This window comes from Carcharodon carcharias, chromosome 4 (assembly GCF_017639515.1).
Source record: "Carcharodon carcharias isolate sCarCar2 chromosome 4, sCarCar2.pri, whole genome shotgun sequence".
Lineage (NCBI taxonomy): Eukaryota > Metazoa > Chordata > Chondrichthyes > Lamniformes > Lamnidae > Carcharodon > Carcharodon carcharias.
The window spans coordinates 34,562,039-34,706,217 of NC_054470.1; the positions used below are offsets into that span (position 1 = coordinate 34,562,039).

The 144,179-nt window shown below is 42.2% G+C and overlaps 1 protein-coding gene across 8 annotated transcripts; it reads right to left on the reverse strand.

Annotated features, from left to right (window-relative positions):
• Window positions 1–5,323: 5,323 nt before the first annotated feature.
• Window positions 5,324–102,247, reverse strand: LOC121276881 (terminal uridylyltransferase 7-like). Of its 8 annotated transcripts, none has more exons than XM_041185486.1 (29): window positions 102,059–102,246; window positions 86,266–86,805; window positions 77,208–77,362; window positions 66,786–66,902; window positions 62,780–62,957; window positions 62,406–62,494; window positions 60,828–60,879; window positions 59,962–60,031; window positions 56,985–57,111; window positions 52,163–52,282; window positions 51,342–51,461; window positions 51,073–51,253; window positions 45,895–47,189; window positions 45,509–45,659; window positions 38,660–38,746; window positions 37,410–37,513; window positions 35,501–35,558; window positions 33,420–33,523; window positions 33,020–33,109; window positions 32,601–32,714; window positions 32,159–32,236; window positions 31,812–31,989; window positions 30,421–30,468; window positions 30,242–30,333; window positions 19,076–19,191; window positions 9,722–10,080; window positions 9,389–9,459; window positions 9,138–9,180; window positions 5,324–6,533 (listed from the first exon to the last, which is right to left on the reverse strand). In XM_041185486.1, exons 2-29 carry the CDS (start codon window positions 86,780–86,782, stop codon window positions 6,478–6,480), a joined length of 4,770 nt encoding a protein of 1,589 aa, XP_041041420.1. In that variant the 5' UTR covers window positions 86,783–86,805; window positions 102,059–102,246; the 3' UTR covers window positions 5,324–6,477. The 8 variants fall into 8 exon arrangements, with proteins under 8 accessions (XP_041041420.1, XP_041041419.1, XP_041041424.1 ...); XM_041185485.1 differs by having other exon boundaries at window positions 9,722–10,083; XM_041185487.1 differs by lacking the exon at window positions 5,324–6,533 and adding an exon at window positions 6,540–7,804 and having other exon boundaries at window positions 9,722–10,083.
• Between the last annotated feature and the right edge of the window lie 41,932 nt (window positions 102,248–144,179).

Below are 144,179 nucleotides of genomic sequence, written 5' to 3' on the forward strand. Positions count from 1 at the left end.
TCACCTCTTACTCTTCTGAACTCCAGTGAATACAAGTCTAACCTGTCCAAGCTTTCCTCATATGACAACTCGCCCATTCCTGGTATTAGCCTAGTAAATCTTCTCTGAACTGCTTCTAACGCATTTACTTCTTTCCTTAAATAAGGAGACCAATACTATACACAGCACTCCAGATGTGGTCTCATCAGAGCCCCGCACAACTGAAGCATAACCTCCCTACTTTTGTATTCAATTCCACATGCAATAAACGCTAACATTTTATTAGCTTTCCTAATTACTTGCTGTGCTTGTATACTAGCCTTCTGTGATTCATGCACAAGGATGCCCATGTCCCTCTGAATCTTAGAGCTCTGCAATCTCTCACTGTTTAGATAATATGCTTCTTTTTTATTCTTCCTGCAAAAATGGACAATTTCGCTTTTGCTCACATTATACTCCATTTGCCAGATTTTTACCCACTCACTTATCTATGTCACTTTGTAGCCTCCTTACGTCCTGCTCGCAACTTACTTTCCTACCTATCTTTGTGTGAGGATTTTTAAAAAAATTCATTCACGGGATGTGAGCTTCGCTGGCTGGGCCAGCATTTATTGCCAATCCTAGTTGCCCTTGAGAAGGTGGTGGTGAGCTGCCTTCTTAAACCGCTACAGTCTATGTGGTGTAGGTGCACCCACAGTGCTGTTTGGAAGGGAGTTCCAGGAATTTGTCAGGGTAGTGAGTGCCTTGGACGGGAACTTGCAGGTGGTAGTGTTCCCATCTACCTGCAGCCCTTGTCCTTCTAGATGGTAGTGGTTGTGGGTTTGGAAGGTGCTGTTGAAGAAGCCTTGGTGAATTCCTGCAGTGCATCTTGTAGATGGTAAGCACTGCTTTTACTGTGCGTCGGTGGTGGAGGGAGTGAATGTTTGTGGATGTGGTGCCAAGCATGCAGACTGCTTTGTCCTGGATAGTGTCAAGCTCTTAAGTGTTTTGGGAGCTGCACTGATCCAGGCAAGTGGGGAGTATTCCATCACACTCCTGGCTTGTACCTTGTAGATGGTGGACAGGCTTTGGGGAGTCAGGAGGTGAGTTACTCTTCGCACTATTTCTGACCTGCTCTTGTAGCCACAGTATTTATATGGCTAATCCAGTTCAGTCTCTGGGTTTCTGGTCAATGGTAACCCCAAGGATGTTGATAGTGGGGGTTTCAGCGATGGTAATGCCATTGAATGTCAAAGGGTGATGGTTAGATTCTCCCTTGTTGGAAATGGTCAGTTATATGGCGCAAATGTTACTTGCCACTTGTCAGCCCAAGCCTGGATATTGTCCAGGTCTTGCTGCATTTGGACATGGGCTGCTTCAGTGCCTGAGTCATCGCGAATGGTGCTGAACATTGTGCAATCATCAGAGAACATCCCCACTTCTGACCTTATGATGGAAAGAAGATCATTGATGAAGCAGCTGGAGATGGTTAGGCCTAGGACATGACCCTGAGGAACTCCTGCAGTAATAGCCTGGAACTGAGATGATTGACCTCCAGCAACCACAACCATCTTCCTTTGTGCTAGGTATGACTCCAACCAGCAGAGATTTTTCCCCCGATTCCCATTGACTCCAGTTTTGCTAGGGCTCCTTGATGCCACATTTGTTCAAATGTGGCTTTGATGTCAGGGGCAGTCACTCTCACCGTACCTCTGGAGTTCAGCTCTTTTGTCTATGTTTGAACCAAGGCTGTAATGAGGTCAGGAACTGTGTGGCCCTGGCAGAACCCAAACTAGGTGTCAGTGAGCAGGTTATTGCTAAGCAAATGCCGATTGAAAGGACTGTTGATGACCCCTTTTATTACTTTGCAGATTATCGAGAGTAGACTGATGGGGTGGTAATTGGCCGGATTGGGTTTGTCCTGCTTTTTGTGGACAGGACATACCAGGACAATTTTTCACAAAGCCAAGTAGATGCCAGTGTTGTAGCTGTACTGGAACAGCTTGGCTAGGGGCGTGGCAAGTTCTGGAGCACAAGTCTTCAGTACCATTGCTGGAATATTGTCAGGGCCCATACCCTTTGCAGTCCAGTGCCTTCAGCCATTTCTTGATATCACGTGGAGTGAATCAAATTGGTTGAAGACTGGCATCTGTGCTGCTGGGGACCTCCGGAGGAGGTTGAGATGGATCATCCACTCAGCATTTCTGGCTTAATATTGTAGCAAATTCTTCAGCCTTACCTTTTGCACTGATGTGCTGGGCTCTTCGATCATTGAGGGTGTGGATATTTGCGGAGCCTTCTCCTCCAGTGAGTTGTTTAATTGTCCACCATCATTCACGACTGGATATTGCAGGACTGCAGAGTTTAGATCTGATCCGTTGGTTGGGGGATCGCTTAGCTGTGTCTATCATTTGCTGCTTATGCTGTTTGGCATGCAAATAGTCCTGTGTTATAGCTTCATAAGACCATAAGAAATAGGAGCAGAAATTAGGCCATTCGGCCCATTGAGTCTGCTCCACCATTCAATCATAGCTGATAAGTTTCTCAACCCCATTCTCCCGCTTTCTCCCCGTAACCTTCGATCCCCTTACCAATCAAGAACCTATCTACGTCGGTCTTAAAAACACTAGGTTGACATCTCATTTTTAGGTAAGCCTGGTGCCGCTCTTGGCATGGCCCTCCTGCACTTTTCACTGAACCAGGGTTGATCCCCTGGCTTGATGGTAATAGTAGAGTGGGAGTATGCCGGCCCATGACAATACAGATTGTGTTCGCGTACAGTTCTGCTGCTGCTGATGGCCCACAGCACCTCATGGATGACCAGTCTTGAGTTGCTAGATATGTTCGAAATCTATCCCATTTAGTGCAGTGGTAGTACCACACGATTAAGGGTATTCTCAATGTGAAGGCGGGACTTTGTCTCCACAATGACTGTGCGGTGGTCACTCCTACCAACACTGTCATGGACAGATGCATCTGCAGCAGGCAGGTTGGTGAGGATGAGGTGAAGTATGTGTTTCCCTCTTGGCTCCCTCACCACCTGCTGCAGAGCTAATCTAGCAGCTATGTCCTTTAGGACTCGGCCAACTCAGTCAGTAGTGATTCTACCGAGCCACTCTTTGTGATGGACATTGAAGCCCCCCACCCAGAGTACATTCTGTGCCCTTGCCACCCTCAGTGCTTCCAAGTGGTGTTCAACATGGAGGAGCACTGATTCATCAGCTAAGGGAGGGCGGTATGTGGTAATCAGCAGGTTTCCTCGCCCATGTTTGATCTGATACCATGCAAATGCATAGGGTCTGGAGTCGATGTTGAGGACTCCAAGGGCAACTCCGTCCTGACTGTATATCACTGTGCCATTATCTCTGCTGGTGGGACAGGACATACCCAGGACATTGTAAGATATGATTCAGAGAGGATGACTATTTAATGCTGTTGTTTGACTGGTCTATTAGGCAGCTCTCCCAATTTTGGCAGTAGACCCCAAATGTTAATAAGGACTTTGCAGGGTCAACCAGGCTGAGATTGCCATTGTTGTTTCCGATGCCTGGGTAATAAGTGCCTGCTAAAGTAATATTTCCAAGTTTGCTGACAGCACGAAACTTGGTGGGAATGATAGTGGTGAGGAGGGGTTAAGAGTCTTCAAGGCGATTTAGACAGGTTGAGTGACTGGGCAAATACATGGTAGATGCAGTGTAGCTTGGATAAGTGTGAGGTTATCCCCTTCAGTAGGAAAAACAGAATGGCAGAGTATTATTTAAATGGTGATAGATTGGGAAATGTTGATGTACAAAGGGTGTTCTTGTACACCAATCACAGAGCAAGCATGCAGGCGCAGCAAGCATTTAAGACGGCAAACTGTATGTTGGCCTTCGTTGTGACAGGACTTCAGTACAGGAGCAAGGATGTCTTACTGCAGCTGTACAGGGCCCTGAGTGAAAACACACGGAGTATCGTGCACAGTTTTGGTTTCCTTACTTAAGAAAGAATTATAGGGGAAGCACAGCAAAGGTTCACCAGACTGATTCGTGGGATGGCAGGATGGTTGCATGAGATATTGGGCCACGTATGCCTGTATTCACTGGAGTTTAGAAAAATGAGATGGGATCTCATTGAAACATATACATTTCTGTCAGGGCTGGACAGACTGGATACAGGTATGATGCTTCCTCTGGCTGGGGACTTAGAACAAGCGGGTCAGTCTCAGGATATGGGGTAGGCCATTTAGGACTGAGATGAGGGGAAACTTCTTCACTGTGTAGTGAACCTGTGGAATTCTCCACCACAAAAAGCTGTGGAAGCCAAGTCACTGACTACATTTAAGAAGGAAATAGATCAGATTTCTGGACTCTAAAGCAGTCAGATGGTATGGAGAAGAGAACAGGATTATAGCGTTGAGATAGAGAATCAGCCATGATCATATTGAATGGTGGAGCAGGCTTGAAGGGCTGAATGACTACTACTGCTCCTATTTTCAATGTGTTGTCAGCAAATTTAATAACCATGTAGTCTGACCCTTCATCCAAGTCATTTATATAAATGGTAAAAAGTTGAGGCCCCAGCAATGATCCTATGGCACACCACTCATTACATCCCGCCAACTAGAAAAATACCCATTTATTGCTACCCTGTTTCCTGTTGGCTAGCCAATCTTCTATCCATGCTAATATGTTACCCCCTTACATCCTGAGCTAGTCCAATTAATAAATATCAATATTGAGGACTGAAAACCTGCCATTACATTCAATAGGAAAATGTTTCGAATCATTTAAAAGTGCAGCGCCTGAAGGACTGGGCGATTAGACTACTGGCCATTCCTAATATCTGATATAACCTTTCATCTTATGATGCATGTTGAATTGTTGTGGACCTATCCTCAATTGTTCTGCTAATAATGAGCAAGGTGACTATCATCGATAGCATCTGTAGTCCACATAAATAAAAGCATGAATAATAAGCTTTTTAAACTCAATATCAAACAACTTTGATTTTTGCTGCAGTTCATAAAAAAAAACCATTAGAGCTGAACTACACCAAAGAGAGGCAGAATGACTATGGTGTAATTAATAACCTGTAGACTTAATTGGTCTGCAATAGTCAGGATATTATGTTTTAAGGAAATTTCTGTCTCGAGCTGTTTGTATGTTCATAAATTTGAAAAATTTAAAATTGAAATTCATTGTGTACAGAAACATTAGACTGAAATACTTCTTCCCAAAGCCTTAGAAAATTTAGCTGGAATATTTTATTACTAGACATTGCTCATTTCTGTACAAATTGTTTATAAGAATAGTTTAGGTACTTAAGTGTTTGTGACAAATAAAAATTGCCAGACCTCACCCTTTTCACATAATTAGAAACTCAGTTAAGTTTTTCTATGAATTTTATTTGCGTTGCCACATGACTTTACATACAGTAGTTGAGAGATTTTGAATGTATATTTACCACATATGTACAAACACAAGGTATCGGTCAACGTTTTTTATACAAGCATCATTGTTTTAAACAGTGGGCAACTTGAGTCGTAAATCCTCAAAAACATACATTTATTCAAAAGCAACATAACACAATCATACAGTATCAAGCATATTCAAGATTCCCTTCTCCTGATGTGTGACTTCACTGAATTACATAAAACATGTCATTGTATAATTTTCTTAGTTGTATTTTTTTTCAAAAACATTTTAAAAATATCACTAGTACAATAATTCAATTAATTAACTTTTTGGATGTAATTTGTGGTTCAAAGTAAATTAATGGAAAATTCAAGCTATGAATGTAAATAAATAGAATCCATCCATTTAGCTTTGCCAAATCACCAATGTCCAAGATTGATTTTATTGTTTAGAAACAATGATACATTTCTTCTATTGTTCACATCTATAGTAATTAAATAACTTTTGAATCACTGTTGTTATATTTCCTTGTGTTTTAATAAATTTATCAAATATGACAAGTTTTTGTACAAACTTTTCCCCCCGATAAATACACAAGAATGGCACTGTAAAATGAGACAAAATAAAATTCTGGAGATTGAACAGAAATGTAACTTTCTATGTGCCTTTTTTATTACATTAATTGCTTTAAAATAATTTAACAGTTAAGGTGCCACCTTCTTATCTATTTCACTTGCATAATAATGGTAATAACAAAAGTTGCTAAGTTATAATTTGATTTACAGGAAAGAAAAAAAACCACCAGATTGGTCAAATGATTAAAATAAGGCTTGAAATTTACGCTTGATATCACAACACAAAAAACATTTTAAACAAAAAATGTGATCTAATTAAAAACATTACTCATTTAAACTCAATAAGAACAGGGATCCCACTGTGGCAATATTTTGATGGAACATAAAATCACTTTATTCCTTCAAGAACAAGCATAAAACATTTACTGGATTGCCTTAACCATGTCAGAATTGTACAAGATTTGCACAAAGGTGATGGTTTACAACCATGAATCAAACTGAAATCAAATATTTTCAGCCTCCTTTGAAATTCATTCCAGTTGGGTCCTTCAATGTGGAGAGCTTCCCCGAGCTGAAGAACTTATTGAGAATTTACTGCTAAGGCCTGTAAACAGATTTATTTCAACAGAAGTGTGAAATTTCAAATAAACCATGAAAATGAGTATTACATCAGAATGATTACTCAAATATGTGGAAAATCTGGGCACTGCTCTATCTTTATATACAGCCCCTAGCATTTATGAAGTGGGGTGGGGAACAGGTTAAAAAAAATAAACTTCCTACTCTCAAAGACTTGGGTGACACTGTTGACTAGAAGGGATGTCTGAGAGTGATTCCATTTGAATGGGGTTCCAGCTTCTGTCTAACATAGGCACCAAACCGGAGCCATCCAATGGCAACCAAACACACCAGCTACACATGATGAATACTTTATATAACTCATTAGAAAACACAATGCAATGGGCTCTTTCTGCCTTCTAAAGCAGTGTTTCTTAAAGTCTACGAGCTGATCCAAAATGCAAGTCATTGACGCGCAATGCCATGGCTGAGGACTTAAGAATCCTCATCCCCACTTGTGTGACGTTGCATAACTAGACTGGCTCCCATGCGCACAGCATAAGTCATCATAAACCTGATCAATAACAATGTAGATTTATAAGGAACACATTAATACTATTACACCATACAACTGCAGGATCGGATTTTCAACATTTGTGGGGCTGAACACAGAGGAGGAACTGGCTGAACATGAGACTGAAACTCTCCAGCTTGGAACCAGACATCACCTCATTGGTACCTCATCAAAAACAGTGCCATTCTTCCTATCAATTCTTATCAGTTTTCTTGTAGTGGTATGTAAAAGCGGGTGCAGTATGACAGAACAGAGGTCTGCAGGGTTTTTTGCCCCACCTAGTGGTCCGTGGAGGAAAAAGATTCAGAAGCACTGTTCTAAAATCTTAAATTATACTGGCCAATTAATACTGTCGCAGGTTTTGCTACAAATACTAAATAAAATATTGTATGCAAGCATATCAATAACTTACATTAACATAGCACTTTACGCATTAAAAAAAGCACAAGGAGAATCAAAGTGAGTAGAAGAAACTCTGAAGAGTCATAAGGACTCAAAACATTAACTCTTTTTTTCTCCACAGATGCTGTCAGACCTACTGAGTTTTTCCAGCATTTTTGTTTTTGTTTCATATTGCCAGCATCTGCAGTATTTTGCGCTTATCAAAGTGAGTAGTCCTGCTTAACTGGAGGTGGTGGCACAGAACTCGACCATGTCAAAAGCTGCAGGGAAGTTGAGGAGGAGGATGAGGAAGAACAGTCACACAGGATGGCATTTCTGACTTTGGTGAGGGCCATTTGATCCTGTGGCAGGAATAGAAACCTTATTAGAAAGGTTCAAACAAAGCTACGGAAAAGATGGGTACCGAACACATTGAAGGACTTTGGACAAGAAACGGATGTTAAAGTGGGGCGGTACTTTTCCAGAGCAGAGGAGTTGATCCTTACTTTAACGAGGAGGGAAATGATGACAATGGTTCTGATATGGGCTTGGGTCATTGCCTGAGAAGCGGGAGACACTTAAAATGTCATTTAACTTGGGTGACTAGTAGAAAAAATTAGGTTATCAGTTTAATGGGTATGGGGTCAAGGGAGAAGGGTTTCTTGGAGAGGGAATGTAGTTAGATGGGAGAGAATCTACAGGTGCAGATGTGGGTTCATGTCAATGGCAGGGGATAATTTGAACATAAGAAATAGGAATATGAGTAGGCCATTCAGCCCATCAAGCCTGCTCCCCCATTCAATAAGATCATGGCTGATCTGACTGTGGCTATAATTTCACTTTCCTTCCTTCCCCGCTATAACCCTTGACTCCTTTGTCATTCAGAACTGTCTAACTCTGTGTTGAATATATTCATGACCCAGCCTCCACTTCTCGCTAGGGAAGTCCAAACACTAACGACCCTCAGAGCGGAGAAATTCCTCATCTCTGTCTTAAATGGGAGACCCCTTAATTTGAAACTGTCTCCCCATTTCAAGATTTCCCCCATGAGGGGAAACATCGTCTCAACATGTACCTTGTCAAGCCCGCCCCAGAATCTTATGTTTCAATAAGATCACTTCTCATTCTTCTAAACTCCAAAAGGCCAACCTGCTCAACCCTTCCTCCAATTTCTACCTCTTAATTATTTTTTAAGTCATCCTTTGCTGGTTTCCAAAACTTTCCCACTCTTCTAGCCTACCACTAATCTTTGCACCATTGTATGCATTTTCTTTCAATTTGATACTACCCATAACAGGACTTGTTGTCCAGAGGCTCAAGTTAATGCTTTGGGGACATGGGTTCAAATCCCACAACGGCAGTTGGTGAATTTAAGTAAACAATAATTTCAATTAATTAATCTGGAGTTGAAAGTTAGTCTTAGTAATGATGACCAAGACACTATCATTGACTTTCATAAAAATGCATCTTGTTCACTAATGTTCTTTAGGGAAGGAAATTTGCCATCCTTAGCCAGTCTAGACTACATGCGACTCCAGACCCACAGCAATGTGATTGACTCTTAACTGAAACGGCCAAACAAGCCAATTCTTCTCAAGAGCCATTAGGGATGGGCAATAAATGCTGGCCTTGACAGCGAAGCCCAGATCCCATTAAAGAATAAAAGAAATAATAAAAGACTTGAAGTTTCCAAACCTTGTTGAGAATTTAAGAATACTTTTTGTTTCCTCTTCTCCTTCTGTGATGAAAGTAAAAATATATAAATTAGTAACCAGCTAAATTAAGCTCAAGCACAGCTCCTCCTTCCCTCTCCCCCCATAATCCCTTTATATTCCTCTTGAGAAGCTGACAATTTTGAACGCCCAACTATTTGATATCAGACAGCTGACACTAAGTTATCAATGCAAATTTCTAGTCTGTTACCCAGCACTTATTCTCTCCCTTACCACATTTACTTTGGTGTACTCATTTCCAACATTGGATGCTGAAGATGCGGCAAATTCAGCACTCATTACACCTGCAGCAAAGCAGAACAAACAAAACTTATAAGATATACATTAAGCAAAAAAAAAATTCTGGAAAATAGCATTATAATTAAAGGTAGGTCTTGAATACAAATTTTCCTCACAGATTACTAATCAAAACCAAAAAAGAAAATATTCCACTGAATGCTATTGCATCTTTGGGCTGTATGACAGAACAACAACGTAAGGCAACAAATTTGAATTAGGCCCCTAATAACCAACAGCTAAAATTCAACCACAGTAACTAATCAGTACCTTTGTGACGAGGACATTCTTTTTTGATATGACCTTCCTTTCCACAGATAAAGCAACATTTATCTCTGTCCTCCTGCTTCCTCCTTTGTTCTGGATATTGCCTGGAAGTTCTGTCCCTGAGAATTTCATTTGTTGCTTGGTCTTCCTTAGATTTCCTTAATGGACGACTCTCTGAGTATACCTCACCCTCTTTTACTGGAATATCCTTTAAACCTTGTCCGTGCAGCTTTGGCACTTCCTTGTTTGGGCATTCTTTGTCTTCAAGCTTTCTTTTTGCTTTGGTTTCAAAGGGTCTTTGAAATTTATCATTGAACACCGATTTGGATCTAATATCATCGAGATTTTGTCGTCTGGTTTTGCTGCTAACAAATTTTTAAACAAAGAGTTGTTAGGAAATGATAGCTTGCGACTGTTGAATTGAATGCACTCAGAGCAGAAAGCTAGTAGTGCTGGGTCAGAATATCGGTGGTTTTGCTCAACACAAAGACACAATAGTCCTTTGAGGGCAAATAACCACCAGCAACATTAATGCAATTTTATTTTTTTCCTTTTATATCTCAATAACTTATAGTGGTTGGGTAGGGTGATGGGATGCGACAAAAGTATATGAAGTTTCTGACAGGAGCTAAATACAATGCCATTGGGCTTCCCTTTGCTTGTGTCAAATTCTGGTCACCACAATTTAAGCCAATGCCAAGCCATTGAAGAGGGTATAGAGGTGCTTTACTAGAATCATATCAGGGATGAGAAACTTTAATTTTATGAAGAGACTAGATAAGCTGGTATTGTTCTCCTTAGAGCAGAGACTGTTATGGGGAGAGTTAAGAGCTGTATTCAAAATTGAGGGGTTTTGATAAGATTAAATAAGGAGAAACTTTCTACTCGCAGAGGGTCAGTGATCAGAGGACCTAGACTTAAGACAATTGGCAAAAGGTTGAGAGGGGAGGTGAGAATTCTTATTTGTACAGAAAGTTATAATGTCTAAAAGGGTAAATAAAGCAAATTCAAAAATAACTTTCAAAATGGGGTTATTCAGGGCTTTGGAGAAAGAGCAGGGCAATGGGATTAACTGGGTAATTCTTTCAAAGATCCACACTGGCACAAGGCCGCCTTCTGCATTGAATGATTGTGATTTATAACATTTAGCTTTCAATGAAAATTAAGACCAATGAACATTCAAAAATGGAATGGGTAGGTAGAGATAGGACATTCCCTCTTTAGCATCTTTTCCCCCGTCTTTTTAATCTTCACTGTCTTTTACTATGAGTCTTGATCCTTCATCCAGATTTTTCCAATAAAAAAAGTTAGGGAAAAGTGGTATAACTGTAACTGCAATTAATTGATGGACTCTTGTTAACATTTGTATCTTTTCCTCTAATTATTCTTCTCTTCTTTCCTAAAGGCAGTCACTCATGATAAGTAGGATCCCACATTCTCTGGTAGCTCACTGAAGTGATCACTTTTCATGTCTGATAGCACTTCCATCAACATCATTTGTAAACCAAAAGATGATAATCTTCTGCAGGAGAGATGATGCGAGCAGGAAGGGGAGCAGTTTTAGCTCTATGAGCTAAATTAGAAACAGCTACATAACAGGAACTATGTTTGAAGTTTAGGCACCTGGACTGCAAAAAACAAAGGACAAGAGTTTATGGTGTAAACTCTGTTCTTCAGTGCTAGCAGCAAAGAGCTTTTCATGACAGCGGCAGATGTCAGGAATTGGGAGGGGGTGTGGATTTGGGTTGTGGGAGGTACCCCACAATTCCCATTCATCAAAACTAATGGGCAGAAAATTGTGGGAAGCATTTGCTCAAATTCTTGATGTGCATTCCCAGTAGCCAAATGTCTGTGCTAAGAATGAAGTGGTTAAAAATATATTTTGTTTTGTATATTCCTTTCTGGCTTCAACTTTGACACATTGCACTGGAGTTCTGATAAGATAAACTTCATTAACTTTAAGGGAAAGTTTTATGACCACAACTAAGCCCTTATGACCTGATCCTTCCAGAATACTAAAGGTATTCTCATTAAATATCAACTGGAGGCAATTTTAACTCTTGGCAATAAAGTAAACAGGGCGATCGCCCATTATACAACTTTCCTAATTTTCATATCTATTGATTGCATCCCACCAATCAGGAAGCTGACCTGTATCCATCCATTCAATCTATTGCCAGAAGATAGAATTATCCTCAGTATTTCTTAAATGAGTCTAAATTATCCTGCTGGTACCTCTCTTCCTGGGAAACTACTCCAGTCATGAAACTTCTAAATGTGAGAATTAAATTTGCTGCTCACAACCTTAAACTTTCACCGCCTTGTCTGGTATCTGGAGGAATTGTTTCAGGTATAAATTTCTATCACTTTTTGTTTCTTGCATGCATCAAAAAAAAACTTCCTTTGACACGTTGGTCTTTGGAGCTGAAGCTTTCTAGCTTACTATGACAAAGCTCTTCCCTCTGACACTAAGGATCAGCCTTATTACACCTCTCCTTACTGCATCTAGGGCCTTTGTAGTAACCAAGATTTCGCAGAGTACTTCAGGTTTCAACCTAACTAGGATACTGATAAAAGATCAACAACCTGAAACATTAACTCTGTATCTCTTTCCACAGATGTAGCAGTGTGTACCATCTACAAGATGCACTGCAGGAATTCACCAAGGCTCCTTAGGCAGCACCTTCTGAACCCACGACCACTACCATCTAGAAGGGCAAGGGCAGCAGATAGATAGGAGCACCACCACCTGGAAGTTCCCCTCCATGTCACTCACCATCCTGACTTGGAAATATATTGCCGTTCCTTCACTGTCGCTGGGTCAAAATCCTGGAACTCCCTTCCTAACAGGACTGTGGGTGTACCTGCTTCATATGACTGCAGCGGTTCAAGAAAGTAGCTCACCACAACCTTCTCAAGGGCTACTAGGGATGGGCAATAAATGCTGGCCCAGACAGCAAAGCCCACAATAAAAAAAAAACCTCCAGAGTATTTGCAGCATCTTCTGTTTATTTCAGTTTTCCAGCATCTGCAGTATTTTGCTTTTGTAGCCAGGCTGGCAGTCATATGGTGCAGGTACACCCACAGTGCTGTACAGCTTCAATGAACTTATTACTATACATTTAACATGCTCAACTGATTTAATAATATACCCCAGCATCTCATGATTAACAAATCAACAGACACCATTAGGGCTCTCTCAATTTTTTTTTTAAAAAGCTGCATTCCACTTATTGAGCTCATACTTCTATTTTTACTTTCAACATGCAGTAACTTGTACCTGACCATATTGAACTGCGTTTGCTCCACGTTGGACCAGCAGGTAACATTGATAAACTCTCTTTTTAAGATTAGCTCTCCTCTACAAGTCCCTCTACAACATCCCTTTTACCAGTTTGCTAATTTAACCACTTTGCATTGAGACATTGTTGCATACAAGAAACAGGAGAATGGACCACTGGGACACCCCGTTTAGTACCTCTTCCACTTGTGCGCCACACACCATCCCTCCATGGAGAGCTATCTACCATTTAGCTGGTTAATAAACCATCTCCTATCCTTGATACCCACAGACAGTAATTTATATACTCATACAGCACTTCATCAAAACATTTTTTTTACATTGTTGATGTGAAAGCACCTTTGCACATGCACCCATTTGCGCACGTGCATCACCTTACGTCTGCCCACGCATGCACAGCTGTCCCTGTTGATGAAGTATATGATTTAGTATGTGTATCTCGAGCTGTACTCAGAAGCTAGATTTGATCAGTTTTTAGGGATTAATCAAAAGAACAGAGATAGATTTCAAGAGGTCAGACAATTGGTGGAATGGACTCTCTCTCTCACACACACACTAGCTCTCTATCTCTCTCACACACACTAGCTCGCTCTCTCTCACACACACACACACACTAGCTCTCTCTCTCTCACACACACACACTAGCTCTCTCTCTCTCACACACACACACTAGCTCTCTCTCTCTCACACACACACACTAGCTCTCTCTCTCTCTCACACACTAGCTCTCTCTCTCTCTCACACACTAGCTCTCTCTCTCTCTCACACACTAGCTCTCTCTCTCTCTTACACACTAGCTCTCTCTCTCTCACACACACTAGCTCTCTCTCTCTCACACACACTAGCTCTCTCTCTCTCACACACACTAGCTCTCTCTCTCTCACACACACTAGCTCTCTCTCTCTCTCACACACTAGCTCTCTCTCTCTCACACACACTAGCTCTCTCTCTCTCTCACACACACTAGCTCTCTCTCTCTCTCACACACTAGCTCTCTCTCTCTCTCACACACTAGCTCTCTCTCTCTCTCACACACTAGCTCTCTCTCTCTCACACACTAGCTCTCTCTCTCTCTCACACACACTAGCTCTCTCTCTCTCTCACACACACTAGCTCTCTCTCTCTCTCACACACACTAGCTCTCTCTCTCTCTCACACACACTAGCTCTCTCTCTCTCACACACACTAGCTCTCTCTCTCTCACACACACTAGCTCTCTCTCTCTCTCACACACACTAGCTCTCTCTCTCTCACACACACTAGCTCTCTCTCTCTCACACACACACAGCTCTCTCTCTCTCACACACACACAGCTCTCTCTCTCTCACACACACACTAGCTCTCTCTCTCTCACACACACTAGCTCTCTCTCTCTCACACACACTAGCTCTCTCTCTCACACACACACTAGCTCTCTCTCTCTCACACACACTAGCTCTCTCTCTCTCACACACACTAGCTCTCTCTCTCTCACACACACTAGCTCTCTCTCTCTCACACACACTAGCTCTCTCTCTCTCACACACACTAGCTCTCTCTCTCTCACACACACTAGCTCTCTCTCTCTCACACACACTAGCTCTCTCTCTCTCACACACACTAGCTCTCTCTCTCTCACACACACTAGCTCTCTCTCTCTCACACACACTAGCTCTCTCTCTCTCACACACACTAGCTCTCTCTCTCTCACACACACTAGCTCTCTCTCTCTCACACACACTAGCTCTCTCTCTCTCACACACACTAGCTCTCTCTCTCTCACACACACTAGCTCTCTCTCTCTCACACACACTAGCTCTCTCTCTCTCACACACACTAGCTCTCTCTCTCTCACACACACTAGCTCTCTCTCTCTCACACACACTAGCTCTCTCTCTCTCACACACACTAGCTCTCTCTCTCTCACACACACTAGCTCTCTCTCTCTCACACACACTAGCTCTCTCTCTCTCACACACACTAGCTCTCTCTCTCTCACACACACTAGCTCTCTCTCTCTCACACACACTAGCTCTCTCTCTCTCACACACACTAGCTCTCTCTCTCTCACACACACTAGCTCTCTCTCTCTCACACACACTAGCTCTCTCTCTCTCACACACACTAGCTCTCTCTCTCTCACACACACTAGCTCTCTCTCTCTCACACACACTAGCTCTCTCTCTCTCACACACACTAGCTCTCTCTCTCTCACACACACTAGCTCTCTCTCTCTCACACACACTAGCTCTCTCTCTCTCACACACACTAGCTCTCTCTCTCTCACACACACTAGCTCTCTCTCTCTCACACACACTAGCTCTCTCTCTCTCACACACACTAGCTCTCTCTCTCTCACACACACACTAGCTCTCTCTCTCTCACACACACTAGCTCTCTCTCTCTCACACACACTAGCTCTCTCTCTCTCACACACACTAGCTCTCTCTCTCTCACACACACTAGCTCTCTCTCTCTCACACACACTAGCTCTCTCTCTCTCACACTCACTAGCTCTCTCTCTCTCACACGCACTAGCTCTCTCTCTCTCACACACACTAGCTCTCTCTCTCTCACACACACTAGCTCTCTCTCTCTCTCACACACACTAGCTCTCTCTCTCACACACACTAGCTCTCTCTCTCTCACACGCACTAGCTCTCTCTCTCTCACACACACTAGCTCTCTCTCTCACACGCACTAGCTCTCTCTCTCTCACACACACTAGCTCTCTCTCTCTCACACACACTAGCTCTCTCTCTCTCACACACACTAGCTCTCTCTCTCTCACACACACTAGCTCTCTCTCTCTCACACACACTAGCTCTCTCTCTCTCACACACACTAGCTCTCTCTCTCTCACACACACTAGCTCTCTCTCTCTCACACACACTAGCTCTCTCTCTCTCACACACACTAGCTCTCTCTCTCTCACACACACTAGCTCTCTCTCTCTCACACACACTAGCTCTCTCTCTCTCACACACACTAGCTCTCTCTCTCTCACACACACTAGCTCTCTCTCTCTCACACACACTAGCTCTCTCTCTCTCACACACACTAGCTCTCTCTCTCTCACACACACTAGGTCTCTCTCTCTCTCACACACTAGCTCTCTCTCTCTCTCACACACTAGCTCTCTCTCTCTCTCACACACTAGCTCTCTCTCTCTCACACACTAGCTCTCTCTCTCACACACACACTAGCTCTCTCTCTCACACACACACTAGCTCTCTCTCTCACACACACACTAGCTCTCTCTCTCACACACACACTAGCTCTCTCTCTCACACACACACTAGCTCTCTCTCTCACACACACACTAGCTCTCTCTCTCACACACACACTAGCTCTCTCTCTCACACACACACTAGCTCTCTCTCTCACACACACACTAGCTCTCTCTCTCACACACACACTAGCTCTCTCTCTCACACATACTAGCTCTCTCTCTCACACATACTAGCTCTCTCTCTCACACATACTAGCTCTCTCTCTCACACATACTAGCTCTCTCTCTCACACATACTAGCTCTCTCTCTCACACATACTAGCTCTCTCTCTCACACATACTAGCTCTCTCTCTCACACATACTAGCTCTCTCTCTCACACATACTAGCTCTCTCTCTCACACATACTAGCTCTCTCTCTCACACACTCACTTTTGCACAAACTCACTCGCTCTCTCACACACACTCACTCGCGTGCTTTCTCTCTCTCTCTCACACAATATTCCAAGTATTTCATGGGCTGAAATGCCCATTTGCAAAATGAAAATCCATTAAGGTATGTACATGTTTTTGTTCCACTTCTGAATATTTTGGGCAAAGTGAAATTACACAGGTGACATCACTGACAAGATATGGAGAATTTCCACATGTTAAATTGTACACATAGACACAGAAACAGAGAGTGATGTGGCTGAGATCACAGCTGCCTGGATCTCCAATACTGGTGCACACTTGGTATAAGATGTCTGTGTGGCCACTCCTGGTTTTGCTGTATCCTTCCCTTCCAGCACTGTCAGTCTGCTTTTCTGCACACTGACATGGGCTTCTTAAAGAAAGACTTCAGCATTAGAGCAGCTGGCCAGTGATCTGCGCTGCTGCCTGACTTTTTACAACCAGTGGTACTGAAACATGATCAATATGGAGAATAGGGACAAGATCAATGGCGAGGAAGAGGTAGTGATGGAGGTGGCGGAGCTGAATGGAGCAGCCCCTCACCAGTGAGCTTATTAGCAACAAATGCAGGGAAGGAATGGCCTGTGATTGGAGGAGTAGCTCCTTGTTGAAATCTTCAACTTCACTTGCCTGTTTCATCAGCATTTTGAACAGTGGCTCTGGGGCCACATAGAATGGCTTCAGGGGCCACGGGTTGGACAAGCATGCTCTATTCCTTTTTCCCTCACATGCTTACTTAGTTTCCCCTTAAATGCATCTATACTATTCGTCTCAGCTCCTCCTTGTGGTTGACAATTCCATATTCACAATATTCTATGGGTAAAGAAGTTTCTTCTGAATCCCCTACTTGATTTTTTAAATGACTGCCTTATATTGATGGCATCCATGTTTTTCTCTTCCCCACAAGTGTGAACACATATCACTGTATCAAAACCTTTCATCAATTTAAAGATCTCTATTAGGTCACCCCTCATCCTTCTCTTTTTAAGAGAAAAGAGATTCTGGCTGTTCATCCTTGCCCGAGAGATGTAATCTCAGTTCTAGTTTCATCCTGTAAATTTTATTGCACCCTCTCTGTGCCTCAATAATCTTTATATAAATGAGACCTGAGCTGTATACAGTACTCAAGTGTAGTCCATGCATGGTTCAATACATGTTTAGCATAACTTCTCTACTTTTTAATTCAATCCTGCTGGAAATAAACTTTTGTTATGGCCTCACGGGTTTGTGGTGCAACTTAATAGTATTTTGTGTATAGTAATACTCCTAGCTTACTTTGTTTCACCAACCCACTTAGATTCTTATTTTCCAAAATCGTTCACTAACAATTCAGTCCAGAATTCAAATAATAAATTCCTGGTGGGGCTCTAGTTAGAATACTGTATCCACTTTTGTATCCTCCTTTAAAAGGGTGTCACGGTCATGGAGTATACAAGGAAGAGATTCACTAGCACACAAGAAATGAAAGGTTTTAGCTACGGGCGGGACTGGCGATATTTGTGCTCTTATTATCAGAATAGGTAGATTAATGGAGATCTGAGTGAGATATTCAAAATTATGGAGCGTATAGCAATGTAGTGGTTATGTTTCCATACTAGTAATTTGGATGCCTGGTCTAATAATCCAGAGTATACAAATTCAACTGCCACCACAGCAGTTTGAAAATTTCAATTCAGTTTTTAAAAAAAAAACAAATCTCTAAATGAAAAGTGAGTATCAGTAAAACTGACCTTGGAGCAACTGGATTCTTGAAAAGCACAACTGCTTCGCTAACTTACATTAGGAAAGGAACCAAATCATCCGTACAATCTGGCCTACATGTGACTCCAATCCTTCAGTTGGCTCTTAATTGCCCTCAGAAGAGACCGAGCAAACTACCCACTTGTAGTAAACTGCTATCTGTTCAACAAACTGACCCAGAACAAGCAACGGGCCATAAATGCTATCCATGCTATTGACACCCACACCCCGAGAATGCATTACAAAAATAAGCGAAATAGGGAAAACAACTTACCAAAGCTGAAGTAAAGAGTTTAAAATCATTGCCGAAAAATGAAGAAAACAGCCTTTTTTGAAACACAAGACGGTTGTTCAGAGATAGAATGCCCTACTAAAATTATTGGTGGTGGAAGAATTAAAATGGAAAATTAATATTTAAGAAAAGGATATGATATGGTGAAAAACCATGGAATATGACTAAGTCCCAGCAGAAGCATGCTAGGACAAATGACCCCCTCTTTTTACTGTGAAATTCTTTCATTTATATGACGAACCATAAGTTATAAAATTGAGCTAATGATAGAAGAATTAGGGTTCTGAAAAAAAGTACTTTTATAACCTATGTGCACTTAAGCTGTTTCCACTGTCGAGGAAGCAAGATGTTTCCCTCTTACCTTCTCCGTATGGGGCAGTCTTTCATAAAATGACCAATTTTCCCACAAATTCTACAGCATCTGTCATTTGGAGCTAACTTCCCCTCAGTCAGAATTTCTGGATCAAAGAAATACTCCTTCAATTAAAAAAACAATAAGTTATACACAATAACAATCATTGCATCTGCACAACTGACAGTAATTTTGGTAACATTTTCTTGTTCAAACCAAGATGAAATTCCTTATAATTTTACATAATGAACCGAAAATTTCAAAGTTATCCTTCTGTCTGCCATTACTTATGCATCAGATAGGTTCTTTAGTGCCAAAAATATTTCCCATCAAAAATTTTCTTTAAAGCTTAAGCCTGTGTAAGACTTGAATACTACACCCACATCTGGGAAGACACTTAACTATTCTCTTGCAATCCTGAAGAGGATACAATATAAAAAATATTTAATAAAGGTGACTGATCAAAGACATGAGTGCAGGAGAGTTGAGCTTCTTCCTCGACCCTACTAATTCCCTGCTTTGGATTAATTAAACAAAATGTATCATTCAATCAACTTTTTTTTAAATCACAGAGTCAGTGGCCTGACTGTATCAGAGCTGAGCAGGTATTGGTGATGGCCTTCTGAGTGTGGCGTTTGTAGAAACCTCTCAAGATTTGGTTCTGTAATGAAGACTTTCTCTCTTAAAAGGAACCCTTGCAGCTTTTGAAGCCTTAACCCATTTGGGAGATTGCTTTACCTGGCATTTTTATAATTTTAGTAAATTGAAAGAATCTTGAAGATTGCTAAGTGGCTGATCCCACTACTTAAAGGCAAAAGAATGAGAGGTGACGTGAGTAAACAATGTTTTTATGTGACTGAGAAGGATGTGTAATGCACTGCCTGAGGGGGTGGTGAAGTCAGATTCAATTGTAGCTTTCTAAAGGGATAAGCACTTGGAGATAAAAGATTGTAAGGGTTACAGGGTGTGGAGTGGGACTAGCTGAATTGCTCTTGCAAAGATTTGGCGCGGACTCGATAGGCTGAATGAATTCTTTAGTGCTGTAACCATTCTTTGGTTCTAAGGTATCGACAGTCATACTTGGAAATTAGAGATCAGTGAGTTTAACAGCATTTTACACGAAGTCTTTAAGAATGATTTGGGAGATCCAGTAAGTAATTAATGGAAAAGCATAACTTGTTAAAAGATAGTAGGGTGGACTCAGGAAAGGTCATGCTCAGCTAACCTGTGGAGTTTCTTCTGAAATTTATTGCATTTCCTCTGTCCACATGTCAATTAAAGTCATATACTTAATTTTCCAAAGGTTTTGGATAAAGTTCCACATCAGCAATTAATAGATAAGGTTAAAAACCATGGGATTAGAGCATAGTACTAGTTTCAGAACAGTATTAAAAACAGGGAACAGAGAGAAGGCACAAACGGGGCCTTTCCAGCTATAAAGAAGTTATGAGTAGGGTACACTTTAAGGGTTGGTTTTACGATTATTATTATCAATGGCCCAAATTTTGCTGTGGTAACAATGGCAAAATGCTCAGCATTCGCCATCATTGCGCCACTGAAACTGACAATAAATTTGGGGGTTCAAACATGCACAGAAGAATGCTGAAATCCCGAAGTTGTTGTTGGTGAAGGTACTAGAAGAGGCAGTTTAAATCTGTCACCAAGTAAAGGCAGACTTGGCGGCAGCAGGAAAGTGTAGGTAGAGGCAAAATTAAGGCAGATATGAATTTGTTCTTCACACAAAAAACAAGCAACACTAGGAATGGACTTTTGCATAGAGTGGTGTACAGTTGGGAGGTTGTTGCCCCGGGAGTCATCAACATTGACTGTGGACCCTATAAAGTCTCTTGGCATCAGGTCAAACATGGACAAGAAAACTCCTGTTAATTACCATGTACTGCACCCCGCAGCTGATGAAGCTGTACTGTCGAAGGGTCATGAGGACTCGAAACGTCAACTCTTTTCTTCTCCGCCGATGCTGCCAGACCTGCTGAGTTTTTCCAGGTAATTCTGTTTTTGTTTTGTACTCCTCCATGTTGAACACCACTTGGAGGAAGCACTGACGGTGACCAGGGCACAGAATGTACTCTGGGTGAGGAACTTCAATGTCCATCACCAATAGTGACTAGGTAACACCATTACTGACCGAGTTGGTCGAGTCCTAAAGGACGTAACTACTAAGCTGGATTTGTGGCAGGTGGTGAGGGAACCAACAAGAGGGAAAAACATACTTGATCTCATCCTCACCAACCTGCCTGATGCAGATGCATCTGTCCATGGCAGTATTGGTAGGATTGACCACTGTACAGTCCTTGTCTTCACATTGGGGATACCCTCCATCGTGTTGTGTAGCACTACCAGGAGCTAAATGGGATAGATTTCAATCAGATCTAGCAACTCAAGACTGGGCAAACATGAGGTGCTGTGGGCCATCAGCAGCAGCAGCAGAATTGTAGTCAACCACAATCTGTAACCTCATGGCCTGGCATATTGCCCACTCTACCTTGACCATCAAGCCAGGGAATCAACCCTGGTTCAATGAAGAGTGCAGGACGGCAAGCCAGGAGCAGCACCAGATATACCAAAAAAATGAGGTGTCAACACGGTGAAGTTACAACACAGGACTACTTATGTGCCAACCAGCATAAGCAGCAAGCAATAGACAGAGCTAAGTGATTCCAGAACCAATGGATCAGATCAAAGCTCTGTAGTCCTGCCACATCCAGTTGTGAATGGTGGTGGACAATTAAACAACTCACTGGAGGAGGAGACTTCACAAATATCCCCATCCTCATTGATGAGCCCAGCACGTCAGTGAAAAGATAAGGCTGAAGCACTTGCAACAATCTTCAGCCAGAAATGCCGACTGGATGGTCCATTTCGGCCTCCTCCAAAGGTCCCCAGCATCACGGATGTCAGTTTCAGCCAATTCAATTCATTCCACATGATATCAAGAAATGGCTGAAGGCACTGGATAGTGCAAAGACTATGGGCCCTGACGATATTCTGGCAATAGTACTGAAGACTTGTGCTCCAGAACTTGCTGCGCTCCTAGCCAAGCTGCTCCAGTACAGCTACAACACTGGCATCTACCCAGCAATGTGGAAAATTGCCCAGGTATGTCCTGTCCACAATAAGCAGGACAAATCCAACCTGACCAATTACTGCCCCATCAGTCTACTCTCCATCATCAGTAAAGTGATGGAAGGGGTCATCAACGGTGCTATCAGGCAACACTTGCTTAGCAATAATATGCTCACTGACACTCAATTTGGGTTCCACCAGGGCCACTCAGCTCCTGACCTCATTACAGCCTTGGTTCAAACATGGACAAAAGAGCTGAACTCCCAAGGTGAGGTGAGAATGACTGCCCTTAACATCAAAACAGCATTTGACCGAGTGTGGCATCAAGGAGCTCTAGCAAAACTGCAGTCAATGGGAATCAAGGGGAAAACCCTGTGCTGATTGGAGTCACGCCTAGCACAAAGGAAGATGGTTGTGGTTGTTGGAGGTTAGTCATCTCAGCTCCAGGACATTACTGCAGGAGTTCCTCAGGGTAGTGTCCTAGGATCAAAAATCTTCAGCTGCTTCATCAATGACCTTCCCTCCATCATAACGACAGAAGTGGGGATGTTTGCTGATGATTGCATCATTTGCGACTTCTCAGATACTGAAGCAGTCCATGTCCAAATGCAGTAAGACCTAGACAATATCCAGGCTTGAGCTGACAAATGACAAGTAACATTCGCACTACACAAGTGCCAGGTAATGACCATCTCCAATAAGGGAGAATCTAACCATTGCCCCTTGACATTCAATGGCATTACCATCGCTGAATCTTCACTATCAACATCCTGGGGGGAGTTACCATTGTCTGGAAACTGAACTGGACTCGCCATATAAATACTGTGGCTACAAGAGCAGGTCGGAGGCTAGGAATCCTGCAGTGAGTAACTCACCCCCAAGCCTATCCACCATCTACAAGGCACAAGTCAGGAGTGTGATGGAATACTCTCCACTTGCCTGGATGAGTGCAGCTTCAACACTCAAGAAGCTTGACACCATCCAGGACAAAGCAAGCCGCCTGATTGGCACCCCATCCACAAACATTCACTCCCTCCACCATCGACACACAGTAGCAGCAGTGCGTACCATATACAGGATACACTACAGAAACTCACCAAGGCTCCTTAGATAGCACCTTCCAAACCCACGACCCACACCACCACCTGGAAGTTCCCCTCCAAGCCATTCACCATCCTGACTTGGAAATACATCGCCGTTCCTTCACTGTCACTAGGTCAAAATCCTGGAACTCCCTTCCTAACAGCACTGTGGATGTACCTACACCACATGGTCTGCAGCACTTCAAAGCGGCAGCTCATCACCACCTTTTCAAGGGCAATTAGGGATGGGCAATAAATGCTGGCTTAGTCAGTGAAGTCCACATCCCTTGAATGAATAAAAAAATAATGGAGGTGAAAGCCCTGGAATAGTTTAAACATCAGTTAAATGACCTGACGTGGAGTGGAGAGGCAAAGCCAATTTTTTTTCTGATTATATGATTACAGTAGGTCAAATGACTCTCGCCTGGCAATTATGATGGAGACATTTGATTCAGTATGTTTTGATAGCATTCCATTGAGCCAGAGGTCAATGGAATCAAAGAAAAAGCTTTCCACTGCAGTCATAGCTGACATACAGGAAGATGGGTATGGTTATCAGAAGTCAATCATCACAGCCCTAGGGCATTACTGGGAAGCTCTTCACAACAGCATCGCTGACCCAACAAAACTCAGGTGCTTCATTAATAGCTTTCCCTCCTATCATGCGTTCAGGAGTGGGACCGTTTGCTGATGATTTCAAAGTGTTTCATTCCATTCACAACTCTTATGATAATAAAACAGTCTGTACCAGCCTACAGCAGAACCTGGCTAACATTTTTGGATTTCTAGCCTCTGCAGTTTTTTGCTTTTTTCTTACTGGTTAACATTAAGATTGGATGGGTATTGGCCATCTTGAACAAGAGATAGCTCAGTTATCTCCCATTGATCTTCAATGGCACCACCATTGTACAGTTTCTCATCACTGACATTTTGAAGGTCACCCAGGGTTGTGATGTGTGGATTCTGATAATCACAACCAGTTCGTTTGTGTTAGCTATAAGTCTAGTCATTGGAGGGTTGTTTATTTGCCATGCGAGCCCCATCATCACATAGCTATTTATGCTGCTACCTAAGGAGATGGTCCATCTTTTATTCGTTACAATTCTATTAGGGTTAGTTAACATTTAGAAAGAAATCTGAACACCTTGTTTAATCAACAGCACTCCATCACAAGATGTCACTTTTTTAAAAAAGCAAAAACAAACTAAGGTTCATTCACTTTTCCTGGGACCAACCAGGATATTGCCGGTCTCCGGAATTCACCAATTTCTCTTCAGTGTTCCAGCTATTTTTTTTTTATTCATTCATGGGATGGGGGGGGTTGGTGGCTAAGCCAGCAATTATTACTCAACCCTGATTGCCCTTGTTTAGAGGGCATTTTTAAGAGTCAACCACATTGCTATGGGTTTGGAGTCACATGTAGGCCAGACCACGTAAGGACAGCAGATTTTCTTCCCTAAAGGACATTAGTGGACGAGATGGGTTTTTACAACAATCAGCAATGGTTTTGTGGTCATCATCAGACTTCTAACTCCAGATTTTTGTTGGATTCAAATTTCACCACGGTGGAATTCGAACCTGGGTCCCCAGAGGATTACCTTGGGTCTCTGCAAAACTAGTCCAGTGACAATACCACCGCTTTGACAAGGTACAAGATTTCATGGGGGTCCTAGCATTAGCTTTTAGCTAAATGGCCCTCCATTTTCTTCACTGACCTCAAGACTCTGGATTCCACAGTTGCAGCACGCAACTCCCTGCAACTCCTGCAGAGTGGCTTAAAACATCAGAAAACACCCTTGAGTTCCAATAACCCACTGCTATTGTTTCAAACCACAACCAAGCTGATTATTTCCAGAATTTCAACTGCAACAAGGTTATCTGCCTTTTATTGAGAGGATTATTGTAGATTTTTTTCCTTTCAGCTAAACAAATCTTCTGGTCGTTTTCCCATTTCCAACTTTGTCTTATACTGAGCACCAGCTCCCATTCACAGGCTACGTCATGGATGATAGATGTAGCATTTACTCTACTTCAGCTGTAGGTCTGGCTTTATCTCTTGACTTCCAAGGAGTTACAAGCTACATAAGGCCCAAAGCTGACATAGTCTCTTAGCTGCTCTTCCAAATATTATTCAGTCTTGCCTGCTGGCTATATACTAACTGAATCCGCAAAAACAAACTCAAAAAACAAAGAATCTTTCTAAGTTCCACCCATCTCAATGGCAATGTGATGCACATGGCCTGTTCCCAGGTAGAAATGCAAATTAACTACCTTTTAATTCTAAAGCTTTCCTTAATTCTGGGAAAGCACGTTAATAACTTATCCTTTACCGGAAAAACTGCAGATGCGGTATCTCCACGTTCTCTAGCTATGTAAGCCCGCCTGCTGTTTATGATCTCACCTTTCTAGCTGTTAACTTCTTAAGTCAGCATGGCCCTAATTTTTGAAGTGTAATAACTCATATCTTCTTTGAATTGCATTTAAAGTAGGGCTGCTTTTATCAGTTTCTCAACCAGATACCCCTATTTTCTACAGTTAAAATATCAATTCCTAAGCATAAAAGTTATGTTTTGGAACATATGAACTGTGAAATTATGCCTATGTAACATATCTTGTTGGGAAATCAAGTGTGGGAAATTAAATATGGCCTTAAATGTAACACTTATCGTCTGACGACAAATTTCAACCTCCTGAGAACATTTGTGTATTCAAGTATTGTGAAAGAATCTTAATGCTGCTGCATCACATTCTTTTCTCTCTCATATGTCTCCTTGAAATGCTTGAACCACAAATATTAAATTCTCACACAGGTCCAAACCAAGGGCGGAATTGTCCCAGATTCGCACCAAGTGTGGTAGCAGTAAAACATTGTTTTTTCCACCAGTCACAATGGCGGCTTTTCACATGGTATTGCCTCCAATCCAGCCACGTTCATGATGCATTCCTGGGAAAAATGCCATTTCGATAGCGGATGGGCTTCAATTCACCTGTCACGCCTTCACCTCGCTGTTTCATCACACCAGGCACCACATTTAAAGTACAGCCTCACTCAGTGCTTCCAGCCCAGGACTGCTGCAAAGGAGATTTGGCACTGAAAGGCAAGAACACTGCAGCCCTCAAGTGCCTTTTGGGTGCCGTGGAGGCCCACTGTGATGTCCTCTATCCCCGTTCTGGCCGCAGGAGGGGCAGCAACATTACCACTCTGGCTTGGTAGGCAGTGATCAGTGCCAATGCTGCACAGAAGAGGTTGGTCATCCAATGTAGATAATGGATGAATGATCTCATCAAGGCAGCCAGGGTATGGCAACCATCTCATCACTCTAAATTCACACAGTCAAGCCCATTGCACATTCACTGGCATCGCACTCACTACCAGCTCAAGGGACATCACCCCCATTCTCTCTCACATAGCCTCACATGTCCATCTGGCCTCATCTCCTCTATAGATTGCCTCCTCAACTCTTACAATCTTGAGGCCACTTGCATAGATCAATATGAGCCCTCACAAATACCCTGGGATACCCTTCTTCCCCAGTTCAGCCCTCGTCCTACACCCTTGTTCCTTATTTGAGGCTGCTTTTCCTCCTAGCCTTGCAGCCATTGAAAAGCCACCCGCATATTTTTTTTAAATTCATTCATGGGATCTGGGTGTTGCTGGCTAGGCCTGCATTCATTGCCCATCCCTAACTGCCCTTGTTCAGAGGACATTTAAGAGTCAACCACATTGCTGTGGGTCTGGAGTCACACGTAAGCCAGCATGTAAGGACAGACCAGGTAAGGACAGCAGACTTCCTTCCCTATAGGACATTAGTGAACCAGATGGGTTTTTACAACAATTAACAAGGGTTTCGTGGTCATCATTAGACTTTTAATTCCAGCTTTTTACTGAATTCAAATTCCACCATCTGCCATGGCGGGATTCTAACCCGAGTCCCCAGAGCATTACCCTGGTTTCTGGATTACTAGTTCAGCGACAATACCACTGCGCCATTGCCTCCCCTAATGGCTGATGTGGTAGGTAGAGACCTGCCGTGAGCCCCCCTAAAAGTGATGTGGTGCTGTCTGTGAAGTCTGATGCTGATGATTTCAAGTGCTTCCTGAAGTAAGACAGGCAAACTAACCTTGAAGTCCCGAGCGAAGTGCAGCCCAAGTGCACACCTTATATATGCTGTTGTGAAATGGACGATCCAGGTGGTGGGATTCCTGCGGGCTGGCCTAATAATGATAGGCAGATGTATTACAATGAATCTCCCGATATCCGATGGTGGGAAACGTGACTGCTGAGTGGACAATCGCAAACTGGTTTCATGCCACCGCAAAACCGATAGCGCCTTATTGTCCACTCACGCCACCGAACACACCTGATGCCAGTGGGCATGGAAAATCCCAGCCCAAGTCTCTGTTATAATTGCTAAGCATTCTTCTCTGTTGTTACTAATGATTCTGATTCTCCAATTTTGTTTTAAATTTGCATTTAAATATGAACCACTCAATCTTGATTTCAATTTTTTGATTACCTTACTTTTTAAGCTCTATCTCTCTCTCAACTATTTTTGATAACTATCATATACCATTTGCTCCTTTTGCTTTTATTGTTGTGTCCTCATTTTACTTTTCCCCACCTCCTACCATTTTAGTTTAACCACCTCCCATGGTATCACCAGTAAGGAAATTGGTCATAGCTCTGCTCTGATGAAGTCCACCTATCCTGTACAGGCCATGCATGCTCAACCAATGGTTTCAATGTCCCAGGAATCTGAACTTCTACTATGCTGGGCCCAGGTTCTGCTGTAGTAATGACAGTGGAACTGTCAGTGTTTGGCATCATTACTCCTCTGAAACTAACAGAAACCTCTGGAGTCCACAAATGCACAATTAAATGCAGAAATTCAGAAACTGCTCTCAGTAATTCTATGCTTTTCCATAGGGCGTTGTGTTGAAGTCCCAGTGGACTGCAATGAATTAGAAATCACTGCATTGATGAAAACTTCCATTTTCATGCTATTGGTCTTGTAAAGCCTTCTCAAAACAGTTAACCAATATTATATGAGATGTAACTGGATTTTTAAATGGGGTACAAACTTCATCATTTTACTGCTGAAAACTTCTAGCCCTGACAAATGAATTTTATATTTGTGAAATGTCAAATCTGTCATAGAAAAAGACAAGTATTTTTTTAACAATTCTTTTTGTATTTTTTTTAGAAGTTTATGATATTTCAGTTTCTGTCTTAAATGAGTATATCACAATCTTTATTTCTCTCTTTGTAAAATGATTAAAAAATATCAGATAATAAGTGTTTTTAAAATCCTGGCTCGATGTCTAAGAATACTTCAATCTGACTGCTTACCCTGCTTAATTACATCACTGTTACTGGACACCTGGAGACACTCTTGACTTGGCAAAAATTCAAATTAATGTTGGTGAAAATGAGATCCACATCACAGAGACAGCTATATGTTTGTGGGTAGCTTTGTTCAAGATCTATGTGAGCTCCATCATTTCTGAAAAACTCTGGGTTTATGTCTGCAGTCACAACTTTACCTTTGTTATCTTATAATTCCTGTACTGACCATCTTGTAGCACTGGGAATAATCCAGAGATTATTACCCTTGAAGCCCTACTCTTTAATCAATCTCATTTTACAGGATCCGAATTCTATTCCCTTTCATGTTTCTACATGAACCACATCCTTTGGTTACTCTCTTTCCCTCGCCAAGATTTCTGCAGCTTCTCCAAAATATCACAACCTGTAATCTGGAGAAAACACATTATTTGGAACTCTGAGCTAAGACTAGGAAAATGCCAGTCCAAAACTATGGCATCCCCATTTTTCTTGTGTTTCCACAGTTCATTCCGTATCTCTTTGACAACCACTTGCTATATTGTGCTATGTTGCTATATTGCATTGTGGTTTGCTCACGGTTGCCTTCCTCAAAGTGATCAAGATCACAGGTATTTCATACCATACATCCATTTGTCTGTTCAACATGCTCAGAGGTACCCCTGCATTGCCTCTCGCATCCTCTTTCTATCTGATCACCATTTGCATGATGACAATCTTCAGGAACCTTTCAGCCTCCGGTAAGTGATGGCGCAATGGCAGCTGTTTTTCAAGCTCAGAAATCTTAAGCTTCAGTGAAGACAGTAAGGGGCAGTTCTGGCATGTGTAGTCATCATGGATACACAAAGCTTCCTACATCATGCAGATACTGCTTCAGTTGTTCCCCCATATTAAACTGTTTTCTCTGAAAAGTTCACTAGAACTAATGCAACAATTTAAGTGTCTTTAAACCCTCTTATCATTTTGGGCCACTGTACCTCAAGGCTGAATTCCCTCAAAAGCTGAACTCTTACTAAGGCTAAACTACACACACTCTTGGCCTTTTATACTTCACTAGTCTCTTGCTGCTCAATGATGAAAGGGTGGTGGCATATCAGAGGACACCAATTGAAAATTAAGATGTGAGAAATAAGTAGTGAAGCAGAATGTTTTCTTTGAATGTCTAAACGATTTGTGCTGTAGGTTACCAAGGAAGGCCAATGAACCAGATAGTATATTAAGAGACAAAAAGTTGTGTTCATGCAGAAATAAGGGACACAATCACAAGTTTTATAGCCAGGTTGATCATTAAAAAGGGATAGGTATAGTGGACTTTACTGACCTAAAATTCTTAATTTCCTACAATATGAGCTAGAAATGCTTTGTTAGAATTATAACAGCATGTTTCATTTCAAAAAAGTATCTCCTAGAAATGAGAGATTAGGGTACAAATAGCCTTATTTGAAGGAAAACATAACTCCTACAATTAAGGAAGAATTTTCTCCCCTTTTTCAAAGTAAAAGGACAACCAATTGTCCCATTTGCATACACAAAGGTTAGATATTTTTCTTGCTTATGCCAGATGGAGATGTCGCAGTCAAGTAAATTACTTTAATGTAACAAATAGAATTGATGTTGCGAATGTCAAGTATATATGCAAATTTCCAGACAAAATACACAACATACCATAATTGTGGGATATTGCTTTGGGATGAATTTAATTGGAGATCCAAAAACTTTTCTCCCATTGATGAAAGCTTTCATGATAAAATTTGTCACTGGAAAAACAAAGAGCAATCATCTATATATTAGACCAACATGCCTAATGCTGAAAACTATTTAATAGGAGACAAAATGCAACTTACTCTTTCGAGACAATCCAGCTCCAAGGTTATGATTGAGGTCAAATGGATCTATTTCAAATAAAATCTTTTGATTACATCTTGAGAAAACTACTTTCTATTTATACAGAAAACAATCGAGATTTAAAAATTCAATGTGCATCTGACAATGACAAAAAATGGTCAAAGAAGAAACTACACAATCAAAAGTAATCGCTGCCATAGGGTCACGTAAAGGCCACATAGCCTGTCCATCCAGATGAAAAAAAAATCCATAAGCTAATTTAGGAAATAGTTCTGAAAAATACCTCTCCAATCCCTAAAGATCCAGGATACCACCATGTCCAATATATTAATCACTGCTGATCCACTTGGTTCTTAAACTCAAGTTGTCTTCTACTTAAAGAAATTAATCCAGGTCCCTTTTAAAGGCCTATAGTGAGTCAATGCTCACTGCACGTTCTAGAAATCTATTTGAGAGATCAAAGAATTTCTGCAAAAGTACTTTCCAAAATCTAATCCAACTTTTTATTGGTTCTAGACCTCCCCTCACTATTTAACTCAAATAACCTAAGCTATTGAGCATAATCTGAAAGATTACAATCATATTTCCCTGAAGTCTAAACTTATGCAACAAAGTAAGCTTCAGTCCTAATGTCTGTTGTTAATTCGGAGCCCTCCTCTACAGTCTCAACATCCGCCCCCATTTGAAAGCAAAACTGCACACAGTATTCAGGACACAGCCAGAAATGAGTCTTGAAAACAGTAAGTACTGTATTCCAGCTTTGTACTTCAGTGTTTTTGCTAAACATCCCAACATCAGATTCACCCTCTCTATGGCTGTGCAGCACCTGCCAAAACTACACACTATTAAAAACAGTCACCTCTGAGGGAACAGTAGTACTCATGGAAAGGACTAGACACTTGCAATGTTTCATGAACTATGATCTTTAAGTCTCTTAAAAGTGTAACCCTATATTAAAATGATCTGCAGCAGTAACTTGGCTAATTTTCTCTAATATTATCATGGTCCGTTGCCCAGGCACTCCAACAGATGGATGCCCAGTGCCATTTCCAGATCACTGCTAAAAAAAATCAAGTCTAGTAACTGATTTTTTTCCTAGTATGCTCTCTTAAATGTTGCATGAGAAAAGCAATTAATAATATCCAAAACTATTTGGACTGTCCCCCTCAACATTTTGCTGTCTTTGATCAGACTACTGGGTAGACTGAGTAATTAAAAACCCCATTACACATTACTTAATTCTGTAGTCCTGAAGGTAAGGGTGCTTAGTGTGCCCCTCAGTGCTCTCAGGCATAGCACACACATATAGAAAACACAAGTATATCTTCCAAAAAATAAACATTAAAAAATTGGATCATGTAAGTGACATAATCATTTTTGCAAGATTCACCTTCTATAACAATATATTTAGAAGTCCACTGTTTCTTGAAGGTTGTGAGTAGAGCTTTTCTCCGGATGCTGATAACATGTTCTTTAAAATCAAACTCCTCTGTGTAGAACCTGAGAAGCCCCAGCCATAACTCTCCTACAGACTCTTTATTTTTTCCATAGTCTGGCCATTTGCTTTTCTACAATAATACATTTTGAAAGGACTGCATTAGTTTTCAGCCAAATAATGGTTTATTTGAGGATGAACTCACCAAAAAAATGAACTTATTCTAGAATAAAAACTGACTGAAGTAAAGAAACTAAAGATGCTTGGTTTAGAAATAACCTCAGCTATTTGAGCTAACTTACCAGTTCATCCAATTTATCAAAGTAATAGACATTCCAACCATCAATGAACAATTCCGGCTTTTTTGTCCCATTGTATATCTGAAAATCAGTGAAAGTGAAATTGTGGTAATTCTTGTATAAACCAACATGTGATTATTAACTGAATGCTTAGCCTTTATAAGCAGTGGATTTGATCAATTTTTACCTAATTTAGAAACTATGAACTGTACATATTACCTGTATTTTCAACACACTGTGCATTTTTGTGGTCTTATTTCAGTTTCCTATATAATTTAGCATTGCTCTAATGTATAAAAAAATTGACAGATATTCAAAATGTTGAGATATTAGTGACATTTTGCTCTAAAAGGTAAGATGCTTTCCTATACATGAGTTTGAAGTTGATAAGTAAGTTTAAACAAGGATGTATTTCGGATGAGGATCTTGGTTAGTTCTTGCATACCTCTTGAAGGACTGGAATTACTGGTGGTTTCCTTTGCTGCAGGAAGTAAAGTGCCATTAAGGTATATGCATATGATGAAAGGCTGCCTCTGGAGGCATCTCCAATATCGCATACCTGTTCAAAATGAAACACATTTCTAGTATCTGATGCGCATGGTCTATGGAATCCAAAAAAAACTTCAAGACAAAATTTAGTCTAGCATGACAAGCTCTCCAAGAATATATCAACAGCTCAAACTTCCATTTTTTAAAATCAGTATTGTATCAAAATAGATACACAGAACAGGGTTAAATTAGCAGACAACTACTTCAAAGCTTAAATATAATGCCAAATGATGAAGTCTCAGAATTTCATCTCTAAAAACATGCACACAAGAAATTTTAACCAATTCTGATATACAAAAACAAAAGCATAGCTACCTTGGCAAAAACCTTCATAGTATATCCTAAGCATTTCACTCTGGGATCAATTGCTGCATAAGAGGCCAACAGTCCAGTGTTATGTAAGGCCTGCAGAAAGAACATTGGTTTGCTTTGTTGAATCAAATCAACCAAACTGAAATCAATTAAAAATGTACATTCGTATTTACGTAGAAAATACCAAAGCGATTGTGTTAAGTTTGATGTAATCTTAAAAAACCCCAAATACAATGGTGAAATTTGTCAAAATCAGAAATTTAGTCTATTTCATTGTCTTTGGTTGATAACAAAGATCAGATGCATAAAAACAATTGGCCATGAGACAAATATTTAATTCTTTAAAGGTCTACTGAACAGTATTTATTAATATTACATCTAATTAAAACGTTGTGTTTCTTACCAGAGTGTTATATAAACTAATGTCTCCCTCAAGGCCACTTCTTATGTGGAAAAATTTAACGATTGGAACTTTTGCTGTTGTAATAGGCAGAATGCTCTTTAAGCCTAGGATAACATGTTAAAATCAGAGACTACAATTTCAAAATGGCAAACAGCACTGTCAGAAATTGTTATTAATAATCAATGGCAAAGATATTTATAAGTACTCAAAATCTGAAAGAAAATCAGAGAGCAACATGGAAAGATACAGCAGGTCAGTCAGTATATGGAGAGAATAGACAAGTCAATATTTCTGGATAGGCCCTTCACTCACCAGTTTGGCAACTAATGGAACTTGTGGCAGGGGTGGGTTGGAGGGGGAGGGGGCAGCTTGGGAAGAGAAGAATAGATTCGGTTGGGATTCTTAGTGCCAAATAACCATGCAGGTTAAACCCCTAATGAGTAGACTGGTCCTAGCTGGACAAACAGCGGGGAGTTTACTGGTGTCCTACTCTGGTAAGCTGTGTGCCCTTAGCAGGCTAAACTCCAGTGATAACTCTGAGCACATGTGGGAAACTCCTCTGCTTACACATGCACCTAAGCTCTCTGGACTGAGATCTGGCAATTTGGGAAGGCCATGCACACATTGTATTGGGCAAAAAGAAATCTTACAGGTCAATATAGATTTCCCAGTAGCTTTTGTGTTCGAGACTCTTAAACATGGTGATGAGTTTAAGTGCATCAAGACATCCAGCTGAGAGTGACTGCTCTTGGTATCTAGGCAGCACTTGACCGAACGTGGTTTCAAGGAGCCCTAGCAAAATTGAAGTCAACAGGAACCTTGGGTCTTAGGCCCAGCCATCTTCTGCTGCTTCAAAAATGACCTTCCTTCCATCATAAGGACAGCAATGGGGATGTTCACTGCTGATTACACAATGTTCAGATCCATTCGCAACTTCTCAGGTAATGAAGCATGTTGTGCTGACATGCAGCAACACTTGGACAACATTCAGGCTTGGGCTGATAAGTTGCAAGAAACATTTGCGCTACACAAGTACCAGACAATAACCATCTCATAAGAGCCTAGCCACTTCCCCTTGACATTCAATAGTATTGGCATCACTGAATTCCCCCACCATTAATGTCCCAGGGGTAACCAGAAATGGCAAGAGCAGATCAGAGGCTGGGAATTCTGCAATGGGTAACTCATTTCCTGACTATCCAAAGTCTGTCCATCATCTACAAGACACAAATCAGGAGTGTCCACACTTGCCTGGATAAATGCAACTCCAGTAAGGCTCAAGAAGCTTGACAAACAGTCTGTTTCATTGGCAGCTCATGGAAGCAGTGTGCGCCATCTATAAGATGCACTGCAGCAACTCATAAAGGCTCCTTTGGCAGCCTTCTAAATCTGTAACCTCTACCATCAAGAAGGACAAGGGCAGCAGGTGCATGTAAACACCACCACCTGCAAGTTCTCCTCAAAGTCACACATCAACTTGACTTGGAAATACATCAATGTTCCTTCAATGTCACTGGGTCAAAATCGTGGAAGACTCTCCCTAACTGCACAGTGAGTGTACCTACACCATACGGACCACAGCAGTTCAAGAAGGTGACTCATGATCACCATCTCAAGGGCAATTAGGGATGTTGGAATTTCCTCTCTATTGTGGCTTTGTGCATGTCCAAGTGGTCTTGGAAGAGCAAGGGGTTACACAATGTTCACCGTTTGAGACGGTTCTTGACCACTGCCGGAGATTAATTGTATTATTAATGAAACAAACACTATTATGAATTATTTTTTATTTTGTACAGATTAATTTGGGTGTATCACTTGTTTATTAATATTAGAGGTGATTCCATGGAGGTTAGCCCAATGCCACTCTATTTGTCCACTCCAAAATAACTGAAGTTGGGGTTAACACACTTTTGGGGTCAGAGTGAAGGTTGTTTTCTTTTCAGCTAGCTGTGCTATATTTGAGATTGAGTACTTGGTCCTGAAAGGTTTTTCATTTTTCAGCACTGACCTCTTTCACCTTGTTGAGTAGTTTCCTTTCTGAAAACAGGATTTTAATTGATATTAACTGAGCTGCGCAATACCTGTATGCTTTCTGAGCACTCTTGCCAAATCTTCAATAATCTTGATGCAGTTTAATCCCTGCAAGAGATGTAAAGAAAAATGTGTTTTTTTTCCCCCTTTTGTCCTTTCCTGCTGTTTCTAAATATTGCTTGGCACGGTGGATATGGACTGGTAGATTTTCAAAAAAGTTCCATATTAGGGGTTAGCAGCTACAGTCACATAATGGGTGTAAAACATTACGTTCAATAAATAATAGACTTTCTAATAAAAAGCAAATTTCTAGATTAAACCAAAATAAGGGGCAAAGCAAATAATGAGAAAATGAGGTCAGACTGTGGCAGGTGGATTTTAGGTAACTGGGCTAGCAGATGCAGGTAAATATAGACAAGTGTAAAATAATTAGTACAGATGGGGCATGTGTTAAATGGACAGTCATGTCATGTGCAATTAAAAGAACACAACAGGGGATATTTTTTGATAATGCTTGGCTACATAGTAAAAGGGAAAACAAAAAAAAAAAATCAGGTTGCAACAGCAGAGATGAAACAAACTGAAAGAAGTTATAATAAAATGCATTGGTCATAACCCATCAAGGTCATGGTATACAGTGCTGGTACCTAATCATAGGAACAATGTGCTGTAATTTGTAGTTTGCAGTAAAGCAAGGTGCTTGCTGCTGACCATAAAGCAAACTGCCCATAAAGATCTAGTGATCTCTGCAGCAGGAATTTCCCCTTTTCCCCCACGGCAGCTTAAACCTGGTGCTAAATCAAAGAGATGTCTTGGTGTGCAGCAGCAGTGATGTCAGCAATCAGTTAGCAACCAATCAAATTGGAGCATTCACACACAGCTGACTATGAGGTTAAAGGCAATTAAAATCCTTCACTTTTAATCTAAAATTTCAGATAATGAAATAAATTTATGACTATATTAAGACTGAAGCTAAAGACTTTAAGGAGTTTTTTTTTAACGTGGAATTTTTAAATTATTCTACTGAAATTTGACATTCCACAAATATAAGATTCACTTTTCAGGGCCAATAAAGGCAGTTTTGCAGTAATTATCAAGTTCAGGTGCCATTAAAAATCCCTGTTACACCTCACTCACCAAGGTGCAACTTTTTCCACGTATTTTTTTCAAAAACAGAGAAACCAACAATGTTGGAATTGAAATGCTCATCAATACATGACTGTAAGGGGGAAGCCTCTACAGAACACCTTATGGAGTGGACACTCACTGACAGCAACTTCTGGATTTCGGCATTATGCTGTGCTTGTCCAAACTACCAAAGTTGTTGTCAGTTTCAGTGGAGTAATGACACTGAACAATGATGACTACATTGTCATTACAGCAGCAAAATCCGGGCCAAACTTTTTTTCCTGTGAAGGCACATTGCTGAACATGATTATTCCAAGATAAAAACAAAAAAACTGCGGATGCTGGAAATCCAAAACAAAAACAGAATTACCTGGAAAAACTCAGCAGGTCTGGCAGCATCGGCGGAGAAGAAAAGAGTTGACGTTTCGAGTCCTCATGACCCTTCGACAGAAGTTCTGTCGAAGGGTCATGAGGACTCGAAACGTCAACTCTTTTCTTCTCCGCCGATGCTGCCAGACCTGCTGAATTTTTCCATGATTATTCCAAGTATCAGGAATCAATTTTAAGGAAAGATTTTTTAAAAATTGGTCTTGCTGTCTTTGGAAACGAAGAACATGCAAAAATATATATTGGCGTTTTCATAATTATGAAGAGAATTGACAAGGTTTAAATTTGACAGTTGGGTGGAGTTAAACATTACGGTTATTAGATAGAACTTCCTACTAAGGCATTCCAAGTTCAACACTTATTACATAGCAGTAAAGTAAACTTTAAAACTTATCCAAATGTCTTTCAAAGAAAACTGCTAAAAGCCAGAATTACTAAACATACCTCTGCTGTTTCCTGATCTTCAAATGTCATACAGATATCAAGATCACTTTGTCTAAAGCCAAACCCATTCTTGGAGGACCCAAACAAGCAGAGTTTTGCTTTGGCTGTAAAATAATAAACGGCACTGAATTTTACAAATAATGTTTCCTCACCTGAGAAACCACACATGAGGAATTCTAATCTTTCTCCTATTTGCAGTTTATCATGGTCAGAATGAAATTACTGAGAGTAGTTTGTGTTATTAAAAAGCTTCGAGAATATGCTGCATGCTTATTATGAGTAAAACAAAATGAGCAAATCTTCTGTTGGTGTCACATATATAGACACACACACACTGCACACAGAGTGCAAAGGCCAAGAAAAGGAGCAGAGACCTGGATTGCAAAAGACACAGGTCAGACAGAATCAAGTCAATAAGGCAGGAGTGGGGGAAGGGGGAGAATTCAGACCTTCCATCCCTTTCTTTGAGTGCTATGCGTTCTGGATGCCCAATCTCTTCAGGGAAAAACTGGCACTGCAACCTCCCTCAAATCCCTGTTGACTAGAGGTCCAGGACAACTCTGCAGGTAGGTTACTATATTTATTAGGTGCTGCATCCTTCCACAAATGTTTGCAGTTCAATCAGGTCCCAAAATCTGAGGCCAGAAAGGCAGTGTTGGACACACTGGACCAATTAAATTCACGTGCTATCTGGGACTGATGTTTGGGTGTGCTACTTCTAATTAGGATCCGGTGGGGGAGGCAGGAAAATAATCAGTGTTCGTCTTTAAAAACATTACCATATTTCATAAAATAATTTTGTTTTATAATGCACTAATTACTTCTAATACGTCTGTCATCACAAGGCTTTTTCTAGATCCTCTAATTCTATCCTCCTGTGTATTTAAAGTTGTAATTACTCCACCATCGGTGATTGTGCCTTTATTGCCTAGGCCCCACGCTTTGGAATTCCCTCCCTACACCTCTCTACCTCACTTCCAAAAACATACCACTTGGACCAAGTTTTTTATTTTATCATACTGAATATCTTATTAAGTGGCTTGGTGTCATACTTTGTTTTATAATGCTCCTGTGAAGTGCCTTGGGAAGTTTTGTTATGTTAAAGGTGCTACATAAATACAAGATGTTGTTAACTATTTCAAGTATAGAATGTAGCAAGATCAATTGGATCATTCAATTTGATTAAATTATCTTTATTATGTACATATTTAGTAAATTAAGAACTAAAGATATACAAATAATATTCATACCATCAAGTTCTCTCCTGATAAAAGCCTCCAGTTTTATCAATATATGTTCACGTGCTTGCATTTCCAGACGATCTGGGGCAAAGTCACCTGAGTTGGAAAGGGAAATTGTTTAGTTTCCATAATTTATTTGATATTCCGACAGGAAACTTTGAGCTGCCAAGGTTACCACTTGACTACACTTCCTCTCACCCCACTTCCTGTAAGGATTCTATTCTATTCTTCTAGTTTCTCCAACATTGTTGCATCTGTTCTGACAATATCACCTTCCACACCAGTGCTTCTGATTTGTCTTTTCTTTTCCTCAACACAGGATTCCTTCTCTACCATGGAAGACAGAGCCCTTGACTGCATCAGTCTCATTTGCTGTACTTCTGTTCTCACGCTTTCCCCTTCCATCCCAGAACCACACTTTGTCCTCACTGATCACCAGCTTTAACGGATCATTCCTTCACCATTTTCACCACCTCCAACACCGAACAACTTTTATTCTCCTCCCATTTTTAGCATTCTGAATGGACAGAAAAAGGAGTAGGCCATTTGGCCCCTCAAACCTACTCTGTTTCCGCCATGACACCCTGGTCTATGCCTCAATCACACCCAACAACTCTTTCCCATGCCACCTTGCTGTGCAAATGAAGGAGGTGCAACACTTGCCCTTTTAACTCCTCCCTTCCCAACATCTAGGGCCTCAAATATTCCTTCCAGATGAAACAGTGATTTACCTCTGGTTCCCAGTGAGGTTTCTGAACTGGAAGATCCACAATTGACATGATTTTCTCAGTCTAGCAGCCGCAACAGAAATGCCATGAACAAAGGAGAACACTATATACTGCCTTCATCGATTTGACCAAAGTATTCAATCATGTGAGCAGAGATGGTTTATTTAAGCTGCTGGAGAAAAGTGGCTGCCTTTCAAAATTGTTCAGTGTGATCTTTTCTTTCCAAGACAGCACGATTGGCAAGGTCTGCTATAATGGGGTAACATCAGAGCCCTTTGAGATCTGCAGTGGGGTCAAACAGGGCTGCGTTCTGGCACAGACACTTTTTGGCATATTATTCTCTTTGCTGCTGTTATATGCCTTCAGTTCATCCACATAGGGTGGAAAGCTGTTCAGCATTTCCCATATGAGATCAAAGACAAAAGTGTGCAAAGTTGTCATTAGAAAATTGCTGTACGGCTAGCATTCAATACTGAGAAATACCTTCAGCTGCAAATGGACATGCCTTTTAAGAGTTTGATTTGACCATCAGCATCAGGAAGGCAAAAATCATGGTCCAGGATGTTGCCATATTTCCATCCATCAGCATTGTGATGCTGGAGGTCATTGATAGCTTCACACATCTATGCTCCACAATCACCAGCAACTTGTCACTTGAAGTTGAAATTATGATAATCCTGGACCAGAGCCCCAAGTTTTTTCAGTGCCATCCAGTTAGGACCAATAACTTATTGTTTACAGTAGACAACTTTGAGATTCAAATGCTTGCTAAGAGAATAAAGCCATAAAGCTTTACAAGATCAGAAAGATAAAACAATTTACAATATCTATCTGGTACTTGAACGTTCAGGGGTCACATGTGATATATGTGAATTAACAGGCAAACTGTGGTTGAACACACCACACTGCATAATAAATGACGGATGTGATCAAGAGAGGTTCCACAGATTTCCCAACAACTCAACCAATGTCAGTAAACACTGAGTCAACCAATCATATTGAAACTCTGTCCCTCTCACGACGGACTTCAGTTTTCACCTTCGAAGATCTCGCTTTGGGATTGTCTCCAAAAGTTGCTCCAACTCAGACGGCGCCAACAACGGCCCACCTTGCAGGGTTTCGATCTCGTCTCCCAAGATTCCGTACCCCTGGGTTCCCAAGTATGCACTCAAGCACTAACTCACAAGCATAACTTCAGCTCTTTGGCTACGCCATGCAGAATACTCCTGCGCCAAAGTGTAGTATGGAGCCTCACACTTTGCCCCAACAGCCCACAGCATAGAGTCATCAACCTTCTGCTGCCTTCTTAGAACTTCAGGACTTCTCCCAAGCTCCCATTACATAAAGTCTCCCAACTGCAGCCTTTGTCCTGCTTGGAGTCTCTTTCTCTGCTCCTCTCTCTTTCTGGGACTCTTCTTGTCTGGCACTCTTCTCAACTGTGGCACTCCGCTTCTGATCACATGACTGGGATTTTTGCATCAATTTTTTTTTCTCTTTTTACACAGGCACACCACTGTCAGGATGGTCAAGTTTTTGACTGCCGGATTGCGCTGCACTGCCCGCTCATGGCCCGTGCATGCTCAAAACCCAAGGCCTGTTGGGACTTGGGAGATTCAGGTCCCCCGCTCCATGAGAAGTTAAGTTGGATCGCACCACACCTTACCCCTTGGAAGAAAGTAAGTTTCACCAAGGTTAAGGTTTCTTTACCATGGCTTTACAATTTCTTTACATGAAGTACTTAACATCATAAACGTTTAACAAATAACTTATTACATATTGTACAGATAGCCTTTTCATTTCGTTCCACAATTACACATCTCATATTATAAAGTTACAAAGGCTTAACTAACACAAAAGCAAATACATGCAGCAAGTAAGATTACAGCAGGATTTAAACATCGTAGCATTAACATAGCTCAGCGCCTGTGTCTTCTCCTATGCCTTTCCTTTAACTCTACAAAGAATGCTTCCCTTAAGTCCACAGCCCAACAGATGGCATTTTCGTTAGCTGTGGGCATAATTCCATCTTTTAAGTTCATTTTACAAACTCAAATGTGGTAAATTCTCATTTTGAGACAATAAGGTCAAAATGGCTTTATCATGTGCCAACAACTCACCTCTTCTCTGATCAAAAACCCTTTCGGCTATTTCAAGAATGTTACTGAGATGCTTTTTATGTTCAAATAAAAGTGTGTTGTTTTCTTGTTGGGTTTGATCTTTGAACACCTTGAGATCCTTTAATTTCTCCTGATCCAATTCCAAACATGGCTTATTTAATACTTTCTGTGCAATGTCAGCAGTTTCCTTACTTTGGACTTTTATTTTTCTTTGCAATACTTTAAGTCTCCAACACAATTCACGAACCACATCATTCCAATCCTTTCTGAGTTTTAAATGGTCTTTTGAGAACTATCCATATGCCTGGATTCCTGCTGCTTTTAAAGTTTGGATCTGTTTTTCCGTACCACACATTGCATCCTCTTTATTCTCCAGATTGCATCAGAATTCAAACACTTTATTGCTTTTCTCACAACAAAGTTCTAACAGTTCATCAGTCTTAGTTTTTAATTCTGTATTCAACCAACTATTCTGATTCATCAACAATTACTTTTCTTTCAAGGCGTTTTTCACAATACTTAAATAGACACTTCCGATACTTGAAATTCTTCAAGTTTTAATTGAAGATCTATCTTTGTTGGATTTCCTTCTATAGGTTTATCATTTAGACATTTCAAGTCCTCATTCAAGTGTTCTACTTCCTGTGACCAACGCTCAAATATTCTCACCGATTCTTGTTTTTCATTAGCAAACTCATCCTTTGTGCATGAAAGTTGGTTCTGTAAGCCGATCATCTTTTCCTTCAATTGCTTATCGGCAATAAGCTTCTCGTGTTTGGATACAGTAATTTTGATGAGTTTGCCCAGATTAGCTTGATCAAGCAACTGCTGTTACACAGTCTTTGCCATTTTACCATCTACGCTGGCCATATCATTACCCAGTACAAAATCTACTCCTTCAATAGGTACAATTGCCAGTAACAATTCCATTTACTAAGTTACTTCGCAAATTGACTTTATGCAAAGTACAGGTTCATAAATCCCATGAATACTCCCTATTAATACGTTTTCCTTCAACAAACCATCTGGAACACAAATTGTATCATCAGCCACTAACAATGACTGAAATGCTCCAGTATATCTCAAAATATTATTATTTTTCTTGTTTTGTTGGAGGAGTAAGGGAATACTTCTCCCTTAGAGAAGAAACCTCTACAACCTCCACTAACTTGACTCACTTTAGCAGTATTCAAGAGAGAATACCCTTGACTATTCTAACCTGCATTTCCCATTCCAGTAGGTTTTGAGGGAACATGTTTCAATTTTACCATTGCCACTATTTTAATACCTATTTCCTGTTCTGGAGATTCCTTAAGTGTTCTTATTACTGCCACCAATTTACTGTTCAGCTTCCAAGAACTGGCTTTGAGATGCCCTATCTAATGGCAATGAAAACATACTGGTTTCTTTACATTACTTTTATCTTCTGTCCTATCATTTTTATTGACTGGAACATCTTCTGCCTTCTCCCTAAAATTAGACTCCTTTCTATTCCTCCAGCTTCCCTGTAGCTTTGCAAATGGAGATCTACTCCTGCCCGCTCCCCCCCCCCCCCACCCCCCACCGCCCACCCCCCCTACCCCCCCCCCCCCCCCCCCCCCCCCCACCCCGTTGCCTGTGTGATGCATCATATCCATCTGCCAGAACTGCTGCTTCCCGTATCCTAGAAACCTTACAATCTTCCAGGTGTGACCTAATAGTTATGGGGATGTTGTTTCTAAGTTATTCCAGTATTATCAGCTGTCTCACACACTCAAAAGTTTGTTCTAACTTCAGAGATCAAAACCACCTTTTAAACAACATTTATTTCTCCCTAGCAAGCCCTACAAATATTTCATTTTTTCTTTAAAGTCTGAAATTTCAACTGATGGGTTTCAGGGATAAGCTTGTAAGCTTTAAGTACTACAGTTTTAACTACCTCATAATCTGAAGATTGTTCTTCCGAAAAGCTAGAATACACATCCATAGTCTTCCCGACCAAAATGCTTTGCAAAATGAGAGTCCATGTATCCTTTGACCACTTTAATTTCGAAAGAGATATTAAAGCTCTCAACTCGGTCATCAGTGACTTTAGGCACTATGTAAACACTCTGTTATATCAAATCTTGGAACAGGACACGACTTCTCATCCAAAACACTCGACTCTCTTTCATCCCATAACCTAAGCTTTTCTTTTTCAAGTTCAAGTTTTTGCTTTTCTCTATCTCTTTCTATCTCAAGCTGCTTCATCGGCAACTGAATTCTAGCCATCTCAACTGAATAACTGCTATCTGGATTAACTTTTTCCATTTCCAATCCCAGATGCTGGGCTTTTACCTTGATTATATCTGTTTTCTTAGTTCTTGCTTTTACCTCTAACTTCAACCTTTTTGCTAATGCGATTAACCTAGCCTTGGTTAATTGCTGAAAATCACTTGGGGGATAAATCCTCCCTCTCCAGAAAAGTTGTAGCAAGTGACAAAGTCATTCTGCTCTTCAATCAGTATAGTAAAATTCACTGTGGAAATCTGATCAACAAGCACCATCACTCATATTTATCTGTGGATTCACATGAAGGAACTCTTCTCAACTATGGCGCTCTGCTCCTGATCACATGACTGGAGTTGTTGCACCATTCCTTTTTTGTCTTTTCACGTAGGCGCACCGCAGGATGGCCGAGCCCTTTAACTGCCAGGTTGCACACCGTGCGTGCGTGAAACCCCAAGGCCTGTCGGGACTTGATGTTCCCTGTTCCTGTTCCATGAGAAGGTAAGTTGGATCTCGTCACAAAATCAACACGCACATTGCAAAAGCTGTAGTTGCTAAGTTCAAGCTGAGTAAGAGAGTGTGAAACAACAACAACCTGATTGGAAACACCAAATTGTGAGTCTATCAAGCCTGCATCCTTTGGACACTCCCCTACAGTAGTAAGACCTGGGCAACATATACTAGGCAGGAGAAAAGGCTGAACAGTTTCCACTTTCACTGTCTCAGACATATCCTCAATTCAGCGGTCCTAGAGCATGATAATTCTATTAGCAAACACTCATGCTAAGCTAAGGATATCTGCGCTGGCTCAGCCATGTTCATTGGGTGGACAGCCATAAACCCAAAGACCTTTTGTAGTGAACCGGCCAATGGGTCATGACTTGCTGGACGTCCATACCTCCGCTACAAGGAAACCTACAAGAGAAGTATAAGCATGGCGGACGTTGACACTGACATCTGAGAGATAGCTGCCGACGGCCATGACCGCTGTAGGCTGAATGTTTTAAGGGGCATTGGAGGTCAGCAAAAGTGGAAAATAGAGGCCAGAGAACCCTGCACCTTCTCAGCCCACTGACCAAATGTGGCAGAGACTGCCATGTCAGAGTGGGGTTCCTGAGTCACAACAGATGATGTTTAACATAGAGCTGAACATCACAGTGCAAAACATCATCTCACGAGATGGAAGGCTGCCTGCATACACTTATACTTACACAGACAAGCCTATCCCTAACCACATGCCTGTATCTCTCATCAGCCACATCCCACTAACAGTTGCTGACTCCATTTTCATGTGCGTGCATTCCTGGAAAATATTCTCTAAACCACCTCATGTAAAAACTCCCATTGGCCTAGTCTTTGGCCCTTTGTTTGCCATGATATTTAAGCTCACTCATTCCTTCACCTTCATGTCTGATGCTTAGGATTTTGATGCAGGGAGAGGAATGTCACCTTTTTAGTTAGGAAAAGAGCATATGTTGCAGTGAACTAATTTTTGTGGGGAAGGTGTAATGAGAAAAAATTCTGCTGCATATTTTCTTGCCAAACAAATTAAGATGGTGAATTAAAATATGAAGATAAAATACCATGATTTCTCAATCCACATAATTAATAGTATGATGATACAGCATTATGCTAATATGCTATTACTGGTGGTGCTCTGGTTTAAAACCGAGAACAACATTTAATTTCTTAAAAAAAATTAGATTCCTCATTCTTTTTAAGTATTAAAAATGTAGATTAAAAGGTAAAATAGGGCATATACTTACAGCAACACTGGGTAGAAACCTGATCCAGGACATTCAGAAAGCTTGGATTCATTTGTGGTAATGGATCAAGGTCAACTTTTTTGAAATCCTCTGGACAATCAGGCTTTAAGTGCCCTTCTCGCTTACACAAGCTGCATACTATTATGGAAGCCTGTTTAGCAGAAATGGTGATGGTAATTTTTTCTTTAAAAAAAATAAGTACTGCACATCATTAATGCAATCAAATATGTAGTTGCTGAATGCAATATTAACCAAATTGTGGAAGTTTCTGCAAGAATTTTTTCCAAGCTTTAACCATTCTGATCAACAGACTCAAAAGCATTCATGCAATTGATCAAAATGCAGCACCAGATTCAGGGAAAAAAAAATTCCAAAGGTGGAATTACCTTGCCCTTTGTAAAAACAGCTTTACTGAACATATAAAACATATTGTCATCAATGCTTTGCAATTCATTTCCATGCAAGGGTGTTCCAACTTCCTCAAGAACGATTTCCTTATTTATTTCATACTGAAGTTCTTGTTTCTGCTTCGTAGCTACTTCATTTGAAGTAGTGTGTCTGACTAGCTGAGATGTCACATCATTTCCACACTTTACTGGTGTATGTCCCTTCCAGTTCAGAAATCCATGGTCAATCACTCCATCTTCATCAGACTGATTAGCTTCTTCACTAGACTCAGTACATACATGCTCAATTTCTTCTTCTGCTGTAAGACTGTCCAGGTGAACCCGTGCAGTGATACTTAGATCCAACTCATCATCATCACCATCATCGTCCTCCTCATCCTCCCCTTCTTCATTCCTATTTAATGTTCCTTTGTGATGCTGCTTTGGCTTTTTAGAGAAATTATGTAATTCATCTGCACTGTCAGAGCTTTCTTTAGCTTCTTTATTCAATTTTGTTCCCACATGTTTTGCTTCTAGTAGTCTGGAGTTTTCCACTCCAAAATCATCACTTTCCATGTTCTGAGGATTCAGAAAGCACTCAGAATCTGAAAGACTTTCAGAATAGAAGTGATCTCTGTAACAATTTGTATGCTTCGCACTCAGTTCCTCATCACTTGAGGTCTCATTATCTGCTTCTGTAGATTGTTCGAATTTACCTTCCTTTAGTACCCTACCAGTAATGGTTGAACTGTCTTTCTGCTCTCCAGATGTATCAAACAGTTCTTCCTCATTTCCACTTTCTAAAAGATCATCACTGTGTTTATCTTCACCTTCTGGTTGATTTAGATCATCCTCATAAAACTCATCCCCAGTAATTCTAATTTTTTGTACATCAGATATCAGCTCTTCCTCTGTGAAGCTCTCACTCCCACACTCTTGTACTGTTTTTAGGTTTCTATAGGAATCTTCAGAAGGCCGATTTTCACCACCTTTACATATAGCGTTATGACGCAGCTGTGAGCATTTTCCATCAGGGCCCTCTGCTGAGCTAGCAGATGCCATACTACTTAGCTGTGTCTTCGAGGGATAAAGTTCAAGCAATTCCCGTTGATCTACCACAACATTAGATGCCCCTTTAGAATTACTTTTTTCATTGTCTCTTTTCTTGAACTTTGCTGACTTGTACTTTGGCAATGCAAAATACTTGTAAGTTGCTCTTAAACAATGAATGATGTACTCATATACCATTTGGCTATTGAGGGTTCGTGCAACATTTCTCTTTACAGAGTATGGATCTGGAGAAAAAAGGACATGATTAATGATGGTCAGTAACTACATTATTCATGAAAATAATATCTTATTCACTGAATTTTATAGTTGGTTTAACGAGTCAATTCCAAGGACATTTTAGTAACTTGGAGCAAGAGCACATCTAATACCACTAGTATCACATTTTGTGGCACCTGAAATAATCAGAGAAGCAGCAAATCATGCAAAACACCTTTTTATATATGGATAATGTAGCCACAGATGATAAAAACAAATAGGGCAATATGAGTTATTAAACATCAGAGAAAAATATTAAACTCTACCATTTTCATCACCTCAGACTATTTAACCCTTTTTTGTTATGGTTCTGGATAGACCAAATGTTACAACAACTTTCTTTGCAAGAGATTGATTAGTAACCCATAAATATTGTTAGTTCTCATATGTTATGTTTTGTTTGAAGGTTATGCATGTTGTTGTAAATGCAAAACTACATTCATATAAGCATAAAAACTTCTTTCCTTATCACACATTTTAAGTAGTTTACAAAGCCTTTGAACCTACTCTCAAATTATGTAGGGCTAGACTAATTATAGATAATGTATTGATGAAAACTTCATAAGACAATTACTGTTATAAGCAATGTCAATCAAAGATGAATAGGCAACTCCATGTTAGGTGAATGGGAGTCTGTGATTTTTTTTTTGAAGTTTTGTGATAACATACTGCAAACCGGACAATTAAGAGAAAGCCCAGCCATCTTTCTACAATGTTCAATGGAACCACTACCATCAAGGTCCTCAAAATCAAATCTGAAAATCCCCCCTATAACCTGAACTTAAATGGACCGACCATATAAACAAGAATACTATAAAAGCAAGGCAGAGGTTTGTTACAAAGTCAGCAGTACAATGGTATATTTACCATTAACCCGGATGAATACAGCCACTACAATATTCATGAAGCTTGACACTACCCAACTTGATCAATGTCCTTGACACTGGAGGCAATACGCCACTGCCACAACTGTCTTTGCACCATCACAACTTGTATTCATAGGAAAATACAGGTGCCAAACCAAAGGAGGAGTTATTAGGTGAGGTGACTGAAAGCTCGATCAAGTAGATGTCAAGGAATATCTTAAAAAGAAGTAAGAGGGGTAGAGAGGTGTAGGAATTTAGGGTGAAATTTAAGATCGTGGGACCTAGGTGACTGAAGGCATGGCCACTGATGGTGAGGTGAAAATATGGAGGAAATGTACGAATTCAGAGTTAGAGAAAGAACTGGGAGATACTCAAACACAGGGATAAGAATCTTAAATGCATTGTTGGGAGCCAATTTAGGCCAGTAAGGGCAGCAATGATGGGTGGTAATGAATTGGTACAAAATAGAATATAGGTAGCAGAGTTTTGGATGAGCTCGAGTTTATGGAACATGGTGCCTGGCGGGCTGGCTAAGAGAACAGTAGAATAGTTGAGTTTGAGGTGAGTAAAGCATAAATCAGTATTTCTAAAGCAGATAAGCTAAGAAAGCAGCATATGTGGGTGATGTTATGGAGGTAAAACAGGCAATCTTTATGATGGAGTGGATATGAGATCAGAAGCTGAGTTTGGGGTTGAGTTGGAGACCAAAGTTACGAACTGTCTGGTACAGCACAAGACAGCAGGGAGAAAGGAATTTGGTAGCAAGGATGGGGAATTTGTGATGGAAACCAAAGACAATGGCTTGGGTCATTCCAAGGTTTAGCTGGACAATACAGTGACTCATCCAAGGCGGAATGAATTGACAAGCAGTCTGACAGCAAAGAGGCAGCAGAAGACCCAAGAGAGGTGGCTAAAACACAGAGCATGGTGCCATCAAAGTACTTGTGGAAGCTAACCCTATGTCTGAGGATGATGTTACCAAGGGGAAGCATATAGATGAAGAGGAGGAGAAGGTTGAAGATGCATGAGTGGGACGAGAAGTCAGCCACTTCATTAGTGTGCAGTAGTCTAGTACATACTATCTGTAGGAAGCACTGAAGTAAATCAGCAAGCTTATTTCAACAGCCCCTTCTACACTGGCAAAATCTACCAAGGACAAGAGCACAAAGATCTTGGGAACGGCATCACCTGTAAGTCCCCCTTCCAGTCACACACTATCCTGACTTGGGCAAACATTGCTATCCAAACATTATTATTGGCAAAATTCCTGGAATCCACTATCTAACACTCTAGGTTTACCATCAGCATAAGAACAACAGCAACAACTTTTATTTATATAGTAACTTTAACATAATAAAGCATCCCAAGAGTCTTCACAGGAGATTTATAAAGTAAAATTAGACAATGAGCCACGAGGCAATATTAGGGCAGATGGCCAAATGTTTGGTCAAAGATGTGGGTTTTAAGAAGCATCTTAAAGGAAAACAGAGTGGTAAAGAGGTGGAGAGATTTAGGGAGGGAATTCCAGAGTCAAGGGCCTAGGCAGCTGAAAGCACAGCCACAAGTGGTGGAGCACAATTAAATTTGGGGATGCTGAAAAGACTAGGACTAGATGAGTGCAGGAATCTAGGACTGTAGGGCTGGAGAAGATTATTGACATAGGGAGGCATGAAGCCATAGAGGGGTTTGAAAACATGGATGTGAATTTTAAAATTAAGGCCTTACTTGACTAGAAGCCAATGTGTGTCAGCGAGCACAGTGATGGTAGGTGAACTGGACTCGGTGCGAGTAATGATATGTGCAGCAGAGTTTTGGATGATCTCAAGTTTACAGGGGGTAGAATGTGGGAGGCCAGCCAGGAGTGCTTTGGAATAGTCAGGTCAAGAGGTAACAAAGACATGAATGAGGGTTTTAGCAGCAAATAAGTTGAGACGGATGAAGTCAGGCAATGCTATGGAGCTGGACACAGAGAATGTGTATTTGGAAGTTTATCTCAGGATCAAATATGACACCAAAGTTACTGACAGTGTGTTTGAACTCAGGCAATTGCTAGGGAGCAGGATGGGGTCGGCAGATGGGGAACAGGGCTTGGAGTGGGGACCGAACACAATGGCTTCAGTCTTCCCAATATGTAATTGAGGGAAATTTTTGCTCATGCAGTACTGGATGTCAGATGAGATGCTTAAAAGTTTAACAACAGTGGAGGAGTCAAGAAAGGCAGTGGTGGGGTTGAACTGGGTGTCATATACATGGGAAAAATAATGCTGTGTTTGCAGGTGATGTTGCCGAGGTACAGCATGTAAATGAGAAATATAAGGGGACCAAGGATAGGTCCCTGGGGGATACCATTGGTAAAAGTAAGGAAGCAGGAAGTGAAGCTACTGAAAATAATACACTGACTACGATTAGATAGATCAGAATGGTACAAGGCAAGTGCAGTTGCACTCAGCTGGATGACGGGGAAGAGGGGTTGAAGGAGGATGGTGTGGTCAGCCATATCAAGGGCTGCAGGCAAGTCGAGAGGGAGGAGGAGAAATATCTTACCTTTGTCACAGTCACAAAGGATGTCATTTGGTAAGAGCAGTTTCAGTACTGTGGCAGGGGTAGAATTCTGATTGGAGGGATCAAACGTAGAGTTCCAAGAAAGACAGATTTGGGAGGTGACAACAGGGTAAAAGCGCCATAATTTTTTCAGTACAACTTGGGGTGGGCTTTGCCACACCACACCTTTCCCAAAATAAATTAAGAATAAAAAAGTACCTTATCTAATTTACTCACTTTTATACTTTAATCAATACATCCAACCTGTAGTTGTCAATGCACTGTATTTAGGGACAACTTAGAATTACAAAATATTCGTGTCCAACTGTATACCAAATTCATGATCTCCCTACCAACTGCAAGGGGATGAGTGCAGGAAGAAGAAAAACAGCATTCAGACTCACAATGAGAATAGATTGTTATATTTGTAGGTTTCTTTTTATACCTTCCACAGCAATTCTCCTTTTGGGCCAATCTTTAGCTTCCCGAGAAAGTGGTTCTTTGATCCGTATACAAATTATGTAATCAGCCAGTGCAAATTCCAGTGCATAAAATCGAAGCAGTTCAACCCACAGCTGCCCCACAGGTACAGAGTTTTGTTGATCCAGTTCAAATACAAGTGGAACCTACCAAGGGAATGTGGTTTAAGTTATTCAACTACCATTACTGTTTAAAGAAATGATTGAAATCTACCCATAAGTTAGAAAAACATACCGCTCCTTCATTAGAAATGCCATCATCCCCGCTTGCAGGTTTGAATTCCCAGATAACCTTGTTATTTTCTACACCTTTAAGATTGAAGTTGGCTAGGTTATCCACCATAAAACCTTCAATCTTTAAAAAAAAAAATAGAAGTTTTAGTAAAACAGTTAAGGTATCATTATTTTATTTATATATTCCAAAGAGTGTACATACAATTATAATCGCCCAAATCTTAACATGCCACTGGATCAGCAATTCAACTCTTTTTACATAGGTTGTGCTGTCCTGCTATTACAGTGGCCTGACACAAGGCACATTTGTTAGTGTTTATTCAGATGAACCTTTTCCTCCTCTTCTGTAAACACAGAGTCAAAAGATTGAAAATGGAAGAGGAAATAAAAGAAAGCTATAAGGTAAAGCTTGCAATCATAGTTAAGAAAAGCACAAAAATAACTGGCTTGATTATGACAAAATTAACTAATTGTGAAGATGCTGGTGCCAATATCCTTATTGCTATTTTTAAGAAATAAAATCAATTTTTGCTCCAGAGTTTTTCTTCTAAATAAATGTGACTGACATTTTAATTGACTACTAACTCCAATCAGTTCTCGGTTAAGAAATTAAATGTTTACTTGTCAAAATACACCTATGCTACTCTACAATTCCTTCTTTTCAGCAGATTGAAGTTAAAACAGAGCAGATTAAGTTATAAAAGTATGCAAATATTTCCACATCTTAAATGTGGCTTGCAAGTATGCAAAACCTCCTGGATAGCTAAAAGGAAGCAACAAAATAACTAAACTTTTTGAAATTATATCAAACAGGCAGCTTACCCATAATCCCAGATACACAGGTAGAATACATTCCTTCCTCTGCTGCAGAAAGTAGATTACCATCAAAGCAAATGCATAAGGTGGCAGTCCCCCTTCATCTGGACTATCAATGTGACAAAGCTGAAAACAGTAAGAAGTTTCTTTCAGTTACCCTCAAGTGCTTGTCCAATTCCCTGTTAAGATTATGGAATCGACTTTCATCACATTTTCAAGTAGTGTGCCAGATTCCTGCAATCTTGAAAAAAATTGCTCCTCACTTCTCTTTTGTCAAAGATTTTAAATCTATGGTATCTGGATATAGGCTCACTTGCCAGAGGGTATAATTTTTCTCTATCTACGCTATCAAACCTCTTAATATCTTGAAAACTTCCATTAGGTCACCTTTTAAACTTTTCTGTTCCAAGGAGAACAGTTCTAACTTTTCCAGCTATTCCGCAAAACTGAAGTCCCTCGGGGTAACATTCTGGTAAACCACCTCTGTATATCCTTTCGAAGGCCTTAACATTTTTCCAGGACTTGTAGCCCAGAAATGTCTACAATACTCCAGCTGAGGCCTAACCAATGATTTATTCAATTTTAGCATGATTTCTTTGCTTCTATATTTTATGTCTCTATTTAGAAATCCAAGAAAACCATATGCTTTTTAGCCACTTTATCAACTTTCCCAGCCATCATTAAGGGTTTGTGTATATCGCCACTGAGGTCCCTCTGCTCATCCATGCTTTTCAAAATGTGCCATTTATTGTATACTGTCTTTCCATACTAGTCCTTCCAAAGTGCAACGCTTCATACTTATCCACATTGAACTTCATCTGCCATGCTTCTATCCATTTAACCATCCTGTCTATGTTACTCTGAAGTCCACAACTATCCTCATCTCTATCTGCTACGTTGCCAAGTTTCATATCATCTGCAATCTTTATGATACTGCTCCCTACACCTGAGTTCATGTCATTTATAAAATTTAAGACGAATGGATCTAAAATTGAGCCCTGTAAACCACTTTCCAGTCTATCTATGACTACTATCTGCTTACTGTCTTAGGCAAAGTGATTTATGTGGAGAAAAGGTGAATACTTTCTCAATAGCTTCAAAGTGACTTATGTGGAGAAAAGGTGAATACTTTCTCAATAGCTTTTCAGACTTTTGTCTGCCAATATATCTTCAGGAAAAACATGCATTGTGTGGAATAGTTTTTGGCTATAATGCCCTAGCTCCACATTCCATTCTCTATTATGAGTCAGAATATAATAGTATTGGAAATATGCTAGTGTCTGATAAACTATTAATACATTTTTGAACTACATTTTTAAGTCAACACCTGAAATGAGCTTCCAGGGAGAGCAGTAAAGGCAAAAGCCCTGGAACCATTCAAGATTCTGTAAAGAACAATTGCATGGTAGTGCAGAACTTGAACATTGATGAAAAGAGAGACATCTTGCCAAAGCTTTTCGTTTTGCACTCAGCAGGACAAACACAAGAATGCCACCTTTCAAACTATCACAACAATATATATGACAGGAGAAAAGGATGCTGATTGGTTGGCAACTTGACTCTAGATTTTTTTAAATTTATTAGTTCATTGGATGTGGGCTTTGCTGGCTAGACCAGCATTCATTGTGCATCCCTAATTGCCCTTGAGGTGGTGGTGGTGAGCCACTTTCTTGAATCGCTACAGTCCATGTAGTGTAAGTACACCCACAATGCTGTTGGGAAGGGAATTCCAGGATTTTGATCCAGCGACAGTGAAGGAACAGCAATATATTTCCAAGTCAGGATGGTGAGTGGCTTGGAAGGGAGCTTTCTCTTCAGCACTTGCTGAACAATCTTGAGTGCACCAATAGCTACATTAACAATCAAATTAAGATAATTGGTAGAGCTTATAACGTGGCTCATTTATGCTTGCTACAAGTGACATACATTCAACATTATACTGTTGCTTAAGAAGGGAGGAAAGGATAGCCTGAGTAATTAGTCCAATCAGCCGAATCTTGGTGGTGGGAAAATTATTGGAAAAAATTCTGACAGATAGAATAAATCAACAATTGGAGAAGCATGGATTAATAAAGGACAGCCAGCAAGGGAAGAACATGTCCTACAATGACTAACAATAAAACTAAGTTGACTGAATTTTTTGAACAGGTAACAAGGAACATCAACAAGGAGGGTGAATGCATAATGCGTTTGATGTAGTCTACATGTATATTAGGAAGGTCCCACATGGTCTGAAAATTAAAAGCTCATGGGACCCAAGGGAATATGGCAAGTTGGATTCAAATTTGACTCAATGGTAGGAAGCAAAGGATTATGGTCAAAGGTCATTTTTATGAGTGGAAGGCTGCTTCCAGTGGAGTTCCACAAGTATACAGTAAAATTCATGTGCCCTGTCTCCCATTAGCATTTTGCAGCTCTTGTTTGGATTCTGACCTCATCGTTAACATCTGATCCCACTGGAAAGTATAAACCTACTCTGAGACGGAAGCAGCTGAGGCAAGTAAGGAGCCAAAATGGCAAATTTTCGCAAGATTACAGTGATAAAAAGTTCAAAATGAGGTAGTGTTCAGCTTGACAGGAGGGGTGAATTTCTACAGGATTCTTCCTGTCCCACTGTTGTAAATTTGGTGCAAGCTTGATGGAAATTCCATTTACACACATAAACTGAGATTCCTGCCACAGTTATAGCGGCAGAACAGAAATATTAAGAAATTCACCCCATTTCCTTTTTAAGTACAGAATTGTTAGTGATGATGGGATGGGAAAGGGTGGGGAAATTTATGAACAGTAAATATACACTTCAGAGTTTTCTTACAGTTAATGTATGTAATGTATGTTAATAAGTCAACCCAAAACACCAGCGAGAAGAAATTATCGTCTGCTTGCTTTAAGGATTGCTTAAATTTGCTGCAAAGGTGCGATGGAATTGAGCTGACAACTGTTGGAACATGTTACAATTCTCAGAAAAGGTTATGCATTTAAAACAATTTTTTCTAAAGAATTGCTACAGTTGTATTTTCTCAAAGAACCTTGGATACAGACAATAACTCATGACTTTCAGGCAATTGCACAACCACCTGAGAGACAGCAGAACTTGAAGGAGACAGGTAAGTGCATCAGACCTCCTGCGATTAAACAACTAATTGCAGGAGGAATATGTAGGGCAAATAACATTCCCCAGAAACCAATCAAGGGGCACAGAAGGATCAGATGTAAGGATAGCTGCTGTGAAGCCACAGGATAAAAGTAGGGTAAGAAACCTCTTTGTACAGCAATATAGAGGGAGACCATCAAGGAGTCTGGAAGCAGATCGGTCTTAGTCAGGTCAGATCCAATTGGCCTCCAGTCAACCTAGACTGACTACCTAGAAGGTAACAGTATGTTTTCTAAAATTGCTTGTAACTCAAACTTTAAGCTTTTTGTTAATAAAGCGGTTGTATTCGCAGTAAAATTGTATCAGTTATAATTCTCAATCTCTTGGATGTTACACTGCCAACATCATACTCCATGTTCATACCTATCTTTTCCTCAAAATTAGTGGACAATAATCAACTCCCTCTAGTTGCAGCAAAAGTGTAACCTGTCCCCTATAACAGAAAGTGCCTTTAGTTTTTCACTCTCTCATTCTACAAACCTGTATTCTGGAATTCTCTTCATAAACCTCTTTACCATGTTACTTCTTTCATTTTCAAAGTCTCTTCAAGATTGACTGCACCTTCTGCCTCCTCCCCTAGTATTTTCTCCTTGGGAAAAATTTTCCCCCCGTTTGGTGGGGGAGAATGCGGGAGCGGGCGTGCCTCTGATCGGCACCCCCGGTTGGGGACACGCTACCATTTTACGTGGGTGGGCCAATTAAGGCTGGTCCAGTGTGATGCCCGCTCAGAAGAGCTATGTGCTTCCTGCACAGGTGAGGGGATTCCCTCAGCCAGAAGGCTGAGGCATGTGCATGGAAGAGCGCACAGATCTCCCAAAGGCTAAATGCTGCCTCAGGGAGATTGGCTCGGAATTAAAATTTTTGATACAAATGATAAAAAAATTTCCCTGACATGTACCCTCATGTGACATTGTCACATGAGTTGGGACATGTCCATAACTTTTACTGAAAGATTGGATAAAAAGTTAAATACCCTCATCCCACCCGTGGATGAGGTTTCATGTTTTTTCCGAAGCCCACCAGGGCTCCCGGCCTGCCCGCCAACCTTAAGGTTGGATGGGCAGGTCCATTAATGAGCTTAATTAGTTTTTCAAGGGCCTCAATAGGCTGTTGACAGGTTGGCGGGCACGTAGCTGACTCGGCTGCGCTCCGGCTGGCTTGAAAATGGAAATGATGCGGGGTTACGTCAGGAGTTCCACGCAATGTTATCCCGCGTCACTTTGTGTGTTGGCGAGCGGGCCCCGCTTCCGCTTGCCAACCGGAAGATCCTGCCCCTTGCTTTTGTTCACCTCCCAGTGAAGTACATGGGATGTTTCATTACGTGAAAGGTACTTAACAACAGTAACATGTTGTTCAATGAACAGCACTCTGTCAATTCTACAGTAAGTTTTCTCCAAATATGTTAGGAATTGAGAGGCAATGACGCAATCATTTCCCATTTGAGAAGAGGAAGAAAAGTTAAAATCTGCCAGATGTTTAAAAATTCTCACCCTGAAGCAAAGCAAGCAAATTACTAAAAATAAAGCAAAAGGCAAATTAAACACAACTAAGTTAAAAGGAAAAGCATTTATTTCAATTTAAAAAGTGAAATATAGCATAAGTAAAATAATTTGAAATAAAACATTTTTACTTTAGTTACCAAACCACTTTTATTTTAAATAATGAATTTCTTACCTTTCCCCAAGATCTAAAGGCAATAACCAGTGGAGTAAGACAAGGTTCCAACTTTGCCAAGGCAGCTAAGTGACATGTTGTGAGCCATGCATTTTCATTGCCTGCACTCACTTTACATAAAAGGCCACTGAAAGGAATCAAAAAAAATTATATAATTATCAAAGAATCATAAGAGTGATTACAGCACTGAAGGAGGCCATTCAAACCTATCATGTCTGTGCCAGCTCTCTACAACAGCAACTCAGTTGGTCCCACTACCCTGCCCTTTCTCTGTAATTCTGCAAATGTTTTCTCTTCAGGTCCTTAGCCAATTCCCTTTTGAAAGCCTCAACTGCATCAGCTTCCATCACACTCTCAGGTAGTACATTCTCCTCCTAAATGCTTTTCATGTCACCACTGGTTCTTTTGTCAATCATCATAATTCAATGTCCTCTGGTTTTCGATCCTTCCACCAATGAGAACAGTTTCTCTCTATCTACACTGTCTAGGCCCCTCGTGATTTTGAACACTTCTGTCAAATCTCCTTTCAACCTTCTCTTCAATAAAGAGAACAGCCCCAGCTTCTCCAATCTACACATAAGGAAGTCCCTCATTCCTGTAAACATTCTTGTAAATCTTTCCTGCATCCTAATGCCTTCACATCATTCCTAAAGTGTGGTGCCCAGAATTGGGTGCAATACTTATTCCAGTTGAGACTGAACCATAATTTTTTTTAAGGGTTCATCATAACTTCCTTCTTTTTGCACTCTTATGCCTCTATTTATAAAACCTAGGACCCCATATGCTTTCTTAACCACTTTCAACAATTTGTACAGAAATGTTCTGAGGTGTCTCTGTTCCTGCACCCCCTTTAGAATTGTGTCTTTTATTTTACATTGCCTCTCCTTGTCTTCCTACACTCTTTTGCATTAAATTTCATCTTCCAGATGTCTACCCATTCCATCAACCTATGTCCTCTTGAAGTCTATCATGATCCTCCTTCCAGCTCACAATACTTCCAAGCCTTACGTCATCTTCAAATTTTGAAATTGCGCCCTGCACATGTATAGTTAAATCGTTTGGCATTCACAGTGACAAAAGTAAAGCACCTTTGTAGACATTAGATGAGTTACTGGATTTGTTCTTCATGGAAGCACACACAGGGTTGAGATCAGTTTCCGCTAGCTATTTCTGCACAGAACATACATTATAGTCTAACTAATCTTCACACCTAAGAACTAAGGCGAAGTCATGCATATTTCAAGATGACCCTGGTTTGCATGGTTTGATTTCTGTTATTAGATTTGGATAGAGATCTGTATAATAGGTTATTCAAAGAATTTGGCACATATCCACAAGCAGGAAGTCAGTCCATTAAACTAAGTATGCTGTGCTTGAAGTCCTCAAGGGGGTGTAGCAGGGTGGTCTTACTTGGGTAATGCCTTTGATTGACAGCTGTGTATGGGGTGAAAATATGGATAAGGGCCTTGATTATTTTATAATGCCTTTGATGGACAGTTCTGTGGCCAGCAGCTTCAATTCGAGCACCTAGTTAGTTTAAAGCAGTCAGGGGCCCACTGCTATTCAGAGGCACTCTAGTGAGAAATCAATGGATGAATTTCAAAGACCAATTTTATTGTTAAGGGTAAATGCAGGACAAGTATATGCTGTTTGGGCATTGAGGAGAACAGTAAAGGTTATAATTACTATAAATATACTGTCCATACTGAATTCTATTCATTTACCTGTTTAATAACATTATCTAAATTTGTTGGATTTTAGCCTGAGTCTTGGTTAGGGAAATGCATATTCTTCTGCCTACCAATGATAAGGTCACATGGTGCCACATGATATATTGTAAGAAGCCAAAGCTCAGTGGCAAGAATTCTCTGTTTGACCTCAGTGTCACTAGTTACCAATGGGTACACAAAGGCATACTCTCATTCATAACAGATGCAAGATCCACTTACAATCATGGTCAGCAAAGCTAAATCCAAGGAGAATGTCAAGTGTGAAATCATCAAAACATTTTTCAAAAACTGTACGTCAACAAAGATTTACCAGCTTTATATTTGCATATTCAGTGCAACTAATGAAAAATGGGGATTTTCTACATTCTTACGATGACCATAGATATTACAGCATTTCAAAACAATCTATTGATTGAGGGACATAATTTTAAGATATCAAAGGCTTACATAATTTAATATTTGCTAATAAGCAAAACTGAAAAGTTGTGTTTCTAATATGCTGAGTCTATGGGTGTGACTTGTTAAATTGCTTTTGCAAAATCAAACATCTTTTGAAACATGGGAAAAGGTCATTCAGCTCAACAAGCTTGACCCTTTTAAATTTGTATGAGTACAGAAAATGAGTGAATTATCAGAAGATCATACCTAGAAACAAATCTAAGAATCATCAGTGGCAAGGCTATTTGCAAAAAATCACAGGTTGAAAGCAATCAACACGAGGGAATAGCAAGAGAAAAAGCAGGAGAATTTTCCCCCCCCACTTTTTTAAAAGCTATATTATTTAAGTATATAAATAGAAGTGTTTCCTGGTTAGGTTAAGTCAACTCTTAAAATACCTAGTTACACCCAATTTCCAACTAGTTATTGTTCAATCACAGTTCCTGCTGCAAAATTAAGAATATTGTGAACAGAGAAGAAAGCCTTATATAACTGAATACTAGTCTTCCTGTATCTAAATGGGATTGATAGGATTCAAAGGCAAGTCATCCTCCCAGCTTTTTTAATTAGGGAATGGCAAACAGTGCATGCCTCCAGAGGAGGGGGAAAAGAGAAGAAAAAGGTAATCTTAAAACACAGTGCAATGAAAAAAGGTAGAATTTAAGTTTAGTATGACTTCTTCTGATGTGTTAAAATGCACATTATTAAATTAGGTTCATTAATGCTCAGTTAGTCTTTTATAAATGGCTCAGTTCACATTACATGTACAGTAATTACATTCAGATTAAGAAAAGTAAGTCCCGACAAACCTTTGCTTGTCTCTGCATAGTACGACAGGCACTCTGGCATGGAACTCCGCCTCAACATCAATGAAAGAAACTGAATAAATTTGGGAAGAGCAAAAAAATCTATTTAACAATTCTTCTGACTGTTAAACTGCTCTTTCTGCTCATCATTGGGGGATTTAATATTTATGAATTGAGCTAGTACTAAACCAACCTGAACAACACATTTACTAGGGACTGTGTTGACATACAAAATGCAGGTCCTTCAAAGGACCATTTGCTCAGGCCCAGTTACAAATTGTCTTGAGGTAGAACTTTAAGCATTGCTGGATGAACAATTAAAAGGCACACAATATTCGTCACTGTATAAACTTGGTGACTCACTTTCAGTGGGCAACAGTCTTCTAGAAAATTTTGACGAAGAACCCCTATTCTGATTTACTGGAGCGCTAATGATTAATTTTAGTTTTTGTAAATTAGCTCCTGGGATAGGACCTAGGGTCTTCTAGTTTTGACCTATTGGAAAAGGACAAAAATATTACAAAATGTGGCTAACCTTTAATTTGCTGATGGCATTTGGTTCAAAACATTATATATTTCTATATAGTCCATATGTTAATTTGTAAAGTGTGCCATTATTTAAATATGTCTAATTTAAGTGGGCAAGATAAATTTCTGTAGTTCTCATGTCTGTTTTTAGCTCCAGGCAAAAGATAGATAAATACAATTCAACAAGCTATATTAAAAAATACATGTACAACTGATATTACATAAGCATTCAATCTCATAAATGTATTATTCTAGAATATGTACTGGTTTCTAGAAACAGGGCAAGCTGAATATGCATGTAATAGTTGAAAAATATGTTCTCTTTCATTTGAAAAACTTACTATTATTCTTAAGGCTTTCCTGAACCAGTAGTAGCACATCTGGTTGATTCATCTGAGAAACAAAAAGGACAGGTCTACTTGTTTATGAAATAAATTCTTCACTTACTGCTTTCACATTAAACTCATTGCCTCCTTGCCCTATTACAAAAATTTCAAAATATCACTTATAAGATTATTAGGGAAATAAAAGAATACTAATTGTTAAATTCTAACTTTCCATATCAGAAATTAACTTTATTAGAAACTAACACGACTTTATTAGATTCTCTTTTTTGTAGGATGGCAAAGTGGGAAAACATAAAAGTAGGGCATAGTATAGAAAAGATGCCAAGGTAGTTGGACAACAGGAAATTATATCAAGGTATAAAACAGCTTAATTGCAGCAAAAATACTGGGTCCTTGAGGCTGTCTGTGGGAATTGCTTATGCATGTGAAAGTAGAAGCTTGGAATATCTACGCCACTGTAAAATACAAGACCTTGGAGTCTTAAGATAAGAGACAGCTGAACATGGATGGATTTGAAAAATGTTAGGTAATAGTGTGATGTTCACATGAAGGATACCTGGCTGGTCAAGGAAGATTTGGTCAGCTCAAGATGATTGAGAGAGGTGTTAATTGGATGAGAGCTAGCGCGAGCAAGACTTGACCAAAAGACTAAGGCTGCGAGAGAAACCATTTGTGTGCTATACTGTCCGGACCTTGACATGGGCAGTATAATCTGCATTAAACTGGAAATCACGGCCTGTGTTTATGACTGTAGTTTATCAGAAAACTTAATAAACTTGAACTGACTTTGTCTCAATAAAGTTGATTCACAACCAAGCTTTGCTGCCAAGTCTGCTCCTGCCTAAAAGGAGGGAAAGACCAAAAATTCTGACGCACAATGGTAATTTTGTTTGCATATATAGCTCCCAAATGTTTTATTTGTGACAAACTCACACCCATGCTCTATGGAGTCCTGGTATACATGTTAAATTTCTTCATGTATATTTTTGCTCATCTTTGGAATTCTTAACAGTTTTGATCAAAATTAAACATCTAAAACTTTTTATTTAATTCAGAAAATTAACAGAAACTCCATCTGTGACAGTTTTTGATGATATAGAGAGTATGGTGTAACCTAGTTATGGGACCATAGGTTTGAGTCCTGAGAGAATTCATTCCATGATGGGTAAAATGAGTTTCACATTTTAGCAGGCCATGGGGAGGAGTTTACAAAGTTACACAAGAAGTTAGGGAAAGCAAGCAGTGCTTGACAATTATCAGATACTCAGTCTAGACTGTTTGCAACTGTACAGAGATCAGCAACACCAGATGGTGCTACTGAGACAAGTCTCTCTTTTTGTAATTAGAATTCACAAAACATATATCAGACAGATAGCAGAGCAGAAATTGTATGGAGGTTTTAAAAGTAATCTATAAATTCACTGTTCAGAAGGTTAAACAATAAAGTTCATATTTGACCAATTATAATGTCGGACTTATTATCTAAAACAGTGTACTCAAAACCTGATTGCATACACAGTTGATGTACACAGTTGATGTACAGAGTTCTTTGTTCAGTCTTTAGAAACTTACATGAGCTGGAAACTGTATATCAATGTTAAGGTCAGAATCTTTAAAGCCAAATCTTGTACAAGAGGAGCCATACAGTCTAAGTGAGCAGTCTGGGTGATGTAAAAGAAGACCATTATATAAATACCATATATTTCAACAATGGCTTATTGCAGAATTGTAGTGAAATAAAACTACTTCAGTATAATACCAAAAATATTTAATTTATACCTACAGTATACTTGAAAAATTATTATAAAACAGAGCATCACAAATAAGCATCTTATCTGTGTAACAATTGTCAAAAGTAAAATTATAAAACATTACACAAGAATAAGTTGAACCTGGAGAGAGTTGCTGAGGAAGGAGATATGGCTGTGAAAGCAGATAATATGTACCTGGTAATAAAACCTGCAAAACTGTTTCCATTCTTCTTGTAATTTCATGCCTTTTGTTCACATCATCTTCAGTTATGCCATGCTCCTGTACTACCTTGTCAATGGCAGCATCAATTGCTCTTACTTGTGAGAGATTTGGAGGAGGGAGCTTTGTGAGCATTTCTTCTTCTTGCTTTTCCTAATAGCACAGACTTGAGTTAGCTAACCAAAAATTTTTAGTGTCCCAAACACAATATATATTCTTTTGTATTCATTCCATAATCTTATAAGAGAACCTCTCCTAAATACTTAACACTTTACACACTTTTCATTTCCAATAATTTAAGAGTTTTAAACTGAAAGATTTGAATAGAATCGCTGGTGCCTTTTAATGCTAAAGCTAGAAAAGGTAAACTGAAAAAAAAACAATCCTATAAAGCATCTATTCAGCTAAATAATTAGAATGAGGGTTACTATTTAAATAAATATTAAATCTTTTATAATGGGACAAATGGTACATTTGAATGAAGGCTATTTGATCAAAACCAGCAACTTTTACCAACTGTTGTATATTTGAAGAGATGAAACAATGTGATGTTCAGACAGGAGCTTTAAACATTCTGCATGTGAACATTTCTATTCCTATGTTTGAAAGTATTGCTGTGGTTTTGTTCCTCCATATGCAGCAAATATCCAGTCCCCTTGACATCAAGGAAAAGCGAACAGAATTTTAAGCTAATTAACACCATTTTTAAAAAACCTAAATTACGTAGGCCATAATTTTACCGTCGGCATGCGGTCGCGCGCCCAACACGCCAGAACGTAATATGACGTCGGGCATGTGTCTTGATGTCATCACGCACTTGCGCAATATTTCGTTTGGCCGGCGCGCACCAGAGTTGGCTGTGTGTCCGCCAATAATTGAAAGGCCTATTAAGGACCTAATTAACTTGAAATTTACGCTGCCATCCAACTTATTCGTTGGCAGGTAGGAGAAAAGGCCAAGTGGCCATTACATTTTTTAGGAAACCTCACCCACGAACAGGATGAGGTGTCCTAAAGCTATTACAAATTAAATAAAAACTTTCTTTTGAAATTAAAAACATGTCCCATCTCCTGTGACACAGTCACCTCAGGGAGACTGAAGTGCTCTTTCGTGTGCATGCACAAACTGCGCGCCAGGCCCGCTCTCCCTCCTCCCCCCATCTGCACAGGTAGCGCTCAATGCTATTGCTTGCGATCCACGCAGGGTGGGCCTTAATTGGCCCACCCGTGTGAAATCGCGGTGCGGAGCCGATCGTGGGCAGCAGTCGGCTTCGCGACCGGTCCCGCCTGCTCGCACCAAGCCTGCCGACACAGGAAAAGTTCAGCCCATAGATTAGTAAAGCAGCATTGAGCTGGAGGTAATAAATGATTATGAGCCAATAAAATCATTTACTAAAATGTGCTCCAGAACTTGACCTTCACCACAAGTTTACACACACAGTAGGCTGGATTTTACACACCCTTATTGGTGACTTTGAAGGCGAGGTGGAAGGGTGGGGGGGATAACATGTCAAATCCAATGGGTGGCCTTCCTGCTGCCTACCTGCCCACCCCGACCTGCCTGAAATTTTATGGGGGATGGGGAGGCATTGTGTGGCCGATCCTCCCTTGGCCATCATTCCATTGCTGACAGTATTTTATCCATGGTGGGGTGACATTCATGCCATGAGGGGAGCCTGGTAGCTTTAGCTGCACAGGCTGGTATCAGGCAAGAGGGTGGGGTAGGCGGGCCCCCCCAGGCCTTTCAGAGGCACTCTTCCTCCTACTCCCTTCCCACACAAGGTCATCCACCCACTTTAACCCTCCCCCCTTGACCTCTTGAGTCTGTTCCCCAATCCCCCTTGCCCAGACTCCTAGCTCCAGGCTTATCTGGGCTCCTCCGCATGGACTCTTCGGCTTGTAGTCCCAGCGGTGGCTAGTGCTCCCATCTGCTGGCCATCTAATCAGTTAGCAGTTCTCTAAGGTGGGACTTCTTCCTGAGACAGGGGTGAAAGTCTTGCCTTAAAACAATTAAGGCTGCTCCCAGCGCTAACTTGCTCCAGGTCAGCCACTGGGGTCTTTGGTGGGCTCCTCACTGACTTTTTAGCTGGGGGGCAGGAACCACAGAGCCCTGTAAAATCCAGCCCAGTGATACAATAGAGGTTCTCTGCATTTTCACTCCTTTTCATTTGTCTCTCTGTGTACCTTTTCTATCATGAATACGGTGCACTTAGATAGAGTGCCAAGTAAGAGTAAACCCCCCCCCCATCCCCTAATAAATATGAAATTCTAAAAACGTTTTGCAGATATATAAGCGGATTATGAAGTAGAAATATTTCACAACAATATTGAAACAAAAATACATCTTCAATACTTAAAGTCTGCTCTTAAAATTTTTAAAACTGAACCACTACAGTCCTGCATTGAAGAACTGATTTCAAATACAAGCCGCACTCAAAACTCAAGTTATGATGCCAACAATATCATATTCGTGACAGCAAGTCCTCAAATGAATTACAACAGTCCTTACATAATTGAAAGACTGTCTGGAACTTATCATCAATAGTTTTCATCAGCACTGATTTCCTGCACGGAAAAGAATTCCAAGATCAGATATTTAATTAAAAGCTGTCTGCAGTTTAGAATGCTTATTGCAAGTCTGGGAGCAAGTGTGATCTAAAGACTAATATAATACTAAATATTAACTAAAGAAATGCAAGTACTTTTCAGACTCCTAGAAGTAGCCACCAGAATGATAATGTAATAAGACTATGGCCAGGTTAAATGTTCTGGGATATGGAATATCTCTTGAAGGTGATGCTCATTTTCCACAAATATCTTGGGCATCAAGGGAAAATATAACAGCATCCTTTGTCTTTTTTACTGTCTTATTCATAGCTCTATTCACCTTGTCTCCTGATTTCTTTTAACCTTAATGTTTTAGCTGACATCCGCAGTGCCACCACATGCAATTTACTGACAAGTCATAGAATCAGAATTGTTACAGCACAGTAGGAGGCCATTCGGCCTATCGTGTCTGCGCTGGCTCTCTGAATGAGCACTGTACCGACTGCCACTTTCCAGCCTCCTTCCCGTAACCCTCTCATTCTTCCTTTTGAGATAATAATCCAATTCCCTCTTAAGTCCTTCAGTTGACCTGCCTCCTCCATACTCTCAGGCCCCAGGTTCCAGATCTTAACTACTCACTGCATGAAGAAATTTCTCATGTCTCCAATGTTCTTTTGCCAGTAGCCTTAAAGCTGTGCCCTCTCATTCTCGATCCTTCCAACACTGAGAACAGTTTCTCTCTACCTATCCAGACCCCTCATGATTTTGAACACCTCTAAAAAAACTCTCTTCTTAATCTTCTCTTCTCCAAGGGAAAGAGTCACAACTTCTCCAATCTATCTACGTGACTGAAATTCCTTAAACCCAGAATCATTCTCATGAATCTTATCTGCACTGTCTCTAATGCCCTCACATCTTTCCTGAAGTGTGATGCCCAGAGTGAGGTGCAATACTCCAGTTGAGGCCAAACCAGTGTTTTATACATATTTAACATAACCTCCTTGTTCTTTTGCTTTGAGTCCCTATTAATAAAGCCTAAGTCAAAAATCTTTGCTCTTTGGACTCTAAATGACTTTGAATAACAACTTTAAAAATTGTAATAATTACATTTATAATAACGTACATTGCGAATATTGGGGTTTTCTTTCAAAAATATGCTGTGATGGTGAGTTTGAACATAACGTTAGAGCATAAGAAATAGGAGGAGGAGCAGCAGGCCATTTGGGCCCTCGAGCCTGCTCTGCCATTAGATCATGGCTAATCTGATTTTTGGCCTTAACTCTATTTTCCTGCCTTCCCCTCCATACCCCTTGAATCGTACAGTCATAATTCATGAAAGTAGTATTGTATCTCACTCAGTTTCATTTTGTGAACAACAGATTCCAAAGTAGACTGCTGATATAAAATACAAAAAAAAACTTTACTACAAACTTACCATTACACACTTTTTGTGTCGCTTCTCCCTAATGTGCTTATTGGCAGAAAATATAGATTCAACCAGCACATCACAAAGTTTACAGGTGTACTTTGCAGCATGGCAGCTTCGGGCAGGCTGAAAAAAATTGTAGCTCAAATTAGAAATGACAGTTTTAGAAGTATGAAAGGATGTTACTCTGTTACATCAAAGTTAAATGTGCAAACCAATATAGTCAGCACTGCTCAGGTTAATGCGGATATTTCAGCAAAATCCTGTGATATTTAAATTCTGTTAATCTTTTGCTCCACAATGTGCTGCGGTAGTGACCCGATATTTTAACATCTTAAAAGGGTGACTAAATGTGATTTTGATGGAATTAAAAACATTTATGGAGTTAAAATTTAATTTGGTGTGCTTTAGATAAACACAATTTCTGAATTGTATTTCTTCAAATGAAAAAGACAAAATGCTTCCAAACTCCAACAAAGGCTATAACAAAAACAAAATTTAATCTATGAATTTTCAGTTATGATCAAGATGGTCTCCATGGGTCAGTAACAATGGCCAAAAAGTTTGGTGTTCAACAATTTGTGGGGTCTGGAAAGAACATTATCCATAGTTAGTGGCTGTATCAGTTGCCCATTTCAAAGACACATGTACATGGAGATCTGAAAAACTAGTTCCAGATAAAAGGCCTTAAATGAACCAGTGTGAATAGAGGGAGGGAGCTCTCCATGGTGTCTCCTAGCTAACTGTAGCATCACATATGGATGGTATCTGCCAAATTCCTAAAAGCTACCCAGGAAAATAGGAATTGCTGGACAAAAAAAAAACAATAATTGGGTTGATGACATTCATTCTGGAAGTAATGTGGCTGCAGTGCATAGTATCTACAGGTTGCAGCAAGTCACCAAGGGATAATTGAGAGCTAAAAACAAAAAACTGCTGATGCTGGAAATCCACAACAAAAACAGAATTTCCTAGAAAAACTCAGCAGGTCTGGCAGCATTGACGGAGAAGAAAAGAGTTGACGTTTCGAATCCTCATAACCCTTCAACAGAACTGAATTGAGAGCACTTGTCAAACGTGAAACCTCCACCACTTGGAAGGACAAAGGCAGGAGGTACATAGAAACATGCTGGGAATTTGCCTCTAAGTTAGCACCATCCTGAAATGCTTTTATATCACCATTTCTTTATTGTCAATTGGTCAAAATCATAAAACTCAACTTGTTCCATATATTTTCCACTCATTCACGGAAATGATATTTCTGCAGGTTGGTTTTGCATCTACCCCTTCAAGTTCTCTGGTTCTAGAGCTCTACACAAGGTGAAACTCCTTGTCATGGTTGGCAATACCTAGTCCCTTTAGATTTCTAAGGACAGGAGGAGACCATGATGGATCATCCAGTCGGCACTTCTGGCTGAAGGTGGCTCCAAATGCTTCAGCCTTGTCTTTTGCCCTGATGTGCTAGGCTCCCCCATCCTTGAGGATGGGGATATTTGTGGAGCTTCCTCCTCCAGTGAGTTGTTTAATTGTCCACCATCATTCGTGACTGCATGTGGCAGGACTGCAGAGCTTAGATCTGATCCGTTGGTTATGGGACCACTTAGCTCTGTCTATCAAATGCTGCTTCCTCTGTTTAGCACACAAGGAGTCCTGTGCTGTAGTTTCACCATGTTAAAACCTCATGTTTAGGTATGCCTAGTGCTGCTCCTGGCATGCCCTCTTGCACTGTTTATTGAACAAGGGTTGATCCCCAGGCTTGATGGTAATGGTAGAGTGGTGAAATGCTGAGCCATAAGGTTACAGATTGTGGCTGTGCACAATTGTGCTGTTGCTGGTAGCACAGAGTACCTCATGGATGCCCAGTTTTGAGTTGTAGGTCTGTTTAAAATCTATTCCATTTAGCACAGTGGTAGAGTCATACAACACGATGGAGGGTATTCTCAACTTGCAGATGGGACTTCATCTACTTCATCTCCACAAAGACTGCATGCGGTGATCACTCTAATCAATACTGTCATGGGCAGATGCATCTGTGACAGGTGGATTACTGAGGGAGAGGTCAGGTAAGCTTTTTCCCTCTTGTTGGTTTCCTCACCACCTGCCGAAGACTGAGGCTAGCAGCTACATCTTTTAGGACCCGGTCAGCGGTGGTGCTACCGAGCCACTTTCGGTGATGGACATTCAAGTCCCCCACCCAGAGTGCATTCCGTGTCCTTCCAATCCTCAGTGCTTCCTCCAAGTGGTGTTCAACTTGGAGCACTGGTGCATCAACTTAGGGGGCACAGTAGGTAGTAACCAGCAGGAAGCTTTCTTGTCCATGTTTGACCTGATGCCATGAGGCTTCATGAGGTCCATAGTCGATGTTGAGGACTCCCAAGGCAACTCCCTCCTGACTGTATACCACTGTACCGCCATCTCCGGTGGGTCTGTCCTGTTGTTGGGACAGGACATATCCAGAGATGGTGATGTCTGGGGCATTGTCCGTAAGGCATGGTTCTGTAAGTATGGCTATTGTTATGGACAGGAGAGGAGGTTTTAATTAAAACAGGCCTGATTTCTCCCCTCACCACCCATCTGTAAACAGAAAGGTGTTTTGATTTTTTTTATTTCCCCCTTTTATAAGTGGTGGCGTATTTTTCCCAACTCTTCAGTTTTGGAATGATCCAATCCTCTATTAATTATAGCAAACATGAGAAAAATCAGAGGGTAAGTTTATTTTACACAGTCTAAGTACAGGGAGGGGGTGTCACTACATAACCCCGGTACATTACACAATATGATAGAAAAGGGAAAGAAAGAGGCAAAGGGAAAAGAATACAGGCAAAGTGAAAATTGTTTCATGTGAGTCCAGAATCAAAAGTCCTATGGTGTATTCCTTCAGAGAGGTTAGCAGGCTGAAGCTGATGCAGGTAATCCACTTTTCCAGTAGTGATGAATTCCACGATGGGAGAAGTACGCAGAAATGAATTAGTCTTGTAGTAGCACTGGTACATGAATTCAGATGTTCCAGTAGAAACCGCATAGATGAACACCAGGCAATTTAACATGGGCAAAGCTCTGGTTCTGCTGCTGTTCTGTTGATGGAAGCTGGCTGACTACCTTTGTTCAGCTCCACAAGGTAATATTACAGGTTCAGCAGCTTGGGGTTGGGAGGGAATCATGTGACATAACTCCCACCTCTTCCCCTTGGTTTGGTCTGGATTCTTGAGCTGGTTAAAGTTTCATCCCTTAATAAATTTAACAGATTACAGGGTCCCTTTGTCCGTCACCATTGGCCAGGGCTCTGCCTTAGAAATGTAAAAGTCTTGCTGCATTTCCTTGGAATTTGATCGCTGCAGTCACAGGGGGCATTAACACCTCTTTAGAGATAACGAGGTCCCTGCTATTTTCTTAAGCTAGAAATTCTTTTTGTGTGAATTGTAGCTAGTCAGACTTCAGTCAGGGTAGTCTTTTGACCATTTAAAAATAATATATATATTTTCCTTTAAGTCTTCTAGGCATGACACGCCTCCACTGCTGGAGAAAAAATTGATTTTTTTTTTCCTTTTGTTTTATGAGGTCTCTGGGAAGAAAGAATTGGAAATATAGAAGTATACATGCGTTCTCTCATTCATACTGACACATCAGGCACACAGCTAGCAGTTTTGTGATTTAAAGCCAGGACAAGGCGTCCGCAGGGACGCTGTACAGTCCTGAGATTTGGGAACGTTTAGGTTTTCTTTTCTTATTCATTCATGGGATGTGGACGTCAATGCCTAGGTCAGTATTTATTGCCCACCTCTAACTGCCCTTGTTCAGAAGGCATTTAACAGTCAACCACGTTGCTGTGGGTCTGGAGTTACATGTAGGCCAGGCCAGGTAAGGTTGGCAGATTTCCTTCCCTAAAGGACATTAGCGCACCAGATGGGCTTTTGCAACAATCGGCAATGGTTTCATGGTCATCATTAGGCTTTTGGTTCCAGATTTTTATTGAGTTTAAATTTCACCATCTGCCGTGGCGGGATTTGAACCCGGGTCCCCAGAGCATTACCCTTGGTCTCTGGAATACCAGTCCAGCAACATTACCACTATGCCACCACTTCCCCGACTTGGAGATTTAGGCATTTGAAATTCATCTACATAGGGAAGCCTGTTCGGGGCTCAGGTTTGGATTTCTTTCTGTTGGGTGTCAGGCTTTCCAGCCTCCTGATTAAGTATCCTTACAAGGATCTGGGGGTTTTTCTTCAGGGTGCTTAGCACACAGGGGGTAAGTGATGGGCAAGCTGCTCTGGGTGATCTGCAGGGAATGCTGGGCATTTCACTAGGGTGCCAGGCCTGGGATCAAAGGACTGAGCTGCTCTTGTCCAGCTTAGTTCCTGCCTGTCCACTTTGGTAACTTGTGGGCTCAGCTGTTCGGTCGCAGGGACTGGGGTTAGGCTGAGGCTCAGGAGGGTGGGGTGTTTCAAAGGGACCTTGGCATCTTTAGGGGATTCCATTTCAGGGTCCAGCTCAGGCGCGAGCACAACTGGAGAGTTCCAGCTTCTGGTGATAGGTGCTTTTGGTTGGCATGTCAACAGGCAGGCCACTGACTCTTGGATTTGGGCCAGTCTTTCTGGGCCTGGATGATAGGAAGATGGCCTTCTGGCAGGGACCTCTCCCAAATCTATGCCGGATATGGCTGCAGTGCTGTAGCCTGGTGGGATTTATGGACCATTTTAAATCAAGTGGTTAACTTTTGTCCGGTCACCTTGTGATTCTGCACTATGGTGGGTGAACATGGGGGTCCAATGTGGTTGGGGTCCCTCTTCTGGTCAGTTGAGTGATAGGTTCATGTCTCTTGGGACACTACTGCCCTCTGGGGAATGGTCAGCTCTTGCTGTACCTCCTGGTGGCTTTTCAACTACTTGTGGCATCCTCCTCACACTTTCTGGGACAATTTGGGAACCTCTCTACTCCACATTTAAATTCAGCATAAGCTACTGGCAGGCCAATCAAGAACTTCCTAGTTGGGGCCTTTGGCTTGGAAGTGGGCACTCTCTTAACTTGTTCCATGTCCTTTGGAGCTCTTCTGCCCTCAAGTGAAGGTGCAGTTCCAGCTACACTCCCTTGTGATTTTTCAACTAGGGGAGGAGTCTCACTCTCTATCTGCTTATTGGGTTGGGAACTCCCTTCGTCCCTATTTACTGCCAGAACGAAGGATTCTGCTAGCCATACTTCAAGCAAATCCTTAACCCTTTCCTTTCCAGGCTTAATATCCTGACTTCTTTCAGGCTCTTTGGCTACATGGGGCATCTTTCTTACTATTTCTTTCCCTACCTACGCAGAGGGCAGTGGGTGTCTGGAATTCGCTACCCAAGTTGGTGGCAGAGGCAGAAACTCTAAACTCTTTTAAAGAGTACCTGGATCTGCATCTTAAGTGCTGTAAGCTGCAGGGCAATGGGCTGGGTGCAGGAAGGTGGGATTAGAAAGGGCACCTGGGTGTTCTCGGGCTGGCATGGACAAGAAGGGCCAAATGGCCTCCTTCTGTGCTGTAACTTTTCTATGGTTCCATGGTTTTAAGTTCTCTGGTCCCTATTTAATTCTGGGATACTTAATGAATTTATTACAGATTCTAGGGGCCTTTTCTGGGTCTCTTAATTTCACTGGTCTGGCTTCGGCCAAGCTACTTGTGAGCAGCTCTTGCTCGAGATCTACGGGTGCTATTCCACCCTTCTGGGCCTCTGGACCTTTTCCAGCTTTCTGCTCATCTGCAGATTTCTGCTGGTTGACTTTGGCCTCTTTTCTTTCACTGGCTAACACCTTGCTGCCAGCCAAATCGTTCCCAAGGAGGAAATTAACTCCTGCTCCTGGTAGGGTAGGGACAATTCTTACTGGAACTTTGCTTGAAACAAGACGCACTCTAGGTGGACCTTATAGGGGGCGGGCAGGCACAGGTCCTCCTCCCACTCCACTGATCAGTGCTCTGGTCTTCAGGGGGGACTTGGAGGGTAGCTTTGGGTTTCCTTTTAACATTAAGGATTGAGTGGCCCATGTCCTGGAGCAGTACCAAGGACCTGCTCACATTTTTGGGACAAGTAGGGGGACACTGCTCCTGAAAGGACAAAACTCCGGAAGCTCTCTGGGAGTTTGTCCGATTCAGGCACGCAAAGTGCCATGCCCTCCAATTGGTAAGTTTCTGTAGTGAGAGGGTCTGCCTGCTCTGCTGCACTACCCATTGGGCAGTCCTTCAGGGGACTACTAGGCCAAATCTCCAGCATTCGGGTCTGGAGATTTTGTAGCAATGAGAACACACAGCCCTCCTGGAATTCTTTCGGGCTGCAGGGGGCTTCTCGTACCCCCTTTTGCATTTTCTTTTCTGGATGGGGGCCTTCCCCATCTGGGTCACCCTGCTCATCTTTCCAATGTTCATGGAAATGGTTTGGAAAGGGTCTGTCTGAGTTTCCAGGCCTATGGGTGAAATCATAGCTGTCTGTTCTGAAAGCTGCATCCCTAGCTGTGAGGATTCTCTGCTCTTCTAGGTGTATTCGCATGTTGGAGGATAGGCAATTTTTGAATTCCTCCAACAGTACTAGATCACGTAATCTCTCATAGGTGCATGAGATTCTTAGGGACCTTGCCTATCGGTCAAATGTGATTTGCTTCAGCTGTTTGAACTCGATGAAGGTTTCTGTGGGCTTCTTACGGACATTCTGGAATTGTTGGAGATATGCCTTCGGGACTAATGCGTAGGTACTTAAAAATGGCTGACTTGGTCTGCTCATAATTCATCGGGAGTAGTCCTCTTGGGCTCTCCCTGCCAACTGCCCTTGAATTAAAAATGTCTAGATCTCTGAGAGCCATTTTATCTGTTCTGTTATTTTCTTAAAGGTGCTAAAAAATGGCTCCACATCACTCTCTTCATATTTGGGAAGGAATATTTGAGGGTCTGTGGAAGGGTCATGAGGACTCGAAACGTCAACTCTTTTCTTCTCCGCCGATGCTGCCAGACCTGCTGAGTTTTTCCAGGTAATTCGGAGATTGAGGGGCGACTTGATAGAAGTTTACAAAATTATGAGTGGCATGGACAGACTAGATAGTCAGAAGCTTTTTCCCAGAGTGGAAGAGTCAATTACTAGGGGACATAGATTTATGGTGAGAGGAGAAAACTATAAAGGTGATGTGCGGGGCAAGTTTTTTTTTAAGCAGAGGGTAGTGAGTGTCTGGAATTCACTGCCAGAGGAAGGTGGTGGAAGCAGGTACGATAGTGGTGTTTAAGAGGCAGTTTGACAAATACATGAATAGGATGGGAATAGAGGGATACAGAGCCCAGCTGTGCAAAATGTTTTAGTTGACAGGCAATATGATCAGCACAGGCTTGGAGGGCCGAAAGGCCTGTTTCTGTGCTGTACTTTTCTTTGTTCTTTCTTTGTTCTATTAATTAGTCTTGTGGTAGGCACTGGTAAAGAAGTTCAGACGCTCCCGTAGAGATGAGGGCCAAGCAATTTAAGCTTGGACAGAGCTCTGGTTCTGCTGCTGTTCTGTTGATGGAGGATGGCAAACTGCCTTTGTTAAACCCCACAAGGCAACGTTGCAGGTTCTTGCAGCTGCGGGGTTGGGGCATAACTCCCACTTCTTTCCCTTGGTTTTGGACAAAGGACGTATATTCCTGGTCTGGATTCTTGAGATGGTTAATACTTCATCCATTAATAAGTTTAACAGAGGTTACAGGGTCCTTTTGTCCTCACAGGCATATTATCTCTGCTGGCCAGGGTTCGGCCTTAGAAATGTAAAGAGTCTTTGTGCATTTCCTTGCAATTTGATTTCTGCAGTCACAGCGGGCATTAGCACCTCTTTACAGGTAACAACATCCCTGCTGTTTTCTGATGGCTAGAAATTCAGTTGGTGAGAGAGAGCTCACAAGATAGAGAGCTAGATAGATATTTATTTTCCTTAATGTCTTCTGGGCATGGCACAATGTCAGGCTGTTGCTTGACTAGTCTGTGGGACAGCTCTCTCAACTTTGGCACAAGCCTCCAGATAAATGAGAGTCCCCATAATACACATGAAAACCTCATGTGGTTTACTTGCCGAGCACTCCTGCATTAGCTGCAACTTATTGCCAGTTAAGACTCCCAGATTGCTTTCATTTTCCTTACGAGGCTGGGTATGGCTTTTATTCTTGCCTGAACACTGCCCATGACTGAAAACTTTCTCACTGTAGATATTAGGGGCAAAATTCACTAGCTCCTGAAAATGGGGATGACTGCAGTGTAGGATTAACCCACACCTATTCCTTATAATGCAGCAGCACTCAAACTTTGTGATGCCTGCTAATTTATAGTAGCTGTCAAGTAGTTGCACACTTCAGCAGCAGGCCATTTGTGTGAGGCTAACACCACTTAAAGCTGGCATGCATTACTTAAAGCCAGCCTGCACCTCCTAAAAGAGGGGGACACTGGCTGCAGCAGGAGTTGGGAGTGGCTAGGGGAGAGTGCCTGCCCTGCACGAACAGTGAATATGGTGCTGCAGGTGAGAGAGCATGCTCCAAGGTTCTCTGATGCAGCTCTAGAGGCCTTGGTCCAGGAGGTGGACAAGAAGAGAATTGTTCACTATCACAGGATGTCAGGAAGTTCTCCAGCCAGACACCTATACTGCAAGCAGTATAGTCCCCGAAAGCCTGGCTGCAGTGTTGAAGAAGTTTAACAACCTCACACATGTGGTCAAGATCAGTGAATGCATCATGAAATGCCAGATCCTTACAACTGAACCACTAGCCTAACACATTGCTCATTCACCACACCCATATCACTCATCCACCAGCAATCTCTATCAACTATGATTCACACTTAATGTTGATGGCCTCACTTCACCCTCACTTACTTAACAAGCTGCTACAAGCCTCACATCCACATCTCACAGCTTGTCCACACTGCCAGCTAATCAACCTTGACAGTCACAGCACCTAAACCCATTGTATCACACTCACTGACACAATTCCGACTCTCTTGGAGAACAAGGGGGCTCACAACCATAAGCAGCAGGACCAAATGTCAAAGGACTGGCACGACTGCATGCCTTCATCCTGATGGAGGCAACAGTGCTCACCATCACTGGGGTGACCAAGACTGAGCTTGTGGCCAGTGGCGGAGATGAAATCATACACAATAACAATATGCTCCTATGTAATCCATTTCTCATTAGGTTTCAACCTGGCCAACAGTGGGTGCTGAAGCATGAAGTGTTAGAGGAAGAAGAAACTGAAAAAATAAAACACCATCACTTGCTCTCTCTCTCAGCCACCTGCTCAGATAATGACACTGTGTACTCTTTAGAGGGAAGCTTAGGGGTGGGATCTAAGGATATGTTGAAACACCGGGTATGAGTGGACTGCAGCTACAGCAGGGAGAAAGGGTAACACAGATACCAGTTTGCTGGAGAGTGAGGTTACACGAGTTCTGCTGCAGAGGGCTCAGATAAGGACTTCAAAAGGGGTATTGAACAGAGAAGGACTGATGGGAATGCACACAGAAATGCTCAGTGAATTGACAGGCTTGTCAGAAAGCCTGCAGCCACTTTCAAGGAATGCTGAAGAGTACGGCACCAACCTTACACGTGGCTTTGTGCAGAGCTTGGAATTCATTCTTTCCTTTCTGATTGCTAATGTTACAGCTTCCATTACAGCATAAGCAGAAGCCATACAATGTCTGCGTGTTGCACTGGAAGCTCAGGCTGAAGTCATGTAAGCTCAGCTTGCTACCATAAAGACTCAGACTGTAGTCATCGCGGTTGTGGATACCAGTCACTAGGATTGTTGATCCACTGTCCCGGGGAATGGCTCCCTGGAGCACAAATCTGCTGTCCTCAGGATGACAGCATTTGTTCTCTTACCCCTGCCACTCTGCCAGTGCCCTTGCCAGACTGCTGCCATCCAAAGTTGGGCCTTTTGGGCCAGGTTGTCCTGCAAGGCCATTTGCAGTCTCCCCCAATAAAAGTCTTCCATCAAATATGTTGCAGCACTGGATAGGAACATTAGACCAGGCAATGGCACATGCAGAACAGGCACAAGGGTGATTAGTTAGTTTATGTATGGGATATTGGATAGCTGGTTTGATAAAGTTGGTTTGGAATGTTGGCTTTACGGTGGCTTTTATTTCAGCATTGTGGGCAAGGGGATGCCTTGATGGTCCTTAATAGATGGCCATTAAGGCATGGAACTATTTCCTTTGTGCTGTTCATATATGTAACAGATAAAAATATGTACATGTCTAACATAGAAACAGAGGAAAGGCCATAGATTTCCAAACTCCTTGAAACAATATAAAACCCTTTGAGCAAATAATAAAGGCACATATCACGCCACTGTTAAAAATCTAAATTCCTTGCATATACAGAATCTAAATGTTTTAACCATGCTAAAAAAATAAAATTTATTCTATCTGTAACAAAACTGATCTACATAAATAGCTACTTTACTTTATTGAGTCTGAAGATAAATTCTCGACGTAGTCTTGTTTCAGCTTGATATAATCCAAGCCATTGATCTGTTGTTAATATGGGTTCATCAATAATGGGTGCACTGAAGTCTTGCATTTGTTCATTTCTTTTCAGTTTCTTGGACTTCTTTTGGCCTTCAAAAAAAAATTAGTCTCAAATGACAACCACCGCATGCAGGTAATACCGTACTTACAAAACTGATTTGTTCATTAGACAATTTGAAAAACTAAACAAAATCTTCCATTGGGTCACAATCATAATGGCATAGAAGGCCATTAGGCCCATCAAGTCCATGCTGGCTCTCTGTTGAGCAATCCAGTCAGCCCCATTCCCCCACTCTATCCTTGTAACTTTATTTCTCTCAAATGCCTATCTAATTTCCTTTCGAATTCATTGATTCATCACCCTCAAAGGCAGCAAGTCCCAGGTCTTTATCCCTCAGTGTATTAAGAAGTTCTTCCTCACATCTCCATGTATCTCTTGCCCAAAAACCTTAAACCTCTGTCCCCTAGTCTTTGTTCCATCAGTGAATTGAAACAGCTTTTCTTCATCTACTTTATCTAAATCCTGTACTATATCAATAAACTTCCTTCAATCCCCTGTGCTCCAAGGAGAACAATTCCAGCTTCCACAACTTAATCACGTGGCTAAAATCCCTCATCCCTGGAACCATTACAGTAAATCTCCCCTGAGCCTCTCAAATAATGCAGTTACATTTGCAGTTAAGCAATAGAGTCAGGGGTTGTTCTCTTAGGTTGGAAGTTAACTCATGTAGCTCCTAGTTTCCAAAAAGGGAGCTAAATCAGAGCTAAGAAACTAGAGGCCTAACAGCCAACATCCACTATGCCTAACAAATTTGATGCTTTTTTGAGGATGCCATTAAGGTAGTGGATGAAGAAAACTCAATGATCATTGGCTACCTTGTCTTTCCAAATACCTTTGACAACGTACCTCACACTAGGTTACATCACAAGATAGAATCCTGTGGTATCAGAAGAAATTTGAAATATTGGATTAGGAATTGGCTTTGATCCAACAGCCAAAAGGTTGTAGTTAACAAAGCAATTCAGCTTGGAAACATGTCATTAGTATTGTCCTTCAGCGATCGGTCCTAAGCCCATTTTTCACACTATTTATTAATGACCTGGACGGCAGTGTTGAGAGAATGAAGTAAATTTTCATATGACACTAAAATTTGTGCAAGAATCAAGACAGTGGATGTCTGTCATCAAATTCAAAAAAAAAAATAATCTCCCCAAGCAAGGAGTGGGCCACACATGGACAAATGGTGATTAATTTAGGTAAATGTGATGTCTGGCACGTTGGTAAGGTCAACCCAGACATCACATTTGCAGAGAACAATACTGAAAGGTTGAGGGAGAAAATCATCAATGTACTATTGCGTGCAGATCACTAAACGTTCATAAACAATTAAAGAAACTTTAGCTAAAGCTAACAAGACATTGGGTTGTATTAATAGAAACATTCCAATTAAATGAGAGTACAGTATTTTGACACTGCAGAAGTTGCTGCTTAGACCACATATAGGACAGTGTGGCCAAATTTTGATCTTCCCAAATGGTGGGTGATATATGGCCCTAGAGGAGGTCCAGAGAACAACAAAATTGATTCCTAGCTTAAAGAATCTCAGCTACTCAAGGATCTTGGTCCATTTACTTTAGAAAAGCATACACTCACAGGTGATCTGTTAGAGGCCTATAGAATAATTAAAGGGCTGGGTAGTGTCCCTACTGATAGATTATTTCCATTTAACAGATTTTGAAGAGAGTTTAAACAATGAATAAAACTGGATGATAGATGTCTCTTCTTTTCCCAGAGGACAGCGAGCCACTGAAGGATGTGGCTGGCTGATTCGGTGGGTGTTGGCTCTCTGTCTGCCTTCAGAAGGGAATGGGATCAGTTGCTGACTGGGCAGGGATTGCATCATATAGAAGATAAGTGTCTTTATAGGTTGACCCTTCCTTGGTCCATGTAATCTTCTGGACTGGTTTAATCACTTGAGGGGTATGGAGAGGAATTTTGTAGAGTATGTTTTTCCTTATTGGTCCTGGTGCCGGTCTGGTGCATGGCAGTAAGACTATTCCCCTAGAGATCTTTTACTACTCCAAAATCTAACCGCTCAAATTGCTTCTGCAAGGCCCCCAACTTAATGTGACGTTGATGCCTTCTTCGGTCACACCTTTGGTTGTTCCCTTACCAGATGTTTTACCACCCGCTACATTGTATCCCTTACGATGGCAACAGTTAAATAATGTAGCAGTCAGTTCAAGATAACAAATAAAGCTGCTTATTGCCTTAATTGTGAAATTGCATCCCATTAACTTGCACCTGTTCTTTTATACACAAACATATAAAACTGTCAGACAGGAAAACACCAGCTGGTCCACAGCGCCTGCCCCTACACCATGATGGCCGGACCATCATGGTTAACACAACTTCCTGCTGTTTATCCACTCACACAGTCACGTAATCTCCTGGGTGAGGCGAAAAAATCCAGGAATTTTTCAGGGAAAAAGTACTTTGCAAAATTCATCTCCAGACCCCTCAGGTGATTAAACTAATCCAAGAGGCCATGTGGGCCAAGGATCAACTTATAAAGACACTTACTTATGATGCAATCTCTGCCCAGTCAGCAACTGGTTCAGCTTGTGATTATTGAAAGCATTCACAACAAAATGACTGAATATAAGATTAGGGTAGTAATTGTGAATTTTTGCAGTATGAATCATAAACACGATTAAACGCCAACAATTGAAAAAAGTGCAACTACATTCATGGATGACAGACTGGATAAGAAAGAAGCTGGAGTAGATGAACATGGTACATGGAACTAAAAGGTAAAGGAAATAGGGATATTGGTACAGAATAACTTTTCCAGCAAGACAGTCTGCCTGGAGCCACGCCTGACAAAGACCACAAAGAATTCAAGGGTAATAACAACAGAAGATGCTGGAAATACCCAGTAGCTCAAGCAGTGTGTGTGGATACAGAATTAACGTTTCAGTTCTGATGAAAGTCCATCAATTTGAAACATCTGCCTTTTTACCTTCTCCCTTCACACCTTTCAGGGCCCCAAATACTCCTTCCAGGTGAGACAGCAACTTACTTGTACATCTTTCAATTTAGTGTACTGTATTTGCTGCTCATGATCTGGTCTTCTCTACACTGGAGAGAACGAGCACAGGTTGGGTAACCATTTTTGTGGAACAGTTACATTTAAACCACAAACGTGACCCCAACCTTACGATCGCATGTCATTTTAATTCTCTGCTCCACTTACAGTCTGGCCTCTCTGTCCTCAAATTCTTACATTGTTCTAATGAAGCTCAATGTAAGCTCAAAGAACAGCACATCGTCTTTCAGTTAGGCACTTTGCAGCCTTCTAGACTCAACATCGAGTTCAACAATTTCAGATTGTAACAGCTGTCCTCATTTTTTCAGAGGCAGCTTTTGGCACATTTTTCACATTTATGTCTTCTCTGGGCCTATCAATTGTTTCTTTTCTTGCTCCATCTCTTTTTGCCATGCACCTATATCCCTTCTCTCATTTAATGTTTCCTGCCTTGTATCGTATCTTTCGATTATATTCTGTTGTTCTGTCCTTGCTTGAAACCTGTTATATCTCTAGCTCTGTCCAGTTCTGATGAAAGGTCATCAACCTGAAAAGCTAACAGTTTCTCTCTCCATTGATGCTGCCCGCCCTGCTTAGCATTTACTACATCGTCTGCTTTCATTTCAGATTTCGACCATCTGCAGTATTTTGCTTTAGCTCGGGTAGGACAGACGTCTAAGGCAGTGAAACAAAAGCTGTCCGTGGGATATATTCTGGGTCATCAGGAAATAACCAAGCCTTGCAAATGGTACAGAGAAGGATGATGAAGCTTATCCCTGGTGTTAGAGAATTAAAACTTCCACTTTTATCCTTGAAAGGAGACAAATGCTGGAGTATCTTGGAGATATACAATGGAGTGGCATTACAAGATAAACTACAACTGCAGGATCAGGAATGCAGTGGTAGTAAGGGACAGTACAGTCAGAGGGATTGACACTGTTCTCTGTAGCAAATAACAAAAGCCCAGAAGGCTGTGTTTCCTGCCCAGTCCCAGGGTTCAGGACATCTGCTCAGGGCTGGAGAGGAACTTGCAGTGGCAGGAGGAGGATTCAGTTGTCATGGTCCATGTAAACGTCAACGACATAGGCAGGACAAGGAAGGGGGTTCTGCATAGTCAATATGAGAAGCTAGGTACCAAATTGAGAAGCAGAGCCTCAAAGGTAATAATCTCTGGATTATTATCTGAGCCACGTGCAAATTGGCATTGGGCAAATAAGATTAGAAAGATGAATGCGTGGCTCAAAGACCGGTCTGGGAGAAGTGGGTTCCGGTTTCTGGGGCATTGGCACCAGTACTGGGGAAAGTGGGGCTGTACTGTTGGGACAGTCTAAATCTGAACTGTGCTGGGACATGTGATCTTGTAAATCGCATAACCAGGGAAGTAGAGAGGGCTTTAAACTAAACAAGTGAGGTGAGGGATCAAACTTGGGTAAGTGTGGCAAATCAAGGGGTTGATTCAAGGCAGCAGACAATACAGGAAATGAGGGTCAAAGAATAACAGGAAGGGGCAGAGGAGATAAAACCTGAGAATACACCAATAGTCAAGACTAGGTCAGGCATTTCTCACGTGTCGGTGAAGACTCGATGGGCCAAAGGGCCTCTTCTGCACTGTGATTCTGTGATTAGATGTTAAAAGATAACAAAAACAAAAACTAAAGGCTCTGTATCTGAATGTGTGTAGCATTCTTAAAGTAAATGAATTGATAGCGCACATTGAAGCAAATAAATATGATTGGATAGCCATTATGGAGACATGGCTGCAGGATGACAAGGATTGGATCCTGAATATTGAGGGGTATATGACATTCAAGAAGAATAGGAACCTAGGTAAAGATGGAGGGGTAGCACTGTTGATCAAGGATGGCATTGGTGCAATACTTAGTGATGACCTTGGTTCAGGAGATCAGGATGTAGAATGGGTTTGGGTGGAAATGAGGAATAGTAGGGGAAAGAAGTCACTAGTGGGAGTGGCCTACAGGACCCCTAACAGTAACCATAATGTAGGAAAAAGTATACAAGAAATATTGAGTGCTTGTGAGGGACAGCAATAATCATGGGTGATTTTAATCTACATGTAAACTGGAAAAATCAGATTGGCAGTAGTAGCCTGGATGAGGAGTTCATGGAATGCTTTCAAGATAGTTTCTTAGAGCAGTACATTCTGGAACCACCCAGAGGCAGTTATCTTAGACTTGGTATTATGTAACGTGACAGGGTTAGTTAATGACCTCACACTGAAGCAGTCACCATAATATGATTGAATTTTACATCCAGTTTGAAAGGTAGAAGAGCGGGTCTAAGACTATTATTTTGAACTTAAATAAAGGAAATTATGTGGGTATGAAAGCTGAGCTAGCTGAAGTGAACTGGGACACTAGGCCAGGGGATAGATGGTAGAGAAGCAGTGGCAGACATTTAAAGGGATATTTCAGAATACTCAGATTAAGTATATTCCTAATATTCTGAAAAATTCTAAAGGGAGCACACACCATCCTTGGTTAACTAAATAAGTTAAGGAAAACATCAAACTTAAGGAAAAAGCACATAACTGTGCAAACAAGAATGGAAGGTCAGATGATTGGTCAGAATATAAAGAACGGCAGCGAATTACTAAAAGGTTAATCAGGAGAAAGAAATTAGAGTATGATAGGAAGCTAGCTAGACATGTAAAAATGGATAGCAAGAGTTTCTACAGGTATTTAAAAAGGAAAAGGGTAAATAAAATGTGTTGGATCTCTAGAGTGACAAAGGGGAGTTAATAGTAGATAATAAAGAAATGGCTGATTAAATTAATAAATATTTTGCTTCTGTCTTCACTATAGTGGATACAAAAAACTTTCCACTAATAACTGTAAATTGGGAGGTGGAAGGGGGAGGGGAACTTGGTGAAATTACAATCACTAGGGGAGCAGTGCTGAGCAAACTGATGGAGCTGCAGGCTGACAAGTCTCTGGGTCTTAAAAGAGATGGCTAATAAGGTAGTAGATGTGTTGGTGTTAATTTTCAAAAACTCCCTAGATTATGGAAAGGTTCCATCAGACTGAAAAGTAGCAAAGATAACGCCTTTATTCAAGAAGGGAGGGAGGCAGAAAACAGGAAACTATAAGCCAGTTAGCTTGATGTCTGTCATGGGATAGGTGTTAGAATCGATCATTAAAGAGGTTATAGCCGGGCACTTTGAGAAATTCAAGGTAATCGGGAAGAGTCAGAATGGTTTTGTGAAAGGGAAATCAGGTTTAACCAATTTATTGGAGTTCTTTGAAGGAGTAACATGCATTGTGGATAAAGGGAAGCCTGCAGAAGTGCTGTACTTGGATTCCAGAAGTAATTTAATAAGATGCCACATCAAAGGTTATTGCAGAAAATATAAGCTCATGGTGTAGGGGGTTAACATATTAGCATGGATAGAATATTGGCCGGCTGGCAGAAAACAGAGTATGCATAAATGGGTCTTTTTCTGATCAGCAGGATGTGACAAATGGCGTCCTGCAGGGGCGTCAACCTTTTACAATTTATGTCAGTGACTTAGATGAGGGGAGTGAAGGCATGATAGATAAATTTGGAGATTACACAAAGATAGGTAGGAAAGTATGCTGTGAAGGGGACATAAGGAGGTTGCAGACGGATATAGATAGGTTGAGTGAGTGGGCAAAAATATGGCAGATGAAGTATAATGTGGGAAAATGTGAAGTTATTCACTTTGGCAGGAACAATAAAAAAGCAGAATATTACTTAAACAGAGAACGGCTGCAGAATTCCTAACTGCATTGGGCTCTAGGTGTTCTCATGCATGAGTCATATAAAGTTAGTATGCAGATACAGCAAGTAATTAAGGTGGCTAATGGAATGCTATCCTTCATTGCGAGAGGAATTGAACATAAAAGTAAAGGTGTCATGCTTCAGTCATACAGGGCATTGGTAAAACCACATCTCGAATAGTGTGCGCAGTTTTGGTCTCCTTATTTAGGGATGGTTGTAAATGCATTGGAGGCAGTTCAGAGGAGGTTTACTAGGTTGATACGTGGAATGAGCAGGTTGACTGGGCTTGTTTCCACTGCAGTTTAGAAGAGTGAGGAGTGTCTTGATTGAAGTATATAAGATCCTGAACAATACTGACAAGGTGGCCATGGAAAGGATGTTTCCTTTTGTGGGTGAGTCCAGAACTAGGGGGCACTGTTTTAAAATTAGGGGTTGCCCTTATGGGACAGAGATGAGGAGAATTTTTTTCTCTCAAAGGGTTGTGAGACTTTGGAATACACTGCCTCAGAAGGTGGTGGAGGCTGGTTCATTGAATATTTTTAAGGCGGAGATAGATGGATTCTTGTTAGACAAGGAAATCAAAGACTATCAGGAGTACATGAGAATGTGGAATTTGAAACACAAACAGACCAGCCATGATCTTAATGAATGGTGGAGCAGGCTCAAGGGTCGAATGGCCTACTTCTGCTCCTATCTTGTATGTTGATATGTATCAGAGGTACAGATAAATGAAAGGCAAATCCTGAAGAGAAAGCACATTTTATCATGCTCAGTGATCAGTACCTTGGATAGTCTTGAAATTTCAGAAGTTCAAATGTTCTGCCAAAACTGAGGCAGTGCAGGGGTCCCACCCATCAATTTGAAACCTGCGTGATATTCTGGAGATGGGCATCTTTTTAATAATTGCATTCATGGCATTACTGCGAGTCTGCCTCGCAGGAGCAAAGGGATTTTGGAATAGCATGTTATTGCCCTGCTGAAGAGTCAAGGGCCAGTCTGATCTATGTATCTATGTCCATATTACAAATTTTGACTTTCAGTTGCCTCCTTGTGATTATGACACTCTCCAAACTCTCACTGACTGTAGTTTAGCTATGGCACTGTGGAGTCCATTTTCAGCTACCAAACTACAAGTATGCCTGATTCATGTCATAGCACTTAAATTATATACTGAATGGAACTGGCGGGATTTCAGAGGATGCCTGGTATTTTACCACTGCCTCCTCTAAAGCTAGAAAGAACTTGCATTTATACAGCACATTTCATGACTTCCCAAAGCGCTTCACAGTCAACAAGTTATTTTTGAAGCATAGTGTGGTAGCCAATTTGCACAGCAAGCACCACAAATAGCAAAGAGGTATATGACCAGATAGTTTGTCTTGGTGGCATTAGTTGAAATGAGCAGGGCATAGATTTTGGTACATTTGCAGTTAAGTCTTACATTATAATGCTCAAGTTTTCTTTAAATATAGGATGACATACTGTACCAAATCAATTAGTTTTCAATCACAGTATTAAGTGAGGAAATCCATTAAACAGTATGAAAATTAGCACTCAAAGTGAATCTTAAGAAAGAGTATGTAAGCTTTTTTCCTTTGTGGTCCATGTAGGTGCATGGAACATTTGGGGCAATTATAAAGTTTAAATTCGTATTTCTATTCATTTGTAAATATTGCATGTTGCTAATAGCAACAGATTTTTGGAGTTTTGGTTTCAGATTTGTTCAATGAGATAACAGCATTAAAAATATATTTTCTAACATATGAAATTACCATTTGGCTCTTGTTCATCAGATTATTTTGATACAATCTTATTAGAAATGTATAAAATTCATCATGTCCAAAAACTTGGTTAATAAATATTTCTTCAAACATCACCCTGCTCACAATTTTATTCATGAAAGTGATTGCTCACACTTCATAGGGTCAAACATGTGACATTTCTACAATTGGGCATGTTGCTAAATCTTTGGTTGCCTCTTCATCAGCAGTATTCACTTGGCTTCAAAGGAAGGATTAAATTATAATATGGTTTTCAAATTCTGGAAACCAGGGCTACTAAACATGAATTGAGAGGGAAGAGTAACTGGGCACTTACAGGAAAGGACAAAATAATTGATATAAACAATCCAAAAAAGAAACATACCTTCTGTTTGCTTTCCAGATATTTCATCACTTACATATTCCTTACGAAGCTGTTTTCTAGCATTCTTGACTTTATCACCACTGCTTTGAGTCTTGTAGTTCTGTTCTGTTTTATTGTACTCAAGGTCCTTAGCTGGAGATTTATACTTCAAATCAAAAGCATTGTCCCTCCATTTCCTTTCTGTGTTCTGAACTGGAGAACCCTGCTTCTCACCAGAGTGCCATTTTCTGCCTTTTTCCTTGCGTCCATCATTGGACCGTGTCCCTGTATTGTAACCTGCTCTTATCAGTGCATTTGGGCTGCTCATGATCAGTTGAGTGCCTTTCCTTGGGCTGGTACCATAGTTCTCCTGTACTTCCCTTTGCTTTGGGGTTTCTGTTCTTTTATTAAAACCTTTTGAGTAGCTTCCAGGTGCAAAATGATTTTCTTGGTACAGAGTGCTCCTCCAAGAGTTAGCTTCTTCCTTGTTGATGACCACCTCTTTGCTCCTTCTGGGAAAACTCATCCTTTCCTCCATTTCAGTTCACTAAATACACGAGCCTGTAATTTCAAACAAGATGATCAATTTTGATCTTTCTGTAAAAGAAATCTTTTAAAAAAATTCTGACCACTCCCAACACCAGTGACACCTCGTGTAATATAAGTTCATGAGCAGTGGTCATCCTTTGCTAGCCTGTCCATTTGGTCATTCTTTATATGCGAGCCTGTACAGTGACTGTCAGCAGATTTTTTGACTAGGGTATTTTCACAGCTGAACCCAATTCTTTACTCAGAGATAAAAACAAAAAACTGCGGATGCTGGAAATCCAGAACTAAAAATAAAAAATACCTGGAAAAACTCAGCATGTCTGGCAGCATCAGCGGAGAAGAGTACTCCCCACCACCCCCAACCCCACCATCACTTAAATCAGCTTATATTTCACCCCTCTCCTATTTTCACTTAGTTCTGTTCAAGGGTCATGAGGACTCGAAACGTCAACTGTTCTCTGCCGATGTTGCCAGACCTGCTGAGTTTTTAGAGGTATTTTTTATTTTTTGTTTTCCAATTCTTTACTCACCTGATGCCTATGCACGTTCTTTCTAGCGAACAATAAGAATGGAAATTTTGCCTGAGCTTTTCCTAACACTAAGCAGAGTCTGACAGCAAGTGTAGAACAAAACTTTTCAAAACATTTAAAATCATCAGCCCAAGATGTTTGCCCTTAATGAATACAGAGAATGCAGAATAAGCTAACTTTTTGCAATATACTATGAACACAGGAAATGGAATAGGTCATTCAGCCCTTCAAGCCAGTTCCACCATTCATTTATATCATGGCTGTTCTGTATCTTAACTCCATCTAGTTGCCTTGATTCCACAACCCTTACAGCCATTGCCTAACAGAAGTCTATCAATCTCAGTTTTACAATTTTCATTAACTGGGCCTCAGCAGCTTTTTGGGAAGGGAGTGCTGGATTCCCACCAGGCTTCATGGTATCACACTGATGGCCTAGTTCTAAATTTAAGATTATGCATCCTCGTTCTAGACTTCCCCACCAGAAATAATTTCTCTCTATCTACCCTATCAATGCCTTAAACACCTCAATTAGGCTACCCCTTAATCTTCTATACTCAAGAAAATACAAGCCTAGTCTTTGCAACACGTCCTTATAATTTAAGCCTATTAATCCCTGTATCACTCTGGTGAATATCTGCTACATTCCCTCCAAAACCAATATATCCTTCCTGAGGTATGGTGCTCAGAACTGATCACAGTATTTCAACTCCTTTGTCGTAATGGTCAATATTCCATTCGCCTTTATAATTATTTTCTGTACCTATCCACTCAGTGATTTCTGTACTTGGAGTCCTAGTTTTCTCTGCTCCTCTACAGTTCCTGGATCATCACCCATTAGAAAATACTCAGTGCTATCTTTCTATCTTGTAGAACCAAAAGTTGTTTAAAGCTACAAGTGTGGTGAAGAGAAATGTCCTATTAATATCAAGTTTGAAGTAAGCTATGAACTGGTAAAATTTTGCTTACATCAAAAAGTTATTCATCGTGTAGCATTGAATTTCCATCTAAGTGGATTGCACAGCACAAACTTCTACATGAAAGCAGGAGTCAGCATCATGACAAAAAATTGGAAAAAGTTCATTTTTACTTGAACAAATTGAAAGAAAGAAACGGAAATCCCATTGTAGAGAAGAGCAGAATCTCTTCAAGGTGGGTTACCCTGGATGAAAAGTGGCAGTGATTTAAACATTAAAAGCAATATACTGTGGATGCTGGAAATCTGAAATTAAAAAAAAGTGCTGGAAATACTCAGCAGGTCTGGCAACATCTGTGGAGAGAGAAAAACAGAGTTAAAGTTTCACGTAACTAGCAGAATAGATAAGGGAGAACCAGTGGATGAGATGTATTTCGATTTTCAGAAAGCTTTTGACAAAGTCTCACATAAGAGGTTAATGTGTAAAATTAAATTACATGGGATTGGGGGCAACATATTGGCATAGATTGAGAATTGGTTAGCAGACAGGTGACAGAGTGAAGGAATAAATAGGTCCTTTTTGGAATGGCAGGCAGTGACTAGTGCAGCACCACAGGGAGCAGTGCCTAGGCCCCAGCTATTCACAATATATATCAATGATTTGGATAAGGGAACCAAATGTAATATTTCCAAGTTTGCTGGCGACACAAAGCTAGGTGGGAATTTGAGTGGTGAGGAGCATGTTAAGAGGCTTTAAGGTGATTTAGTCAAGTTGAGTGAGTGGGCAAATACATGGCAGATGCAGTACAACGTGGGTAAGTGTGAAGTTATTCACTTTGGTAGGAAAAACGGAATGGCAGAGTATTATTTAAATGGTGATTGAGTGGGAAATGTTGATGTACAAAGGGGCCTGGGTGTCCTTGCACACCAATCACTGAAAGCAAGCATGCAGGTGCAGCAAGCAGTTAAGGCAGCAAAATGGTATGTTGACCTTCATTGCGAGAGGACTTGAGTAGAAGAGCAAGGATGTCTTATTGTAGCTGTACAGGGCCGTGGTGAGACCATACCTGGAGTATTGTGTGCAGTTTCTGTCTCTTTACCCAAGAAAGGATATACATGCCAAAGCGGGAAGTGAAGGTTCACCAGACTGATTGCTGGGATGGCAGGTTTGTCATATGTGGAGAGATTGGGCCGACTCGGCCTGTATTCACTGGATTTTAGAAGAATGAGAGGAGATGGCATTGAAATGTATAAAATTCTGACAAGGCTGAACAGCCTGGATGCAATGATGATGTATCCTCTGGCTAGGGGGTCTAGAACAAGGGGTTACAACCTCAGGATCCAGGGTAGGCCACTTTGGATTGAGATGAGGAGAAACTTTTTCACTCAGAGGGTGGCGAGCCTGTGGAATTCTCTAGCACAGAGAACTACAGAGACCAAGTCAATGAATATATCTAAGGAGGAAATAGATAGATTTCTAGGCTCTAAAGGCATCAAGGGATATGGAGAGATTGGGAGTACGGTGTTGAGATAGAGGATCAGCCATGATCATATTGAATGGCGGAGTAGGCTTGAAGAGCCGAATGACCTACTCCTGCTCCTGGTTTCTATGCAAGTCGAATATGGCGCTTCTTCAAAATATTTCCAGCACTTTGCTTTTATTTCAGATCTCCAGCATCCACAGCCTTTTAGTGTAAGGCACTGACTCCTTTAAATAAACACTTAAAACTCACCACTCAACCCTTGAATAATATTATATACTAGTGTATTCGGAAATACACAATAACCTCTCAATTTCTGAACTCCGAAATCTGGAAGCACCCAGTTGTCCGGAATTTTTTCAGCTGGCCCTGCAACTCTCAGACTCATCACTTGCGGTGCTGCAACAGTCTTGGGCCCACTATATCGATGCTGCCAAACAGCAATGGATGGACAGTGAGCCCAAAGTGCTCTTTAAACTTTGAAAATACTTTTAGCGGTGAGTGTGAAGTGGGCCTGTGATGTTTGTGTGCCGACCGACACAGGCAGAGGTAGGGTAGTGTAACTCAAGTCACTGACTTAAGTGTCTGGAGTGCAGGAAAAACTGCCACGTGGCTGAGCTGAGAAGGTGAGTGGTGGCTTCAAACCTTACTGTGTTTCTGTTCTTGGTCTGCCTGTTTTATAGGCTCCTTACTCTGGGCTGACCACACAGCCTCACAGGCATTGGTTACTAGACCAAAAGGTTAGGTGGGATGGGGGCTTATTACAGTATGTATGTATGGGGAGAGGGGATGATTATTGTGTGTTAAAATGGGATCACATTGGAAAACAGTTTGGAATGTTCTGGTGTAGAGGGTATAGATTAGATAAGAAATCAAAATAACTACAAGTGTCTTCAAAGTATACTATGAACGCATTGGGATTTTCAAGCCTCCGAGAACATTTATAAAGGATTATATTGTTTAAATGTTGATGATGCTCAATTTTATTCTGGGCCCCTGTGCATTAGTGCATCAGCCCATATTTTCAAATGAATGGATTTGAAAACTTTCATGTCTTAACTCATGTTTGGGCAGGTTTAATGTCTCAGGTATTTATATACAGTTCACACACTTTTGGTTAGGCATTCTAACATTATTCTACAATCCAGAAAATTCTGAAATCCAGAAATGCCTTGGTCCCAAGCATGGAGAGGTTACAGTGTACACGGTTTGATCTTAACTCTTCAAGCACAATTATTCTATTGTGATGATGGAACAATTAATGGGACCAACATTAATAGTTAGGCACTAAAAAGTTTATCCAGTTCTTAAGATCACTTTTTTTTAAAAAAAAAAAATCAGTTTTGATAGATATAGCCAATCATGATGTAGATAATCCTGGTGCTTACTTACAGCCATTAAACCACATGACTTCAAAAGCCTACTAAACAAAGCTACAATTCAGCATGATTAAATTGCGCATAATTTTCCTGTGCTTCTAAAACAGTGGTCCTCTGACTTTGTGTGAACAGTAGCACATGCATGACTCTATTTAAATACTCAACTTAAGAGACAGCTTGCCTCGAGTGTTTTTCCCTGTCGGTGAATGCTAAAGACAAGTCCTTCTACTAAACTGCAAGACACATGATTTTGTAAAAAGTCTGATCTTGTTCTGCCCCTGCCAAAACTTTTGTATTCGAGCACATCAATTCTTTTTCCTGAACAAAAACAGAATTACCTGGAAAAACTCAGCAGGTCTGGCAGCATCGGCGGAGAAGAAAAGAGTTGACGTTTCGAGTCTTCATGACCCTTCGACAGAATTCTTTTTCCTGTCTTGGCTACTCGCTCACCAAATCTGACGCTATGCAACCTCATTGCCTTCTATGACCATGATCTGAGTTTCAAATCCCATATCCTATCCATCAGTGAGAGCAACTGTTTCCAACTCTAACACCATGCATCCCCTTCCTTATCCATCCCACACTGCCACTGGAACCCTTATCAATGCAGTAGATGTTCTCAGCCTCAAATCCTTCAATACTTTGCTTGTCAGACTACCAACACTTGTTCAAAACTTTGCCACCAGCATCCTGCTCTTTTATCATCCTTTTTCCTGGTCAACAACCACTGGCTAATCTCAGGACACAATGAATTCATAATCCTCATAGCCATGACCTCTGGTACTTTTGTGACCTCTTGCAGTCCTGGGTGCCAGCATGTGCTCTCCATTCCTCTGGCCTACTTTGCATGTTCCCCTTGCAAGCTCTTCTTTCAGTGAAGGGCATTCAGCCCTTTTGCTCCACCTTTCGGAGCTCCTAGCCTAAAGCCCTTCCCTTTCTATTTCCTTTACCTTCTTCAAAAGTCACCTCAAAACCTGCCGATGATCATGTCTTTGCTCACTTCCTCTAATTATTTTCTTATCACTTGACATCTTTCTTCACCTCTGTGAATTACCCTGAAAAATTTTGCTACGCTAAAGATATTATGTAAATACAAGCTGTTATTTTAGCAATGAACTGTATCGGTCTGAAAGTCCCAAGTTCAATTTCTTTGTCTATCTGTGCTGATTTACTTGATCTCACTTGTCGTCTCAGTATCCCTCAAAGAAAAGGCAATTAGCTACTGTTTAGGCTCAGAAATTAACAATAGCCCCTTAGAGAGGGTCCAGGATACACACAGCTTTACTCTAGTCTTCAGCACTGGTAGGGAGAAAATGGAGGGGGAAAGGTAGAAAACTAATAGAGGGGACAACCAATCGGAAAAAAGGAAAAATGTGACACTTCTGGCAAACATTTCACATTTTAGCATTTTTCTTTAGAATAGCATTACAGGACACCTGGTTCCTATGGTGGTTGTATTTTGCAACTTCCTCCAATCCCTAACTAAATCAATCTTTCCAAGTAAGTACTAATTTTATTCCATAACAGACCCTCAAGAAGCTTATTCATTACCAAGACCATTTTATTAACTGCATGGTGCCCTTTTTGCTCATATTCATTATTGAGTTGTGAGAATTACCGGCAAGATCAGAATTTATTGCCCATCCCTAATTATCCTTGAGAAGGTGGTGGTGAGCTACCTTCTTGAACCGCTGCAATCCCTGTGGTGGAGGTACACCAACAGTGCCATTAGGGAGGGAGTTCCAGAATTTTGACCCAGTGAAAGTGAAGGAGTGGTGATATTGTTCTAAGTCAGGTTGGTGAGCGACTTGGAGGGGAACTTGCAGATGGTTCTCATGCATCTACTGCCCATTATTCAAGGTGGTAGAGATAGTATGTTGGAAAGATGCTTTTGAAGGACACTTGGGAGTTGCTGCAGTGCATCTTGTAGATGACACACACTGTGTGCCAGTGCTGGCAGGAGTAAATATCTAAGGTGGTGGATGGGTACTGATCAAGCAGGCTGCTTTGTCCTAGATGGTGTTGGGTTTCTCGAGTGTTGTTGGAGCTGCACCTAGCCAGGCAAGTGGATAGTATTCCATCACACCCCTGACTTGTGCCTTATAAATTGTTTCAGGCTTTGAAACAAATGAGATAAAAACAAAAAAAACTGTGGATGCTGAAAATCCAAAACAAAAACAGAATTACCTGGAAAAACTCAGCAGGTCTGGCAGCATCAGCGGAGAAGAAAAGAGTTGACGTTTCGAGTCCTCATGACCCTTTCACAGAACTGTACTTCCTTAAACCTATTAGATCTTTAGCTTGCTGGATTCTCACAAATTCTGTCTAACCTGTGGAAGGATCATGAGGATTCGAAACGTCAACTCTTTTCTTCTCCACCGATGCTGCCAGACCTGCTGAGTTTTTCCAGGTAATTCTGTTTTTGTTTTGAAACAAATGAGTTTTGCTGTAATGCTTTATAACTGCAACACAGAATCTTGGATTAGATTATTATTTTGTCATTAGTGCAATCATACATAGCAGTATTGCTCAGAATGAGCTCATCAGAATGACATGGCAAAAGAAAAATTGTAAAATTCATGTGATACAATCTTAGTGAAGAACATGATACTGCCATTCAAGAAGAGTTTTACTCATTACTGGAGGATTTGGGTGTTACCGTCTCATGAACTACTCCGTTATTAACTTAAGACACCAAAACTAAAATAGAAAAACTAAAAACTCCTTCAATGAGTCAATAAATTTATCCAATGAGCAGCTGTCATAAATATTGTAACACCTTGGGTTTGATTTCCAGTCTATGCCAATTTATTTGAATAAAAACAAAATAGTGCAGATGCCAGAAATCTGAAATTATATCAGAGAATGCTGGAAATGCTCAGCAGGTTAGACAGAATTTGTGAGAATCCAGCAAGCTAAAGATCTAATAGGTTTTAAGGAAGTACAGAGACAGGGACATTACTGGGGTGGTGGACGGGGAAGTTGTTAGGAATATATAATAATTTTCATAATGGAATTTATTAAGATAGGAATAGTATGTGTCTATGTGTGGGACGTAATTGAATTTAATACAGCTGATCTGAAGGTTTTATTGGACCATAACCTCCGACTGGCGTTGTAAAGTGCTAGCCTGCAGAAATTAGAAGAAATAAATACCTACTTACCTGATCTTGAAAATTCATTTTGCTGGAGCTGCTTGGGGCCTGCATCGAAAGAATCCTCGCAGGCCCCAGCAAAGTGTAGTTCCAGCGTATTCAAGGAGGGCATGCCCCCTTTTTTACAGCACTCCCTGCTGTAAAATAGATACCTTTTCAGGGCCAGGGAAATTGACAGGCCAGGGGAAGGTGAGTGTCTAAGGTAAGTCGATAGGATGTGGGGGATGGGGGTTACGGGGTGAGAGCGGGGGAAAGAGTGTTCGGTGTTGGGGTGTGTGGGGTTGAGGGGGGGGGGGAGGGTGTCTGATGTTGGGGCAGGAGGGGGAGGGTGTCCAATCTCGGGGTGGAGGGGGAGGGTGTCTGATGCCGAGGGAGAGTGGGAGGAGGAGGGAAGAGTGACCCGTGGGGTCGGTCTGGGTCTTTGTAATAGCTACTCTGAAGTTAGAAGAGGTTTTAATTCTTATAACTTTTTCTGAATAGCTATTGGTATAACCACTATTGGTAGTAGTTTGCGATTTAAATCGCATTTTCCGATGGTTCCCAGTGCAGCGCAATTGTCCAGAGGAAGTTTGCACTTGTGGGCAATTGCCATGTAAACCCTTATCTGGGAACTTGCCAGAGCAATTCTCCAGCATATCTTTGGGGTACCCTCCCATGTCCGACGCTGGGAAGCGCGTAAGTTACGGGCCGAAGTGTCAGAAGCCAGGTTTGAAATGCTAGCTAGGTAAACATGGCTGAAGTTTTAGAATGTGAGGTGTAAAGGGAACATTTGCATTTTTAGATAAACCAGAGTAATTTGAATTTCAAAAGAGGTGGTGAAATATTACAACAAGCCAGAAGAAGCCAAACAATGTGTTTATTTTCCCCAAAGTTTACTGATAAAATTGGCGCAATGAAAGATTTTTATTATTAGAAAAGTAGAGTTGAAAAGTTATATTGGGACAATGGGACTTACATTAAAAAGGGAGAAACCTGTATAAAGGAGATGAGGTTGTGTGTAAGAGAAGGCACTCTAAGGCATAACAAGTGTAGAAAGCCTCCAGCCTCTAAGCCTCAAGTTGCTGTCTGTAAGAACTGAAGTTACAAAAGCTCACTTTGAATTAGACTATTCAGGGTATCATGTTACTTTGCCTGGGTCTTTTAAAATCTGTGTGTTTTACTGTTGCTTTAACAGAGGTGTAACTGGGAGTTAGATTAACTAGGGTAGCCAGGAGTCAACATAGTAGTAATTTATAAACTTACGTATGTACTTAAGCTCATTTTTTCTATTTATAAAGGTTTAATTTAGTTTTGTAAGAAACCTATAAGACTTGGTGGTTTCACAGAATCTTTATAGTGCAGCAGGAGGCCATTCGGCCCATCCAGTCTGCACTGGTTCTCTGAAAGAGCATTCTACCTAGTTCCATTCCCCTGCATGGTCCCCACAGCCTTGCACATTCTCTCTTTTCAGAGAGCAATCCAATTCCCTTTTGAATACCTTGATTGAACCTGCCTCCGCCACCCTCTCAGGAAGTTTGTTTCAGACTCCAACCACCCTCGGTGAAAATTTTTTCCTCACAACTTTTTCTCCCTCTGACAGTTATTTTAAATCTGTTCTCTCTACTTCTTGATGTCCTCCTGAGTGGGATGAGTTTCTCACTATTTACCCTGTCCATACCCCTCAGGATTTTGAATACCTCTATCAGGTCTCCTCTTAGTCTTCTTTTCTCCAATGAAGACAGTACCAACATCTCCAATCTATTCTCATAGGTACAGTTCTTCATCCCTGGAATCATTTTTGTTAATCTCCTCTGTACTCTCTCTAATACCTTCACATCCTATTAAGACGTGGCAGATGATGTGTGTCAGGCAGACCAAATTCACAAGGGAAGCTTGGTTGTGCTATCACAATGGTTTTGCAATTTGTATTTATTATGAGAAGATGTGAGCACTGAATTCACAAGTAATGAGTTCACCAAGACCTTTAGGTCTTAAAAATTAAATTAGAATATTTATTAACAAAATAAAAGATTTAAAACACATACGTAAGGACTACAAATTGCTTACTATAATAACAATTCTTAAAATTCCTAATTAACCTGACTCGCAGTTACACACCCCCTTTAAGGCAACAGTCTAAAATAGGTTTTAGATTTAAAACAAAACCAGCAAGTTAACACAGTACCCACTTGACAATGAAATTCCAAATGGCTTCCCTAACTTCAGTTACATTACATAGCAGATTTATGCACAAAAGGCTGGAGATTTCTTGAAGGCTATTTCACACACTCCTGTTAGATGTTACATGGCCCCCTCTTCACATAGCCTTTCATTCTCCTTTATATATGTTTCTCTCAATTTAATATGTAAATTCTATTGTTCCATATGTCTTTGAAACTGTATCTTCCTCATAATATAAAAAACTTTCATGTTGCCAATATTGTCAGTAACCTTTAGGAAAAATAAACACACTCCTTAGCCTTGCTTATCTGGCTAATTGTAAACAACTAACATCCCTTTGAATTCCAATAACTTCTCTTATCTAAAAATGCAAATTCCCTTCACACCTTACATGCTAAGCCAGCATCCATGTTTACTCATTAGCCTTTGAAGCACCTTTCTACGCCTAGCTTCTTTTGATGATTTCAAGCTTGCAGTCTATTTGACTCCAAATGTAATTAAATCACAGAGACAGAACCACCTCTACTTACACCTATAAACCTTATTCACAATAAACCAGAAAAATATTATGAAAATTATTACACCTTTGTCACACATCCTTCCTCAAGTATGGCATCCAAAACTGAATGCAGTACTCCAGATAAGGCTTAACTAGTGTCTTATGCAAGTTCTACATAACCTCCTTACTCTTGTACTCAATGCCCCTATTAATAAAGCCTAAGATACTATATGCTTTATTAACTGCTCTCTCAACATGCCCTGCCATCTTCAATGACTTATGCACATATACACTGAGGTCCCTCTGTTCCTGCACCTCCTTTAGAGTTTCTCCCTTTATTTTGTACTATCTCTCCATATTCTTCCTGCCAAAATGAATCACCTCTTACTTCTCTGCATTGATCTTCTTCTGTCACTTATCTGCCCAATCCACCAACATGCCTATGTCCTTTTGAAGATCAAGACTATCCCCATCACAATTGACAATATTTCTAATCTTTGTATCATCTGCAAATTTGGAAATCATGCCCTGAACACCACAGTCTAGGTCACTAATATATATCAGGAAGAGCAAGGGTCCCAACACTGACACCTGAGGAATTTTATTAGACTAACTGAACTTAACAGAAGTAAACTAAGAACTTATGAAAGACAACCTCACCAGTCAGCACCCTCCCTTGTGCTGACAATGCTTTGAGGTTTCTTAAAATCTTTCTCCTTGATGCTCACGTTCACTCTGCTCTGTCCCCTAACTCCTTCGGCTATGTGCTCACCTCGGGGCTTTCCAAACAACCAATCAGCTACCAGCTGTTCTCTGTTGAATTTTTTGTTGCTTTGTACTCCCAGTGCTCCCTCTGACTCCTGCTGACTCACTGCCGCTGCTTTTACCTCTGGTCGGTCTCCGGTTTTTATCTGATCTCCATTTCCCTCAGGCTTGCTCCCTCTGACTTTGATTCATGCCACACATGTGGAAGGCAATGACCATCTCCAACAAGAGAGAACCCAACCATCTGCCTTTAACATTCAATGGCATTGCCATCGCTGAATCCCTCAACATCAACAACCTGAGGACCCACTAACCAGAAAATTAACTGGATCAGATACATAAACACTGTGACTATAATAGGTCAATGGTTGGAAATTCTGCATTGAGTATATAACTTGCTGACTCCCCAAAACCTGTCCACCATCTACAAAGCACAAGTCAAGAGTGTGATGGAATAATTCTAAGTTGTTGGATGAGTGCAGCTCCAACAACATTCAAGAAGCTTAGCACCATCCAAGACAAATCAGTCCCGTTGATCAACATGCCATCCACCAACTTAAACATTCATTCCCTCCACCAGCAGGACACAGTGGCAGCAGTGTATACCATTGATAAGATGCATTGCAGTGATTCACCAGAGTTTCTTCGACAGTGCCTTCCAAACCCAGAATCTCTACTAATTAGAAGAACAACGGGAGCAAGTGCATAGGAACACCACTACCTGCAAGTAACATTCCAAGCCACACACTATCCTTATTAGGAACTATATCGCCATATCTTCACTGCTATGTCCAAAGATCAAGATGTAGAATCAGTTTGGGTGGAGATAAGAAAAGCTAGGGAAAGAAGTCACTGGTGAGAGTTGTCTATAGGCCTCACAGCAGTAGCTACACTGCAGGACAAAGTAAAAACCAAGAAATAAAGGGGACGTGTAAGAAAGATACTGTAATAATCTTGGCAATTTTAACCTTCATATAGATTGGACAAATCACATTGAAAAAGGTAAAATTGAGGATGAGTTCATATAGTGTATTCAGGACAGTTTCCTAGAACAATATGGTGTGGAACCAACAGGGGAGCAAGCCATTTTAGATGTGGTAACGTGCAACAAGCCAGGATTAATCAATAATCTCATAGGACTGAATTATATGGATCACCATGATCCCCGCGGTCCCACCCCAGCTACAAAATTTGGGAGAAGGGGGTGCCTGCCCGAGGGAAGAATGGCTACTTGCAATCATTTAACAGTCCCGCCTCAAAGAGGCGATGGCACAGTGGTATTGTCACTAGACTAGTAATCCAGAGACCCAGGGTAATACCCTGGGTTCCCGGGTTGGAATCCCGCCATGGCAGATGGTGGAAATTGAATTCAATAAAAAAAAATCTGGAATTAAAAGTCTAATGATGACCAGGAAACCACTGTCAGTTGTTGTAAAAACCCATCTAGTTCGCTAATGTCCTTTAGGGAAGGAAATCTGTTGTCCTTACCTGTCTGGCCTACATGTGATTCCAGACCCACAGCAATGTAGTTGACTCTTAAATGCCCTCTGAAATGGTCTAGAGGCCACTCAGTTGTAACAAACTGCTACAAAGTCACAAAAAAGGAATGAAACCAGACGGACCAGCTGGCATCAAGCTAGGCACTGGAAAAGACAAACTCAGCCCTGTAACTCCCCGCCTAACAGCACTGTGGGTGTACCTACACCACATGGACTGCAGTGGTTCAAGAAGGCAGCTCACCACCACCTTCGCAAGGGCAACTAGGGAGGGGCAATAAATGCTGGCCCGGCCAGCGAAGCCCACATTCTATGAATGAATTTAAAAATAAGAGCTACTGGCCAATCAGTAGCTGGGAGGAGTGGCCACTGCCAGTATTGCACTCAGGGGGTGAGGCAGCGAACTGTACTGGGCTGAAACTTTTTTTAGTGTTTGGGGGTCGGGAAGGGGGATGGGGCCGGGGTTTGAGAAGCCATGGGGGATGAGGCCCCACCAATGGGCCCAGGAAATCCAACTACCCACCAGCTCATGCAGGGAAGCCTGCTGGGCTGGCCACTCTGTATGTGCCTCCCCTGCCACTGGTTAATTGACCATTAAGGGCCTCAATTGGCCCACTGGCAGCCAGGCTGCTCAACAACATTCACAGCTGGTATAACTGTGGTGAGGGCAAGGTGGGCAGGTGGACAGCAAACAAGCTGCCCGCTGGATTTAATGTCCTCTCCACCTTCAAACTTGTTGCTACATGACTAAAAAAAGGGAGAAATTAGAATTAGAGTATGGCAAGAATTATAAAAACAGACAGTAGGATCTCCTGAGTATATAGAAAGGAAGAGACTAGCTCACGCAAACATTGCTTCCTTTGAGGATGAGTTTGGGGAATTAATATTTAATAACAAATAAATAGTAGAGATTTTGGACAAGTATTTTACATCAATTTTCATGATGGAAGACAATAAAAGCATCCCAAGAATAGTAGAAAATCAAGAGGCAAAACGAAGGGAGAAACTTAAAACAATCACTTTCACTAGAGAAAAAGTACTGGGAAAACTAATGAGACTAAAGGTTGACAGTCCCCTGGACCCTTGGGCCTTAAAAGAAGTGGCTGCAGAGGCACTGGTTGTAATCTTCGAAAACTCCCTAGATTCTGTACAGGTCCCAGCAGTTTAGAAAACCAGATATATACCTGTATTCAAGAAAGGAGGGAAGTTTTGTCACCACTGTACAAGCTGTTGTTGAGATCACACCTCGAGTACTGCATTCAGTTTTGCTCTCCCTATTTAAAAGGAGGAATATACTTATATTGGAAGCAGTTCACTAGGTTGATTCCTGGGATGAAGGGGTTGTTTTATGAGGTTGGGCCTACACTCATTGGAGTTAAGAAGAATGAGAGGTGATCTTATTGAAACATAAGATTATGAGGGAACTTGGCAGGGCAGATGCTGAGACAATGTTTCCCCTTATGGGGGAATCTAGGACTGGGGGGGCATAGTTTCAGCATGAGGGGTTTCCCACTTAAGACAGATGAGGAGGAATTCTCTCAACGGTTGTTAATCTTTGGAATTCTTTACCAAGCCGGCAGAGGAGACTGGGTCACTGAATGTATTTAAGCCTGAATGAGCAGATTTTTGAACTACAAGGGAGGCAAGGATAGACAGGAGATGAGGCTACAGTCAGATCAGCCATGATCTTATTGAATGGTGGAGCAGGCTTGAGGAGCTGAAAGATCTATTACTGCTCCAATTTCTCATGTTATGTTCGAAATCTTGGAACTCCCTAACATTATGGTTGTACTTATACCACATGGACTGTAGTAGTGGCTTCTCAAGGCCAATTGGGGATAGGCAATAAATACTGACCTTGCCAGTAATGCCCATATTGCATGAACAAACAAAAAAAATCTTGTAGAAATATTAAATTTCTTCCAGCACGTTCAGTTAGAAGGAAGAGAATTGAACAGGTTTCTGTCTCCTGATCGTGAGGCAGAGAGATCTGCCAGGAATCACCTTTGTGTGAACACTGATTGTGGCCAGAATTAGGTTTGGATGTTATGCAGCAGCAGTCAAACAGTCTGCTAATACTCAATCTAGCCTCATCTACAAACAGCAAGCACATGGACAAAGTACAAGAGGACACCCTAACGGCTATGAAACTGTGCCACTGAACAAATAGCAGACAACCGGCCAAAAAAATAAAAGAAATAATCGTTAGAAAACACTTGAGTCCTGTCATCTCCTGTACTCTAGTCTCAAATCCCTGATCATTGGCACTGATATTTCAACGTAGAACACGTTTGTAAGATCAATAGGAACAAATCACCACATAAAATAAATTAGATGTGAAAATGTGCCCGGGTCTTCCTCCTCCTTGTTGATTTATTTTACTTAGTATCAGTTTTAGGAGTGGGGCATTAATTGAGGCAGTACTCTGAAATAATTTGACCCCTGCTGCCCCATTAACTTCAACACTCACTCCTCCCAGGTCAACCCCGCTGGCTGTGGTTTTATCCAAAAAGTAAAAATAAAAACAACCCTCTCGTATCAGTTTCTGTGCTGCCCGGTGCTCTCCTTAAACCGCACCGTTTCAAGTTCGGCTTTTACAACAAAAAAAACATATGAACTTGTGTCCTAGGAAGTAAAGGAGCAAGAACATTGTAAACGTGCGGGAGCCGGGGGAGCGATGGCTCCGTCACAGCAGCAGGGGGTCCGGCCGGGGCCTAGGCGCTCACAACCGTTACCGACCAATCGATCGACCGACCGGCCAGCCGGCCGACAGTTTAAAGCGGCCTGCCGCCCACCGCCCCGGCCTCTCTTGGCATGAGGCACCGCTCCTTCCAGGCTGAAGGGAAGGGGGGAAACGTGAGGCGCGTGAGAGGAGGAAGAAACTAACCTGTGGCTCCGCTCCTGCTCCCGGTCTCGGTCTCCTCGAGCTGCTCTTTACCGCCTTCCTTCCTGTCGCTGCGCATTCCCCTCAGACAAACAGAGAGAGAGAGAGAGAGAAAAACTCAGACACAAACCACTGCACAGTCTCCAGAGGAGAACAGCTTCCTTCAGTCACAACCTCCAGAAAAACTGTCCCTGCAGGCCATCAACCAAACTGCAAGAAGGGGAAGGGCTGAACAGGAAAATGAAGACACAATCGAGGGAAAATAACTATTATTCGACGTTAGAGATTCTGGTGTATCCCTGTTCCTCAGTGCAAGGGGTTAATTTGTGTTTGAAGATGCTGCGCCAATAGCTTGTTGGCGTGATTTTTGCATTTCAAAGTCAGCTGGGATTAGTTAGCAGGCTTACCCTTGAATCAGAAGATTTTAGTTCCATGGTGGGCAACCTAGGCTAGTGAGTGGGCCGCACCAGTGCCCTTCCCTTCATCTCAGTGGGCCGCAAGTTATTAAAATCAGGCATGGGCACTAACCATGGCGCCACGAATAAGAATTTGCAAGGTGTGCGCCAGTTGAACCATAGCAGCGCTTTGATTGGACATGGATTGGGCACAGCTCTCACAATGTTGTGTGCAATCAGCATATGCCTCACTTCACATGGCCTTGCTTTGTGTGAATATCACTTTAGTAATACTGGTAGGAAAAAAGCCACACGGACAGAAACCAGCTGAATCTGGCAGCCCTGCATGTGGGCAACAGTCAACAAAATGTCTTATAGGCCACATTCAGAATCCTGATGGGCCACATGTGGGCTGCAGGTTGCCCACCACTTATAGTTCTATTCCTGGATTTGAACACTAATGGAATGAAGTTTGTTGGATATTTGGATGAGACTGAGGTCCCAATTCCAGGAGCTTGAAATATTTCTAAGGTAAGGAATAAAGTGAGTCTTTCATTTAAGCATTTGCCTGAATGAAAAATATTCAAAAAGGGAGAATACATTTTTAAAGGAAAAGGCCACAGACAAGATCTACCTGATTGCATCCAGGCCTCTTTGTTGCTCCTTTCCTCAATGCTGTTCCCATCCTACCCAAGGTCACCATTTTGCTTCCCACCATTTAGATCCTAAGTATATTACTGCTTTTCCCCAGTACGGTTGATGTCAATCTTAACTCTCACAAACACATTTGCAGTGCTTCCTGGTTCTAACTTTTCCTTCTCCACTATATCCTTCCCAAGATTGCCACTGCTCTTCCAGTGGTACTGCAATTTTTACAAGATGTTCGCTGTCCTGTACCGTGACCATTTCCTCCCGACCACAGAATCAGAATGGTTACAGCACAGAAAGATTCCATTTGGTCTGTTCAGTCCATGTCAGCTCTCTGCAAGAGCAGTTTAGATAATCCCACTTCCACTTCTCCCTTTCCCCAGCTACATTTTTTTCTCTTTAGGTGCTTATTCAGTTTCCTTTTGAAAACCACAATTGAATCTGCCGCCACCACACTCTCAGGCAGTGCGTTCCAGACGACTCGTGCGCTGCGTAAAGAAGCTTTTCCTCATGTCACTTCCGGTTCTTTTGCCAATCATTTTAAATTGGTGTTCTCTAGTTCTCAATCAATCCTTTCTGCCAATGGGAACAATTTTTCTGTCCCCTCAATTTCTCAATCTACTCTGACTAAACTGCCCATGATTTTGAACACCTCCATCAAATTTCCACTCAACCTTATATTGTCTAAAGAGAACAACCCCAGCTTCTCCAATCTATTCATGTAACTGAAGGCCCTCATCCATGGGGTCATTCTTATAATTTTTTTCTGCACCCTCTCTAAAGCCTTCACATATTTCCTGAAACACGGTGCCCAGAATTGGACACAATATTCCAGTAGAGGCTGAACCAGTGTTTTATACAGGTTCATCATAACTTCCTCACTTTGTATTATGCCTCTAATTATAAAGTGCAGGATCCCATCCCTTTTTAGCTACTTTCTCAGCTTGCTCTGCTACCTTCAACAATTTGTGTAATATACTCTCTCTTTTCCTGTACCCCCTTTAGAATTGTACCCTTTATCTTGTATTGCCTCACCCCATTCTTCCTACCAAAGTGGATAATTTCACACCTTTCCACATTTATAGTCCATTTTCTACCTTCATGTCCAATTGCTGAACCGATCTATATTCCTTTGAAACCTCTTTGCATCCTGCTCACAACTTAATTTCCACCCAAATGTGTACCACAAGCAAATCTTGAAACATACTTGGTCCCCTTATATAAATTATTGATGTAGGTTGTAAATAGCTGATTATTGTGGCACTAGTTGTAGCCCTCCAATCTGAAAATGACATGCTTATTCATAGTTTCGGATTTCTGTCCATTGACCAATCCTCAATACATGCTAATATATTACCTTCAGTCATGAGTGCTACATGCATTTTACATTAAACCCTTTCTTTATGTTTTATGTCGCCTCCATAATTTTCTTCTGTGTATTTCTTACTGATGACATGACAATTACATTCAAGGAAAACCATCTTAATACATCCATCCAAATTCTCCTTTATAACATTCAATGGTTTCCTCAATAATTCCAGGGTTTTTGCCTCTGATTTCTGGCCCATCCTTGTCCTTTTCCATAACAACCTTGAATCTAACATAATTATGATCACTATCTGCAAAATGCTCCCCCACTGATACCTCTACCACTTGCCTGGCTTCATGCCCTAAAATTAAGTCCAGGACTGCCTCCTCTCTTGTAGGACCTTCTACGTACTGGCTTAAAAAGCTCTCCTGGATGCATTTTAAGAATTCTGCTCCCTCTAAATCTATCATGCTATGACTAACCCATCTAATGATGGGGAAGTTGAAATCCCCCGTTATTACTACCCTATTATTTTTACGCTTCTCTGAAATTTGCCCACATATCTGGTCTTCTAATTCTCTCTGACTGTTTAGGGGTGTATAGTACACGCCCAGCAATGTGATTGCTCCTTTTTTGTTTTTAAGTTCTACCCATATGGTTTCATTTGAGGAGCCTTCTAAGATGTCATCCCTCCTTACTGCTGTAATTGATTCCTTGATGAATATTGCAATACCTTTTACTCTTTTCCCTCCTTTCCTGTCTCGCCTGAAGACCTGATATCCTGGAATATTGAGCTGCCAATCCTGCCCCTCTCTCAAGCATGTCTCTGTGACAGCAATGACATCATACTTCCATGTGTCAATTTGTGCCCTCAACTCATCTGCCTTATTCATCAGACTCCTTTCATTAAAATAAATACCATTCAACCTTGCAAAACTCCCTTGTGCCTTAACTGTCCTATAATTTCTATGCCTTCCAGGCTCACTTGCTGTCTCTTCTAATTTTGGCTGTGCATCTACCCCTGCTGAAACAAAAGCAGAATTACCTGGAAAAACTCAGCAGGTCTGGCAGCATTGGTGGAGAAGAAAAGAGTTGACGTTTCGAGTCCTCATGACCCTTCAACAGAACTGATTGAATATTAGGAAAGGGGTGAAATATAAGCTGGTTTAAGGTGGGGGGCGGCGGTGGGGGGAGAGAAGTTGGGGGGGGTGTGGTTGTAGGGACAAGTAAGCAGTGATAGGAGCAGATAATCAAAAGATGTCACAGACAAAGGAACAAAGAAGTGTTGAAAGTGGTGATATTATCTAAACGAATGTGCTAATTAAGACATTTTAATGTCTTAAACGTCCGGCGTGACATTAGTCATCTCAATTTCTCTGCTCCTCTTACCCATTCTAATCTGTCTCTCTCTGAACTTACTGCACTCCGTTCTGTCAGGTCCAACCCCAACATTGTCATCAAACCCGCTGACAAGGATGGTACTGTTGTCTGGAGCACTGACCTCTACCTCGCGGAGGCTGAGCGTCAACTCGCAGACACTTCCTTCTACCTCTCCCTGGACCATGACCCCACCACTGAACATCAAGCCGTTGTTTCCAGGACTGTCACTGATCTCATCTCCTCTGGAGATCTTCCTCCCACAGCTTCCAACCTCATAGTCTCCCAACCCTGGACGGCCCGCTTCTACCTCCTACTCAAAATCCACAAACAGGACTGTCCCGGCAGACCGATGGTGTCAGCCTGTTCCTGCCCCACGGAACTCATTTCTTGCTATCTTGACTCCATTCTCTCTCCCCTTGACCAGTCCCTTCCCGCCTACATCCGTGATTCCTCTGACACCTTATGTCACATCCACAATTTCCAATTCCCTGGCCCCAACCGCTTCCTCTTCACCATGGATGTCCAATCCCTCTACACCTCCATCCCCCACCAGGATGGTCTGAGGGCCCTTAGCTTCTTCCTTGAACAGGGGACCGAACAATCCCCATCCACCACTACTCTCCTCCATTTGGTTGAACTTGAACAATTGAACACTGGTTGAACACTGAACAATTTCTCCTTTAATTCCTCTCACTTCCTCCAAATAAAAGGTGTAGCTATGGGTACCCGCATGGGCCCCAGCTATGTCTGTCTCTTTATGGGGTATGTGAAACATTCCTTGTTCCAGTCCTACTCCGGCCCCCTCCCACAACTCTTTCTCCAGTACATCGACGATTACTTCGGTGCTGCTTCATGCTCTCGTCGGGACTTGGAAAAATTTATTAATTTTGCTTCCAATCTCCACCCCTCCATCATTTTCACGTGGTCCATCTCTGACACTTCCCTTCCCTTCCTTGACCTCTCTGTCTCAATTTCTGGTGATAGACTGTCCACCAATATCCATTACAAGCCTACCGACTCCCACAGCTACCTTGACTACAGCTCCTCGTACCCCGCTTCCTGTAAGGACTCCATCCCATTCTCTCAGTTCCTTCGCCTCCGTCGCATCTGTTCTGATGATGCTACCTTCAAAAACAGTTCCTCTGACATGTCCTCTTTCTTCCTTAACCGAGTTTTTCCACCCACGGTCGTTGACAGGGCCCTCAACCGTGTCCGGCCCATCTCCCGCGCATCCGCCCTCACGCCTTCTCCTCCCTCCCAGAAACATGATAGGGTCCCCCTTGTCCTCACTTATCACCCCACCAGCCTCCGCATTCAAAGGATCATCTATCGCCATTTCCGCCAACTCCAGCATGATGCCACCACAAACACATCTTCCCGTCACCCCCCCGGCGGCATTCCGTAGGGATCGTTCCCTCCGGGACACCCTGGTCCACTTCTCCATCACCCCCTACTCCTCAACCCCTACCTATGGCACCTCCCCATGTCCACGCAAAGGATGCAACACCTGCCCCTTCACTTCCTCTCTCCTCACCGTCCAAGGGCCCAAACACTCCTTTCAAGCGAAGCAGCATTTCACTTGCATTTCCCCCAACTTAGTCTACTGCATTCGTTGCTCCCAATGTGGTCTCCTCTACATTGGAGAGACCAAACGTGAACTGGGCGACCGCTTTGCAGAACACCTGCGGTCTGTCCGCAAGAAAGACCCAAATCTCCCTGTCGCTTGCCATTTTAACACTCCACCCTGCTCTCTTGCCCACATGTCTGTCCTTGGCTTGCTGCATTGTTCCAGTGAAGCCCAATACAAACTGGAGGAACAGCACCTCATCTTCCGACTAGGCACTTTACAGCCTTCAGGACTGAATATTGAATTCAACAACTTTAGATCTTGAACTCCCTCCTCCATCCCCTTTCCATTTCTTCCCCCTTCCTTTTGTATTTTCCAATAATTTATATAGATTTTTCTTTTCCCACCTATTTCCATTATTTTTAAATCTTGTATGCCCTGCTACTCTTTCCACCCCACCCCCTCTAGAGCTGTACCTTGAGTGCCCTGCCATCCATTCTTAATTAGCACATTTGTTTAGATAATATCACCACCTTCAACACTTCTTTGTTCCTTCGTCTGTGACATCGTTTGATTATCTGCTCCTTTCACTGCTTTCTTGTCCCTACAACCACACCCCCCCAACTTCTCTCCCCCCACCACCGCCCCCCCCACCTTAAACCAACTTATATTTCATCCCTTTCCTAATATTCAATCAGTTCTGTTGAAGGGTCATGAGGACTCAAAACGTCAACTCTTTTCTTCTCCGCCGATGCTGCCAGACCTGCTGAGTTTTTCCAGGTAATTCTGTTTTTGTTTTGGATTTCCAGCATCCGCAGTTTTTTGTTTTTACCCCTGCTGAACCTCCTCTCAGGATCCCATTCCCCTGTCAAGTTAGTTTAAATCTTCCCCTACGGCACTAGCAAACCTCCCCGCAAGGATGTTGGTCCCATTCTGGTTCAGGTGCAACATGTCTGCCTTGTACAGGTCCCAACGCCCTCAGAAACGGTCCCAATGGCCCAGAAATCTAAAGCCTTCCCTCCTGCACCATCTCTCCAGCCGCGCATTTATCTGGATTAACCTCCTATTTCTATACTCACTAGCGCATGGCACCGGAAGTAATCCAGAGAGTACTACTTTTCAGGTCCTGTTTTTTAATATGCTTCCTAGCTCCCTAAATTCTGCTTGCAGGACCTCATCCCCCTTTCTACCTTTGTCGTTGGTACCAATATGTACCACGATCTCTGTCTGTTTGCCCTCCCCCTATAGAATGCCCAGCAGCTGTTCAGTGACACCCTTGACCCTGGCACCAGGGAGGCAACATACCATCCTGGAGTCACGTCTATGGCCACAGAAATGCCTGTCTGTTCCCCTTACTATCGAGTCTCCTACCACTATTGCTCTTCCCCTCTTTTTCCTTCCACTCCCCCCCAATGCTGCTGAGCCACTCACAGTGCCATGAGCATGGCTGCCCTTCCCAGGGGAACCGTCACTCTCACCATTTTCCAACAAAGAAAAATGGTTCTTGAACGAGATGCGCCCTGGGGATTTCCTGACCACCTGCCTGACACCTTTCTTCTGACTGATGGTCACTCATTCCCTCTCTGGCTGCACTTCCATAAGTTGTGGGGTGACCACGTCTAAAAACATGCTATCCACAAAACTCTCAGCCTTGCGGATACACCTGAGTGCCTCCAGCTGCCGCTCAAGCTCCGAAACTTGGAGCTCAAGTAGCTGCAGCTGGTGGCATTTCCTGCACACATCGTTGGTCAGAGTGCAAGGAGCGTCTAGGACTTCCCACATGTTGCAAGCAGTACATAACATGGGACTGAGCTGCCCTGCCATGCCTCTTGTTGAAAAAAAAATCCCTTACTTTAAGTTAAATACATTAAAAAAAGTTAAATTATTTATGTACTTTAATTAAAAACTAGAACTATTACCTTTCCTTAGCTTAATCTCTTTTAAACTGGAGAAAAACACTTACCAACTACTGACCAATCAGCTCTCACCTTTGTGCTGATGTCACGTTTTGAAGCTTCCTTGCACTCGCGCTGGTTCTGATCTCATCTGCTGCTCTCTCCCGCTGTCTTGTGATGTCACTTTTGTTATTTTCAACAAGAACTGACTGCAGGACACTCTTCCCAGACTGCTTCACCGCATTGCTGACTGCACGGCACTCTTCCCAGACTTTTTTTAAAAAATATACTTTATTCATTAAATATCTGGAAGAACATTACAAAACATTTCTAAATCACCATCACAAAAAATGCAATCAGATTCAACTTTTACACATGGATCACGAGGTGCTTCAATACAACCAATGAATATTACAATCATTTCAATATGGTCATTACAGAAAGTCAGACAGTGCAAAGGTATTGGAGTTATCAATATATCAATATCATGTTGCACTCTGAGGTGCTTCAATACAATTATAATACAATTAGTATTTAATGCATACAATCATTATGAGCCGTACAGCCTGAGGGGTCTATACATTTCTCAGCCCCTTGGTGCACTATGGCAGAAAGGTCTTAGACAGCGACCTTTCCCCATTGCGCCTTTGACACTCTTCCCAGACTGCTTCACCGTGATGCTGACTGCAGGACACTCTTCCCAGACTGCTTCACCGTGAAGCTGACTGCAGGACACTTTTCCCAGACTGCTCTACTGTGATGTTGACTGCAGGACACTCTTCCCAGATTGCTTCACTATGATGCTGACTGCAGGATGCTCTTCCCCAATCATCTCCTATACTATTCTTAGAATGTCCAGACAATCACCTGGGTGGGGACTATGCTTTAGATGTAATCACCTCAGACAATGAACTTTGTGTCAGAAAGGAATCCACCTCAGCTATATTCTAACCAAGTTGAAACCATCCATCTGGAATACAATAACCATGACCATATTCGGGTCACTGGTCAGTTGGAAAGAGGGGATCATGTGACAAGCCAACTAGTTATTTTTGTGTTTAAGAAACTGTTTACTCCAGACTAGGGACAGAGCAGAAAGACACTAAAATGGCAAAGCCCCTGTGTGGGCTTCATTTTTCTCCCCACCCATCTTGCAAGCTCAAATCCTGTCTACCATTTGACTATCTATGTGCTGTAGACCAAGATTTTAAAAAATAATCCAAACCAGCATGTGCTGTCTCCAGCAGAATAGATAAATAATCTGTCTACATCTTTATACCGCCTTGATGCCAAAACCAGCAGGACCAGTGAACCCAGCCTGGGTCCACCCAAGTTATCAACCTATGAGAACCATATCACATTATTCTTTATTGTACTTTAAAGTATCACTTAATCTAACCTCTCACTCTGTAACTTATTGGTGGGTGGGTGTGTATCCATGTGAAAGTTGGAGTATATTAATTTTCTTATACCAGGTTAAGTATAATAAATACAACTCACTTTTTCTGAAAAATTCAAAGAAACCTGTCTGTTTGTGTCTCTTACAGTCATAGCATGTAAACAGTTAAGCACACATTGAAAAGGCAAGCATATCCTTTTTTTTGAAAAAGCAACCTGCTGTGGTCAAAGGTTGTGGGGAAAGGAGGGAGCCATTTCGATTCCTCCCACCTGATTATAACATTATCAGGCAGGCCCAAGCAAGGGGGTGAGGGGCCTGTGAGGGCAGGCGCTATTGATGCTGTGCCACCAAGGAACTCCTCCATGGGCCAAAGAGTAGGGCCCTCTCCAAGCCCGCTTGGAGGCCACCACCGTTTTAATTAATTGGCTATTTAAATGGCTCAGTTGGGCTCCGGGCAGGTGGACTGTCTGCCACCTTTCCTGCCACTGACAAAATAGCACGGCAGCAAGAAGGTTCTGGGCACCCATACCATTGTCTTCCCAGCCATTTTGACAGCCTGCTTGCCTCTGAGCCCATCACCAAAGGCACCATAAAATTCATCCCTTTGTTTCCTAGCCATCGAATCTACCCCTCTCCACTCCTGCCTCAGTTCATCGCCTGCTGAAGCTCTCATCCATGCCATTGTTAACTCTAGACTCAACTATTACAATACTCTCCTACCTGGACTCCCCCTTGCATCCTTCATAAACCTGAGTTCATCCAAAACTCTGCTAACTCACAACAAGCTCCTTTCATCCATCACTCTTGTGGCCTCTGGCCCAGCAACATCTCGATTTTAAAATGCTCATCCTTATTTTCAAATCCCTCCATGGCCTTGCTTTTACCTAACTCTATAAGCACTTCTTACAATCCACCAAAGTCTCTGCGCCTCCTACAGTTTTAGCCTTCTGCACAACACTAATCTTTATTGTTCCACTACTGAGTGCTGCAGTTTCAGTTGTCAAGGCCCTGGGCTCTGCAATTTCCTCCCTAAACCACTCCATCTCTCTACTTCTCATTTCTCCTTTAAGATGCTCCTTAAATCCTACCTCTTTGACCCAGCTTTATATCACTTGTCCTAAGATATTAGGTGGCTCAGTGCCAAGTTTTGATTGAAATTGCTTCTGTGAAGAACCTTGTGATGTTTTACCATATGAAAGGCAGCCATATAAATGTAACTTATTATGGTTAAGTATTCTATCAACTTAGCTCAACATCTTATTAAGCACTTTTTTGCTACACAGCATTGACCATGACCCTTTTGAGAGTTATGCATTAAGACTTTGGATACAGCAAAAGTTAAGGGCCTGACAATATTCTGGTAATAGTATTGAAGACTTGTGCTCAAGGACTAGTCATACCCCTAGCTACAACACTGGTATTGACCTGACAAAGTGGGAAATTGCCTGGGTATGTTCTGTCCACAAAAAGGACAAATTCAACCCAGCCAATTACCACTCCATCAGTCAATTCTCGATTATCAGCAAAGTGATGGAAGGTAGTGTCAACAGGGCTAGCAATCAACACTTACTCAGCAGTAACCTGCTGCCTGACACTGTTTGGATTCCACCAGGGTCACTCAGCTCCTGACCTCATTACAGTCTTAGTCCAAACATGAACAAAAAAGTAAAACTCAAGAAGTGAGGTGAGGGTGACTGCCCTTGACATCAAAGCAGCATTTGACCAAGCGTGGCATCAAGGCGCCCTAGCAAACCTGGAGTCAATAAGAATCAAGAGGAAAATTCTACGCTGATTGGAGTCACACCTGGCACAAAGGAAGATGGTTGCAGTTGTTGGAGGTCAATGATCTCAGTCACAGGACATCACTTCACAGTTCCTCAGGGTAGTCTCTTAGGCCCGACCATCTTCAGCTGCTTCATCAATGATATTCCCTCCATTATAAGACCAGAAGTGAGGATGTTTGCTAATGATTGCATCTTCAGCACAATTCACAACTCCTCAGACACCGAAGCAGCCTGTGTTCATTTCAGCAAGACCTAGACAATATTCAGGCTTGGACTGATAGGTGGTGTCATGACCACGGATCCTATCCCTGAATTACTTTTGAATATATTGAACTTTTAAGTAAGACACATGTTCTCTAAAAAAGGACATACAATCAAAAGCTGGCTGAGACTGGAAGGTACCCATGCTGGAAAATTCCTATGTGAATTACTTGACCAACTAGTTCAGAGAGAATGGAATATTGCTCTTAAAAGGTGTGACATGGCCTACTTCAGACAGAAACACTTGAAAGGAAAAGATACAATGCAAACTGAACTGTTACCTCCTGTGGTTGTGGAGATAATGGAAAATGATTACCATCTCAGCTGAAACCACCTCTTGTTGAGTTATATCCCAGACTGTGAACATGAACTGTGTTGAAAAGAAGACAGACCTGGGCAAAAGACATGTTTGTTTTTTCCCTTCCAGGAATACACAAGGAAAGAGGTTTTAAAAAGCCAACTGCAGCCCTCATTCTATGTGCTGGTCTGGTGTTCTGTTCTGGTGTATGTGTGTGCTGTGCTGGTCACAGCTAAAGAACAGCAACTGGGCATCCCTGCGCTTGCAGGTAAAAAAACTCTCTCTGATTGCTGGAAACAAGTCACAAGTCAGCAAAGCCACAATCGAAAAGGAAACAGGACAACTCATTTCAGCTAACCTGCAGAACCAAGAATCACTAACCCAAATACTCAACTGCTAAAGTCAGCGCTACCGGAATCACCCCAACTTAACAGCCACAACGTTTCAATATCTGCTTCTCACAGACAAGCCAAAGGACTGATTTATATATCTTTTTTAACTTCTAGTTTTGTACTCAATTCCTTATTTCTAATCTGTGTGTATATGTGTTGCATTTTTATCATTATTCCTTGCATTCAGTAACTAATAAACTCAATCTTTCCTTGACCCAAGACTGCCTGATTAAATTGACTCCTTTTAAAACATAAATACATTTGGACTGGAAAAAGGTATCCACAAGGGAAGGGATCCTTTTTAAATTAATCTTCTTGTAACCAGCTGAGGTGGTTGAATAAAGAAAGGGAGCCAGTTCATCCCTCCTCAGTTGGAAGCATAACAATTTGGGGTATCTCGTTCGGGATCATTACAAACTGGGAGAATCAGGGATCGGTTGTAACAAACTGGGGCTCGGTGCTGGAATTGTTCCCACAGACGAAGCAAACGAATTAGAGTGGGGAAAGTAAATTGTTCCTCTTAAACTAATTTTAAAAACTGCGAAAAGGCTTCCTTGAGTCCGTACTACTAAAGAATGTTTTGCTAGGACAATTAGGGCAAATTACTTTTGAGGGTATAAAAGTCCTGTCCCTCAAACAGTTGAAAAATTTAGCGAGGCACTCAGGATTTTAACTTCGTCCGAAAGCTATAAAACCTGAAATGTTAAAAGGGGTAGCCAAAATTTTATAGGTGGAATTTGAAGATGATGAAACAGATAGGGTAGTTTTAGAGAGATTAAAATTGGAGCAGCAGAAATTAAAATTTCAGGAAAGAGAAAAAGGAAAGACAGGAAAGGGCACAGAGAGAAGAGAGAGAATGGGGTTTTAAACTAAAACAGCTCGAGCTGAGGGGCAAGAATCCTCCTGTGTCCCTTGAAGACACCACTAGCTCAGACTTAAGGGCTGAGGCAAACAGGTTTGCTCATTTAATCCCTAAATTTGTTGAAGCAGAGGGTGGGGAAGCCTTCTTTATCTCTTTCAAACAGCGAGCACAGCCGTTAAAGTGGCCAGCCCAACATTGATCCTTATTACTGCAAAGTAAACTTTGAGGGAAAGCTCATGAGATTTATTCCCTCTTGCCTGAGGAAAGTGCCACTGACCATGAGATAGCAATACAATTATTTTAAGCGCATACTAGTTAGTGCCAGAGGCATTCTGTCAGAAATTCCATACCTTCAGGAAATGACCCGACCAAATATACTTGGAATTTGAAAGGCTGAAGCAACTTGCTTTTGACTAGTGGGGGCGGGCACTTAATACAGAAGCCACTTACAAAAACCTCCGTGAAATAATTCTCCTTGAGGAATTTAAAAACTTCCTATCCTTCCTAAGAACACACCTAGAAGAACAGAGGGTAACAGGGGCCAGGCAGACAGCCACACCGGCTGATGATTATGAGCTGATTCACAAACCCTTGTTCCAGAAGAGACCCTCCCTTAGTCACCCCCAACCAACTGGGAAGGATAGAGACAGGGGGAGAGTGATAGGAAACCAAGCACCCATGGGAGAGAGGGAAATGCTGTCCTCAGGACAGAAAGGGTGGTGCTGAGATGAGAAGTGAGACCAAGAAGCCTGTGTGTTTTAACTGCTGAAAGGTAGGGCACCTCTGGGCTAATTTCTGGAGACTACGGGAAAAACCAGTGGGATTTATCGGGGCACACACACCCTGTGCAGAGAATGGGAGTCAGTCAGAGAGCACGCAGACCAGGCTACGGCTCTGACTATGCTGCGAATCCCTGTAGAGGTACTCCTGAGAGTTACAAGTATTTTGTATCTGCAGGAAGGGTGGCCACATTTCCCCAGGGTGAAGGAAGTAAGCCTATAATAAGAGGGACACATTGACTAGCCAAATTGTACTGCTGGGAAAAGGCATGATCTTCCCATCAGAGAGTGCAGTAAGTGCCAAGGCATTGGTAAAGGGGATTGAAGGAGAGTACATGCCCATCCCTTATACCAGGTGCAGCTGGAGTGCAACCTTGTGTCAGGACCAATGACCATGGGAATCGTCCCCAGTTTGCCTGTGGATGGGGTCAACCTGCTCCTCAGCAATGACCTGGTGCGATCAAAGGTAATAGTATCCCCAGTGGTCTCAGAGAAGCCAAATGAGGTCAGCGAGACAGAACAGCTGCAGGAGAAAGTGCCTGGCATTTTCCTTGACTGTGGTAATGCGGTCTATGGCCAGACAAGCTCCATAGGAGGCTGAAGTGGCACTGCAAACAGAAGACCCTCCAGTCTGGTTATCTGAAATCTTTTTTGGGAGTCCGGAAGACCCTAAGGATGTAATAAATAGATCTTCCTTGGTAGCGGCCCAGCAAGCCGAGCCACTGTTAAAAACATTAACTCAGACAGCTCAAAATGAGGCCGAGGCAGAAGTTCCTAAATGCTACTACATTAAAAACGAGGTGCTAATGAGGAAATGGAGATCACCTTACACAAATGCAAGCAAGGAGTGGACAGTGACCCACCAGGTAGTGGTGCAGACGAGGTACTGTAGGGAAATATTGTGGCTAGCTCACAAAATTTCAATGGCTGGGCATGTTGGTATATGCAAAACCCAAGCCCGCATCAGCTATCATTTTTATGGGCTACACCTCCACACGGGTGTAGTAAGATTTTGCAGAACCTGCCACACCTGTTAGGTTGTGGGAAAACCCCAGCCTGCCATAAGACCTACACCTATGATTCCTGCGCTGTCTTTTGAGGAACCATTTAGCCAGGTGGACTGTATGGGGCTCCTGCCCAAAACAAAAAAGGGCCACCAGTTTTTTTTACCATCATGGACATGGCTACCTGCTTCCCAGAGGCTATTGCCCTGAGAACCATATCTGTCAAAACAGTGGTGAAGGAATTGACCAAATTCTTTACCAGATATGGTCTGCCCATTGAGATCCAGTCGGATCAGGGCTCAAATTTCATGTCCAAAATATTCCAGGAAGTCATGGGTAGCCTGGGCATGACCCAGCTGAAGTCTTCAGTATATCATCTGGAATTGCAGGGGGTGCTAGAACGGTACCATCGGACCATAAAAACAATGTTCAGGGCTTACTGCCACAAGTACCCCCATGACTGGTCTAAAGGACTAGGTTTTCTTCAATTTGCTACCAGGGACTCATCCAATGAGTCATCCACTGGTTTTACTCCGTTTGAATTAGTTTATGGGCATCAAGTGTGAGGGCCTCTGAAACTAATCAAGGAGAGGGTTTTAGAACAGTAGCAGGAAGTCTCCATGTTAGACTATGTAACAGCATTCCGGGAGTGACTCATAAGAGCCTGTGGTGTGGCCTGAGAACACTTAAAAATCTTCCAGACAGCTGTGTAAAAATAGGCAGACAAACATGCCAGGGCCCAAACCTTTCAGCCAGGAGACTATGTGTTAGTACTCCTAACAATATCAGGTGAACCTTTAAAAGCCCCGGTTCAGTGACCCATACAGAGTAGCAAAGAAGCTCAGGGAAGTAAACTATCTAATTGAGATGCCAGATCGGGGTAAAAAACAAAGGCTGTGTCATGTGAACATGATAAAGCAATATCACAGCTGAGAAGGGGACAAGCAGGTAATGGTCTGTCCCATTGCCACCGACCTAGAGGATGAAGGTAGCAGTGAAGATGAATTGGAGGGAGACGTGAATGAGGCCCGCGTTGACTTCCCTTCCCCGGCTAACCAAGTCACCAAGGTACTAGCAAACGTGAACTCCCTATTCACCCATGTAATTGCAGAACAACTAGCCCACTTGATGAAGTGGATCACTGCATTTAAAGGCTTATGCAGGGACAAGCTGGCTGCACCACCCTAGCTCTACATGATCTGGATGTGGGAGAGGCCCCTCCCATAACACAACATCCCTATCGTTTAGGCTCAGAAAAGTGATAGCAGATGCCCTGTGCAGAATTTAGAGAGACCCAATTAGAACTGAAAAGATAATATTTACCAAGGCTAGAAGAATGAATGTGTGTGTGTGTGTGTGTGTGTTGTTGTTGTTTTATATTTATTTATATTTGTCGTGTGGGGAAGTGTTATGACCACGGATCCTATCCCCGAATTACTTACGGACATATTGAACTTTTAAGTAAGATATGTGTTCTTTAAATAAGGACATACAAGCAAAAGCTGGCTGAGACTGTAAGGTATGTGGATTACTTGATCAACTAGTTCAGAGAGAACAGAATATCGTACCTAAAAGGTGTGACACTGCCTACTTCAAACAGAGGCACTTCAAAGAAAAAGATACAATGCAAACTGAACTGTAATCTTCTGTGGTAGTGGAGATAATGGAAAATTATTACAATTTCAGCTGAAACCACCTCCTGTTGAATCCCAGACTGTGAACATGAATTGAGTTGAAAAGAAAATGGATCTGGGTGAAAGACATGTTTGTTTTTTCCCTTCCACAAATACACAACAAAAGGGGTTTAAAAAACCAACTGCAACCCTCATTCTGTGTGCCAGTCTATTCTATTCTGATGTGTGTGTGTGCTTTGACAGTCACAGCTGAAAGACAGCAATTGGGCATCTCTGCACTTGAGGGTAAAAAAAACTCTTTCTCTGATTGCTGGAAGCAAGTCACAAGTCAGCAAAGCCACAGTCAAAAAGGAAACAGGACAATTCCTTTCAGCTAACTTGCAGAACCATGAATCTCCAATTCAACTGCTCAACTACCAATGTCAGCACTATCGGCATCACCGCAACTTAATGGCCGCAACGTTTCACCATCTATTCCTCATAGAAAAGCCAAGGGATTTATTCATATATCTTTTTTAACTTTTATTTTTGGACTTCATTTCTCATTTCTAATTGGTGTGTTGCATTTTTATTATTTTTCCTCGCATTTAGTAACTAATAAACTCAATCTTTCTTTCACTCAACACAGCCTTGCAAGTAACATTTGTGCCACACAAGTGCCAGGCAATGACCATTTTTAACAAGAGAGAATCTGACGATCTCCCTTTGACATTCAATGGCATTACATCCTGGGGGGTTAGCATTGACCAGAAACTGAACCGGGCCAGGCATATATATATATATATAATATATATATATACTAACTCACCTCCTGACTCCCCAAAGCCTGTCCACCATCTACTTGGCACAAGTTGGGATTGTGTTGGAATATTTTCCATGTGCCTGGATGACTGCAGCTCCTACAACACTCAAGATGCTCACTACCATCCAGGACAAAGCAGCCCAATTGATTGGCACCCTATCCACAACCGATGCACAATCGCAGATGTATGTGTATCATCTACAAGGTGCACTGCAGTAACTCATCAAGGCTCTTTCAACAGCACTTTCCAAATCCATGACCTCTACCATCTAGAAGGCAGTAGATGTGGGGCAATGCCACCGCCTGCAAGTTCCCCTCCAAGCTACACACCATCCTGACTTGAAACTATATCATCGTTCCTTCTTGTCACTGAGTTAAAATCCTGGAACTCCCTTCCTAAGAGCACTGCAGGTGTACTTACATGACATGGAATGCAGCAATTCAAGAAGGCAGTTCACCACCACCTTTTCAAGGGCAATTAGGGATGGGCAATAAATGCTGGCCTGGCCAGCGACGCCCACATTCCATGAATGAATAAAAAAAAGAGATCTTTCTACTTCGGCTTTGGTACTCGTCCCTATCGGGTGTATGTATGTTTGGCATTCAGCTTGCCCACCTACATTTTTCTAAGTTAAATAATCTGAAAGGACAAGAGAGACAAGTTATAAAATGTTAAAATTTATGACTGTACAGGCCAGATACAGGCATATCACATAGATGTACAGTTATTTTAAGATTATGGGAAGTGAGATTTAAACTAGTTGGTCCAAATATAGTTAACGGCATTTAACATGGATTTAGTCAGGAGCAGAAGATGCAAGAGGTCATCAATATAATCTCTACAGATGGTGATTCATCACATTTATATCTCAAGAGGAAGTCAATCAGCTCCACTAAGTTCTGGAAATGTTTCTAACTACAAACTTATGAGTAATGAACTGAACTCAGTTCAAAACTGAACTTTAATCTATCCAGAAAAGATAAAAGCAAAGTTCTGTTGAAAGGTCATTCGGACTCGAAACGTTAACTGTGCTCCTCTCCGCAGATGCTGCCAGACCTGCTGAGTTTTTCCAGGTATTTTTGTTGTTGTTTTTAATCTATCCAAAGATTGTTTAAAACTACTAACTTGTCAGCTATGACAGGAGTTTAATCATAAATTAAATCCCAATATGTGTCAGTCTCAGACCCTGATCTTAACTCTAAAATTGTAATCAGCAAGCCAAACAATGCTGAATTAATATGATATAATTCAGCTGCTATTTCATTCTATTGTTAATTCCATCAATTGACAATATCTACTAGATAAATTTCATACTTAACTCCTAAGTTTTAAATGCTTTTACCATTACACTCTGGGTAGAGGTGTGATCTATACATAAACACTCCCTGATCTGCTCCAGATACTATAGCGCCAGTCATGCAATACGTAAAACCTCTACAAATCTCTCTGCTTGGGGAAACCTTCTTAACTTTCTTAACAGAGCAAAGTCTATGGAAACTGATTTAACCCAATCATTATCTAGATATCAGTTGAATGAACCAATTACAATGCTGTCATTGAACCATCTGTGCCCACCCAAGGCATGTCAAACTTACAAAACTTTGGCTTCTAATGCCAAGCAGTGAAAACACGGTGACCTTGGCACCCAGGTTTCTTGTGTAGGATTCAAGGCACGATTGCTTTCTTTGCCCTCTGGGATCTGTTTATCTCCCTGTTCTCACAAAGCAAGTTGCCTATTCTCACATTTTACTGGACTACTGCTTTGACTAATTGACCTCTTCTACACCTTTCGGGCCAATAAAACATTTGGTCAATGAAGGCCCAAACCGCAATTCCCCACTAAGTCACTTCTCAACTGGTTTTAACCAGGGTGCATTAAAAAAAAGCGTTAAAAATATAGATCAGTTTAACAACGATGACATTAAATGTCCAGTCAGCTACATAGTATTTGACTTAGTTCTCATTAATTAGCAAAAAAAAACTTGATACAGGGATTTCCCAGGATTTTAACAGTAGGCAGGGCCCAGGTTTGACGTGTGAAAGACAGCACCTCCAACAGTGCGGCACTCTGTCAGTGCTGGCATCGGGAGCATTAGCTGGAATTATGTGTTTGAGGCTTTGGAGCAGGACTTGAGCCCAGAACTTTCTGACTCAGCCAGGAGTGCTACTGCTGAACCATGGCTGACACCTTTAATGTTTGGTCACCATCTTTTCTATTGTTTTGGTTATGTAGTTCAACATCCTTCAGATTTTGTTGATTGCTGCTATGCATTGATTGTACATGTTTAGCATAGAATCTACTAAAACTCCATGGTCACTTTTTGCTTCATTCTTAGCCTTTTCAACGCCATTAATAAGTGTACGCTTGCTGCCTATTTTTTGTTCCTAAATGAGGTACTTCAAATTTTATCTGCCATTGTTGTGTCCACCTGTCTCTCTTGTCCAGCTCATTCTTTCAGTTCTGGGCTGTCTCTTGATTCCTCTGCCCCTTTTAATTTGGTATTACCTACAGATTTGATGATTCTTCACCTGAATTTCCAACTCCAATTAATTAGAAACAGTGGTGTCCCAGCATCAAACACTGAGATTCTCCCACTCAGTACCTCTCCCCTATCTTTGACATTACTCTTAGAATAGAATCATCTCATCCAACAAGTGGTCTTCGGGAGAAAAATTCAGTTCTCAGCCATCCATTCTTCCAGTATAAAATTGGTTTTAAGGCGTTCCATTTTCATGCTGTGGCCCGCTGAGCCCAAACAGCACCACACATGCGCCAGATGCCATATTGGCTCGGGGGACTTTTAGTTGTTCAGGGTGTCCATCTGAAACGGCCATTAGACTCCTTAAGTCTGCAGAACTTGTAAGAGCTTGAATGTGAAATTCAGGTTTAAAGATGGGAGAAAGTTGCACCTGGCATTTACTGTTGCACCAGTCATTGATAAACTGAGCAAGGCAGTACTTAATTTTATGTTATGATTTACATCATTGGCACAATCCTAAAATACAAGATTAGGAGGCTACTTCAAATGTCTTAGTAAAATCAGGATTTTGAAACTTAACACTGTCTGGAACTAAAAGTGAATCTTGCAGGGAAGGGGTCAGTTTAGTATCTCTTGAATTGTCCTTGTTAGCATTATCACTCCTTAATTTTACAGTATTTTAGGTAATTAAGAAATTATATATATAAATTTTAACAATAAAACACTCTTTAGATCACCGCAATCAATTCGTGATTTGGCATAGTCTTCGAATGAAAGGCTTACAGGCGAGTTTTACTTTCACTTTTCATTTCCCGTAAATGTACCTCCCACCTACATGAGTCATTGCGCACTACAGTCCAACGAGTACAGTATGTGTTTCGTTTCGTAAGAGAAAATGTTTCCTCAAACTTGCCTACAGCTTTGCATTCACCAGAAAAGACCCGATCTACCTTTACCATTGATTTCCCTTAGCAGCTTTTTAACCCTAGTGTGTTGCCTGCTGAGATTCTTTGTGTGTCGCTCTTCAGCGATGCACCCAATAGAGATTCGGAAGTTTTCTCAAATGGCTGATTTATCTTAACAAAAGCAGTATCGTCATATTATAAGACTACATTTTTGATTTGCCAGATATATTGGGTTTTTTTAAAGTTAAGAGCTCCACGGTTTTAAGGCTGCCTTTTCTGATCGTTCGGCAAACTGTTAATCAAAATATAAAACCTGCGTATTGAACTGACATTTACAATCGGATCGCTCTCGTCATAGGAAGCAAATGTGAAAAAAGTCCGCGGTATCGGCAATCCCGCTCTTAATTTGCAGACACATGAACATACCGCCGCCATTCGGTATTACAGTGTATTGTTGGGAATTCATGAGAGATAAACACGGCACAAATTAGTTTATTTTCTTTTTGAAAAAGAAAATAACGCAATGCATAAAATATTTAATAAATTAGACCATTTGAACATTAATACAGATAAGTTAGAAAGTAGTAATCCATCCAAGAAAGACAAACGTATTCCATTTTATGTCCTATTTGGCTCCTACAGTAGCATTTCCGTGGGATGTGGGATCAAGACCCAATTCAGACACCTGAACACAAAAGCTAAGCTGACATCTCAGTGCAGTGCAGAGGTAGGCCAACTGGACACTCAGGACATTCCTGGAAGTTTGACATTTTGAAAACAAAATCTGACCAGGCAGTGCCAGGTCACATGATTATATACATGTTATTGCATAAAAGGCCGGGTCCTTTTGCGCACTTTTTGCTCAAGGCTTTTGTGGGCCCAATTGTTTGCGACAGGCTCCAAGAACCAGGAGGCCGTTAGGTGAAATGAAGAAACTGAGGGCGGGGAGAAGCGTCAAACTAATGTTGGAAGGACAAGGACGGGGCAGGGGAGGGGGTAACCAGAAATAGGAACTTTGATTCCATCCATGACTAATGGTAAATTGCACTGATAACTAATAGTGGTAACACTTACATTTTCCTCAGAACCAACAGTAATAACTCACTGATAGTCTGTCTATATGTAACTGGTAATAGGTGCTATCCTACCTGTAACTCAATAACTCCCATCTTTGTTGTCTACGACACACCCTTAGCATCACATGGAAAGACATCTAGGGCAAACATGTCAAGCATGCTAGCACTAATCAAGCAAATAAGGCTTGGGCTTGTTGTTATGATATACATGGAGACCAATAATATGAAAGAACTGAACGATCCCAATGGGAAAAAAAACTAATGGACAAGATTTCACTTTTTAAAATATTTCTTGTAACAATCAAACTAAAATCAAGCATTAATTAACAGGCAAATGGTATTCAGTAGAAACAGTAAATTACACTTTAAGTAGCTGATAATGCAAAGATAAATTCCACAAATTTCTTAGGCAGCAGTTTTAGCACATATGTGTCACCATATGCTATCCCAAAGTCTTTCACAACTCTTATCCTCCTCCAGTTGAGACCTTCATCACGCGGGATCTGATCATCAACTAGCCTCTGACAACTGCTTTACTCCAACCAAGTCCCATGAATATGATTATTACGAACAGGGCGCACATCTGCAGAACCGCCTTCACTCATTTCACAACAGTCCTGATGCTATTGCTTTCCCAGAGTCACCTGCATCCAACCACTCAATAACACCCAGTATATGGTGTGGTCATCCCTGGTAAAACCTATCCAGCTCCTCAGCATGCCTGGACTGTTTCCACAGCTTTTCAGAGCTGTTATCCTGTCCTCTTTCTGCTGAAAAGAAACTACTTTTAGAGCTCTGCCTGTTTTAACCACTGGCTGAAGTCCAATCTCTGAGCTGTTTTTGTCCCAATTAGCTTTTGCTTCTCAAGCAACCTGAGCCAGAAGCTGATTTTTCACATCTGATGTCACAGCCAGGAAATCCAATTAACAGTCCCCACCGCCCCCCACCAACCAAACCCCACCCCGCCACACACCCACCTGCATCCTGAGAAACTTGGATTCGGTTCCTCTTTCTAAATAAATCACAGGCTTTGAAATTCTGGTCAATGCAAATCACAATTTTCATCACAATGTGCACGGATGGAAGATGGTCACATCCCCAGGGATATGCTGGATGGGGAGATAGCCCAGGCCAAGAGACCAGCAGAGCCTCCAGAGCTGTGATTCAAGGATGCTGTCTAAAGAGCACAAAAGCCCTCAACATCAATGACAATAAGTGGAAAACTCTAGCTGATGATTGATACAAATGACGACACCATTTGTCACCACGATGACATGTGATTTCAGATGCTCCAAAGCATATGCCAGCCCTGCAAACTAGGCTTCAGCAGAGGTCATCCTGCACCACCAACAAGGGACAACTTCATGTGTGGCACTTGTGGCAGACTTTGTCTTTCCAGAATCAGCTTGTTCAGCCATCAAAAGATGTGCAGGGGGTGATCTTACCTGACCTCACCAAAGCTCTGAAGCTGCGTTCCCATAATCTTTCACAAATGCCAATCAATAAATCTATTGTTATGATTTTGGTAGAGACCAGTAACATGTTTAACATTTTTTTAGAATAAGAAACCCCAGGTTTTACAAAAAGAACAAAGCCACAAGGTTCATGGTTTAAATCAAAGGAATTTACTACACCAAAATCAAAGAACATGGATGCTACTAACCACACTTTATCTTAAATAGTTAATTATGTTAAAGACATTAAAAGTACACTAAACACAGTTACATATACTCTAAATTGAATGTCTTATCTCCACTTTCCTTCCATACCCATTTGACTTACACCCTGAAAACTCAACTCAAGTAGTTATCAAATGTTGGAAGATTAACCGCTTGGCCTGTGTACTGAATATTCATAAAAGGGTTGAGATTTATTGGGTCTTCTGCTTGCTTCCAGCAAGGTTGTCCCTTCAAATCTCCTCCAACCCATATTGTGGTTGCAGACTTATGGTTGCAGCACAGGCTTCGCTAGCGCCTTAAGCATAGCCAACTCAGGGCAGAGCTCTCCTGGTTCTATTATTCTTGCATCTAAAACTCTCTCTCTCTCTACCTCCTCAGCTTGGCTATACCAGAAATCCAGCTCACTGTTGGGAGTCCTTCAGTTAATACGAGTTTTAAATTCTTTTAGCTAACTCATTAGAAATGAATCCTTCTTGAAAGAGATGTTTTCTTCACTCCAGCTTCTAAACTCAAACTCAAAAGTAAAATCCTAAAACTGCTTGAACATAGCACCACACAGAATCTACTCACCCTTATAATTAACTTGCTGATCCTTTTTTTATTGTTTATCTACTGGCCAACCTGGTTACATGATCATGTACTGAAAGCTGGGCCCTTTACCAGAAATGCCCTTGCAGTAAGCCAAGTTCTTAAAGGGGCCATAATCTGAACAAAAAACATATTTTTTCTCCAAAAGCATATGCAGCATAACACTACCTGTAACTAGAAATATCCTGTAACCCAGTGATATTCACCCTGAAACCATAGCCATAATCCTCTAGCATTGCTCTGCACTAATTAAGATCAGGCCCCCTGTCTTTAACTGGCTCAATTTATCTCCCTATCTCCTTGACTCTGGTTTGGAGTCCAGGTCTGGGTGAAGGTGATAACTCTGAACTGGGAGCCTAAGTCAGAGCTGATTTTTACTTGGGCTTTTCACATCTAAACTGGGTGCCACAGATTGACCTGATTCAAATGAAGATGTAACATAAAAGACAAAGGGCTCATTTTTTGGGGTACTCCTCATGGGGGTGCATTGTCCTAAACATCAATATTTCAAAATAATTCTCTAAGCTTGGAATTAATTATCCTTGGTATAGAGGGGTTCTAAGAAATTGTAGGACAGGATACCATTCAGGCTCCATGTTGGTAATTTTTTGCTGTAACCTCATTCTCCCGCCAGATGTTTTCATTTTCTTCCTTTTCATTTATCCCATTTCCTTTAACATTAAATTTCATACCTCTGTAACCAAGTGTGGTGAAGTTTTGCATGATCTAATAGTTTAATAAGGTTTAAAAACCTTCCCTGCCCTTTATCTCTTCAAGTAAGAATTGTTGGTTTCCATTCCCTAGTTCTTTATTTTCTCACAAGTGGCAACAGTCTTTCACTATTTATTCCCTGCCAGCAACTGAATCTTCCATGAATATCCCTTTGTCTCCTAGAAGCCCAACTGCTGAGGCTGTTTGGTAGAGAGCTCCCCTGTGGTACATGCGACTGCTGGAGGATGAAAGAGTTATGGCAGCTTCCTGGATACCTGATGCAACATGTGTGACATTCTTGTGGTGGTCACAAATCAGTTGCTCATCAAGAGAATGAGAGCCTTTCTAATTAATGAGATCTGGCTGATCTGATCACAAAGTAAGCAATCATAAAGATAGCAGCTCGTAACTGAGTGCAGCTTAAAACAGAGTGTGAGCTTGGGAAGTTGGTGAGTGAGGGGATTAGGTCCAGTGAAAGAGGCTGTTCTGGCCTTTTAAAAAAAAAGTAATGGGCCAAGAGAAGGAGCCATAGACCAGCAGCGGGACATGAGAGCTGAAGGCCAGAAACATTAATTAGGTGAGTAGTGGTGAGTTTTAAGTTTTTTTTCTCTTGAGATTGGGGCAGTGGTTTAACTAGTACTGGGGAGCTATAGGTATTGCATTAAATTTGTAGCTTAACTAGTTAAAACACCTAGTATAACTATACATAATCGTTGAGTGATATTTCTAAACTTAATTAGTTAAATAAAACACAATAAAGATGACAGGGCAGGTGATGTGTTGCAGCCATAGCATTTGGGAGCTGGTGGACACCTGTATGATCCACCACAACTACATCTTCAGCAGTAAGTGTCTGCAGTTTGCGGAATTTTGGCTCAGAGTAGGGCTGGAGTTTGATCGTCAGATGCTGTGATGCATCAAGGATAGGGAATGTTACCTGGACACTTTGTTCCAGAAGGCAGCCACACCCCTTAGGCTAGGTACTTCAAATTTGTTGTGTATTCAGGGATGGAAGGGTGTGCTTGTGAGAGAGGCAGGTATAGGGATCCAGAAGGTGGCACTGGAGGAGCCTTAGCCTTTGCAACTGTCCAACAGGTTTGAGGTTCTTGCAGCTTGTATGGACAAGAGTGGGGTCTGCAGGATGGATGAGTGCATTAACCATACACCATGGTGCAGGGAGCCATTCAAGTGGGGGGAATAAATAGAAATATAGTGGAAGTAGGGAACAGTAGAGGATAGACATAATTCTCTGCATCTGAGATCATAAGTCCAGAAAGCTGTATTACTTGTCTAGTGCCAGGATTTGGGACATCTGCTCAGGACTCGAGAGGAACTTGCAGTGGGAGGGGAAAGATCCAGTTGTCGTGGTCCACGTGGATACCAAAGACATGGATAGGACTAGGAAAGAGGATTAAGTTAAAAAGGAGAACCACAAAGGTAATAATCTCTGGATTACTACCTCAGTCATGAGCAAATTGGCATATGATTAATAAGATTAGGGAGTTGAATGCGTGGCTCAAAGATTGGTATGGGTGAAATGGGTTTTGATTCATGGGACACTGGCACCAGTACTGGAGGAAGTGGTATGGTCTTCACTTGAATCATGCTGTGACCAATGTTCTGGCGAGTTGAATAACTAGGGTGGTAGAGAGAGCTTTAAATTAAATAGTGGGGCTGGAGTGAGGGATCATGTGAGGAGTGATGTGGTAAATTATAGAGAAAAATCAAGGCAATAGGACAGGGTAGAGATATGGGTAATGATAATCAGAGTGTGGCAGAAAGGGACAGAGATTATAAACTTCAGAGTGCACCAGCAGATAAGGCCAGAGTTTGCAAGAATGGTAAAAAGACAAAGTTAAATGCACACAGCATTCATAACAAATAGATGAATTAATCGCACAAGTAGCATTAAATATGCATGACATAATAGCTATTTCATAGGTGTGCTTGCAAGATTACTGGGGTTGGGAGCTAAATATTCAAGGGTATTTGACATTTCTGAAGGACAGGAAGCTAGGAGGGTTGGGGCTGGGTTAGCTCTGTTAATTAAGGATGATATTAGTACAGTACTGAGAGATCAAGATGTAGAATCAGTGTTGGTAGAGGTAGGAAATAGCAAAGGTAAGAAGTCACTTGTGTGAGTAGTTTAGAGACCACCACAACCCCCATCCCTCCGCGCCCCCTCCCCCTAACAGAAATAACACTGTAGGCCAAAGTATGCAGGAAGAAATAATGGGATCTTGTAAGAAAGGTACTGCAATAAACATGGGTGATTTAAATCTTCATATAGATGGGATGAACCAGATTTACAAAAGTATCTGGGAAGATGAGTTCATAGAGTGTATTTGGGACAATTTCTTATAGCAGTATGTTCTAGTGCCAACCAGAGTAAGGTATTTTAGACCTAGTAATGTGCAATGAGACTGGATTAATGAATGCCCTCAAATTAAAGGATCCTCTAGGCAGTAGAGATTATAACATGATAGAGTTTCATATTCAGTTTTAGGGTGAGAAATGTGGGTCTAAGACTAGTGTCTTAAATTTAATAAAGGCAATTACAATGGTATGAAGACAGAATTGGCTGAAGTGAACTGGGAGAATAGGTTAAAATGTAGGACAGTAGAAAAGCAATGGCAAAGATTTAAGGAGAGAGTTCATACCTGTCAACAAAGATATATTCCATTGAGAAAGAAAAACTCTTACAAGAAGGATGCACCTTCCATAGCTAACTAAGAAAGTTATGGATAGTGGCACACTGAAAGAAAAAATATACAATACTGCTAAGATTAATGGTAGGTCAGAAGATTGGACAGATATTAGAAACCAGCAAAGAATGACTAAAAAAAATGGAGGGAGAAATCAGAGTATGAGAGATAACTAGCTAGAAATATAAAAACAAATAGTAGGGGCAGAATTTTGCCCTTGATGCGTGGGCGGGCCTGACCGACTCGGTGGCGGGCAGGCAGCTGATTGCCGCTGCCGAAACGGGCCCCGCCGCCATTTTACGTGGGCGGGCCAATTAAGGCCCACCTAGCGGGCTGCCCGACCGGAAACGCTATGCGCTTCCTGTTGGGGGGGATTCCCCAATTGCGACAGTGCGCTCTTTCACGCGCATGTGCAAAAGAGAGAACATCTCCCTGAGGCAAAGCGCTGCCTCAGGGAGATCGCTGAAAGTTGGTGAGACATTAAAAATAGAAAAATTAAAAAATCATTAACATGTCCCCCTCATGTGAAAACGTCACACGAGATGGGACATGTTAATGAAGTACACAAACACTTTAGTAAACTTTTTTAAAACTGAAATCAAACCTCATCCCGCCACTGGATGAGGTTTGTGAAAAAATCACTTACCCCCCTGCCCGTTGGGCCCATGCACCGACCTGAAGTTCATACGGGCCCCTCAAAATCCTGGTCGATTGGTCACTTAATGGCCTTAACGAGGCCTTTAATTAATGGCGGGCAGGCGTCACACTGCATAGTGCGCCCGCCAACCGAAACATTGTGATGCCGCCTGCTGACGTCGGGACGCTCGCGTGACATTTTAAGCGCTGCTGGGTGGGCTCCGCCACCCACACGTCAGCCAGAAGGTTCAGCCCTTCAACCCAGGAGTTTCTACAAGCATTTTAAAAAGGAAGAATAATTGAAGTGAGTATTGCCCCCAGAGGGTGAGGCTGCAGAATTAATATTGGGAAACAAAGAAATGGCTGAAGAGTTGAAAAGGTATTTTGTGACTGTCTGCACTGTAGAAGGCAGAAAAACATCCCAAGAATACTTGAAAACCAAGAAGTAAACACAATCATTAGGGGAAAGGTACTGGGAAAACTATCAGAATGAAAGGCTAAGCCCCCTGAACCTGATGGCCTGCAGCCTAGAGTCTTAAAATAAACAGCTGCAGAGATCATAGATGCATTAGTTGTGATCTTCCAAACTTCCACACATTCTGGAAAGGTCCCATTGGATTGAAAAATTGCAAATATAGCACCTCTGTCCAAGAAAGGAGAAAGGCAGAAAATGGGAAGTGAGAGGCCAGTTAGTCTAATGTCTATCTTCATAAAGAAAATAATAGAAACCATTATTAATAAGGTAATAGCAGGACATTTAGAAAATACAACCAGGCAGAGTCAACTTGGCTTTGTGAAAGGAAAGTTTGATTACTTTATTAGAGTTCTTTGAGGAAGTAACAAGCAAGGTGGATAAAGGGAAACCTATGGATGTGATGTACTTGAATTTCCAAGAGACATTTGATAAGGTGCTACATCAAAGATTACTACACAAAATAAGAGCTTGTGGTGTAGGGGGTGACATATTCACATGGATAGAGTATTGATTAGCTAACAGGAAGTAGAGAGTAGGGGTAAATGGGTAATTTTCAGGTTGGCAAGCTGCGGAGTGGAATGCCAAAGGGATCAGTGCTGGGGCCTCAAGTACTTACAATCTGTATCAATAACTTAGCTGAAGGGACTGAATGTATGGTAGCTAACTTTGCTGATGACACAAAGGTAGGTAGGAAAGCAAGTTGTCAAGAAAGCATAGAATCTACAAAGGGATTTAAACAAGTTAAGTGAATGGGAAAAAATTGACAGATGGCTTATAATGTAGGAAAATGTGAATTTGTTCACATTGACAGGAAGAATAAAAAGGAAGTATATTACCCCTTTACTTAATAAAAGGATATAATTGCATTAGAAGCAGCTCTGAAAAGGGAGTTAAAGGTTATGGGGGGAAGACAGGAAAGTGGATTTAAGGCTACATCAGATCAGCCATGATCTTATTGCCCCATTCTCACTCTCTAGAGAACCAACACTCGCTTTAATTTATCTTTTCCTTTTTACATATCTGTACAAACTCTATTTGTTTTCATATTTCGAGCTAGCTTCTCTCGTACTCTGATTTCCCCCTCCTAATTAATCTTTCAGTCATTCTTTGCTGTTCTTCATATTTTGTCCAATCTTCTGACCTGCTACTCATCTTCGCGGAATTATACACTTTTTCTTTCAACTTGATAATATCTTTAACTTTCTTAGTTAGCCATGGATGATGCGTCCTTCCCTTACAGTCTTTCTTTCTCACTGGAATATATCTTTTCTGAATAAACTGAAATACCTCCTTAAATGTCTGCCAGTGCATCTCTACTGACCTAGCCCTTAATCTTAAAACAATTACAATAATCAAGGAAACGATACTAAGAAAACTAATGGAACAAAAAACTGACAAGTTCCCAGGTCCTGATGGATTTCATCCTAGGGTCTTAAAAGAAGTGGCTACTGAGATAGTAGATGCATTGGTTTTAACTTTCCAAAATTCCCCAGATTCTAGAAAGGTCCCATCAGATTGGAAAATAGCAAATGCAACTCCTCTATTCAAAGAAGGAGGAAGACAGAAAGCAGGAAATTACAGGCCAGTTGACTTAATACCTTTCATAGGGAAAATGCTGGAATCCATTATTAAGGAGGTTATAGCAGGGCCCTTGGAAAAACTCAATGCAATCAGGCAGAGTCAACATGATTTTGTGAAAGGGGAAATCATGTTTGACTAATTTACTAGAATTCTTTGAGGAAGTATCAAGCAATGTGGATAAAGGGGAACCTGCGGATGTGCTTTACTTAGATTTCCAGAAAGCATTTGACAAGGTGCTACGTCAAAGGTTACTACTCAAAATAAGAGCTTATGGGCCAGAATTTTCCCACCCCCATATGCCAACACGTAAAATGACATGTGGTGACGTCAGACAAGGGTCCCGATGTCGCCGCGCGCCATCGCGATATTTAAATGGGCAGGTGCACGATGTTCTCGGATGCACACCTGCCATTAATTAATCATCCAATTAAGGCCCTTGAGGCAACAATTGACTGCAATTTTTTGGGGCCCGTGTGATTTTCAGGATGTCACATGGGCGCAATGGGCAGGCGGGTAGGAGACATTTGCATAAACCTCATCCATGGGCAGGATAAGAGGGGTGAGTGGGACTGCGAATGTTATCTTTCAGGTATTTAAGTGTGAAAGTTACTTATATTTGCCTGTGTGAGCAGGAATAATTAAAAAAACTCATACCAACTGCTTGGACAGGAGTAAAAGCCTTCAGGTCAAGACTCTACAGTAAAGATCATTTCTGGAGCCTGCAGCTTTCAGGAAGCCTTCCCTTACCTGGGAAAAGGAGTTGTGCTCTCCACTGGAGGCACCTCCTCTGAGGAAGAAGGGAGGGCCAGAAAGGGAAGGAGATCAGGGGTCCACCTTCAGCCTCCAGGGGAGCCACCTTTGGGAGGAGAGGCGCAGGCATGAGGGGCACAGGGCCAACAGGAAGTCCAAGGTGAAAGGAGCCGCAGAAGATGCCACTATCCTGCTGCCAGGGTTTACAGGCAGCGAAGCAGCTACCTCAATATGTCTAAGGTCCAGTGCCGAGGGAGACAGTCACCTCCATTTGTCAGATGATAGGCCCTGAGATCTCCACAGACTGTGGGTGGGCATCCCATGCCAGCGGCTCTAAAGGTCAAAGTTGCCCTCAAATTCTATGCCTCTGGCTCTTTCCAGGGGTTGATGGGTGATCTCTGTGGAGTCTTCAAATCAGCTGTCCACATTTGTGTAAAGCAGGTGACAGATGCTCTGTTCAGGCGTGCATTGATTTCATCCAGTACCGCTGGGATGGGGCCAGCCAGACAGAGCGAGCTAGAGGCTTTGCAGCGATTGCTGACTTGCCCCATGTCCAGGGTGCAATAGACTGCACACATGTGGCCATCAAGGCGCCGGCAGATGAGTTCGGTGCCTTTGTAAACAGGAAAGGATTCTGCTCCTTGAACACGCTGATAGTGCATGATCACAGGATGCTGATTCCGCAAGTCTGTGCAAGATACCCAGGCAGCTCCCACGACGCATACATCCTCAGACTCTCCCAGGTGCCGAGGCTCTTCAGTGCTCCAGCCCGGCTGGATGAATGGCTGCTGGGTGACAAAGGCTATCAGTTCAAAAGGTGGCTCATGACACCTCTCCGCCATCCAAGAACAGAGGCTGAGCAGCGGTACCACGGCTCCACAAAGGCTGTCTTGGAGAGAACCATCGATTTTCTCAAGATGTGCTTCCGATGCCTGGATCGCTCAGGGGGCGCACTCCAGTAACCCCCAGATGGTGTGTCGCTGATAGTAGTTGCTTGCCGTGCTCTCCACAATCTGGTGCTCGAAAGGGGCGATGTGGTGGGCAAAGAGGATGTAGCCGCAGTTGCTCCAGATGCACACGATGAGTTCAGCAGTGAGTCCAAGGATGAGCACGCACAGGAGTACGCTGAGGGGGTTGAAGCTGACCCGGGCATACTCCAGGAAGACAGGGGCACCTGAGAGGCTTTAATCCAAAGAACCTTCTGCCACCCCAACACAGATGGACCTTCAACACACGCCAGGACTGCAGGCTCCATACTCGATACCTGAGTGCTAAATCTGTCTGGATAGTAACATTAACTAAGGCCCTTGTCAATAAAGCTCAATGTCAAACAACTCACTCATAACATGATGTGATCCCGTCCACTTGCAGAAGTAAGGAATCAGCCTGAGGCATGGCAACATATCAAAATTTATTGAGAGAACTTAATAAATGTAACTTAATAAACCAAAAAAAAGGTGTTGAGCATCACACCAAGTCTTCCAGAAACTACTATGGAGCAACATAAAAGCACCAGTGAGAAACCCGTGGTGTGCCTAAGGTGCCTTAAATTTACGCTTACGGGTGCTATGTCTAGGTGCTGTCCCCTCGCTGGTACTGGCATCTGAGACAGCCTGCTCATTGTGCTGTCCTGTTGGCCTTGATGACCTTGGCAGACATCCTCTGGCCTGAGGAGCATTTGATGGCTCTACCTGGGAGGGAGCAGCTAGTTCCACAGCTGGTTTCTCTCCAGTCGCCGCAGCCTCATTGGAGCCACGGCCACTGGCAGAGGGGCGGAGGAGCTGCCACCTTCATCTGGAGTGCCCTGAGAGGAGCCTGCAGAGACATCAGGCAGCTGCTGCGCAGACGTGAGGTCGCTTTGGACCTTCCTGCTCACAGTGGATGGATGGGCACCGAGCTGGGATACTTGGTGCCCAAACCCCCTTCCACACAGGCAATGACCAGCTGAGGCCAATGCCGTTGTGACGGCTTACAGGTCCAAGTGCAACCCCAGGTGTACCTGATTGTTCTCCTGGAGAAGACTCTCCATAAGAGGAGGAACCATGACGCTCAGCTATGAGGCTCAACGCATCGGTGATGCTCCGCATTCACTGCCTCACAGCCATCGACCAAACATGTGCCTGGTCCCCAGCAGTCCTCTGACTGCCGGCACCCTGGGCACTCTCTGTCTCTGCCGACACCTCAAGCGAGTGTGTAGTGCCCTCACCGGCATGCCCCGGGACACTAGCCGAAGATCTAATTCCCACCGAGGTGCTAGTATCTGTGCTGGTCCCTGCTTGGCAAAGATGGTGTGACACTGGTGAGTGGATTTCCTCTGGGCCCTCAGGGGTGAGAGGTGGGCCCTCTGCCTCCTCCTCCCGGCCCTGCTCCGGTGATGCTGAAAGGAAGAACAAGGATATTTGACTCGTTACAGTGCAGACAATGTCAGTGTGCATGCTGCTCCACCAGATCATTATGTGCTCATCCTTCTGTAATCAATCGTAAACCCATGTTGCAAACTTCAATCACTGAGCATTCAGCAGTGCCATGGCTTCTGGGACACACATGGTGACCTGAGTGCTCGCCAGACATACATCCCCGTGGCACCCCAGTCTCACCGCCACCGGTGGACCTGGGGCCTTGGTGTCTCTCCAGATCCATGGCCTGCTGCTCGTAAGCTGCTAGGATGGCCAACTGGGCCTGGCCTCCGCCAGTCCGCCTCCGCTCAGTGGAATTATGCTTAGTCTTCTCCTGAAAAGGACTGCGGAGCATTGATTAATCCAGCCTGCACCTGAATTCCCATCACATCCCTGCCAACCCAGCCAGAGTGGGACATTGCAGGACTCCAGTTCTTCGTCACCCCACAGCTGCCGCACACTCACACAAACAAGCCAGGGCTGTACACCCCCCGTCCCATTGCCCAAATGCTGCCTCCTTCACATATGGCACCACAAGGTGTAACTTTGCTAATCAAGGAGGCATAAGCACGTGGAGCGCAAAGACCAGCAGATGGATTGGTGCCCTGCCACCTGGAAGCTCCCCTCCTAGCAGGGTAGCACCCTGACTCTGACATGCTTTCCAGTTCCAGCACTGCGCCTAAGTGCAGATCCTTGACTTTCAACCCCATTCTATACTCTGGGTGTCAGTGTCACACATGCTGCGGGTGCAGAACCCACCCTAGCTCAACCCTCTCAGGGTGAACTGGGCATGGGCAATATCTGTTGGCACACCCAGTGAGGGATACATGCTGTGAAGGGTTCAATGCCGTTACTGTACTCAAGAGTTGTGGGGGGTGGGGGTGGGGGGGGTGGGGAAGCTGGTGGGAAAGGGTACGGCTGCATTAAGTGACTTGAGGCAACATGGTACTCACCCTTCCCGAGCGCAGGAGGTCGTTGAATCCTTTGCAGCACTGGACCCATGTGCGCCGCACCACATCATGGGAACTGACACTCTCGGTCACCTCCTCCCACACACATTTGGTCAGGTGGGGAGGCATCTGTCTCCTGTCCCTCAGAATCAGCACCTCCCACTGTGCTGCCACCTCTTCCAGGAGGGCAGCTAGGCACTCGGAGAAATGAGGGGTACATTGCCTCGAAGGCCTGCCCCAGGCCTGGCCTGCCCCGCTGGCCTACCCTCAGACCTGGCCTGCCCCGCTGGCCTACCCTCAGGCCTGGCCTGCCCCGCTGGCCTAACCCTCAGGCCTGGCCTGCCCTGCTGGCCTACCCTCCGGACTTGCGTGATGCACAGTAGCCGTCTGCTGTGCTCTTCTCCCTGCCATTGTGAACAGCCTTGCAAAGGCTGTCAGTCCCTCATTTAAACAGGCCGCCAGGTCGACATTGGTCCCGGCAGTCTATGCACGCCCACCATGCCTGCCCGCTCCCGCTATCCTTGGCAGTTGAGAAATACGCTGGGCAGGCCTTAATTCGCCCACCTGCCTAAAATGGCAGTGGGTAGGCGGCGATTGGGTCTGCGCCTGCCTGCGCCCACTCCCGCTCCCGCAAGGCCCGCCTGACATGGGGAAAATCCTCCCCATGGTGTTGAGGGTAACATTAACATGGATAGAGGATTGGTTAGCTAACAGGAAACAAGAGAGCAGTGATAATTGGGTCATTTTTGGGTTGGCAAGATGTGATGAGTGAAGTGCCACAGGGATCATAAACAAAAATAAGAATACCTGGAAAAACTCAGCAGGTCTGACAGCATCTGCGGAGAGGAACATAGTTAACATTTCGAGTCCGTATGACTTTTCAACAGAACTAAGGAAAAATAGAAAAGAGGTGAAATATAAGCTGGTTTAAGGGGGGGGGGGGAGGGGTGGAGGGGTGGTGGGGGGTGGGAGCAGTAGAGCTGGATAGAGGGCCAGTGATAGGTGGAGATTGCCTAAAGATGTCACAGGCAAAAGGACAAAGAGGTGTTGAAGGTGGTGATATTATCTAAGGAATGTGCTAGTAGGTGATGTTAAAGGTAGAAAGCAGGACGAGCATGATACAGATAGCCCTAGTGGGGGTGGGATGGGGGGGAAGGGATCAAAATAGGCTAAAAGGTAGAGATAAAATATAGAGATGGAAATACATTTGAAAATAATGGAAATAGGTGGGAAAAGAAAAATCTATATAAATTATTGGAAAAAAGGGGAATCGGAAAGGGGGTGAGGATGGAGGAGAGAGTTCAGGATCATGTTGGGGCCTCAACTATTTACAATTTATGTCAATGACTAGGACGAAGGGACCAAATTTATTGTTGCTAAATTTGCTGATGTTACAAAGATAGGTAGGAAAGTAAGTTATGAAGAGGACACCAGGAGTCTGCAAAACGATACAGATAGATTAAGTGAGTGTGCAAACATTTGGCAAATGGAGTATAATGTGGGAAAATGTGAATTTGTCCACTTTGGCAGGAAGAATAGAAAAGCAGCACATTATTTAAATGGAGAGAGATTGCAAAACTCTGAGATACAGAGAGATTTGGGTGTCCTGGTACATGGATCAGAAAAGTTAGTATGCAGGTACAGCAAGTGACCAGGAAGGCACATGGAATGTTGTCATTTATAGCGAGGAGAATGGAATATAAAAGTAGGACAGAATTTTTCCGTCAGCTTGCGGGGGGCAGGACATGCACGCCAATGTGTAATATGACGTGCAATGATGTTGGGCGCGCGTCTCAAAATTACTGCGCGCCATTGCGATAATTCGGTGGGTGGGCACGCAACAATGTCTGTTGTGTGACTGCCATTAATTAATGTGCCACTTGAGGCGCTTGAGGCTCCAATTGATCTGGATTTTAAGGTGCCCGTGCGATCTTCGGCTTGTCGCACGGGCGCAACAGGCAGGTGGGTATTAGAAATTTGCATGAAGCTTATCCATGGGTGGGAGAAGAGGGCCCAGTGGGTTTGCAAATCCGGACATTTAAAAGTTACTGCTCAGAAGTTAGTGAAACTTGCCTGTGTGAGGTGGAAAAGTTGCAAATGCGTAGCAGCTACTTGGACTGGACTCATAACCTTCAGGTCAGCACTTTTCAGTGAGGATTTGTTTTGGGGCCTGTAGGCTTCAGGAAGCCTCCATGTGCCTAGGAATGGGAGGTGATCTCACCACTGGAGGCACCGCATCTGAGGAGGAAGGGAGGGCTAGAAGGTGGAGGAGGCCAGGAGTGCACATTCAGCCTTCAGGAGAACCACCTTTGGGAGGATAGGCGCAGGCATAAGGAGTGCAGGGCCAAGAAGTCCAAGGTGCAAACAGCCGCAGAAGATGGCACTATGCTGCTGCCAGGGTATACAGAAGGCGAAGCAGCTACCTCAATATGTCTGAGGTGCAGTGCCGAAGGAGGCTCTGTCTCTCAAGGGAGACAGTCAATAGTATCTGTCAGATGATTGGTCCAGAGATCTCAGCTAACTGTGTGGGTGGACATCCCATGCCCGTGGCACTGAAGGTCACAGCTGCCCTCAACTTCTATGTCTCTGGCTCTTTCCAGGGGTCGGCAGGTGACCTTTGCGGTGTTTCCCAAGCAGCTGCCCACACTTTTGACAAGCAGGAAACAAATGCTCTGTTCAGGCCTGCATTGACCTTCATCCATGACAGCTGAGATGAAGCCAGCCAGACAGAGCGAGCCATGGCCATTGCTGGCTTCCCCCACATCCAGGGTGCAATAGACTGCACACATGTGGCCATCAAAGCGCCAGCAGGTGAGCCCAGTGCCTTCATCAACAGGAAGGGCTTCCACTCCATGAACATGCAGATAGTGTGTGATCACAGGATGCTGATTCTACAAGGCTATGCAAGGTACCCAGGCAGCTCCGACGACACCTACATCCTCAGACACTCCCAGGTTCCAGGGCTCTTCAGTGCTGCAGCCTGGCTGGATGGTTGGCTGCTGGGTGACAAGGGCTATCCCCTCAGAAGGTGGCTTATGATGCCTCTCCGCCATCCAAAAAGAGAAGCTGAGCAGCGGTATAATCGAAGTCACACCTCCACAAGGGCTGTGGTGGAGACAGCCACCAGTCTTCTCAAAATGCCCTTCCAATGCCTAGACCATTCCGGGGACACACTCCAGTATCCCTCAGATTGAGTGTTCCTGATAGTGGTTGCATGCTGCGCTCTCCGCAATCTTGCGCTGCAAAGGGGAGACGCTGTGGACGAAGAAGATGTAGACAGAGCGGCTGTGGCTGAACACGATGAATCCAGCAGTGAGTCCGAGGATGAGAATGCACTGGGAAATGATGAGGGGGCACATGTTGACCTGGGCATGCTCCAGGGAGGCAGGGACACCCGGGATGCTCTAATCCAAGGACCCTTTAGTTACCACAGCACATATGGATCTCCGAATCAAGTCTGGCCTGTAGCCTCCATACTGGAGACCTTAGTGCAAAATCTGTCTGGATAGGAGCATTGACGATGGGCCCGGTCAATAAATGTAAATGACACACAAATCACTCGTTAAGTCTCAGGAATCCAGGCACCTGCCCAAGAAAAGATGCACCCCCAGCCATTTTAGATGACATAAATTTAATGCTGTAACAAAAGTCTCTTGACATAACAAATAAAATGGTGTTGCACTTCACATACAATCAGAAGGAACTTATATGGGGCGCCAAAAAACCACCAGTGATGAACCTGGGGTGTGCCTAAGGTGCCTTCATTTTACCTTTGTGGGTGATATGTATTTGTGGTGTCCCCTCGCTGGCACTGGTATCTGAGACAGCCTGCTCTCGCTGATTTCCTGTTGGCCTTGATGACCTTGGCGGACGTCCTCTGGCCCGTCGAGCCTGTGCTGGCCCCACCTGGGAGGGAGCTACCAGATCCGCAGCTAGCATCTCCCCAGTCGTCGCAATCTCATTGGGTGCCATGGTCACTGGCAGCAGGGCGGAGAAGCTGCCACCTTCATCCGGAGCATCCTGAGAGGCGCCTGCAGAGACGATAGGCAGCTGCTCCACCGACGTGAGGTTCGTTTGGCCTTCCCTGCTCACCATAACTGGATGGGCACCGAGATACCTGGTACCCAAACCACCACCCACATGGGCACTGACCACCTGAGGTCAATGCTGCTGTGAGGGATTGCAGGTCCGAGCGCAATCCCAGGAACCACTGATCCTGTCCCTGGAGCTGCCTCTCCATGAAAATTGCCACTCTCTCCGTGGAAGAAGCTTGGCGCTCAGCCATGAGGCTCAATGCATCAGCTTACAGTCCACTAGACTCCTCCACACTGACACTAAGCCAAGCACAGCCTCATGTATCTCCACCAGATGGTCCCGCACATCCTGCCGCATCTCATCAGTTGGCTGCATTGCTGACGACTCCAGAGGCTCATCATCAGCGACGGACTGAGCATGTGCCTGGACCCCTGCGGTCCTCTGACTGCGAGCGCCATTGGCACCCTCTGTCTCCGCCAGCACCTCCAGCGACTGTGTTGTGCCCTCACCGTTATGACCTAGGACATTAGCTGAATATATAATGCCCACCAAGGTGCCAGTATTTGCACTGATGCCTGCCTGACAGAGATGGTGTGATGGTTCTAAAGGCGCAACTTCATGCCCCTCAGGTGTCAGAGGGGGCCCCTGCTACTCCGGGTCTTTGCCCTGCGCTGCTGATGCTGAAAGGAAGAGTAAGGACATTCGATCAGTTAGCCTGCGGGCAATGTCAATGTATGTGCCTGTCCCCTGGATCATCATGCGCTCATCATTCCATGCACAATGGGCAAGCCATGTTGGTTAAATCATTCAGTAATTAGCACTGCCATGGATGTTGGGAGACTACTGGTGACATGAGTGCTGGCCATACATACCTGCCTGTGGAACCCCAGCCTCTCTGGCTCCAGTGGAACTGGGCGTGTGCCACCTCTCCTGGTTGAGGGCCTCCTGCTTAAAACAGCTAAGTAGCAAAATCTGACCTGGCCCACCATCAGCCCTCAGCCGCTCGGCATTGTTATGAGAATTCTTCTCCTGGAAATATAAAAATAGCATTGATAAGTGATACCTGTACCATCAATCTCCTGGCGGTTGACTACCCCAGTTGCCCATTGTAGCGGTGCAGTGCATTCTTCCTCTGCTGCTGACCAGCACTCACACAAATATGCCAGGTGTGTCCTGGATTACTGTATGCGGTTTTGGTCTCCTTATTTAAGAAAGGATATAAATGCGTTAGATGCAGTTCAGAGAAGGCTCTGATACCTGGGATGTGTGAGAGGGGTGGTTGGGGGGTGGCGCTGTGGTGGTGGGGATCGGGTTTATCTTATGAGGAAAGGTTGGACATGCTGGGTCTGTATTCATTAGAGTTTAGAAAATTGAGACATGATCTTATAATATTATTACACATAAGATCTTGAGGGGACTTGACAGGATGGATGCTGAAAGGATGTTTCCCCTTGTGGGAGAGACTAGAAATAAGGGGTCTCCCATTTAAGACGGAGATGAGGAGACATTTTTTCTCTCAAAGGGTCGTGAATCTTTGGAACTCTCTTCCAAAGGGAGTGGTGGAGGGAGGGTCATTGAATATTTTTAAGGCAGAGGTAGATGGATTCTTGACTAACAAAGGATTCTTGCCCAACAAGGGAGTCAAGTGTTATTGGCGGTAGGTGATAATGTGGAGTTGGGGGCCATGATCAGATCAGCCATGATCGTATTGAATGGCGGACCAGGTTCAAGGAGCCAAATGGCCCACTCTGTTCCTAATTCGTATGTTTGTATGTAGTATCAGGGACAGGAGGCAAGTTTGGTGGTCAGCAGTTTAGTTGAATGTACATCAAATAATGGTTGTAAACTTCTATCTTTTCCATAGAGCTGAGTTCAGTCTCACAGCTGACAACAGATGAAGATGTACGATTGCAGATGATTACCATCCAAGGCAAGAATACTAATATAAACCTGAAAAAGTATAAAATCATAAAGTACGTTGAAGTATAGGGCACCAAATGCCTAAATTCATTGAATCCACTGAAAAGCTTTACAGCATCAAAAATGTTATACGGAATTTGTTTTAATTTGAATGAATGACTGATCTTGGATCTGACTAAAACACAAGTTTAAAAGGAAGAAAAAGTGCTTAGAACTATCCTACTGGGTGCAGATACTTTGGTTGAATTCCTGGGTGGATGATGTAGGGGGTAGGTATGGGTGGGTTGTATTTTCTGATTGTCCACCATAACTTTGATAGAAGATCCATGGAAACCTCAGAGAAATGGTATAAAGTTATGGCTGATGATTGGGATAACCCGCATGGCAATGCAGCCCCATTATCTAAAGCTATTCATTAAACTTGGCTCACAAATTGGCTGCGCTTTGCCCAATACTGATGTATTCCTGTTTGGATATACTTTTCCACCATCTATCCTGCCCAAACTTTCACGGTGGTGGTGTGACCGTTATCACAACATCTCATTATTAGACTCAGCCCCCTACTCCTTTGGCGCCTTCTTCTCCTTTAAACATGTCACCTTGTTCTACCCCTCTCACCTTTTCTTTAAAATCCTTATTCTATACCACACTCCAAGTGCACTTCTCCTTTTACACTGAGGATTCCTCCTTCCTTTCCTCCCTCAGTTTTTGCAGTGTGGAATGCCTCCTTAGTGATTTCTATCTCCACCTTATCTCACCTTGCCAACTCTATTCTGACTTTACTGATGCCATCTTTCCAGCATATAAAATATTCTACCTGAATATTATAGGTAATATTTTACCCAGAGACAGGCTTTTTGGCCAGATACCCAGAGAAGCTGGTAAAAGTAGAAGTCCAGATGGAGGATGGGAAAACCATGTTTTTGAACAGCTGAAGAGTCAGGAACTATAAGAAGCTGAGAATACTCCTTGGCCCTATTATCTCATATGTCCTCACCCATCATCTCAATCACAGACAAGGTCATTTACGACCATCTCCTTGTTTCCATCAGCACCCACATCTCTAAAGCCTTCAGACTCCACTTCCTTTGCATCTAATGTGGAATAAACACTTCCTCCAGGTCACTTAAAGTTGCTCTTTCAAACTCTGTTCGTCCAGATTTTGGCCCTTCATTCATTCATTCATTCATTCGTGATATTTCGGCTGCTGTTGAACTGTTCAGCCACATCCTCACTTTTGCCTGATACCCTTATCCCAATAAAACACTTCCTTTATTCCACCATGATTGTTCTCTCAAATAACCCCTCTCTTTGCTCATCAGGTCCAAATGGCACAGACCTGAGCATATCTGGCTCAGAACTGGTTTAACTATTCATCTCCCTTTCCCCCGCCCACAAACCCCCAACACACCAGCCACACCCCCTCACGAGCCCTGAAGTTGTGTCTTTCCCTCATTTCTATTTTCTCCCCTCGTGACCTCTCAGCTCATATTACCTTTAAGACCCATTTCCAGCTCTCTTAACCCCATTCCCATTAAACTGGTGACTACCCAAATTCCCTTACTACCTTTACCCCAAATCATGAGTTGAAGCTGTAACTAGTTTCCTTTCCCTGGGTATTTTCCCTCTTTCTTTCAAAACAATTGAATCACAGCCTCACTTTCTTATGAAAATGAAACACCTTCAAGCCCTCTGGCCTTGCAAGTGACGCTTTGATCTCAAAGCTCTCTTTCAGCTACCTTTAGCTGGTTCAGAGCCCTCCAAACGTTCACGACAAGAAAATAATTCAAGAATTGGTGTAAAATTAAATTATTAGAGTCGGTTTTTAGGATCACATTTGAATTATTCAAAGTAGCGGAAAACAGATTTATTTTTGGATCCATCAGCTAAAAGTTTATATAATGAAGGAAATGCAAATATAATTTGAACATTGGTGGTAAAACACGTACACAAAAGCCAAAATCTTTTTTGTATAGTTTGTGAGATGATGTATTTTGGTAGGAAGAACATGGACAGACAATATAAAATAAGGGATGAAATTTTGAAGGGGGTGCAGGAGCAGAAAGACTTGGGTGTATATGTGCATAGGTCATTGAAGGTGGCAGGACAGGTGGACAGAGCAGTTAATAAAGCATATAGTATCCTGGGCTTTATTAATAGGGGCATAGAGCACAAGAGCAGGGAGGTTATGCTGAATTTATATAAGACACTCGTTAGACCTCAGCTGGAGCATTATGTACAGTTCTGGGTGCCACATTATAGGAACAATGTGAACACGTTGGAGAGAGTGCAGACAGGTTTACAAGTAAGGTTCCAGGGATGAGAAACTTCAGTTATGAAGATAGATTGGATAGGTTGGGGCTGTTCTCCTTGGAGTTAAGAAGGCTGAGAGGAGTTTTAATAGAGATGTTCAAAATCATGAGGGGGGCTGGACAGAGTAGATAGGGAGAAGCTGTTCCCACTCGTAAAAGGACCAAGAAGAAGACTGCACAGATTTAAAGTGATTTGCAAAGGAGGTAAATGTGATGTGAGAAAAAGCTTCTTCATACAACGAGTGGTTCGGGTCTGGAATGCACTGCCTGGAAGTGTGGTGGAGGCAGGTTCAATCGAGGAGATGATTATTTAAATAGAAACAATGTGCAGGGGTATATGGAAAAGGCAGGGCAATGGCACTAGGTCATAATGCTCATTTGGAGAGCTGGTGCAGACACAATGGGCCGAATGGCCTCCTTCTGTACTGTTAGGATTCTGTGATTCTGTGATCATTGCCATCTCAATGTGCAAATGAGAGCTGTCTTGAATGCTGTTTACAAGCACTGACAAAAAT

What these genes read in the sequence shown, in the direction of transcription:
- LOC121276881 (XM_041185485.1), bottom strand. Translation starts at nt 86,782, where the DNA reads ATGGAGGAAAGGATGAGTTTTCCCAGAAGGAGCAAAGAGGTGGTCATC. An exon ending in TATCAGGAGAGAACTTGATG is followed by an intron (nt 37,514 to 38,659) that starts GTATGAATATTA and finishes ATTATTTTACAG; the next exon opens with CCAAAGCAAAACTCTGCTTG. An exon ending in TTAGTTTATATAACACTCTG is followed by an intron (nt 33,110 to 33,419) that starts GTAAGAAACACA and finishes TTCTTTCTGCAG; the next exon opens with GCCTTACATAACACTGGACT.